Raw genomic sequence first — 144179 nt, 5'->3', positions numbered from 1 at the left:
TTGCCGTTTGCCTGAATATATAGTTGATGTTTTGTACTGCTAGATTGATGCCTTCTTTACTGTGAGTGAATGTGGTATCCAGAAAGTTATCTAAGAGTGTTTGGATATTTTGGTTCCAGGTTGCTTTCTGGTATTCTTCTGTGCTGTTTTGGGCCCATCTGTATGAATGTCTGATGTTGTACAGCTTACTGGGCTGTGAATGTGTGGTTGTTTCCATGTCTGTTCTTTTGAGGAACAATGTAATTTGGCTGTGATCAGACAGAGGTGTTAGTGGCTTGACAGTGAATGAGCTGAGAGAGAAGGGGTCAATGTCTGTGATCATATAGTCTACTGTACTGTGGCCAAGAGGTGAGCAGTAGGTGAATCTCCCCAAAGAGTCCCCCCGTAACCTACCATTGACAAAGTACAGACCCAAGCTTCTACAGAGCTGCAACAGATCCCTTCCGTTTTTGTTGACGGTGCTGTCACTGTTGTTTCTATTGGGGAGATTAAGACAGTTAGAAACATTATGGCCTGTAATAAAGCTGTCCCCTCGTGTGCTCGTTAGATCAGGTAGTGTTCCTGTGCGCGCATTTGTGTCCCCACAGATGAGCACATTTCCCTGGGCCTGGAAATGGCACGTCTCTTCCTCAAGGGTGGGGAAGATCTCCTCTGAGTAATATGGGGATTCTGAGGGGGGGATATAAATTGCGCAAAGGAACACATCTTTTTCTGTCAGTACAAGTTCTTTTTTCAGTTTTAACCAAATGTGATATTTGCCAATTTTGAGGGGATCAATTAGATGTTGTAGGTCGGATTTGTACCAAATGATCAGTCCTCCAGAGTCTCTGCCTCTATTGACAGAGCTGTGTTTTTGTGACGGCACAATTACCTCTCTGTAACCTGTGGGACAGTGAGTGACAATGTCAGCCTTACACCATGTCTCCTGCAGAATGATGACCTCTCTCTCTCTCTCTCTCTCCCGCACTCTCTTTCCTCCATCACCATCACCCTCGCTCTCTCTCTCTCCCTTTCTCTATTGCCACCCTCCTATAGACTGTGGACCACTCAATATCAGTGTTTCAGACAACGTTTCTGAAACCAGCCCTTTGAGAATCACTTCGGTATCCTCCATCTCCTCAGTCTCTTCAAGCACCACTCACCCAACCCCATGTCCATTTCCATGCATGCAGAAGGCATTTCCTCCTTTTCCTCTTTTCTCATTCCCCTATTTCTTTGGACCTGACGGAGGAGTGCAAATGATGATTATGCAAGCAACGGGCGGGGTGGCATGTTTTCTCTGGAAACAACCCAAGGCTATTTGTCTTTAGTTCGGCTCGCCGCCAACAGGTTATTACAGTTTACCTTTCCTCTCCTGTCTGTGCATCTGATGAAATGTGAGCGTTCATCACGGCAGGGTCTTAACTTCTTACGGCTGAAATCCCGTTAATGGGATCGATATGACAACAGCCAGTGAAAATGCAGGGCGCCAAATTCAAACAACAGAAATCTCATATTTAAAATTCCTCAAACATACAAGTATTATACACCATTTTAAAGATAAACTTGTTGTTAATACCACCACAGTGTCCGATTTCAAAAAGGCTTTACGACCTTACATAAAAACCTCGCATACCATGCGATTATGTTAGGTCAGCACCTAGTCACAGCCATTTTTCCAGCCAAAGAGAGGAGTCACAAAAAGCAGAAATAGAGATAAAATTAATCACTAACCTTTGATGATCTTCATCAGATGACACTCATAGGACTTCATGTTACACAATACATGTATGTTTTGTTCGATAAAGTTCATATTTATATAAAAAAAATCTCAGTTTACATTGGCGCGTTATGTTCAGTAATGTTTTGCTTCCAAAACATCCGGTGATTTTGCAGAGAGCCACATCAATTTACAGAAATACTCATAATAAACATTGATAAAGGATACAAGTGTTATGCATGGAATTATAGATAAACTTCTCCTTAATGCAACCACTGTGTCAGATTTCAGAAAAGCTTTACGGAAAAAGCACACCATGCAATAATCTGAGTACAGCGCTCAGAGACCAAAACAAGCCATACAGATACCCGCCATGTTGTGGAGTCAACAGAAGTCAGAAATAGCATTATAAATATTCACTTACCTTTGATGATCTTCATCAGAATGCACTCCCAGGAATCCCAGTTCCACAATAAATATTTGTTTTGTTCGATAAAGTCCATAATTTATGTCCAAATACCTCCTTTTTGTTCGCGCGTTTAGTTCACAAATCCAAATTCATGAGGCGTGAGCACTAGGTCCAGACGAAAAGTCAAACAGTTCCATTACAGTTCGTAGAAACATGTCAAACGATGTGTAGAATGAATCTTTAGGATGTTTTTAACATAAATCTTCAATAATGTTCCAACCGGACAATTCCTTTGTCTTTAGAAATGCAATGGAACGCAGCTAACTCTCACAGGCGAGACTGAGTTCATGGCATTCTGCCAGACCCCTTAGTCAATCAGCTCTTATTCTCTCCCCCTTCACAGTAGAAGCCTGAAACAAGGTTCTAAAGACTGTTGACATCTAGTGGAAGCCTAAGGAAGTGCAATTGGACCAAATTTTACACTGTATATTGGATAGGCAAAGACTCAGATTTCCCACTTCCTGGTTGGATTTCTTCTCAGGTTTTTGCCTGCCATATGAGTTCTGTTATACTCACATACATCATTCAAACAGTTTTAGAAACTTCAGAGTCTTTTCTATCCAAATCTACCAATAATATGCATATCTTAGCTTCTGGGCCTGAGTAGCAGGCAGTTTACTCTGGGCACCTTATTCATCCAAGCTACTCAATACTGCCCCCCAGCCATAAGAAGTTAAACGAGGAGGGCATCGACATCTGAGGACAGCGAGTGATGCTTTGTTAAAGCATGCTGAGAGGTATAGGCTACTTACTACCTGCACCCTCTTTGTTCACCTACTGAGAGGTTTGAGGAAGCAGTCATAGCCTTACCGCTACTATCCCTTGATACATGTTCAGGTTTTTTCAATGGTGTGAAGATATAGTGTCTATGTTAGCCTATCAGAATACGATGTGCAACAGTGGAGGCTGCAGAGGGGAGGACAGCTCATAATAATGGAAACCTTGTGTTTGATGTATTTGATACCATTCCACATACTGGGCTCCAACCATTACCATGAGCCCGTCCTCCCCAATTAAGGTGCCACCAACCTCCTGTGATGTGCAAGTGATGCATCAATTTTACTTCCGTATTCCTTGTTTTGTAGGCTAAGAATAAGGCTCAAATTTGCATCGTCAAAGACATGAAAACACGGTAATTTATATTAAATTGTATATGTGTTTTCGAGTGAATTAACTTACCAAATGCCGGTTTTCTACGCATTTGACAGCCAAGAGGAAGCCCGAGGACGAAAAGTTAAAGGAATGATCAACAACCAATTTGACTTGAGCTCGAAGAATTTTGAAAAGAATAATGGGCAAATTGTTGCACAATCCAGGTGTGGAAAGCTACTTAGAGACGTAGCCAAAGGTACTCAGGGGTGTGAATAGTTATGTTCAGTAAATTAGATATTTCTGCATTTCAATTTCAATACATCTAAAATCATGTTTTCACTTTGTCATTATGGGGTATTGTGTGTAGATGGGTGAGATTTATATCTTATTTCATCCATTTTGAATTCAGGCTGTAACACAACAAATGTGGAATAAGTCAAGGGGTGTGAATACTTTCTGGAGGGACTGTATGTATCATAAATGCCCTAGTTTTCACAGATTTGATGATATAGCCTAGGCCGAATTTTGAAGCCAATTCAAAAGACCAGGGACATGCAACCCCGAAAGTATGACGTAGGATGATGTCGCTTGCACATTGTATAGAGATTCATCAGATGACCAGTAATTGCAATGCTACAGTATTGTGCGTGTGGTAATCCTGATACAAGCTCAGTGATTTTCACCCCAAAGTACACCAGATCATCAGTGTGGTTGCTCCAGAACTCATATTGAAGTGAAAGAATGTAATTTATTTGCAATTAAAGGCCCTCTTTCATAATGAAATCTGAAAGGGCATTCTTCAGGCACTGTTCATTATTTTCTTTCAAATGTGAGCCTTTTGACAAAGGAAATTAAATTAATCGCACGCTGCGTATACTTAATTCGGAATCCTCTGAAAGGAGAAGAGCTTCGCCAAAGGCCCTTTCCTCACAGAGAAGCCTCAGCTGCTTTTCTAAAACAATTCAAAATGTTAACCGCTTTTCCTGCAGGTAATACACCCGAGTCACGTGAATGTTAGGATGTGCTGAAGTGTTGTACCACATTATAAAACATTCTGAAGATTGTGAATGCTTATTGTTAGTCATGCACACATTTGTCAGCAGACATTGACATGTTTGAGAGGATTCATGGGTTCTCAATGTGGAATCTAATGTAGGCCGTCACTCAACTGACTGAGACTGTATTATACTGTAACTTTGGAATTTGGACTCCCAAAAGATAGTTTTTGCTGATTAATTATCAAGTCACCCAATATCACCACACAGCTTCCATATTTGTTTCCTATTCATCACCATTCTTACGTAACCACCATCAACTTTTCCAGATCAAGAAGTTTGTTCCCACAAGCAGCAGCGGCTGCTATGCTAAAAGCCACCCAAGAACGTCCGGGAAACATTAGCCGGTCGTTCTGCTCCCCGCTAATGGATCGCACTCATTTCATCAGCAATCTGACATTTAATGAATATATATTTTATCTCCCTGTGCCAGTTATCGGAATGTCCGCCCTGTTCCGAGAAATGGTCACCCTGGGACTCTTTGGATGGACCTTTTCCCTCCAACTGGCACCTGAACGCCAATCTTCCCTCGTTCAGCCGGCCCACGATCCCATTCGCCCCTCTGCTTTCTTCGCCTTCAATATCGCATGTAGATTAATAATGCATGGGCAGTTATTAGGGCCGGTTCAATAGGAGATTTGCTGATGGAGGTCGGCGTGCAGCGAGTGAGTGTGCCTGAGGGAGCCTGTATGTTGTTGTGTCAGCCCCCATCTGCCAGAACGCAATAAGGGGAACAATGGAGGCCTTGATTTCCACCAGCAGGCCCATAATCTTTAAATGCCTATTAGCAGAAGAGTGCAACCAGTCAATAACTGACAAAGTCCTTTTAAAAGCTACTCTCTCTCCCTCTCCTTTCAATCTCTCTCTTTTTCATATATTGCCAACATCCTTCTCTCCCCTATCAACCTCTCCTTGCAGGTTGTTCCTAATACCACGAGAGTTACTTTGGTCATTTGTGACGCCATTGTCGTTACAGTATGTTCTGTAAAATCCCTGTACCGTACAATCCTCAGGTAAGAAGTACACAAGTGGATCTATCAGCAAACAAATGAAACATTTACAGCCTGATAACCTATCTAGCCTTTCAGTATAGCAGCAGTATGCCAAGTATACCATGCTATATGTCATATGTACCTGATTAGATTGTGAGTCAGGATTAAAGTGATTCCTTTCCTTGATTCCTTTACCACTATGAAATAAACTCTTCTTATATTATAGCAACAATAAACATATAATGCTTTATAATGGCAGGCGAGGAGTAACCACATTGGAGTGACTGCCTAGATTTGCTCTCACAATTTGAGTGAAGTCATGTCATTCATAGTCTCCAGACTGGTTGCCTCCCACAACGTGTCCAATGTTCCAGCATACACGTCTGCACGTAATGGAATGTCAGTGTGGCATAGAGGAGCTACGTCACTGCTCTATCTGCTTCTTGCCCACATCCCCTTGACACAAAATACAGTAGTAGCGAGCAAAAAAAAAGTTATACAGCTGCACCATCGAAAGCATCCTAACTGGTTGCATCACCGCCTGGTATGGCAAATGCTCGGCCTCCAACCTCGAGGCACTACAGAGGGTAATGTGTACGGCCCAGTACATCACTGGAGTCAAGCTTCCTGCCATCCAGGACCTCTATACCAGGCGGTGTCAGAGGAAGGGCCAAAGAAAATCCAAAGACTCCAGCCACACTAGTCATAGACTGTTCTCTCTGCTACCACACGGCAAGTGGTACCGGAGACAAATACAATTTGATTTGAACATCAAAGATCAACGAGGTTATTTTTAATGAGTGCATTTCAAACTTGCCTAGTTTGCATCAACTACCTTTACTAAAACCACTGCAAAGGTTCTGCCTCGGGATTTGTTGGGAGACTTGTCTGTCTGAAGAGGACCCACACGGATTTTACATTTTTTCTCATCAAAATGCCAAAAGAGTCCAACATATATACCATACTGTAGTCACTGCTGTTGCCTAGGGTAGGGTTCATGTCTCTCTGTCTGCCGTGGTCATTTACAGTCAAATCCAATCTCTCCAACTTCATTAACATCTGCCAAACCACTCTGAACAGATTTGAACTGTTGTACTCTTTAGGCATAATTTACCAAAGCGATTGATTATTGTGCAGATCTTGAACCACGAAAATGCAGCTTCTTAAACTGTACACACGCGATGATGGGCTGTGCTGAAAACAATTCTCAGATTGAATTTCAGTCAGCTGAGATTTACAGTGCATTCGGAAAGTATTCAGACCCCTTGAATATTTCCACATTTTGTTACGTTACAGCCTTATTTTAATATGGATTAAATTGTACTCCCCCCATCAATCTACACACAAAACCCCAAATTCTGGCAAATGTATTAAAAATTATAAACTGAAATATAACATTTACATAAGTATTCAGACTCTTTACTCAGTACTTTGTTGAAGCACCTTTGGCAGTGATTACAGCCTCAGGTCTTCTTGGGTATGACGCTACAAACATGGCACACCTGTATTTGGGGAGTTTCTCCCATTCTTCTCTGCAGATCCTCTCAAGCTCTGTCAGGTTGGATGGGGAGCGTCGCTGCAAAGCTATTTTCAGGTCCCTCCAGAGATATTAGATTGGGTTCAAGTTCGGGCTTTGGCTGGGCCACTCAAGGACATTGAGAGACTTGTCCCGAAGCCACTCATGTCATTTGCCTTTTACTGAGGAGTGGCTTCCGTCTGGCCACTCTACCATAAAGGCCTGATTGGTGGTGCTGCGGAGATGGTTGTCCTTCTGGAAGGTTTTCCCATCTCCATAGAGGAACTCTGGAGCTCAGTCACCTCCCTGACCAAGAACCTTCTCCCCATATTGCTCAGTTTGAAAGGGCAGCCAGCTCTCAGAACACTCTTGTTGGTTCCAATTTTCTTCCATTTAAGAATGATGGAGGCCACCATGTTCTTGGGGACCTTTAGTGCTGCAGAAATGTTTTGGTACCCTTCCCCAGATCTGTGCCTCAACACAATCCTGTATCGGAGCTCTACATACAATTCCTTCAACCTCATGGCTTGGTTTTTGCTCTGACATGCACTGTCAACTATGGGACCTTATATAGACAGGTGTGTGCCTTTCCAAGTCATGTCCAATCAATTGAATTTACCACAGATGGACTCCAATCAAGTTATAGAAACATCTCAATGATGATCACTGGAAACAAGATGCACCTGAGCTCAATTTTGAGTGTCATAGCAAAGGGTCTGAATATTTATGTATAAATGTGATATTTGCGTTTTTGAAAAAAGTTATACTTTTCTTTTCACTTTGTCATTATGGGTTATTGTGTGTGGATTGATGAGCATTTGCTTTTATTTAATCCATTTTAGCATAAGGCTGTAATGTAACATAATTTGGAAAAAGGGAAGGGGTCTGAATACTTTCCGAATGCACTATAAGTGTTTTAAATATGACATATAATGAAAGCAATAACATTTGCAATGACCACAATTATATCTAAATAAAACAGATATTTATTAACGTCACTAAATATTACCTGCAGCTCTGACATCTCATTGGATTAAGTTGCAGGATTCATTGAAGCTATCAGGTGTTCTATACAATGCTTTTGGGCTAATAGCTCTATATTTCGATGGAGCATTTAACAAGAAACTCTTCTGAATTTTTCATGATTTACAAACAACCTTTCCCCTTTTCCTATAGAAAGATGGGTTGATCAAGAGACAAGCAATCTGTGTTCCCAAAATGATAAGATATTTTAAACTAACATGGGCTTATCCCATTTTCACCCTTCAACACCTTTTGCTTGGCAGGGCTATTATGACCTCTATGTTCCACTATCACATGATCACAAGGGTTCAGGTCAAAGGTCATCACTAATGGATGGTGTTCCCGAGGAAAGAGAGCTTAAGTCAGGGCCATGCCTCTCACCCATAGCGGAGACGGAGTACATTTCTATTTTGGTGTTGGGCCTGTTATGACACTCTAGTCCAAGGTTAGCTAAGCATTGGATATACAGGTAACTGTCAAAATAATGGAAACACTTGAGTAAATGAAGGATACAAAGTATATTGAAAGCAGGTGCTTCCACACAGGTGTGGTTCCTAAATGTATTAATCAATTATATCCAATCATGCTTAGGGTCATGTATAAAAATCCTGAGCAGGACATTATTTGGGCTACTATTGCAATGCTCCGATAGGATGACAATGCCCCATCCACAGGGCACGAGTGGTCACTGAATGGTTTAATGAGCATGAAAGTGATGTAAACCATATGCCATGGCCGTCTCAGTCACCAGCTCTCAACCCAATTGTACACTTATGGGAGATTCTGGAGCGGGGCCTGAGATAGCATTTTCCACCACCGTCAACAAAACACCAAATTATGGAATTTCTCGTGAAAAAATGGTGTCGCGCCCCTAGAATTCCAGACAGTTGTAGAATCTATGCCAATGTGCACTGAAGCTGCTCTGGCTCGTGGTGGCCCAATGCCTTGTTAAGACACTAAATGTTGGTGTTACCTTTATTTTGTCAGTTACCAGTATGTTGTAAAAGCCCCTTACAGGAAAGATTGTGCACAGAGGAAACGCTTCCCTCAGTGTCTGCACACACAGCAGCAGCAACATAGTCATTCATCTTCATTCTATAGACATATACGCTGTTTTGACAGTTGAGGCTCTGAAAGACTAGAGGAAGGAAAACACTGAAGCTTAAAGAATAGACCGTATCAGTTAAAAACACATCCCACCATCAATTAGGTTACCAAAGCTCAACAAACCTCTTAATATGTTAGGTACGGGTATTAAAAGGAGAAAGAGTGCATTTTTGCTGCCATTAAACAATTCAATCAAACCTGGTTGCAGGGTTTCCGGGGTAAGTCACAGACAGCGTACTTCCCCTGCAGTGAAAAAGTACCTCTTATGCAGTTCAGTTTCCTTTTGTTGTGCACTACAAACGTTGTTTTGGTAGTTTGTGTGCGATGAATGTAGTGTTTGATTGTGTGTGATCAAACCACTGGCCTGACAGTTCACTTTCCCTAGCTCTCCATCTTGGAGTGTCACTGCCTAGCCAGTACAGACTGTGCCTTTCAGTGCAATCAAATCCCTCTTCACTCTGGGAAAGAGAAAGTGACGGGGATGTCCATGTAGGTAGCCTTGGTGGCATTAATGACTTATCTGTCGGTAACCCCGATTGCTTTTATTTATTTCAGTTTCATAAACAGTGTTAAAGGGAAACTCATTCACTGGAGTTTGGTCAAATTACACAGCTCTCCCTGTATATGGCCTCGCTTGTTATTGTACTGCTGCTGTTTAATTATTTGTTACTTTTATTTCCTATTTTCTACTGATCTATTTTTTACTTAACACTTATTTTTCTTATTTTCCTTAACTTCTTAAAGCATTGTTGGTTATTAAGGGCTTGTAACTAAGCATTTCACTGTAAGGTCTACACCTGTTGTATTCGGCGCATGTGACTAATAACATTTAATTTAATTTGATTTGAGTCCAGAACTAGTACTTGCATAGTGCTTGCATTGTAATGGACTTTGTTATCGAACAAGTGCGGTAAGGACTGCTCACTGGCTTATCCCACACATAGACACACTCATAGACACACATAGACACCCTCTGACACATAGACACCCTCTGACACATAGACACACTCTCACATAGACACACTCTCACATAGACACACTCTGACACATAGACACACTCTCACATAGACACACTCTGACACATAGACACACTCTGACACATAGACACACTCTCACATAGACACACTCTGACACATAGACACACTCTCACATAGACACACATAGGCACACTCCACCACATGCTGACTTCCTGTCCGGAGGCGCTCATCAACTGTGCCACTCGCTCAGCGCTTCCTCTTGACGACCCTCCGAGGTATATTTGCTGTCAGTGTGAACAGGTTTTTTCCCCTACTCCGCGATGCCCGTCTTATTCGGCTGAGGTTGTGCAGTCGCTGCTCAGTCAGGAGTGATGGGCGTCAGGGATCATGCCTGATGCCTGTGACTTGGCCAGGCAGGCCTGAGAAGAGGCGTGCTCCGCTGCGGAGAGAGCTTGCGTCTGGTTCCATTCGTCATCCCCTATCTCTAATCATCCAGTGGTGGAGGATGTACAGGGTACACTTGATGAGATATAGTTTGGGATGATTTTTTAAAAAAAGGGTGTTTTGCAAAGACAACAATTCACTTTCGAGACACTGTACGTAGAGAATGAAGTATAAGTCAGTCTTACATTCACATGTTAATACACTGACGGGTGAAAGTTATTTTGCCTTGTTTACTTTGATAAGCCAGCCAAGGTATCGATGTCACGGATGCTAGCTAACTATACTTTCCAACTAATGTTACCACAGTTGCTATATTGCAAACCAGCAACGTTTTAGTTTCTGGCAGAATTGTAGTTTTCTATCAATGTAGATGGCCCCTTCTTAACTACTGTTAATCTGATCCTAGATCTGTGGTCAGGGGCAACGGCTACCTCAAATGACACTATGGTACTACAGGACCACGTTCTGTAAAGATTAGCTAGCCTAGAAGGTCATTCTAGCCAGGATAAAATTGGATGCATTACAGCAAATAAATACCGCTGTGTCTCTGAGGCAAATGAAACCCCCCCCACTCTGACGGGATTTGAGGCCTACTCCAGCAACCCGGAATCATGGTTGGCTCTCCCTAGTGTCACCTCTAGCCTATTAGTCTCTATAAAGGATGATGAATTAGAGGTGGAGGCAGAGACCCGCCTCAGCACTGTTGTCAAAGACGGGGGTCATAAGAATGATAAAGTGTGTAGCGTGAGTGCTTTAATAGTCCATGGCAGTGGGGAAGGCGGAAGAGTCGAAACATGAAATCTTAGAAAGGGGATTTCTGTTTTGTACTTAGGCTGTCTGTCCACACCCCTCAAGACCACATTAGCCTACGGAGATAAAGCCGAGGCATTAACCCTGGGAGCTAACACTGTTCTTCAGGTCGCAGGCAAGGTTATTGCTCACATGAGCATTGGTCACTGAACCATCTCCTATTAGCTCATATTTACTCATTTGCAAAAAGTTATATTCAAAAATGAATTATAAAACAATGAAGTGAGTTATCAAAGGATATTGTCTCATGAAGATTAACGTAACGATTGTAACTAATGTTGATGTCCTTTCAACATCTACCTCCAGTTGTCGTGGCGACTTACGGCCTTGCCTCTAGAGCATCAATCAAATCCATGTCTCCACCACTACACGTCCAGCTTTTATTTTGTTATTTGTCACAGAAATGATTAATAGTCACATAACGTATTATTGCCCTGCAAGCTGCTGCAGCTCCTGTAATTACACAATATTTTCCTCCCCTGCTGGTGTGGGTTCATGCCTGGAGGTGGCTGGGCTCACGGAGCAACAAAAAAAAAGCAATAAACATAAATAAACATTCTACAACTCTCCCGTTTTCCGATAAAACATGGATGCCACTCACAAGGAAGGGTTATAATGGGCTTGAATAGGAAACTAAAAAGAAAACCGTTCTGTGAGCTCATTCTATCTATGTATCGAGCCATTTGCTTTAAAGTACTGTAATGCATTTGCTACTATCCTGGCACCAGGCCTCGTTTGTCAATGTCAGATGTAACGTTTTGTTGCCAAATCCCCAATAAGATCACAGATTATGTTTTTGAGATTTGTTGAACATTTGCTCTCATTGTCTGATCAAGCATGACAGTGAAACTTCTCAGTTAAAAGCTTGACACTGTTTATGCAGAGACAAATGAGTGTTTAGTGTTAGTCAACAAAGCCAGAGCTCAGGGTTTCAGTTAACATGCAACATTATAAATGGGATTTCTGTCTGTCTTTTGGCAGGTAGACCTGTAAATAAATTCCTCTCTCCTTTTATTTCACAGGTGAATGAGTTTGCCTCCAAGTCTAGGGAACAGTAATGGGGTCATAGGTCATAGCTTGTGGTTCACAACAAAGACACAGGTAGGCTACTCCTCTCTGGAACTGGAGAGGATATCTTGTTAGTATGAACTATTATGTCTAATTAATGAGGATATAATAACATAATTACAGACAATGTGGGAAGATAATTAAGGTAGCCTACTCAAAGCCAAACGTGTCTGCAAATAGTATTTCTAGTCACATCACTTCATATTTCCTTTGGGGACAATAGAGTCTGATCTATATTATGTTCAAATAATGTAACCTATTGTTCTTCTGAACTTTGATTATAGGATACATCTGTTCATATGTGAGAAAGGGTAAAGAAGAGACTCGTCTGGTTTGTCCATTTGAAGCAACAGGAAACCCTTTACTATACTTTGCATGTACATTTCATAAATGCATCAATGCACTGAACAGATATACCGCATTAACTGTATTTTGAAATTCCATGATGCCCAAATTGCCATTTGATGGAATGGGTTTGAATAATACATGTACAGTAATGTAGTATTATTAATAACTTATGTAACTGGATCTGGTGGTCACATCCATTACCAGGGAAACATTTTATTCTGCCACTGATATACTTTAATCTCACTCTCCCATAGATTCTAGGCATTGTTGCTATGTTACCAACATGTTAACTAAAGGGTGTTGTCTATAATCGTACCAATCAAGCTCAGTAAAAATGGTCACCGTCCCAGCCACCTTTGTGGGAACGTTCTGTGCCAGCAGCCTCCTACGTAATGTCAGCGCCATTTTCATTTCTAAATGCTAATGCAACTGGTCAATGTTACAGAAAGAGTATCTGGTGTGTCAAACCAAGAACCATCATAATAGACGATTGACTGGTAGAGACTTGACCATCTGCTACCTTATTTCTTTCAAATAACCCACCTCCTGTTTACCCCCATTGCCGTCCCATCAAACGGAAAACAACTATGCCCCACCGTTCCCTCCCCATCGTCAAAGTTCCAAGCATTGATTGGTAACTTTGACACCTGGACATTGGCTGGGAGTAAAAAAATGATAAGCGTTCATATGGGACGGTGGGGCTAAGTGGTAAATCAATGCAGCAGTGTCTCTGATGTGGATAGCGTTACGGAGAAGGCCAATAGCGGCGAGGTGGAGATGATGTTTCCCCAGAGTGGCCTTTGGGAGACGCACCCGATGCCCCATTATTCTGGTTTAGCCATTCACATGATCAATTACACCTTCTTAGCAAGGCAGTCGTTTAGATTCATATGTATCTATTATCTTCTCTTTACAACGGTTTGGTTTCACAGTCAGATCCACATTCGTCTTAATATTTGTCTTATTGATTTACAGTCGTGGCCAAAAATATTGGCACCCTTGCACTTTTTATCAAATAAGGCACCATTTCTTCGAGAAAACTGTTGAAATTAAAAAACATTTTGGTATGGTATGTCTTTGGTTTGCAGTTGAACAAAACAAAAAAATCTTTATAATTTACTAAATGTTAGCTTATTCCACAAAGAAATCCTAAAATGGCCCGAACACCTTAGTTAGAAATAATTAGACTTTAAGCAGGTTATTCTCCTTTACTTTGGAATTGAAATCACCTGTGGTGAGTTGCAGGTGCCTGCAATATAAAAATCACTCATTCAACCAGTTTGAATAGAGAAAAGGACTCTTTCTCCTGTTTGGTGTCACTGTGTGTACCGCAATGAGCATGGAGAAAAGAAAGAAAACCTGAGAATTATCTGAGGAGGTCGACACAAGATTGTAGCCAAGCACACACAGTCTCAAGGCTACAAGTCCATCGCCAGAAACCTTCTATGCTCGCTTCGAGGCAAGTTACACAAAAACATGCATGGTCCGGATGACTGTGTGATCACGCTCTCCGCAGCCAATGTAAGGCCTTTAAACAGGTCAACATTCACAAGGCCGCTGGGCCAGATGGATTGCCAGGACGTGTACTCCGAGCATGCGCTGACCAACTGACAAGTGCCTTCACTGACGTTTTCAACCTGTCCCTGTCTGAGTCTGTAATACCAACATGTTTCAAGCAGACCACCATAGTCCCAATGCCCAAGAACACTAAGGTAACCTGCCTAAATGACTACCGACCCGTAGCACTCACAACTGTTGCCATGAAATGCTTTGAAAGGCTGGTCTTGGCTCACATCAACACCATTATCCCAGAAACCCTAGACCCACACCAATTTGCATAACACACCAACAGATCCACAGATGATGGATCTGGATCAATCTCTATTGCACTCCACATTGTCCTTTCTCACCTGGACGAAAGGAAAACCTATGTGAGAATGCTATTCATTGACTACAGCTCAGCGTTCAACACCATTGTGCCCTCAAAGCTCATTACTAAGCTCAGGACCCTGGTACTTAAACACCTCCATCTGCAACTGGATCCTAGACTTCCTGACGGGCTGCCCCCAGGTGGTAAGGGTAGGTAACAACACATCTGCCACGCTGATCCTCAACACAAGGGCCCCCCAGGGATGTGTGCTCAGTCCCCTCCTGTTCTCCCTGCTCACTCAAGACTGCACGGCCAGGCACGACTCCAACACCATCATTAAGTTTGCTGATGACACAACATAGGTAAACCTGATCACCGACAACGATGAGACAGCCTATAGGGAGGAGATCAGAGACCTGGCCGTGTGGTGCCAGGACAACAACCTCTCCCTCAACGCGATCAAGACAAAGAAGATAATTGTGGACTACAGGAAAAGGAAGACCGAGTAAGCCATCATTCTCATCGACGGGGCTGTAGTGGAGGAGGTTGAGAGCTTCAAATTCCTTGACATCCACATCACCAACAAACTAACATGGTCCAAGCACACCAAGACATTCATGAAGAGGGCACGACAAAACCTATTCCCCCTCAGGAGACTGAAAAGATTTGGCATGGGTCCTCTGATCCTCAAAAGGTTTTACAGCTGTACCATCGAGAGCATAGTGATGGGTTGCATCACTGCCTGGTATGGCAACTGCTTGGCCTCCGACCGCAAGGCACTACAAAGGGTAGTGCGTACGGCCCAGCACATCACCGGGGCCAAGCTTCCTGCCATCCAGGACCTCTATAGCAGGCGGTGTCAGAGGAAGGCCCTAAATGCCAAAGACTCCAGCCACCCTAGTCATAGACTGTTCCTTCTGCTACCACACGGCAAGCGGTACTGGAGCGCCAAGTCTAGGTCCAAGAGGCTTCTAAACAGCTTCACCCCCAAGCCATAAGACTCCTGAACATCTGATGAAATGGTGTCCCAGACTATTTGCATCGCCCCCCTCCCCTCTTTTACACTGCTGCTACTCTCTGTTATTATCTATGCATAGCCACTTTATTAACCCTACCTGCATGTACATAATTACCTCAATTACCTCGACACCGGTGCCCCTGCACATTGAAGCATTGACACTGAACCGGTACCCCCTGTATATAGCCCCGCTACTGTTATTTACTGCTGCTCCTCATTTGTTTGTTTTCCTTATCGCAATTTATTTTTTGGTATTTTCTTAAAACTGAATTGTTGTTTAAGGGTATTGTAAGAAAGCATTTCACTGTAAGGTCTACACCTGTTGTATTCGGCGCATGTGACAAATAACATTTGATTTGATGTTCCTGTTTCCACCAAACGCAATGTTATCGAGAAGTTTAAGGCCCATGCCACTGAAGCCAACCTCCCTGGACATGGCCTCAAGTGTGACAATACAGAGGCGGATGCAAGATGCAAGCAACGATGGTTTAATGAATACAGTTTACAGCAGCAACAGGACAGACAGACTGTACTCAGATGGAATCCGACCCAGGGACTACGGCGCATATACCGAAGATAGCGTGCTGAGAAATCCAGGGGAATGTGTCCGGATGGGTAGGAAGGAGCACAGAAGATAATCCACACAAGGGCGGCGAGAGAAAGAGCCCAGACACACGACACAACCTCAGGGAAGTAACAATGATCTGACAACAAGAAACACTGGTTACAGAACATATAAAGGGAAGATAAGTGATTCCAGCTGGCGCAGACAATCAGGCCGAGATTGGGAACCACGCCCACACAAACACGGGAGAGAGAGAGAGAGAGAGAGAGAGAGAGAGAAAAAGAGAAAGAGAAAGAGAGAGAGGGAGGCAGTGGATTCATGAACCGTGACAATACCCCCCCCCCTAGGAACGCCTCTTGGCGTTCCCAGGCGAATCTACCTGTCGATTGAAATCATCGATAAGGGAGTGATCCAGAATGTCCCTAGCAGGTACCCAACTTCTCTCCTCCGGACCGTAACCCTCCCAGTCCACCAGGTACTGGATTCCGCGTCCCCTCCTTCTAGAGTCCAAAATACGATTGACAGAAAAGGTGGGTTCCCCATCAACAAGTCGTGGCGGCGGGGGAACCGGGACCGGCGGGTTAATGCGTGCCTGAAACACAGGTTTTATTTTAGACACATGAAAGGTAGGATGAATTCTCCTATACGCCGGAGGAAGCTTGAGCCGGACCGCCACCGGACTAATGATCCTGGTGACTTTGAACGGGCCGATAAATTTGGGGGCAAGCTTGTTCGAAACGGATCGGAGTGGAATGTTCTTAGTAGAAAGCCACACTCCTTGGCCAACGACGTATACCGGAGGCTTCGACCGGCGGCGATCGGCCTTAGCCTTGGTGCGCGCCCCCACCCGGAGAAGAGTCTCACGGGCTCTGCTCCATGCGTGACGGCACCTCTGGATGAAAGCGTGAGCGGAGGGAACAGTGACCTCGGACTCCGTACTGGGAAAGATAGGTGGCTGGTAACCTAAACTACACTCAAACGGAGAGAGACCCGTGGCTGCCACTGGCAACGAATTGTGAGCGTACTCAACCATAGAGAGTTGTTGACTCCAGGAAGAGGGATTCTTAGAAACCAAACATCGCAACACTCTCTCCAAATCTTGGTTGGCCCTCTCCGTTTGACCGTTGCTCTGGGGATGAAACCCTGAAGACAGACTGACACTCGCTCCCAGTAACCTACAAAACTCTTGCCAAAACTTGGACACAAATTGGGGCCCCCTGTCAGAAACTACGTCCATAGGCAGGCCATGTAAGCGAAAGACGTGATCCACGACAGTTACCGCTGTCTCCTTGGCAGATGGTAATTTAGGCAAGGGAATAAAATGAGCCGCCTTCGAGAACCGGTCCACCACGGTCAAAACAACCGTCTTGCCCTGGGAGGGCGGGAGGGCGGTAACAAAATCTAGCGCGATGTGGGACCAGGGTCTCGAAGGGACCGACAGCGGTTGGAGTAACCCATCTGGAGGTCGATTAGAAGTCTTCCCAGTGGCACAAACCGAGCAAGCCAAGACAAAACTGTGAATGTCACGAGCCATCAGTGGCCACCAAAAGCGTTGCTTAACCAAAAAGCTAGTGCGGCTGACTCCTGGATGACACGCTACGTTGGAGCAATGCCCCCACCGAATAACATCGGACCGACACCCCTCCGGCACAAACAACCGATTAGGCGGGCAACCGGGCGGAGGCTTTACCCCTTCTAAGGCCGTTTTGACCCTCGATTCAACCTCCCATGTGAGTGTGGAGACCACTAGGGTCCCGGGTAGGATGCACTCGGGAGTGGATGGGCGTTCGGAATGGTCAAAAATGCGAGAAAGGGAATCGGGTTTGACATTCTTGGAACCCGGGCGATACGAGAGAGAGAAGTCAAAACGTCCGAAAAAGAGTGCCCACCGCGCCTGCCTGGAGTTGAGTCGCTTGGCGGTTCTGATATATTCCAAATTTTTGTGATCGGTCCAAACTATAAAAGGTACCCCCGAACCCTCTAACCAATGGCGCCACTCCTCCAGTGCTAACTTCACTGCCAACAACTCTCTGTTGCCAATGTCGTAGTTGCGTTCCGCAGGTGATAACCGATGGGACAGGAACGCGCAAGGGTGCATCTTGTCGTCAGAAGAGGAACGTTGGGAAAGTACCGCACCTACCCCCACCTCTGAAGCGTCCACCTCCACCACGAACTGACGCGAGGGATCGGGAGCTATGAGGATGGGGGCCGAAACAAAGCGGCTCTTGAGTTTGGCGAATGCAGCCTCGGCTGTATCGGACCACCTGAACGTCACTCTGGGGGAGGTTAAGGCGGTAAGAGAAGCGACTATCTGGCTAAAGTTGCGAACGAAACGCCGGTAGAAATTGGCGAATCCCAGAAACCTCTGTAGGGCCTTACGGGAATCTGGGCTTGGCCAATCCACCACAGCCTTAACCTTGTCAGGATCCATGTGAATACCTTCAGTCGAGACGATGTAACCTAGGAATGGAACGGATTGTGCATGAAAAATGCATTTCTCCGCCTTGACAAAAAGTCCATTCTCCAACAACCTCTGAAGCACTCGTCTGACGTGCTGAACGTGTTCCTGGAGAGAAGAAGAAAAAATCAGTATGTCATCCAGGTAAACATATATGAACTGATCAATCATATCTCTCAGCACGTCATTGACGAGTGCCTGGAAAACCGCTGGGGAGTTGGATAGCCCAAAAGGCATGACCAAATATTCGAAGTGCCCTCTGGGGGTGTTAAACGCGGTCTTCCATTCATCCCCCCTCCTTATGCGAACCAAATGATATGCATTACGTAAATCCAACTTAGTGAACACGGATGCTCCCTGTAACCTTTCAAAGGCTGAGGACATCAACGGTAAGGGATAGGTATTCTTCACTGTGATGTTATTCAACCCACGGTAATCAATGCAAGGACGCAGAGATCCGTCCTTCTTCCCCACAAAGAAGAACCCCGCCCCCGCTGGAGAAGAGGAAGGACGAATGAATCCAGAGGCCAGAGAATCAGAGATGTCTCTCTCCATAGCCTTCCTCTCAGGAACAGAGAGTGAATATAACTTGCCTTTAGGCGGAGACTCACCTGGCAATAATTCTATTGCACAGTCATAGGGACGATGCGGAGGAAGAGAAGCAGCACGGGACTTGCTGAACACCTCCTTCAGGTCGAGGTATTCAACGGGCACGTTAGACAAATCCACTGCCTCCTCTAGAAACACAGAATCAGACACAGATGAACAAGCAGACACTAAACAGGACTCAAGACACTTGTTACTCCACATGGATATAGAGTTATGACCCCAGTCAACTCTGGGGTTGTGTTGGGTGAGCCAAGGGTGGCCGAGAACTAATGGTGCAAGGGGTGAGTTCATGAGTAGAAATGATAGTGTCTCAGTGTGATTGCCAGAAGTGATGAGTGTGATAGTTTCAGTGGTGTGAGAAATGTTGGGGAGTTCTTGACCATTGAGAGCGTTGACGGATATCTTGTGCGTGAGTGAGGTGATAGGAATCTGGAGTTTGTGAGCGAGCTTGAAGTCCATAAAATTACCCTCTGCTCCTGAGTCCAGTAAGGCTTGGGTGTCGTGCGTGTGGGTGGCCCATCTTAGTCTTACCGGGAGGAGAGTAGATGATGAGGTCTTCTCTGTGGTGACACCACCCGATAGTAGCCTCATACTTACTACCGGGCCTGATCTTTTACCGGGCAGGAGTGGATAAAGTGGCCCGCTCTACCACAGTAGAGACAGAGTCCTTGGGATCTCCGCCTCTCCCTCTCTTCCCGGGAGAGGCGAGCTCTCCCCAGCTGCATGGGTTCGTGAGCGGAGGCTGAACTGGCCGTGTTCCCGCCGCTGGCATGCCAGCCCTCCGTGTCGTTATACGGTCTGTTAGGGCATGCTCGGCGGCCAATACGACTCAGACGAGCGTCGACCCTCAAGGCTAGTTCCACTAGTCCATTTAAACTCCTGGGAAGGTCCAGAACATAAATCTCCTTCTGGATCCGGTCCTCCAGCCCATGCAGGAACATGTCCCACTGCGCCTCCTCGTTCCACTGACACTCTGCGGCCAGAGTGCGGAATTGGATGGAGTATTCCGATACTGAACGGTCTCCTTGGCGAAGGTCAGCGAGTAGTCTGGCCGCCTCCCTACCCGCCACGGCCCGATCGAAAACCCTTCTCATCTCCTCGGAGAGTGTCTGGAAAGAGGTGCAGCATGGGTCCTGGTTCGCCCACACCGCCGTTCCCCAAAGAGCCGCTTTGCCTGATAGCAGTGTGAGTACGAATGCTACCTTAGACTGTTCACGGTTGAAGGTCCGTGGCTGCAACGAGAAATGCATGGAACATCTCGTAAGAAAAGCTCTGCAATAGTCAGGATCACCTGAATAACCCTCTGGTGTCGGTAGCCGTGGCTCTAGCTGGGAATCCGGCTCTGGCGGGGCGGGTTGAACTGCCGGTGTAGGTGGCGCAGCGAGACCCCTCAGATGTTGTAATTGTTGGGTCAGCTGGGATACCTGCGTCGCAAGGGCTTGTACTGCCCGACCTGTGCTGGAGATGTTCTCCTCTTGTTGATCCATTCTCGTGATACTGCGGGAAATGAATTCGGTCAGACTCGTTGAACTCGCTGCATCCATGGTATGGTCAGATCATTCTGTGACAATACAGAGGCGGATGCAAGATGCAAGCAACGATGGTTTAATGAATACAGTTTACAGCAGCAACAGGACAGACAGACTGTACTCAGACGGAATCCGACCCAGGGACTACGGCGCATATACCGAAGATAGCGTGCTGAGAAATCCAGGGGAATGTGTCCGGATGGGTAGGAAGGAGCACAGAAGATAATCCACACAAGGGCGGCGAGAGAAAGAGCCCAGACACACGACACAACCTCAGGGAAGTAACAATGATCTGACAACAAGAAACACTGGTTACAGAACATATAAAGGGAAGATAAGTGATTCCAGCTGGCGCAGACAATCAGGCCGAGATTGGGAACCACGCCCACACAAACACGGGAGAGAGAGAGAGAGAGAGAGAGAGAGAAAAAGAGAAAGAGAAAGAGAGAGAGGGAGGCAGTGGATTCATGAACCGTGACATCAAGAGAAAACTTGATGGAAGTCTGCAGCAAAGGATTGATCGAATGTTGGAGAAAGCAACCTGATCAACTCCAACACAGATTCAAGCTGACCTTCAGACACAAGGTATGAAGGTTGGTGCGAGTTGAAACTGTCACCAACTCAATGAAGGGGGGTTGTATGGTATGAAATCCAGGAGGACCCCACTGCTGAGAGAAAGACATACAGTTGTATACAACTGAAGTAGTATACATACACCTTAGCCAAATACATTTAAACTCAGTTTTTCGCAATTCCTGACATTTAATCCTAGTAAAAATTCCCTGTCTTGGGTCAGTTTGGTTACTTTATTTTAAGAATGTGAAATGTCAGGATAATAGTAGAGAGAATGATTTATTTCAGCTTTTATTTCTTTCATCACATTCCCAGTGGGTCAGAAGTTTACATACACTCAATTAGTGTTTGGTAGCATTGCCTTTAAATTGTTTAACTTTGGTCAAACATTTTGGGTAGCCTCACAAGCTTCCCACAATAAGTTGGGTGAATTTTGGCCCATTTCTCCTGACAGAGCTGGTGTAACTGAGTCAGGTTGGTAGGCCTCCTTGCTTGCACACGCTTTTTCAGTTCTGCCCACAAATGTTCTATCGGATTGAGGTCAGGGATTTGTGATGGCCACTCCAATACCTTGACATCTGTACAAACAAATACCTATTGTTTGTACAGATGAACGTGGTACCTTCAGGTGTTTGGAAATTGCTCCCAAGGATGAACCAGACTTGTGGAGGTCTACAATTTATTTTCTGAGGTCTTGGCTGATTTCTTTTGATTTTCCCATGATGTCAAGCAAAGAGGCACTGAGTTTGAAGGTAGGCCTTGAAGTACATCCACAGGTACACCTCCAGTTGACTCAAATGGTGTCAATTAGCCTACCAGAAGCTTCTAAAGCCTCAACATCATTTTCTGGAATTTTCCATGCTGTTTAAAGCCACAGTCAACTTAGTGTATGTAAACTTTTGACCCACTGGAATTGTGATACAGTGAATTATAAGTGAAATAACCTGTCTGTAAACAATTGTTGAAAGAATTACTTGTGTCATGCACAAAGTAGATGTCCTAACTGACTTGCCAAAACTATAGTTGTTAACAAGAAATTTGTGGAGTGGTTGAAAAACAAGTTTTAATGACTCCAACCTAAGTGTGTGTAAACTTCCCACTTCAACTGTAAGAAAGCCCGACTGCAATTTGCAATCCTTAAGGGAGAATGTCCTGTAGACAGATGAGACCAAATTAGAGCTTTTTGGTAAAGCACATCTCTATGTTTACAGAAAACAAAATGAAGCCTTCAGAGAAAATAACACCTTCCCTACAGTCAAACATGGAGGAGGTTCAGTGATGTTTTGGGGGTTGCTTTGCTTTCTCTGGCACTTTGAACGTGTGCATGGCATCATGAAATTAAGAGAATACAAAGGCATTTTGGAGTGGAAAGTCAGACCCAGTGTAGGTCTCCGTCGGAGGTCATGGATCTTCAAAAGATCACTTCAAAAAGCACCCAGGAATGGTTCAAGACAAAACGCTGGACTGTTCTGAAGTGGCCAGCAATGAGTCCAGATCTAAATCCCATTGAAAACATGTGGAGAGATCTGAAAACAGCAGTTGAGAGAAGGCACCCTTCAAATCTGGGAGAACTGGAGCAGTTTGCGCAAGAGGACTAGGCCAAACTGCTAGTACAGAGATGCAGGAAGCTCATCAATGGCTATAGGATGCGCTTGATTACAGTTATTTTAACCAAAGGCTATGCTACCAAATATTAAGTCTAGGGTGTCAATAATTTTGTCAATTCCATCTGTTTATTTTCTGATTTAAATGGATATATTAAGTTCTGAATCAAAAACAAAAGTTCTGTAATATTAACAATGAAATAAAGAATTGTGGAGAGCATATACTTTGGTCAATTTCAACTTATTTTCATGGAAAATTGTGAGTTATTTTAAAATGTGCAAGGGTGACAACATTTTTGGCCACAACTGTAAGTAGCACATATCCATCACTAACATCACTATTGATTCAATAAGTTTGTTCCCAGTTCTGAGACACCCTTTGTGTTGTGTTTATGGCATTTTTTAACATAATAAAACAAAATATTGGTTTTAATAATCAACCGAATCGTCCTGGAAGGGAACGTTTATTTTACGCAAAATATACTGTCGTTTCACTGTAACTGGAGAACAGCCTTTCATGTAGGTCTACAGTATTTTTCCTATTTTTGTTGTCAATTAGAACTATGCGCTACTTTAGCTTCAGTGAGCCAAATGGACCCTAATCGGGCTGCTGGTCTGTTGTGAATGAGACCGTGATAGACAGTTTCTACTGTAGGAGGCCAAGTTGGTGGAGCTGTGTTGTGTGGTGCTGCTGTCCCCACAGCTGCAAGGTGTCTCATTAATGTCAGGACTCCTCACTATCCACATATTTCCTGACAGCCTGACGTGCCACAACAGGAAAGGTCATTTTTCAAACCTCAGCTTTGGTTTCAAATTAATCCAGCTCTCTCGTGCTGAAGTTGTGACTGGAGAGCGTTTGATTGTGATAGGGGGAGACTTTGATGGCTTAGTGATCATTATGGCTGAGAGGTATAGTGCTCGCTGCAGTAAATTAGCTGGCTGTCCCAAATGGACATAACACACCGCTGCAGCCATTGTCGGGGAGGAGGACTGGATAATGTTGCTGGCGCATTAAGCCATTTCCATCATTAGGCTAGTTGGTGCTTATTTCCCACGTGAGTCGTGTGTTTTTGTTGCCATTTGAGTGTTGGGGAATACTGTATGTCTATTACTGTTTGAAGGGTAGATATGGAGAGGGGTTGCTTGACCGCGTTAAATTATAACATGTTCAATTTCACCTCCATTGAATTTACTAATGCAGTTACATTTATTATTTTCAAATTTAAATAGGCTACATAAGATACATTGTTTTCAGTAGTGTGTGTGGCATAGTAAGCATTAGCGTAATTTTGACTTGCATTGTGGTCTTTATGTCCTACATTTTCCCCTTACTCTATATAAAGTGTGTTTCTATGAGTAAGTAAAATATGTTGTAAATGTGTTCCCTACTTTCCACTTCTGTCCGTTAGAGTCCTGGGTTAACCTATCCCCCATCCCCCCGCCTTTAGAGAACCATAATGTCAGAGAGGTTTCTAGGGATGGGGTAGGCAACAGACTGAGTAGTTGTGCATGGAAACTCGAGCACACTTCGGCAAACTTAAAATACCAGCTAAGATCAATAGCTGCAGCATGTATCAATTGACCAGACCAGTGAAGCGGAGCCCTAGTACCCAGTCAAACAGACACCCCACTCACATTCGTCACATCACCCGGTGGCAGACAGAAGCCAAGCAAACAAAGCCATCTTGTCCTTCTTTATTTGCCTCTTTGGCCTTGTGCTGGAGATGGCTAATCTGAGTTATGGTAATCAAGTTTTAAGATCTCCAGTTTTAATAATAAAACATGCACACATGCAATCACACGCACGCGCTTGTCGCCCGCACACAAACACGCAAACAAATCATTTTCTTCCTCACAGTGAAAAACATGCATTACATTTTAATCATACATAAATGACAAATCCATTGCCACTGGTGACAACTAGCACAATGTTATGGACCACGATATAATGAAATATCTATGCCACTTAAAGATTCACTACGCAGAAATCGCTCCGCCATTTCTTGGTTGCTAAAATTCAAATAGTTTGTTTAATTTAATTGTATGTGATATAACAAGCAAGTATATAGTAGGGAAGGATTGTACCATCTAAACCACTGTCAAATATATTTTCCATAACAAAAAATATTGTATTTTCAGCTGTTTGAAGCTGGTGTACAAAAACGAAAGAAAAAGAAGCAAAAACAAAACTTAAAGAACAGGAAGCATAGAAATAGCGCACATAGAACTTATCTAACATTTCTTAGACCTGCTTTCAATAAGAATGACAGATCTATAACCAACATTTCTATGTGAATTTGGTAAGGTTGCCCATGAAGTTACATATTGCAGCTTTACGTTCATGTGAGCTGTCATAACACATTCATTACCTTGTGTTAAAAGTGTCGCAACACGAGCATGACACAGTTAAATACCAGAAAAAGGTATTTGGACAGCATAACCAAATGTTGTTGTCACAGCAGTTCTCAAAACGCATGTGCCACATCCAAGTGAAGCCTTGATTATCTATCTATCTAATGCCGGTTTGGAATGTGATGGTGCAAGTCACAGGAGGTTGGTGGCACCGTAATTCTGGAAGAAGTGCTCATGGTAATGGCTAGAGTGGAATAGATGGAATGGTATCAAATTCATCAAACACATGTTTGATGCCATTCCATTTGCTCCGTTCCAGACATTATTATGAGCCGTCTTACCCTGAGCAGCCTTCACTGGTAAGAGTACATAATGCACACTACTTTTATGGATATTGATGTAGGCATTAGGGTAGTGAGGATTGTACCACCAGAGGTGAGCCAGGGTCAGGCCATGCACTAAACAGCTTGAAGCCAGGATGGTGGCTACAGATCCCAATACCACTGAGGTGCTGCCCTCTGGGGAGGGGAGTAAGAAGAGCCTGGCCTGTTGTAAGTGTTACACACTTGGAAGTGCATTGCTTCATGCTGATTGTGGTGGATCGTTCGCCTTTGTAGTTGGTGATAGGTGGTAATAACATATTAATGAGATTTGTTTTCGTTAATAACCTTTCTTGCAGGGTCTTCGACAGTCCTCATCGATAACCTTCATGCACAATCTCATGACCGTGTCAACACTTTTGTAGCAATCATTTACCCACGAAAAAGGCACTGTAAAGGGAAATATGTCTTAAGTCATATTAGAACCAAAAAAGTAATATTAAGTGTAATTTTGCATGAAAATGCTGCCCTAGGGTTTCCCAGAGGATTATGCAAATAATTTACGATTTAACGGTATTGTTTGCCTCTTCTTAAACAATATCAAAACGAGAAATTATTTTCATACAACAACAACAACAAAAATGTAATGCTAGTCTGCTGCCTCTGGGCGTCTCAGACACCATCTCAAACGGTGGAAAAGGATGAAAAACAGAGCCATGGAAAACGACAGCACTTTTCCCAAGCTGGTGAAAGTGCAGCTTACTCAGGCTGCTCTGGAATGCATCCTGGGTAAAGTGTTGTCTAATTGCCTAGTCTTCATGCCCATCATGTTAAATACTGCCAAAGACAGAAGACAAGCAGACCTTCTCTGGATTTACAGGCATGTAGACCTCTTTCCTGCAGTCAAATGATCAAATCGCCCTCTAGTGGCCTCATGGGTGGAATATTATTAAAATTAATAATATTTTCATAATTTCATAATCAATAAACATATTTTTTTTTTAACACAGAATATTTGGTGCTTCTATGTCAAACTGTTTTTGTTATATTTCACTCTTCTGTGATGTATGTAAAGTGTAATATTGGGACTCAAAATGTAATACATTTCACCTCTATATCTGACATGGTACAGGTGTTTAGTTTGTTTTAAGCCCATAACCATGTGTGTGAGGTGTATACTTTTGTTTCAAAGTAAATTTGTTTAAGACGACCAAGAAACACTCTGTGTGAGCCTGATTTAGCCCACTGCAGTAAAATGTTAATTATGTCTCCTTTCAGTCTGCTACTATTGGCTGTTGTAGTTGTTGTTTTGAAACGGTAATAGCAATAGGTCTCCAGACTCAAGATTAATCCCACAGATGTCGACGTGATTCATATTGAGGCCTTTACTCTTTTTAACGACTCCATGTTCCATAGGTCACGGCGCAATCCTAGAGGTCAAACCCCAGAGCGACAGGGTCAAGTTTAGGAAGACTTCGAACAGATGGTGTCACAGTCCGGTCTGTCATTCTAAACTCATGGAGAAGGAGCATGGAGAACACTTTTAGTTGGCCGGTGTGCTTTTTTATTAACCATCGGGCCCTCTCATATCACAATCCTCTTCAAAAATGAGACGCTAAGGTCAAAATGTCGGCAAAACGGTCTCCAAATATCACGTATTCACCACTCACTTGAATATAATCTAGGGATCCTTATGCTTCGGACCAATTCACTTTGTCACTTCCACCACCTTTATTATGAGGCTCCTTATTGCTCAATTAGTGCATGATTCATTCATTTATATCAACAAGTGCTATTAAACCTAACGATTTGAGTTATTTATTTTGTGTCACTTAAATAAAGCATGCTACATCAGGTTTTACAAGTTCACCATCCTACTCTCATAGCAGACTCAGCTTGTTTGTATTCTAATGACAGAGCTATTTTAATGTTGATTAAACCACTTGGGTAATTCGTTAGCCTACCATTTTATATTGTGACGGCAATGACTTGTGAAGTGAAGGAAAAACAAAAGATAAAGCTGCAATGAACTACAGCAACTATAATGAAGGTGGATGGATACGAGATCCAGAAGTTTGAGGCTGTATAATGGACAGTCTGTTGGTCCCTCGCGTATACAGCATATTGCACTTTCACTGTAAATGTGTAGCTATAGCACTTAGAAACTAGTGTTTTCATGTTTTATGTACCGTCTTTTTAAGTACCTGACCAAATGAATTTCCCCCTGGTGGGATAATAAAGTTATTCTGAATCTGATAGGATCAACTGGAGATGGATACGGTCAACTGATCCATGATTAGGAAATCCCTGATAATGTACTTGGCTGCTTTCTGAAAACATGCTAGTGTAAACAGTCAACAGTGAGCAGCAACGCATACCCACTTTACCCAGTGTTTACTCAAGTTACCCTGTATGGATATCCCACCACATGGTCCCTTGACCCGGGACGGCGACATCTCTTTGCCCTTGAGAGGGGGGACACCAGTCACCCTCCTCGGACATGAGTGAGGGATCGACACCCCAGACAACTGGATGCCATGCCAGCTTAAGTGCTGCACTCATGCTTAGCTAACTGAAACCCCAAGCCCCAACAACTGGAGCGCTGCATTATTGATGCTGGAGACATGCTTAGCACTCACAGGCAACAAAAACACAAGCACTCCGCCAATGGTGGTGATGTCACAGAGGAGAGGTGAGCAGGGGGCCGGCACCAGACAGTCGCCCTACCGTTCGGTTAGAGGGGGGAACTTTCAAGGGGCTGGGGCGGGGGTGGGGGGGTTATGATGAAGATGACAGGGGGACGATGAGCTGTAGTACTCATCCATCACAACCACTTATGCTCCAAAGGATCTGCTCTTTAGCTGGGGGGAAATTACTTTAGGCCCAGCTGCAGATACCTGCTGGCTCATTAAATAACTCCTCTTGCTTAGGCAGCACCACATAGTGGGGCCAGAGTTTATTTTGTATTTTTCTATTGGAGCTAATTTTAAACAGGCACCGACCGAGATGCTGCGAACAGCGTGATGCCGCCACACCCGCAGCGAATTAGGCTGATTGGTCGTGATTGGTTTTGACTGAAATGTTGCTTGCATCAGCAAAAAATGTAGTTCTTCATTTGTTGTTTGTTTGTTTTTAATGGAGGTTGGGGTGCTTGAGGAGCTTGGGGAAGGTTGTACATTTGTCTAAAATACCTTGTGGAATCAATATAATCATTTTTGAATCGTCGTATGATGTATCTAGATAATCAAAGAATACAAAATACAATTATTTCAATCATCTTATTCAGCTGTCATTTTTTATTTAATTTCTGATAATTGAATCAGAGTCACCATGGCTGGAAGTGTAGTGATGGTACCTAGTAAGGAACTTGTGACTACATTTCATTAACTGACATTATTTATGGTTTTCAAGCTGAGGTGATATAGTGAAAAGACAGGAAAACTTTCCAGCATGATAGTCATTGCTTTGAAAGGTAGTTTGAATAGCAATTTACAGTGTATATATCATTTTTTCCCCTACATTCACACTTTTACAATAGTCTTGCACTGTATGCATGATTTCTTAGCCTTTGTAGAAAGGATGTCAGGTGCCAAAGATAAATAGGATATACAAAGGTTCTCCTGTGTAATGAAAGATGAAATATTTCATCAAGAAAGCCCTTTTCACTGTTTTAGCCATTAACACGATCTCTGTAACATCACACAAGGTAATATAACTCAAGCAGAAGATGGCTGGGAGATACAGCCCGAAGGACTGGGGGCCAGTTTATTGAAATAGAGCCATGATGGTACTATTTCTGTTTCCCCAAACACCCTCAGCTTTGTCCCTGGATTATTATGGATTGACTTCAATGGCGCAGCCTCATATATCATCCAGCCCATCATGGTGGCTGAGGGCTTTCTCACATCCTGGGAGGAAGAAGTGGTGTCTTAATCTGCAGATCCATATCAAGCCCTTAGCTTGATATGTAACAAATGAGATAACTACATAGGGTTCATCGGTTATTAGAGCTTGTGTGAAATTATTGAAAAGTCTAGGTCGGAAATATTAAAGTTCTCAGTCTTAATTGTAAGAAAAATTAAGAATGTTGTCAGTTTTTTGCTTGTTAAAACTTCTTAAGGCTAGGGGGCGGTATTTTCACGTCCGGATGAAAAGCGTGCCCAAAGTAAACTACCTGCTACTCAGGCCCAGAAGCTAAGATATGCATATTATTAGTAGATGTGGATAGAAAACACTCTGAAGTTTCTAAAACTGTTTGAATGATGTCTGTGAGTATAACAGAACTTATTTGACAGGCGAAACCCCGAGGACAAACCATCCAGGATTTTTTTCTATGTGGATCTAGATTTCTAAGGCACTTGCTTGCAGTTCCTATCGCTTCCACTGGATGTCAACAGTCTTTAGAAAGTGGTTGATGTTCTTCCTTTGTGTAATGAAGAAGTAGGGCAGTTCAGAACGAGGGTCGATTGAAGTGTACTGTTTGTTAGAGGCGCATGACCTGAAAGCACGCTCCACTTTGTTTTCGTCCGGTATTGAACGCAGTTTATCCCGTCTTAAATTTGATCGATTATTAAATAATAAATAATAAAAAATACCTAAAGTTGTATTAGGAAAGTTGTTTGAAATGTTTGGACAAAGATTACAGGTAACTTATTAGATATTTTGTAGTCATGTTGCGCGAGTTGGAACCGGTGTTTTTCTGGATCAAACGCGCCAAATAAATGGACATTTTGGATATATAACGACGGAATTAATCAAACAAAAGGACCATTTGTGATGTTTATGGGACATATTGGAGTGCCAACAGAAGAAGCTCGTCAAAGGTAAGGCATGAATCATATCGTTATTTCTGAGTTTCGTGTCGCGCCTGGCGGGTTGAATTATGATTGTCTGTGTTTGTTTGATGGGGTGCTGTCCTCAGATAATAGCATGGTTTGCTTTCGCCGTAAAGCCTTTTTGACAACAAGTGTAGCTTTAATTTGGTGTATTGCATGTGTGATTTCATGAAAGTTTAATATTTATAGTAATTTAATTTGAATTTGGCGCTCTGACATTTCACCGGATGTTGTCAAATCGATCCCGCTAAAGGGATTTGATCCCTAAGAAGTTTTAAAACAAAAGGTACTTTGTTTCTCTATTCATTTTTTATAACTTCTGCAGAGAAGTAGCGTTCAAAAAATTCAGCGCTGAGATTGCCATTCATAAATTTGAAGTGGAAAACCGACAGTAAAATGCTAACACTATAGCATAGTTGCAAGCAGAAATACCGGGGTTAAAACTATGGACCCACTGTGCCACCACTATGACAAATTGGACACATTGACCTACAGTAGGATGAATAACTTCTGTACTCATTTCCATGCTTGCCAAATATCAGAACTCAAGACTCCAGTTCAAACAATAATAAGCCAATGAGCTGGCATTAATGTTTTTTCCTGTCCAACAGCGCCACCATGAGGCCAAACAGTTAAATACACTACAGGTTAGCTAGACTCACATCGCTGAGCATGTGTGCCAAATTCCATAACTGAATCAAACAGATTAAGAGGTATAAACATGTGCTCTTTATAGCACCACCGTGTAGTGGATCTGATTGTTCTTGCATATGTTGAGTCTTTACAGTGTTTGGAAGATGTGTACCAAATAACCGTGTCTGATTTATATGCATTTATGTGCCAGACCACACCCACGTGAATGTTTATTGGTCTGTAGCTGACATGTTGTTTGAGATGCTAGCTTGGAAAAACATTGTTTGTGAGAGCTTGGTCATTCGGTACCAGAGGAGTAGCATTTAAAGTGTAAGAAATAAAAAATGAAATGGCAGAAAATCCATCATTGCGGAACTTAAGGGTCCTTGAGACACATTTGTTCCTTGTGAGGAGAGGGACCGATGTACCAAATTTCAAGACACTAGGTCACACGGGGTGAGGGGCGTGCCCTTCAAATTTAGCATTTTTGGAATTGCATACATAATCGCATTGCCCTTTACCATCTTGCAAAGTAGCCCCCTCCTGGGACTTTTGTATTTTTTTCACCAAATCGCCGAAAGGAGAATGATATTGAACGCCAACATACAGTAACAATAGGGTGTCGCCCAGCTTCGCTGCTTGAACCCCTAAATAGTCATTGATCAGTAAACTTGTGACTAAAACACATCAAGGTAACTGATACACTTCCCCATGGCGGTTTATGAATCCCCTCACGTTCAGCAGCTGTCATCAGGTCACCCCGAAAGGGGCTTGTGAGATGGATGACAGGTGGGAGATAGGCCAGGAGGGATGTAATGAAAATGGCACAGCCCGGACTGCATGGCGACAAAATGTTTCAAGAGCCTTAATAGCTACGAGGGGCCAGACAAGCCTGAGAAAAGAGACGCTGTCCAGACTCTCTCCCTGTAAGTGTTCATTCCACGAGTCACTGGGTGGAAGAGTGTTGTAAGGAGCCGAGCACAAGTAGCTGTTCATCTGCTGTCTGTCCTGTCTATGATCTCGCTCTGCTTCGCCGAGTCAATGGCAGATGGGAATGCATCAATATTAGCGGGAAGCCTCAACCTGCACGGACACGTAGCGCAAAGTACAACAGTGCCAGGCTCCTCTTTGACTGTTGTCTTGCCGTTTTAAGGTAGCTTGCTTTAAAGAGAGTTTCAATGATGAGGATTCACCATGTCAACTTGCTGTGGTGGTTTAAATGTTTAGAAACCATGTTATTTCGGCCAAAGTAAACGCTGGACTCCTGATGCGACAGCAGAAACCGCTAAGGAACCAAAAGACCCCAGACACACAGAGAGGTCATTATAGGTCATTCAATATAGTCAGTTGTTAAAGGTGCCTGTAAAAAAGAGTTGTGAACCGTTTGACCTCCCAGCCAAGACCAGGACTTAACTCAAAGAACACCTGCGAGGCACACAAAGCTCTTATCAGTGACGGCATGAAACAAAAATAAGACGAGACTTAGCCAACCAACATGGCATAAATTGACTTATATCCTACTCAAGGAAGCATCATATCTGGTTTCCATGGGGTTCTTTTTTTACTCGTTGCCATTGGCTAATGCATTTTCCTCCTGGAAAAAGGCTAAGTTTGACCAACAGATGCATTTCACATGACATGTTGAAAAGGGTGTCCACCTTACTCACTCTTAATCCAGATATCTAAATCTTGACACTTTTATGGAAGGATAGGAAAAAGAGTGTGGAAGTTGCATTACAGTGGAACAAAACAATCTCTTGGCTACAGTAGCTAGGAATTTGTCCATGGTGGAAAGAAGCAGATATGAAAGATTAAGTTTCAGATGTGTGCTGACACACCAATAGCCAAGAAGCCTCTGCAACAGCTCGCTGAGGAGATATGCACTACACTTTCCGTAGGCCACGAAGCTAGTACGACATGACACGTTGGCGAATTTTGCTGTGATATACATATCACATTTACACATTTAAGATTCAGTAAATGTTTGGCCATTAAATAAAATGTACGTAACATGACAGCGGATCATGAAATAGCTGACAGGCATCTTTTGGCACTATGATCATGCACCTCCTAGTCACCGCAAGTGGATTGACCCCCTTTGAAATTTGAGACTTAGTTGTGCTGTGGAATTTACAAACTTTCATCTCTATAGTCAAAACCTTTCACCGAAAACAGCTTAAAGGGTAGATCTGCTGTCAGTTATCTCAAGTAAAAGTTAACACTCTGAAAAAGGCATACACTTTGGAGAAACAGAACACTTTTTAGGATTACGTGAACTATGAGATCAATTTCAATTGTGAGAAAAAAACACATGTGTATACTTTGTGTAAGTTAACTATAACAAGTGCTATGAAGCAGCCTTCACAAGGTCATGACAGTTTACCAGATAAATATCAAGTAGGCTATAGGTTACCCTCAATGTTTAATCTCTGTGCAGGCCAGTGGAGTTCTTCCAAACCGATCTCGACAAACCATTTCTGTATGGACCTCGCTTTGTGCACGGGGCCATAGTCATGCTGAAACAGGAAACAGCCAAACTGTTGCCACAAAGTTGGAAGCACAGAATTGTCTAGAATGTCATTGTACGCTGTAGCGTTAAGATTTTCCTTCAATGGAACTAAGGGGCCTAGCCCGAACCATGAAAAACAGCCCCAGCCCATTATTCCTCCTCCACCAAACTTTACAGTTGGCACTATGCATTTGGGCAGGTAGTGTTCTCCTGGCATCTGCCAAACCAAGATTTGTACGTTGGACTGCCAGATGTTGAAGCGTGAATCATCACTCCAGAAAACGAGCTTCCACTGCTCCAGAGTCCAATGGCGGCGACGCTTGGCATTGCACATGGTGATCTTAGGCTTGTGTGCAGCTGCTCGGCCATGGAAACCTATTTCATGAAGCTCCCGACGAACAGTTATAGTGTTGACGTTGCTTCCAGAGGCAGTTTGGAACTCGGTAGTGAGTGTTGCAACCGAGGACAGACGAGTTCTGAAGTTGCACGCTTCAGCACTCGGCGGTCCAGTTCTGGGAGCTTGTGTGGCCTACCACTTAGCAGCTGAGCCATTGTTGCTCCTAGACATTTCTACTTCACAATAACAACACTTACAGTTGACCGGGCAGCTCTAGCAGGGCATAAATGTGATGAACTGACTTGTTGGATAGGTGACATCCTATGACAGTGCCACGTTTAAAGTCACTGGGATATTCAGTAAGGCCATTCTACTGCCAATATTTGTCTATGGTGATTGCATGGCTGTGTACTCCATTTTATACATCTATCAGCAATGGGTGTGGCTGAAATAGCCAAATCCACTCATTTGAAGGGTGTCCACATACTTTTGTATTCGGACAGTGCAATCGGAAAGTATTCAGACCCCTTGACTTTTAAAATGTTTTGCTACGTTACAGCCTTATTCTCAACTGGAATAAATCGTTTTTTCACCCTCATCAACCCCATACTGACAAATTCTAAAATTGTTTTTTAGACAGTTTTTTGGCAAATGTATTAAAAATAAAAAAACTGTAATGGGTATGGCGTTACTAGCCTGGCACACCTGTATTTGGGGAGTGTCTCCCATTCTTCTCTGCAGATCCTATCAAGCTCTGTCAGGTTGGATGGGGAGCTTTGCTGCATAGCCATTTTCAGGTCTCTCCAGAGATGTTCGATCGTGTTCAAGTCCAGGCTCTGGCTGGGCCACTCAATGACATTCAATGACTTGTCCCGAAGCCACTCCCGCGTTGTCTTGGCTGTGCTTAAGGTCGTTGTCCTGTTGGAAGGTGAACCTTCGCCCCAGTCTGAGGTCCTGAGCGCTCTGGATCAGGTTTTCATGAAGGATCTCTCTGTACTTTGCTCTGTTAATCTTTGCCTCGATCCTGACTAGTCTCCCAGTCCCTGCCGCTGAAAAGCATCCCCACAGAATGATGCTGCAACCACCATGCTTCACCGTAGGGATGGTGCCAGGTTGCCTCCAGACGTGACGCTTGGCATTCAAGGCCAAAGAGTTCAATCTTGGTTTCATCAGGACAGAGAATCTTTAGGTGCCTTTAGGTGCCTTTTGGTAAACTTCAAGCGGGCTGTCATGTCCCTTTTACTGAGGAGTGGCTTCCGTCTGGCCACTCTAACATAAAGGCATGATTGGTGGAGTGCTGCAGAGATGGTTGTCCTTCTGGAAGGTTCTCCCATCTCCACAGAGGAACTCTGCAGCTCTGTCAGAGTGACCATCAGGTTCTTGGTCACCTCCCTGACCATTTCCCTTTTCCCCCCTACTGATCAGTTCTAGGAAGAGTCTTGGTGGTTCCAAAGTTCTTCCATTTAGGAATGATGGAGGCCACTGTGTTCTTGGGGACCTTAAATGCTGCGGAAATGTTTTTGTACCCTTCCCCAGATCTGTGCCCCGACACAATCCTGTCTCGGAGCTCTACCGACAAATCCTTCAACCTTAGGGCTTGGTTTTTGCTCTGACATGACCTGTCAACTGTGGGACCTTATATGGATAGGTGTGTGCCTTTCCAAATCATGTCCAATCAATTGAATTTACCACAGGTGGACTCCAGTCAAGTTGTAGAAACATCTCAAGGATAATCAATGGAAACTGGATGCACCTGAACTCAATTTCGAGTCTCACAGCAAATGGTCTGAATACTTATGTCAATAAGGTATTGATGGTTCAAAAAAAAGATTTAATCCATTTTAGAATAAGGCTGTAATGTAACAAAATTTGAAAACATGCATCACACGTTTGGCTCTAACTTTTGAACGGTTGGGGCTATCAACCCATGGAAAAGAGGTCATTCTCAGCAACATTTAGATAAGGAACGATGTACTTCATGTGTTTACTGTACTTTGTCAAATTGACCTGGAACATAACTTGTGTACAGCCGAATCGATTATAAGGGAAGGGTAAAGATTTCATCCTGTTATAACAGGAACAGTTGTTGATCTAAAATCTGCTGTAGATACTACCTTGTAGAATCAAATCAAATCCAATGTCAAATCAAATGTTATTGGTCGCATACACATATTTAGCAGATGTTATTGCGGGTGTAGCGAAATGCGTCTAACAGTGCAGTAATATATAACAATACACATAAATCTAAAAGTAAATGAATGGAATAGAGAACTAATGAGTGTAGCGTTCAGGTCAGGATGTATGCTTGCCACAAATTAGCTGTTGTGTCCTTCTTCAATCTGTTTTGTACAGGCAATTATTAAGTAATGAAAATGTATGTGTGTGGTTAAATACAGAGAAACAGGAAACTCAAACTCATCGGCTAGAAGGGGAATTTATTTGTGTTAAGATTACATTGTTAATCTTTGTTGTACCAACTTCCCACTGGGCAAAAAAAACCCTGCTTGAATCAACGTTGTTTCCACATCATTTCAACAACTAAAACTTCAATGGTGATGTGACATTTCTTGTTGAATTCACGTTAGTTGACGACCCAACCAAATGTAAATCAAAACTAGACGTTGAAATGACGTCTGTGCCCTAGTGGATTCATTAGATGTTTTTTTGTAATACAACCCCAGTTGCTTCAGTGGTGAAACTTAACATACTCAACAATGACATTCTGTGTGTGTTTTTTCAAGCTTCGTGAAGGGAAATACTTATGTTGAGATGTGTTAGTTGCCCACAGATGATTTGAATGAATGAGAAAAACAGTGGAGCTGTCCATAAGAGAGTTCCACTGTCTTAACATTCTTTTCTCTACTGAAAGTGCAATCATTTCTTCATTAGTCCTTTATTTGTTTCCAAGTGTTCGTCTTCAGGGCTAACATCTAGTTTATTTGGATACTCTTAATTACAAATGGGAGAATGGGTTCCCCCCTTCGAAAACAAATCTCTATTGCCAACTCCTAAAGGGCAAAAATAACTTAGGGGTGGACAGCGGGCAATTGTATTTCCAAGATTGATGAAGTTAGTAAAAGACTGACCAGATCAATTTGACCCAATTTCATAGTGTTGTGGTGAAGTTATTATATTGGATCTTTCTGTTGAACCACAGAAAAGGAAGATGATGAGTTAATGTTCTTCACCTGTTTGGTAGTTTTGGGATTTATTAAAGGAAGCCTGAGGTGGTAGACTGAACCACAATAAATTACATTTATGGCAGTGTCTCTCCGGATAACAACATTTGGTAGCACAGTTTCCTTAAGGATCTTTTCATTTTTCTCTGTGTTATTAAACCCAAAGATGAAACTCACAGAGGTCTACCAAGACATTCCTTCCAACCTCAGTTTATCTGTAAGTTGTCAATTAATTTTGTCTCTTGTCCGTCACTCAAGGTTCTATCAAGGGGTCAGACCTGACGACACAAGCTATAGTTATCCATCATCACCTCAAGACACAGCTTGCCTCAAGTCACAACATAGTCACAGCATTGGGTTAGCGTCAAATCACAGAGCATGGCCCTATACATCAACTCCTCCCCAATTAACTACAAACAAAGGTGACATCATGATTCATGCATTGTTTTATGTTAAGTCATCACCTCAGAGACACCTGCCAAAACATCTCCCTGAAAAAACAAAGGTGAATGATGCTAAAAGGGGCAACTCATCCACAATTGATTGTAGACATGCAACACGGAGCACAGAGCACATTCATTTGATGGAGCACAGAGCACATTCATTTGGTTTAAAAGCCATTATTAAAAGAAGGAAAAAATGATGCTGGAGCTTGCAAATAGCAAACTACGACTGTCAGAGGCATGATGCAGGACGGGTTATTACATTGCCTTCATTATGATTAATAACATCAGAAGGATCCTCCGCTCTTCTCGTCGAGATGGAAAACGTAATTAGCCCGACCGGTTGGCGCTAAGGCAGGGCCTCGTCTTGGCTGAGCTCTCACATTAAAACACCCAGGCAGCTATAGCAGAGAACATGGAGACAGCATCCACCGTATAAAGTGTACCGGTAATGCATTCTGTTTCCTGACAGAGAAATCCTATTTATTTCAGATTTCCTCTCCCGCCTGAGGTTTTATTAAAAGCTCTATTGAACAAATAAATATTGTTGTGCAACAGAGGTCCTTTCGCTTTTTATGAACGACGACGGCGGAAAAGGCCCTTTCCTGGTGACAGAGAGGACATTGAGGTTGGGAGGTAGAGAGAGACTGAGAGCAATGGAGGCAGAGTGCGTTCTCATCGGTCTGTTGGTGCACCTGCGTCAGGCACCTGTGAAATGGATATTACTAATGATACATGTCGTATAGGCAATATCCTCACAGCAGCAATGGTCACACTGACTAACTGGATCGTGCTACTTTTTGCCTTTCATTTTCCCCTTGTTTTTCCAGCCAAACATACTGTTATCATTGATCCAGCCTCACAGTTGAAGGTTCTTTATGAAAAATGACTGCTCGCTGTTGTAAGATCCAACTAAACTTAAAAAAAGCGAGGGAGGGTAGGCCAACAGTGTTTTGGGTACACCATGTTATGTCACAGACTCACTGTACATCAATGTTTTGACTTGATTTGGTCTACCTGGCATTCCACCTTTTAGTGACACATTTCAGGAAAAATGCTTCGTAGGCGACATGTTATTTTTGTATTTACCTTACAACACTGCTTGGTTAGTGCTTCCTTAGTTTTCCTCCTGGTTCTGTATAGTGAAAGTACAAGAATGAAGCTCGGGTATGGCACCTTCAATGTAGCTTATTTTACAAGCAGTAAACATTTCATTTTCAGAAAGCATTTAGGACTAATAAGTGTTTTAGATCACCATGCCAAATACAAAAACATTGCTCTCACCACATGAACAACATGCTTACTTATCATTAGAAGTACACAAATGACCTAAATCCAGCTATTAGCTGACGGGTAAGACTTTTACCACTCATCAATCACTCTCCGTGCTCATCATCCCGGACAGGCTAAGGACAACACAAACAAGCAATCAATTGTTTGACTCGGCTTGAGTCTGGTTACAGACCAAACACATACATCTGAACTCGATGGAGGTAGCTGAGGTAATTCTTACATTTGTGAGACATTGTGTTAAAATAATGCCTGCTACATGACTCATTCCCACAGTCTAAATTACATTCTCATCTTTCCATTCTGTTGTTTTGGCCTGGTTGCAATAAATACTTTTATTTTGAAGTAGGGACCTCTTTATATGGACCCATACAAAGTTTCCTTTGGTCCTCAATAGCCTCTTCCTTTGCACAGACAGTGCAGGATGAGAAAAGTGGTGGTGAGAGAGAGAGAGAGGGGGGGGGGGGGGGGCATGCAGGTTTTGTAATAATGATGTGCCCTCAGGCCTCTGTGGCTGTGCTGTCTATCACTCTGCTCCATCCCGCCCACTTCTCTCTCTCTCTCTCTCTCTCTCTCTCTCTCTCTCTCTCTCTCTCTCTCTCTCTCTCTCTCTCTCTCTCTCTCTCTCTCTCTCTCTCTCTCTCTCTCTCTCTCTCTCTCTCTCTCTCTCTCTCTCTCTCTCTCTCTCTCTCTCTCTCTCTCTCTCTCTCTCTCTCTCTCTCTCTCTCTCTTTGAAACAAGAAATGCACACAGACTGTAAATTGAGGAAATTTGACCAGATTTCTGAAGGTTTTAAGCAATTGTATTGCCCAAACCACTAGCTCACTACAATGCCACAAAGGTCATTGTTGCATTTCACCACCCCTCATCTTAAAGAGATATTCTACCTCTAACTTGGTTGAAATCCTATTACATCTTGCATGTTCATCCGATCTGTATATGCCTATGAACGTTGGTCCAGTATGTTCTCAAGACATGGATGAGTTCCCTCATTTAATGGGTTTTCATAGGGTTTGGGGTATTGGGTATCATTGCCAATAGTGGCTAACAGAAGGTCCCTCTCTACATCATGCCCCCAGGCCACACTACTGCGACAGAGCCCGGGGTGGCGAGCTGACAGCCGGCTGGTGGCTCCTCAATACGTCGGAGGAAATTAAATTACTGCTCGTGCTGCTCAGTTTGTAAACAACACAAAGACAATGATACGCCCAATTACACTTCAATGCAATGCATGTTAACAACCATGGAGTGTCCTGAACCCCAAAAGGCAGCCACAGCCCTACACACAGAAAAAGTTTGGGATAAAATGAATGAAAAAATGATATGTCAACGTGCTCTAACAACTTACTTGTTCTGACAAATGATGGGTACCGGTATTGTGGAACTATTTTCTGATATACAAAATGTTATGTTGTGTTTTTTTCTCTCACAAAACCAGGTTTAACAGCCCACTTGTTATTATATGTTATTGAGCCACAACATACATTTTCACCTCGTCCTTGTTGTAGAAGTGCTTGTTACAGAATGAAACCTAAAAACGACCTGCAATTCATTTATGATCTGTATTGCATCATTATTACAGGGCCTATTTGGTTACTGTGAAGCTGATTATTCATTTCTAATCCTTTTCTGTCTTCTTATTGGTTTATGTTTATATGAGCAGAAATGTATTGCGAACATCTTGTTCAGTAAGATTTTACATTGAAATCATGGAATTCTTCTTTGGGGTAATTTTATTTAAGTTGAAGTCATAACCTTAATAATTTGATCACGTCGAAATGAGTTGAATTTCTTACCACCAGTCAGACAGGAAGGATTTGGGGTGGAGAATATTTACCATGTATCTGCACACTTGTTTGTAAATTACCCAGCTCCGACTTCTTTGACAATAATATATTTGACGAACACCAGAGGAGAATGATTAAATCAAAAATGATTGATCATATCATGGGTCAATTACATTCCATCTAATTGTCATGAGAACTAGAAGTAGCCGATTCTCGAGAATTCACTTTGAAACGAAGAAGTTGGGGTTAGGAGTGAAACTGATATCTAATCCATATTGGAGGACAATATTTTAGACACAATGCTGAAATGCTGAAATTGGCCATTTCATGTATTTTGTCAATTGGATAATGGTTCCAGTTTTCAGAACAAAACACTTCCATTTCAATTTCAAGTTGTCAGCGAGAAAAAGTCCGCTATATAAACCGGTGTGATTGATTGAGCAGGCTACCAGCCTCTGCAATTACATTCATAAGACATTTATTTGATTTGACAAAGACGATCAACAACCCAACGTAAACACTTTTCAGAAACACAATCCATGGAAAAAGCAAACGTGGAACATTGTTTACTTTATAATGATTAAATGTTCTGATGAGGCAGAACAGTGCAAAACAGTATTGCTGTATAGCTGTATTAGAAAACATCAGTAGCAATAATGATGATATTAATAATATAATATTAATAATAGCTTATTAACACTAATAATAACACATCTAATAATAACAATAATAAATTGCCTCCATAATCATCTAATTATTTTTTAATTAAAGCAAGACATGCTAAAGCCAATATAATCACTATAGAGACCCTACAGCAGTCTTCATGCAATTTGATGAGTGAATATCATTTGCACAAAACAATCTTACATCCCAATATTGCTATGGCGACAATAACAGAAGGGCATAATATATCTTCTACAAATGAGTAAAGCAACAGTCACCTTTTCCAGTGCCTTGTCAATTTACGTTATTCAAGATGCTATTCTTGAGCGATGCTGCTTCTGTACGGTTCATCCTCCATACAAGATGACGTCTCTCAATACTCCCGAATAGCCTGCATCTCAGCGTTTTTCTTTTTTCCCCGGAGTGGTCCGTCGACTCAGTCCAGTTACAGTCGTCTGATCTGGGCAGGAGGCGCCAGGTTATCCCCGGGGAGCTGGAGAGTCAAGGACTGTAGCTCGAAATGCAGAATAATGTAATTCTATCTGGTCTGAATTCAACCTAATTACAGCAGAAAGCAAAACAGGCAGAGAGGCTAGCGACTGCAAATGGGTCGGGATGACAGGCCCATCAGCTTAATGCCCAACATCCTCGAGTGGAGAGCTTTGGAAAAGACTCACCAAAGAGCGCGAGCCTGCCTGAGTGACGGGAGTCAATGCATCGCAGAAAACATATTCTCTTTCTTGTGATTATCGAAAATAAAGGCTCCTTTAGGCCTATAAAAACACGAATAGACATAACAGCAAAATGATAATAACAATTAGCCTACCACAACGTCGTAATTATGATTACTGAGTGATAGGCTATTAGGCTGCATCATTATTATTATTATTATTGTTGTTATTAAGCAGTCTGTGCAGGCTGCTATTTACCTATTATTATTTTCACAGAACCTTGAGAGAAACCTTTGTACTAATTATGAATACAGTGCTGTCTGCCTTTTGATGATAGTCACGAATTCAATCAGTTAAGGTGGATAACCAATATCATAGAATATCAACTGCATATACGGCATCAGTAACTGCACAGCACAGAATTTAGGCCTATAGCTTAAAACGAGCCAACAGGTGCCTGTGCCCTACAATGATCACAAACAGTCTGTTTTTGTTCTAATTTGACGGTTTGTTTCACATGGCACAGCCTATCGCCGCTTAACTGCAGCATTGAATTGTTAATTTGACAAGTTCTTAGAGGACTGATTTTAAATGGCTCCTAACTATCGCAGTTGTTTGCAAATCTCTTGAAGCCTTCTGCAGAAACGTTGCACTCGGGGGTGGGGGGGGGGGGGGGGGGGGGGGGGGGGTCACTATAATATTTCGGGGATCCAACTGTGACAAATTCCTTTTGTCTGTGCTTTGCCGCTACTTTATTACCCAGACGCGCAACACTGCCTGGAGATAACGATTCATCACCGGCTGCATGGAAGTCACCATAGACATCGCCTCTGGGCAACCAGCTAAAGGCTTTCATATTCCATTTGAGAAGGGGAATGGGGGGGGGGGGTGTAGAGAGTTTGATTAAATTGGTTTAAATCTTAATATGGATGCAATCGTTGTCAAAGTTGGACAGAAAAAAATGTGATTTTCTGATGGCATATGTTTCATGTCAAATCCACTCCATAGTTTCACATGTATTAATGTGCCCTGTTCATAATTAACTTAGGGTTTAGGCCTATTGCTTAGGCCTATATATGTTGGCTTGGAGTTTTATTGGATTTGATGTTATTGATGGCTTATCATATTCAATTGTGTTAAAAAAAATATAGTGCATCGAAATAGTTTTTAACTGTTGTACCTGGCTGATTAATTTCATTTCAGTATGAGGCGTTAAAAACAGGTTGTGAAATGAAAGGTTCAAGTTGTCAGGTTACATAATGAGAGATTCTTACTGTTCAAAATAATCAGAAGGACATAAACGAATTAAAGCTACCATTTCGCCTCTTCTTCGAATTGGTTTTGAGTTTAGCATAAGTCTATATGTGTTGGTGAAAGTAACTCGCAAGCCTATAGGCAATGATGTATCCCATACCCATAAAATATGCCTATGTTTTGGTCAATTAAACTCGCTGCCAAGCTATAGGCCTATATGGTAGAGGCCTATACATTACTCTCATTCGGCTAATTCACAATGTGCTGCATGAGTATCTTAAATAACTCTCAACTGCGCCCACACTTTGCGTTTGACCTTAGGGCGCGCGCAGATACAGTGAGACATCCTCCTTTTGCTCTCGAGGCTTCACTGTGAAGAACCAAAGAGATAGCCTCTCCGATAACCATTATGTCACCAATTGGAGATGATGTGTGATACATCATGGTCGTTTACACATTCATTTTGCCATAATGACGCATTCGTCGTCCAAATGTCCAGTGGCATAGCCTGTCATCCCCAACGTGACATCAATAGGTAGGCTAGGCAGTTTAACAGCAATTGAGTTACATTTTACGCGCTTCCCAGGATGGCTCTCCCAACATATTCGTTCCCTCTTTATTTTATTCGATCATGTTTAAAAACAAACACATCTTAGGTTTACAGTACCCCCATTCTCGTCGCCTCACGTATCAACGTCCATTATTGATATAGCTTTAAATTCATACAATTGATTTTTATGCTTCCCTATAGCCAGTTTGAGCAGTTGAGAGATATCTTTATTCACACGGACGCTGAAATAAGCCTGGCCTGAATAAGTGCGTAATAAAACGAAGATATATTAAATCCGTTTTCCCCGTGTTGCAGTTTTATTATGAGTCATTTTTCATTTTGATTAAATTTAGACCGGGAAATCCGCACTCTTGCTTCAGGCAGAGAAAGGTTAAATAATTTGTGCCAATCAACACTGTGTTTTGCATTGTCAAGGGCAAGCCAGGGTTCTCTTATGGACTTTATTGGCATAGTCATAGGCTGGTCTAATAATCTGTACTAATCCAAAAATAATAGTTTTAAACATATGCTGAGGCTATATAGTGTTTGTTAACATTTGCTTTGTTTATAAAACAAGCTTATATTTTGGGTTTTGATGGGGTAGCACCCCTCGACAGTTGAACTAAGCTCATGAGGCAATTTAAGTGATATTTTTGAAGAACCAATGGGTGCATATCATTCATTTATAAGTCAAAAAATGGATGTAGCAACTGCAGATTGCCGCTTTAATTTATTTGATGAAACCTTATTTTGTGTAGTCCCATCGGAGAGTGTGTGTATGTCTCTCTGAGTTGTTAATGCACAAGTGCTGTTGGACAAGGGAAACGTTCACAGTTTGCTTTGCAACATATTTTTTGTCTTCTTGCGTGATGTTACTAATTGAAGACCATCTTGTCATAATCATGATTAGGCTATATAGCCTGTCCTATATTCCTACTCCTCGTTAACGGTTATCTTCTTGCATATCTAATGTTATTGGTGCGTAAAAAGAACCACACAGGCTTAATTGTAAATTAGTTGAAATTCTCGTGGCTCGATTGTCTAGTCAGGCTATTTGGCTGCTATCAGGCCTTACAATGAAAGGGCAATAAACAGGGATGCATAATATTTTACATTTACATTTAAGTCATTTAGCAGACGCTCTTATCCAGAGCGACTTACAAATTGGAAAGTTCATACATATTCATCCTGGTCCCCCGTGGGAAATGAACCCACAACCCTGGCGTTGCAAGCGCCATGCTCTACCAACTGAGCCACACGGGACCAATATCAAATAAAACCCATAGTTACATAGCAATTAAACATAGTTTCATGCATGATAGTCCATATCTATTAGCTAGTTGTTCATGTCATATCGTTTTATAGTGGGATTAAGGTTGGTGATAGCCTATGTGCTCAAACTCAGTTCTATTCTGATATACACCGCATGTCATATTATACAGCACAATAAAACTGGGGCTGCGGGTTCTTTAAGAGAAGGGAGCGGGCTGCAAAACATTGAAATGCGTGGGCCAATGGATGACCGAATGGCAAGAGTTAGGCAGGAGGGGTGTCTCGACAGCTGCTAAAATCACTTCAGATTCACTGGAACGGAGCTATCTTTCCCAATTAATATTCATGTTTAGCACAGTCAACACTTCATTTTGTTACATATTTTGATACGATGAGGGTGAGTCGGCAATGGCCTCTGCCTTTGTAGATGTTGCAACAACAATGCCAGAGAAGAGAGCCGGTATCCGCTTCACAGGAACTTGGGAACTCCTCAAATTGAAGATTTGGCTGTAAGTAGTCTGGCTAACTATTTTTACATTACCAATAGGCTACTCATCTCTATCGATTAATGTGCAAGTAAATGTGTTAAAGATCATGCTACAAGGTGATGGATATGCATTTTAAGACTCCCCCAGAATCTATCCCGATGGATTATTAACAGTGCATTTTAGTCTACTCCAGTTCTATGTCTTCTGGACAGATAATGGAAACGCTTCGGACGGTGTTGGTCGCGCACTGCTCAAGGAAGTATATTTAGACTAAATGATCTGAACACAGACGGGGGCATCATTTCTGCATCCGATACTGCGACAATAAGGAAAACAAATAGCATACTTTTCATCAACATATGAGACGTTCTGAGACGCTAATATGAATACAACAATGGAGCACACTGGAATTGAAGAGGTCAACCAGACACACCAGCAGCACGAGCCCATCAGCTTTGGAATAGACCAGATTCTGAACAGCACGGACCAGTCCAGCAGCTGCATGCTGCCCAACCGAACCAGCGACACGGATTACACGCTTGCCCCAAACGTTTACACCAATGGCTATAACAGCGTCTATAACCCGGCCTGCTCTATGGCGGCTGGACTCGCAGGTTCCTATAACGTGAATATGAACATGAATGTCAGCATGAACATGAACGTTAACGTTAATGGTGGGAACGCCGGTGGTGTTATCAGGGTGCCAGCTCACAGACCCATGCCACCGAATCCACATCAGCCCCCGCCTACCCATCCACCTGGCCTCGCGGGTGGCATCACCTCAGTGACTTCAATGCCAAGTATGGGAAATGCGGCAAACTTTACCTTCCCGTGGATGGAGAGCAGTCGAAGGTTCGCAAAGGACAGACTCACTGGTAAGATTCATCTAAACTTCTGAAAATGTATGTTTCTGTAGACAAAAAAACATGTCACTAAATGGGAACATTGCTTCGTGGATTTCCCCATAGGCCTATCACATCTGATATATCCTTTCCAGTTGAAAAGAGGTTCAAACTTCAATATAATTCGTTTAAAAGTTCACATTTATTTGTTGTTTTTCAGTTGAACCCACATCCTTGCAAGCAGGGCGTATGCCTAAGCAAAACATTTTAGCATCTTGACGCTGTCAATTAAGAAGCCATGGTAGGCAATTATGTGACAGACTCATTTATCAAATCATATGTGCGACTGGGCATATGGCATGATGTGCGACTGGGCATATGGCATGAGGAATTCGATTTAACATCAAGGCCTGTCTATATGTATCATATTAGTTCATTTAAAAGGCAAATAAATACTTGCAGGTATTGTTAAGAATATATGTTGTGTACATTTGTATAATTATATGGTATAATGTCAACCGTTAAGATTGGCTTTTCGTTTAATAGGAGGGAATAAATGTGATAAATCACTGGCACCCTAATCAAAATGATAGCTTTTGAAGAGATTTCTCCCTTTCAAAATGCAATAGAACAGATATATTTCTGAATATAAAATTCACCGCTCAACACCATCCGAAGAATTTTAATAATAACAACATCAATATCAATATACCTATAATACAATTAATAGGTTAACGCCAATAATTCTAACAATCATAATAATAATATCCTAATAATAATAGAATAGAGTATTGCTGTTATTAGGCTATTATTATTATTATTATTAGTAGTAGTAGTATTGCTTATTGTAGCAGCCTAATAACAATATGACAATTTGCTTATTCTAGCTTATTATTATCATTATCAGGCCTATGATACATTTACTTTTAGAGGCATATAGTAGCTAAGCTTTGCAGTTGTGGTATATAGGCCTACTCTAGCTCCTTTCAATACAAAATGGCCCCTAAACTAGCGAGTCAGTTTACGGCAAGGTAGGCATTGTGATGCACTCCTGCAGGTGTGTTACGTAAATAATTGTGAGTGGGCTCTACTGGCCCATTTAGGCCTATAGTTGTGTATACCGACGACGATTAGAGAAGATAGCAACACTGTCACTATCAAAGGACACACTTGTTAGGCGTTTTTGACATTTCCCTTTCCACGTTGAACGTCACGACAGTAAATACAAATAATCTATTCGTGTAGGTCTTGAATAAATGCTGTCTTATTTGAATAGAACCGTCTTCAACACACTGTTGAACAACTATCCAGTTACGTCCAACCTAATTGAACCATTGAAATAAAATAAAAAGGGAACATAATTGTGACAAATTCTATACAAACTTTGAAGCATGGCATTTAAACATGTAGCGTACGGCCCGACTTGTTTATTTAATCCATAAACCTTTGAATTTACGTTTATCTTCACCATTGGGGTGTCAAGGTAAATGAGATGACATTACGAACGCTTCAGGTTTCGCCAAATGTATTGGCCTATATATGTGACATTGGCAGGTGTAATGCATTATCTATCTACTATCATTCACAGAAACAAATTATTTTTGCTGTAGGCCTAAGCACAAATGTAATGGCATAATTTATCTCACTCATGTTCAGATTTCTCTTATCTTCACGCGCTTTTAGTTTAAGCTATCATAAGACCCTATTATTGCGTATAATAGGCTTGTACAATTCAGGCGTTTAATCTGTAGAAGAAGAATGAATACATTAAAGTATTGTGTCTGGGATTGTGAATATGACTTAGGCCGTACTGTATATCAATGCCTGCAGGTCCTGAATCATTTGACCAACGCTTTTCTCGTATTTTGGGAAATTGGAAAGTGGCATTGGTTCAAAATCATTTTTCACGTAGGCTCTAGGTGTCTGGTGTTTTCGATTAGCATAGAAAAAGGCACAACACGAAGGGTTGCATGGGCCATGATAGGCCTATAGGCCTCATGTTTAATATTTTCTAATTCGACGAACATTTATTTGAACGATTAAGGAAAGAGAAGAACGAGGTAAATTAAATCATAACTCGATGGCCAGCTTTTGGCCTGTACATTTTACAATGACCATAACCTCAGCTCCCACTCCGCCGAGATATGAGTTTTTCTGCCATGACGTCACCACAATGAAGACGAAAATTATGATCATCATGTATTAGCCCTCATTAAATATTAACAATGCTATAGCGCTGTGCTTTCCTCATTAATTATTTAAACCAGAACAGATATGTGAACTATAAAATATATTGTATAAATATGCGTACCTATTGTATTCATAGTCACAAAGGGCCTCTCGTTTAATTTGGTTTATCTTTGGTGTTGGTTATGTAGCCTCATTATTACCCACCAACAAAACTTTATTTTAAGTGAGCACTTTTTGTTATCATTTGTGATCAACCTTTGAGAAAAAGGCCTATCTTGAAAGTGCTTGAAGTATTTACGGTATAGCCATTTGTCAACATTGTTTGAGACATTTATTTTTTAAATCACACATCGTAGGCTAATATTCTGATGTTTTTGCCATCGATTTCATTTGAGTTTAGTATCATAGGGGCCAGATTGTATTTCCACCTTTAAAAATAATCCCAAATAAATTCATTTCGGGAACCCTGATAGGCCTACTAGGCTACAAAAGATAGGACATTAGTTTTAGTTGCTGGATGGACTTACTTCAGCATTCAGCGCCAGTCTTTTTGGTTGACCTATCTTAAATTAATATCTCAAATCGTAAAGCGTTTCTCTGGATACTTGAAATAGACCTCTCCTTTTTTAAATAAATGATCCCTTTCATATTGAATTGCAGCGCTGCACTTCACCGCAAGCGTCAAAGCAAGTGAAACAGCGAACAGGCCTAGAATTGGAGATGCGATATTCTCAACAGACCGGACAGATTGGGAGGTACTGAAAGGGAATAACACATGTTTTTATGTTAATTGACTTGGCAGTTTGCAAGTTTGAAAAAGCAGAGAGGTGCATAAACAGATGTGTCCCATCAAGTCAACAAACATAGTTGATCTTGTGGCTCTATAGGTTCTGGGGAAATTGTAGGCTCTTGGTCTGTTGTTAGTTTCATAGCAACATATGCTTACCACCAAAGCCATTTAAACTTTTACAATATCTGCATGTATTAGCACAAAATAATATATCCATACTGTAATACACTATAGTCTTGAAGTGAGGTAACAAATAATACCAATCTATACCTCTATAATCAATGTCTTTTGATGAGATTTCAGTATTGGGAGAGTTGATAAGTGGTTATCACTCTTTAGAGAACTATAAATACCTTAAAATAACTTGATGACATATAATTACACAAACCACGAACAGATTGTACAGTTGTAAATACTATGTAATGTGTACTGCGATTACATTCCACCTGCTTGTTGTACCTGTGCAATGTCCCATCATGGCCAGTGAAATTAGAGCATGCCTTATGTTAATGCATAGCGTAAATCCAATTGTATTCCTGTAGTAGTGTTCTATCTTAGTTAAAAATAATGACCTTCCTCACAAATATATAAATGTAATGATGGCTACAGTAATTGGATATTAATGGGGAAAGCCGTACTGTTTTCTCTGAAAGTTGCTTCTATTCTCAGCCAGTGTGGCAGGGGCAAGTGGCTCTGTTTTGCCTCACAGTGTAATAAATAGCGATATATGTTCATGTTATATTTCAATACCCCGGTAAGAATCCTTTACGCACATATTTATTAGATTGCTACGCATGTAATATCCGCAGTGGGGAAGAGAGGCGCTGTCACAGAAAGGTGTTATTAAGTATATCTGGCTTTATTATATCTCCACGGTAGCATTTTATTTTTTGATATCCTTATGCTAAATCATATTACCCAGGCATCAGATTTAGTATTTCCTTTGTCATCCGTTGGAAAAAAATAAATTCTCAAAAAACAATTCTTGCAATGTTTTCTTGAAAACAAGATACCCACCTTTCAAATAAAAATTAAATAAGATCATTGAATGAAATAAAAATGTATAACACTTAACACTTTTGACCACATTCAATTTTCTCTCCTTTATGAAATACATTGATCTTGGGAATTGAATGGGGATGTGGTAGTCAAGTGAAATGTCCTATAGCCTCTGTGGCCATACTTGGTCTTTCTCAGTTATGGGAAACAGTATTTACTTCAATGAATACAATTATTGTGGTAATTGTCTGTGTGTAAACACTCTGACAACTTCTTGCAATATGGGCTGTAATTGAAAGCAATCACATCAAATTATAAAGCATGTCACTGTAAAGAGGCTGAGGGCTAAGTTGAACTAACTGCCTCATTCCATGTCTGCAGGTTTTGATAACAGACAGGTGTGTTCTGGGCTCTTGGCACACTGCTGAATTTAGTGGACTACTACGACACACTTGGCTCTTTGTTTTGGAAGCTGGTCAAAACTAGCAACATCACAGACAAAGTACAATTAAAACCTATTTTACAACGGCTAGACCTTTTGTCTTTTGTTCTATTTCCACATGAATTAGTCAATCATCATCAATATGAATAGTGTTACGTTTCAACTGTTTATTTGGAATACCTTATGTCAGAATTAAAGTTAGGTTGAAGGGAACCTTTAGCACGTTCGACTGGATGGCAGTCTGTTTGCTTGTTACTCTTGGGTTGCATATGAACGTGCTTGTACTGTATGTGCCTGGTCCATTAGCTGGTCCACAGATGGCCTGAAATAGAAGTCTAATGTGGTGTTATCTGTACCCAGACCTGCATGTTGAGCCGGGAGCAGACATGCTTGCTCCAAATGTGTGACCTATTCATTTCTATCCTTAGGCAATGAAGGGTTGGACCCTCTCTAGATTAAAAATATGTTTTTAAACACTTTTTCAACACTCAACACTTTGAGTCACTGCAATTGTATTGCAAATGTACCTAATTACATTTTTTTAAGTATTTAAAAAAATCATGTGTATTTATTTATTTATTCTGCTATTTAGGTTTATAACCAATCTGAGAGGTTGGGAGTGATTCAAAATGATTGTTGAGTGCGTTATGTGGCTTGTGTTTCATTTGTGTTTTATCTCATCTCCAGAGTGCCTCTGTGGAAAATACATTTTGATTGCTGACACTGAATTCAGGTTACTAAATTCTCAACACAGTAACATTGGTCCCACAGGACACATATGGAGATGTTTTCATATGCATTTTGGCTCCTGGTGAGCTCTCTGACAGAACTAGGCACATAAACATACTGTAAGACAACAGCTTGTGAGGAACAGGGAAGCCTGCTTCCCGATCCCTTCGACAGAAACATCTGTTTTACAGGTTATGTATGTATGACAATAAGGCTTTAGAAGGGATTTATATCCAAACATATTATATTGCGTTTATGAATGTTCTGTTTACTCATGCCCGACACCAGGGGCGCAACTTTCACTGGGGACAGGGGGGACATGTCATCGTTGTCTTCAACCCCCCCCCCCCCCCCCCCACACACACACACACAGATTCTGAAATAGCATTTTTGTCCCAATGCCAGTTTTATCATTGAAATGTGATACAAAACTCCACTTCTAAAACCAAAGTTGCGCTGCTGCCTGACGAATAGACAACATGCACAAATAATTTACCTTGTCAAAGTGCTTGAGATTGGTACTTTTCCTTTGTATCATGTTTTAATTGGTCATTTCTTTTTACAAATGTAGCGTGTACATATCGCCTAAGTTACTATGTTTGGCTGGATAGCTTAAAAAGCTAACTGTAATGATTCGGCATCAAACCAAATGTGATACTTTTGGCCTAACCAATCAGTTTAATGGTCCTGAATGGTTCAGTTGGTAAAGCATGGGATTAGCAATGCCAGGGTTGTGGGTTCAATTCCCAGGGCCACCCAAATGTGAAATCTGTTCTCACATGACTGTAAGTTGCTTTGGATGAAAGCATCTGCTAAATGTCATATATTATATATAGTTATTGTGCTAAATGACAAAAAAAGACAAATGTAACAAATCCCCATCTTGACAAAATAGCGATAAGAGGTACTTCCAGAGTACCACCACCCGACCCCCACAGCTCCATGTGGGTCCCTGACTGTGTCTCCCTTTCTTTAGCGGAGCAGGCAGAGGACAGACAAGCAGGAGACCCCAGTGGGAGGCCAGGAGCCCCCCCGGCCCTGCCAGGCCTCTGCCCTCTCCCCAAGGGGGACATCGGCAGGGTCCCTACCTGGAGCTCTATGGAGACATTAGCCAAACACTATTACCCCGAACTCGCTCACCTGCGAGACACTGGCCCATTTGCAGACTATCCCTTTCGAAAGGGTACTTGTCCAGGTGAGTCACTTCCCTGCTCTTCTTTTACATGTGTCCTTTATCTTGCCCTGGTTTGTCTTCTCCTGGTTTCCATCAGGGGTGTTAAAATACCAAAATGCATAGCTAGGTCCATAGGACAACACTCTATGTACTGAAAAACTGTATGCATTTGTTATGAGAAAGGACTGTTTTCACCTTGTAATCATATTGCAAGGTTCAATAGCCAGTAATGAATCATTAAATGTTGGCTAACTCATGTTAAAATAAATAAAAACATAGATGATGAAATATTGAATTGCGTTAGGGATGGACAACATAATCACAATTATAAGATGAGTGATCGTGCTCTGAACTCGCTCTCTCTCAGCAGCCCTTTCTCCCTTCTCGGTGACCCGGCGCATCGGCCACCCCTATCAGAACCGGACGCCACCCAAAAGAAAAAAGCCCCGCACCTCATTCAGCCGTGTGCAGATCTGCGAACTTGAGAAACGCTTTCACCGACAGAAGTACCTGGCATCGGCGGAGCGCGCCACCCTGGCCAAGGCCCTGAAGATGACAGACGCACAGGTCAAAACCTGGTTCCAGAATAGGAGGACAAAATGGCGGTAGGGGCCCATTACAGCAACGCATTACAGCAACACACTTCTAGACATTCTTTAACACTGTCTGTATCAACACTCTCACTGTTAATGTTTTTTTTTATTGTCGCTTTTGGACATTTTTTATTTCAAGTTTTTTTCCCCAAAACTGCTTTCCATTGTTCATGTTGCCTTATGTTTTATGCATTTTGATACATCAGATTGATGCAGGAAGTGTCACAAAGTAACAACTAGGCAGCTGTTTAAATTAGAGTATGGTATAGTATGTGAATTGCTTTGCTTGAGGTGAGCAAGCTTTTGTGATGTTTTAAAGGACTATTCTATGCACCCAAGGCATTTTGTTGTGACAGGGAAACACCTTTTTTGCTTAGCTTAGCTCCTACTTGTTTTTTGGAGGCCAATTCCCTTGACCAAGCACAATTAGCCCTGTTCTTAAAATGTCCTCTGGAAAGATGCTGTCCAAAGCAATATTGACACACTAGTCTGAATAATTGAGTGCATTGTCCATGGCCGAAACTCTTCCCCCTAACTCACTCAAACGGTTGTTTATGGTCATTTGAAATGAATGAGTGGACATTCAAATTATAATGCCTTACTTAACCTTTGATGACAAACAAGGAACTAAAGGGAATGCATGTACTGTAGTAGTCATTCCTGTACATCTGAGTCATCTTGAATCATAGACTCTGTGATCAGATAGTGGTCATTCACTGAGATCCAACTGATCTGGCTGACCTTCACCTGATGTGGTCAAGGATGTATTGTTGTTATCCATATTGTGAACAGCACATGGGGTCGTAGGTCATTAAATGCCGTACGAAATCCAATAGCAATAATTGGATTTGTGATGTGACTCACCTTTGAAAAGCTGGCAAATGATTTATTTCAATACCAGGTGGAAAAGTAAAGCCTGGGATCCTATTTCAATAGGTATTTATGTGCCAGGTGTCAACACAGGGCCATGTTTTCTACAGAAACATGAAAAAAAGAATGGCTAAATGGCATATCATGAATAACCAGGGAATTGGCTAACTCACTTTCCTAATTTCCAAGCTAGTTTTGGTGTGATTTTTTATATTTCCCCATAGTGTGTTGATAGGATGTGCATGAAAGATGTATTTGTGTCACAGCTACGCTAGTAACAAGCAAATGATCAAATGAACAGCAGCGAAATCAGATTACGATAATGTAGTTAACAATAACGTGTGGCTAATGGAAGGAGGATGGTGTGTATAAAACAATATTTTAGAGGTGTTTTTCTGACTCTGCTGCACATGCAGACCTAACCATCACATGGAAATACACCATATACACAAAACTATGTGGACACTCCTTCAAGTGAATGGAATCGTATATTTCAGCCACACCTGTTGCTGACAGGTGTATAAAATCTAGCACACAGCCATGCAATCTCCATAGACAAACATTGGCAGTAGAATGGCCTTACTGAAGAGCTCAATGACTTTCAATGTGGCACCGTCATAGGATTCCACCTATCCAACAAGTCAGTTTGTCAAATTTCTGCTCTGCTAGTGCTGTCCCGGTCAATTGTAAGTGCTGTTATCATGAAGAGGAAAGGTCAGCGAAGTGGTAGGCCACACAAGCTCACAGAACAGGACCGAGGTGTATAAAAATGATCTTTCCTCGTTTGCAACACTCACTACCGAGTTCCAAACTGCCTTTGGAAGCAACGTCAGCACAATAACTGTTCGTCGGGAGCTTTATTAAATGGGTTTCCATGGCTGAGCAGCCTAAGATTACCATGTGCAATGCCAAGCTTTGACTGGAGTGGTGTAAAGCTCGCCGCCATTGGACTCTGGAGCAACTGTAAAGTATGGTGGAGGAGGAATAATGGTCTGGGGCTGTTTTTCATGGTTCGGGCTAGGCCCCTTAATTTCAGTGAAGTGAAATCTTAACAATACAGCATACAATGACATTCTAGATGATTCTGTGCTTCCAACTTTGTGGTAACACTTTGGGGAAGGCCCTTTCCTGTTTCAGCATGACAACACCCTCAAAGTGTGGTCCTAACAGAAATGGTTTGTCGAGATTGGTGTGGAAGAACTTGACTGGCCTGCACAGAGCCTGGACCTCAACCCCATCGAACACCTTTGGGATGAATTGGAACACCGACTGCGAGCCATGCCTAATCGCCCAACATCAGTGCCCGACCTCACTAATGCTCTTGTGGCTGAATGGAAGCAAGTCCCCGCAGCAATGTTCCAACATCTAGTGAAAAGCCTTTCCAAGAAGAGTGGAGGCCGTTATAGCAGCAAAGGGGAGACCAACTCCATATTAATGCCCATGATTTTGGAATGAGATGTTCGACGAGCAGGTGTCCATCCACATACTTTTGGTCATGTAGCATGTAGCATAATATCCATGTAAGAATGACATACATCCAGGGCCGTAACCAGGGTTTGAGTTTTAGTGAGGTCCTAAAATGATATTTAGAGAACAAGCAAAAATTACCCCAGCCATTATCACATTGGTTGCTGAAGCTTCGTTCACCTCAGTCGATCTACAAACATATAAGCTGTGTTCGAATACTCATACTAACCATACTATTTGTGATGTAAATTGAGAATGTAGTATGCTTATTGGTCATAGTATGGATAGAGTTAGTATGCCATAAGTTCCCGGATGGCGTACTACATTCGACAAAATATGAAGTATACAAGCAGTGGACACTATTTCCGTGATTTTAGGGCCCGTAATGCAATTTTTCAGAAAATGGGCTTGGCATCACATTGTTTTCAGATTTGAAGAAAATGGCGGAAAATATGCAGCCGAAGTCCGACGAGAGCGTATACAAATTCATTGCTTTAACTAATTATGACAAATCTTAAGGAAATGTTGAGCAATGTAATAAAGTAATGACTTTTCAAATAAGTTACGCTACACCTTATGTTGGCTGACAATTTGTTGGCTACGCTATCCTTATGAACTGCAGGTCATATCATTACAGCATTAGGTACCGGTATGTTAGCTAGCTACCTAACGTTAGTTGGCTACTAATACATTGAATTTGCCAGTATATTAACTAACTACCCAACGCTTATTGACTTGATTATTCACGTCATTCTTAGCTAAGTGGTATAGTCGTTGTGTGTTCTCAATGGACATGAGTTCACTCTGGCTATTTACGCCGATTTCAGAGCACTCTCTCAGAGTGCAGAATAACTGATGAATTTAAGAATGCTCAACATTTGTTGAATATGGCCGGTGTCAGTAACCAACTAGCAAGAGGGGGCATAGCAACAGCATCAACTTCCGATAGGCAGGCGTAGCGCTAGTATGCACAATCGAAAGGATACCGTTCATTTACAGTATACTAAAATTAACTAATAGTATATAGTATGTAGTATATACTCATTAAGTATGTAGTATACAGTAGGTTAGTATGGGTATTCAAACACAGCTATAGCCTATTAGCAATACAATTAGCCGCTACATATTAACTGACATAAATTCAGCACCGGGATTAAAAAGTATAATTTAATATGTACAGAGGGATCTGTTAACAGAACAAGTATTTTATTAACAAAACGTAAACAAATTAGATTTTTGTTGTTGTTGCAATTTTAAAGCTATTTTCCTGCAATTCTATACATTTTGCCATTCCTTCAGAAAGTATTCATACCCCTTGACTTGTTCCAAATTTTGTTGTGTTACAGCCTGAATTCAAAATGGATTAAAAAAATTATAATTCCACTTATCTACACACAATACCCCATAATGACAAAGTGAAAACATGTTTTGAGAAATCTCATTTACATAAGTATTTACTCCCCTGAGTCAATACTTTGTAGAAGCACCTTTGGCAGCAATTACAGCTGTGAGTCTTTCTGGGTAAGTTTCCAACATTTGTCCATTATTATTTTCAAAATTCTTCAAGCTCTGTCAAATTGTTTGTTGATCGTTGATAGACAACCATTTTCAGGTCTTGCCATAGATTTCCAAGTAAATTTAAGTCAAAACTGTAACTCAGCTACTCAGGAACATTCACTGTCTTCTTGGTAGGCAACTCCAATGTAGATTTGGTCTAGTGTTTTAGGTTATTGTCCTGCTGAAAGGTACATTAATCTCCCAGTGTGTAACGGGTCTCTAGTTCCTCCTCCTCCTCGGACGAGGAGAGGAGAGAAGGATCGGAGGACCAAAATGCAGCGGGTTGTGAATACATAATGATTTAATTACAGACGAAGACGAAACACGAAGAACACTTGAAATGATTACAAAATAACAAAACGAAAACGTAGACAGACCTGAACTATGAGAACTTACATGTAACACGAAGAACGCACGAACAGGTACAGACTACAACAAAACGAACGAACGAACAAACAAACCGAAACAGTCCCGTGTGGTGCATAGACACAGACACGGAAGACAATCACCCACAAACAAACAGTGTGAACAGCCAACCTATATATGGTTCTCAATCAGAGGAAAACGTCAAACACCTGTCTCTGATTGAGAACCATATAAGGCTAATTACAAGTGACCTAAACATAGAAACACAAAACATAGAATGCCCACCCCAACTCACGCCCTGACCAACTAAACACATACAAAAATAACATAAAACAGGTCAGGAACGTGACACAGTGTCTGGTGGAAAGCAGACTGAAACAGGTTTTCCTCTAAGATTTCTCCTTTGCTTAGCTCCATTCCATATTTTTTTTATCCTGAAAAACTTCCCAGTCCTTAACGATTACAAATATATCCATAACATGATGCAGCCATCTATATGCTTGAAAATATGGAGAGTGGTACTCAGTAATGTGTTGTATTGGATTTGCCCCAAACGTAACACTTTGTATTCACGACAAAACGTTAACTGCTTTGACACATTTACTATTTTAGTGCCTTGTTGCAAATAGGATGCATGTTTTGGAACATTTTTTATTTTGTACAGGCTTCCTTCTTTTCACACTATCAATTAGGTTAGTATTGTGGGGTAACCACAATGTTGTTGATCCATCCTCAGTTTTCTCCTATTACAGCTATTAATATCTGTAACTGTTTGAAAGTCACCATTGGCCTCATGGTGAAATCCCTGAGCGGTTACCTTCCTCTCCGACAACTGAGTTAGGAAGGACGCCTGCATCTTTGTAGTGACTGGGTGTATTGATGCACCATCCAAAGTGTAATTAATAGCTTCACCATGCTCAAAGGGATATTCAATGTCTGTTATTTTTTTTACCAGTAGGTGCAACCTGGTCTCAGAACATTTTGTATTATTCTGAACGTAAATCCGAGAAACTCCTTTAGTATTATATGTAACGTTTCGTATGGAATGTATTAATTTACCCCATAATGAAAAAGCAAAAACAGGTTTTAGAGATTTTTTCAAATTATCAAAGTATTCAGACCCTTTACTCAGTACCTTGTTGAACAACATTTGGCAGTGATTACAGAATTGAGTACACCTGCATTTGGGGAGTTTATCCCATTCTTCTCTGCACATCCTCTCAAATTCTGTCAGGTTGGATGGGGAGCGTTGCTGCACAGCTATTTTCAGGTCTCTCCAGAGATGTTCAATAGGGTTCAAATCCAGGCTCTGGCTAGGCCACTCCAGGACATTGAGAGACTTGTCCCGAAGCCACTCCTGCGGTGTCTTGGTTGTGTGCGTAGTGTCGTTGTCCTGTTGGAAGGTGAACCTTTTCCCCAGTCTGAGGTTCTGAACGCTCTGGAGCAGATTTTTATCAAGGACCTCTCTGTAATTTGCTCCGTTCATCCTTCCCTCGATTCTAACTAGTCTCCCAGTCCTTGCCGCTGAAAAACATCCCCACAGCATGATGCTGCCACCTCCCTTCACTGTAGGGATGGTGCCAGGTTTCCTCCAGACATGAAGCTTGGCATTCAGACCAAAAAGTTCAATCTTGGTTTCATCAGACTCAAGAATCTTGTTTCTCATGGTCTGAAAGTCTTTAGGTGCCTTTTGGCCAACTCCAAGCGGGCTGTCACGTGCCTTTTACTGAGGAGTGGCTTCCGTCTGGCCACTTCACCATAAAGGCCTGATTGGTGGAATTCGGCAGAGATGGTTGTCCTTCTGGAAGTTTCTCCCATCTCCACAGAGGAACTCTGGAGCTCTGTCAGTGACCATTGGGTTCTTGGTCACCTCCCTGACCAAGGCCCTTCTCCCCCGATTTTGCTCAATTTGGCCTGGCAGCCAGCTCTAGGAAGAATTTTGGTAGTTCCAAACTTCTTCCACTTAGGAATAATGGAGACCACTGTATTTTTGGGGACCTTCAATGCTGCAGACATTTTTGGTATCTTCCACAGATCTGTTGCCTCAACATATTCCTGTCTCGGAGCTCTACGGACAATTCTTTAAACCTCATGGCTTGGTTTTTGCTCTGACATGCACTGTCAACTGTGGGACATTAGATAGACAGGTGTGTGCCTTTGCAAATCATATCCAATCAATTGAATTTACCACAGGTGGACTCCAATCAAGTTGTAGAAACATGTCGAGGATGACATATGGAAACAGGATGCACATGAGCTCAATTTTGAGTCTCATAGCAAAAGGTCTGAATACTTATGTAAATAAGGTATTTATGTTTTTTATGTTTAATACATTTGCTAAAATTTCAAAAAAACTGTTTTCATTTTTGTCATCATAGGGTATTGTGTGTAGACATTTTAGAATAAGGCTGTAATGTAACAAAATGTGGAAAAAGAGTACTGATTACTTTCCGAATGCACTGTATGTTACAAATTCTAGCTAGGTGGCTAACGTTAGCTAGGCTAGGTGTTAGCGGTTAGGGTTAAGTTTAGGAGTTATGTTAAAGGGTTAAGGTTAGGGTTAGGGTTAGGGGAGGAGTTAGCTAGACGCATCAAGGTTAGGGCTTGGGGAAGGGTTACCTGAAAGGGTTAAGGTTAGTTTTAGGATTAGGATTAGGGGAAGGGTTAAGAAGTTGCAAAGTAGCTAAAAAGTAGTACATAGTTGTATAGTTGCTGTAACGGCAGCCTTCCTCCTCTTCAAGAGAAGAGAAGGTGTAGCAGGGATCGGACCAACACGCAGCGTAGCCAGTGCTCAACATGTTTAATTAAACGATAAACAGAGAACACTTACAAATACAAAATAACAAAAAGTGGCAAACCGATACAGTCCTAGCTGGTGCAGAGAAAACACAGAGACAGGAAACAACCACCCACAAACCCCAACACAAAACAAGCCACCTATATATGATTCCCAATCAGAGACAACACAAAACACCTGCCTCTGATTGGGAACCATATTAGGCCAAACACAGAAACAGACAAACTAGACACACAACATAGAATGCCCACCCAGCTCACGTCCTGACCAACACTAAAACAAGCAAAACACACAAGAACTATGGTCAGAACGTGACAGTTGCTAATTAGTTAAAATGCTAAAGTTGTCCGTGATGAGATGCGAACTCGCAACCTTTAGGTTGCTAGACGTTCACATTTCAGCTTTAATTTTTAAAGAATTTAGAAAAATCCATCGGGGCCCCCTGGAGGTCAGGGCCCCTGGGCATGTGCCCTGCGTGCCCGGTTGGTAATTCTGCCATGATTATTAGCTTAGATCGCTTAGCTTAGACTAACTAGACAAATTCACCAATCACATTTTTTTTTATTGACATGGGCTAATTCAGTGACTGTCAGTGAGTGACATTTAACAAGAGGAACACTGCTGATGCACAACAACATTTTGAAATAGCACCTTGTGTATTATCACTTTTAACAGTAAGTTGAGACCACAACTGAGTCCCCTTGATGTCCTCATATGTAGTTACGACATACATGATTGTAAAAAAAAAATGTTTCTTCTCCATCATAATGAAATAATGGTAATCTAAAATAACTAAGGGTGAAAATGAAATAATTAAGTAAAATAATCATGTTTATATATACAGTGGGGCAAAAAAGTATTTAGTCAGCCACCAATTGTGCAAGTTCTCCCACTTAAAAAGATGAGAGAGGCCTGTAATTTTCATCATAGGTACACTTCAACTATGACAGACAAAATGAGAGAAAAAAATCCAGAAAATCACATTGTAGGATTTTTAATGAATTTATTAGCAAATTATGGTGGAAAATTAGTATTTGGTCACCTACAAACAAGCAAGATTTCTGGCTCTCACAGACCTGTAACTTCTTCTTTAAGAGGCTCCTCTGTCCTCCACTCGTTACCTGTATTAATGGCACCTGTTTGAACTTGTTATCAGTATAAAAGACACCTGTCCACAACCTCAAACAGTCACACTCCAAACTCCACTATGGCCAAGACCAAAGAGCTGTCAAAGGACACCAGAAACAAAATTGTAGACCTGCACCAGGCTGGGAAGACTGAATCTGCAATAGGTAAGCAGCTTGGTTTGAAGAAATCATCTGTGGGAGCAATTATTAGGAAATGGAAGACATACAAGACCACTGATAATCTCCCTCGATCTGGGGCTCCACGCAAGATCTCACCCCGTGGGGTCAAAATGATCACAAGAACGGTGAGCAAAAATCCCAGAACCACACGGGGGGACCTAGTGAATGACCTGCAGAGAGCTGGGACCAAAGTAACAAAGCCTACCATCAGTAACACACTACGCCGCCAGGGACTCAAATCCTGCAGTGCCAGACGTGTCCCCCTGCTTAAGCCAGTACATGTCCAGGCCCGTCTCAAGTTTGCTAGAGAGCATTTGGATGATCCAGAAGAAGATTGGGAGAATGTCATACGGTCAGATGAAACCAAAATAGAACTTTTTGGTAAAAACTCAACTCGTCGTGTTTGGAGGACAAAGAATGCTGAGTTGCATCCAAAGAACACCATACCTACTGTGAAGCATGGGGGTGGAAACATCATGCTTTGGGGCTGTTTTTCTGCAAAGGGACCAGGACGACTGATCCGTGTAAAGGAAAGAATGAATGGGGCCATGTATCGTGAGATTTTGAGTGAAAACCTCCTTCCATCAGCAAGGGCATTGAAGATGAAACGTGGCTGGATCTTTCAGCATGACAATGATCCCAAACACACCGCCCAGGCAACGAAGGAGTGGCTTCGTTAGAAACATTTCAAGGTCCTGGAGTGGCCTAGCCAGTCTCCAGATCTCAACCCCATAGAACATCTTTGGAGGGAGTTGAAAGTCCGTGTTACCCAGCAACAACCCCAAAACATCACTGCTCTAGAGGAGATCTGCATGGAGGAATGGGCCAAAATACCAGCAACAGTGTGTGAAAACCTTGTGAAGACTTACAGAAAACGTTTGACCTCTGTCATTGCCAACAAAGGGTATATAACAAAGTATTGAGATAAACTTTTGTTATTGACCAAATACTTATTTTCCACCATAATTTGCAAATAAATTCATTAAAAATCCTACAATGTGATTTTCTGGATTTTTTTTCTCATTTTGTCTGTCATAGTTGAAGTGTACCTATGATGAAAATTACAGGCCTCTCTCATCTTTTAAAGTGAGAGAACTTGCACAATTGGTGGCTGACTAAATACTTTTTTGCCCCACTGTAGTAGTTATTATAAAGTAGTTATTTTGATCAATATCACTTCTTGAGGGCATTTAACACATTTCAGGAAGTATCTGGCTTTTTGCTTTTGAAAGTAGGATTTATGATGACATGAATATGAATATTTAGGCACTGTTTTGACAACAACAAAAAAACATCTTCTTCCCACTGTGGAACCAGGAGACAGACAGCCGAGGAGCGCGAGGCAGAGAGACAGCAGGCCAACCGTCTGATGCTGCAGCTCCAACAGGAGGCATTTCAGAAGACCCTGAGCCAGCCCCTGCAGCAGGACCCCTTGTGCCTGCACAACTCCTCCTTGTACGCCCTACAGAACCTACAGCCCTGGGCAGAGGACAACAAGGTGACCTCCGTCACCTCCCTGGCATCTGTGGTCTGACTGACAGTGTGTGTGCGTGCGTGTGTGTCGGGGGGAATGGTGTGTGTGCATCTGTGTAATTCATAATAAGAATATAATAGTAATGTTGAGGATTTTTCTAAATGTGGGTGGGCCATTTGTTGGGGAGGGACCACATATCTACAGTAGACGGATGCACATTAAAATGCATTTTATGCAGACTGTTGCATTGTGGAATTGTACAGTAATATGTTTTGTTATTTAGCGTGCATAACAACCGACAATAAGGACAAGGAGGAAACCTATAGTATATGACGTTTTCTCTATGTATTTCTTTATAAACCACGTATTCTCTTTTATAGATCATATGTGGACTTCTTGGCGTGGACAGACATACATTTAGTTCCACTGAAATGGACAATGATCAATGAGTCTACTAAGTTTTTTCAGACCTGATTCTGTCAAGTAATTTTCCTACCTTACACTAGATTTTCACTCTCCCTTCAGCTGTCGGTCTAAACAGAGGACGGAGCTAAATCCTACCTGAAATCTAAAGGACACATCAGTAGATGCCTACCATCAAGACTGTCCTGTTGCCAACAGGGAAGCACTGACTCTCAGCCATATGGCAACAAAACTGGATCTGATTCCTTTAACTGGATCGGATTCCTCTAACTGGATCTGATTCCTTTGCGTTTGGCTTTGTACAATGTAGTAATGCATGTTTCCGATATTTCTGTGTGCACTTGGAATTGCCGTTGAAGTCACCAGCTTTCCAGGTGGATCCCTTCCCTGACTGCAGTTTGCAAGTGGTATTGTGGAATATCTCTTCGAGGATTCCTCATAACTTACTACATTTAAAGGTGTTTTATATTAAATGATATTGTGACTTTTTGAAAAGATTATCAAAATTGAAAGCCTGTTTTGTTGTTGTGTCTTGTGGTTCTTTCACCAGAAAGGATAACTGCATAATTTCACAAAATCACACCTCCTAAACTAAGAGTGTCCTTTACTCTAACAACCTAATGTTATTGATTATTACACACTTATTTGCATCTTTCAGTGTTACTCTTTCATTTCAATATTCCATCCTTTATGACAACTTCCTCTCCATAGCCAAACCAGCAGGGCATGTTTCATATAACACCAGAAAAGGCTGTATAAAGTTTTACACAGCATGCTTTTATCAGTAAAGTGAGAGTTACTACAGTATATACAATTTAGTGCAACAATGGTTTTTGTGAGACTGCTTGGATGCTATCGATGTAATGATTAGCCTAACTCAACACATTTTCTGGGAAACGAGGCCCAGGTGGGAGGTTTTCTGAACAGTTTGTTCTAAAACGATAGATACCTTGTGGGGAGAACAGTGTCGGGGATGTCTGTGAACCATGTCCACCCATAAACTGGACAGTCGTCAACATCCAATATCATCCATGTCAAGTCAAAACAAAAAGGTCCTATCTGAAGGCACAAAACACTGCTAATCTAGATAGATCTCTAGGTTGGGGCATATATAACTGCATTTCTCTTGTATGTAAAGGAGCTTCACTCTCTCTACTTCACATAGATCACAGATGGTTGCCCAAACCAGGAAGTAGTACTTTTCCATTGTTCAGTGTTCCCATGTTGTACTGTTTACAAAAAGGCCATACAACGCATCAGTCATTGATATCAAGAGAATCTGGAGAACCTACCTAGTTCAAAACAATTGTCAGCCACCCTTACTGCGCAGAGATGGCATGTTTTGAGGGCGTCTCACCTGGTTGAGATCCTGTCAACTGCAGGCAGTTGTCCAGGTGACGCCTACTCAACCCCCATTTCCTCTGCCCAGACCTTGGGCCTCTTTCATCCTGCTGTCTCCAATGCCATGAAGACGTGACTTGGCCCATTTTGCAAAAATTCCTCAGCCTTACTGTTTTCAAAACCATGCACTGTGTTTTGCTACAGGTGCTTAAAGAGGCTGAGTGTGTTTGTTTTTTTACCTCTCCGCCAAAAATAGCCTTATCCGTTTCCAATAAAATGTCTCCACACAAAAACAAGTTTTGGTACAGGGCACCAAAATATTACTATACATCACATGTTATAAGTTTCACTCTACCATTTTCTATTCATTAATTTTCCAGTTTTGTAAAGTGTATTGAAAGCAAAAAACTACATGGTCAGTTGTGATTTTGGATCCATTTACAGAATAAAAGGCCTATATAAAATACTTGTTTTGGATACCATACCAGCATTCACCCAACCTCTTTAGCTGCCTTTGTGTAAATGAAACCTGTTAATAGATAAACACATAAACAAGTGGTTCACACTGAGAGAAGTATCGAAGACCTCGTTTAATTTTCGAATTTGTTCTAACACTCAATCTGTTGAGCGTGTGAGGAAACCTAAAACCTTATGTTACGGTTTAGTTTCTTTGTCCTCTGCCTCAACCCTCAATGGGATCCGGCGTCTTAAGTAGCATGTACGAATTCAAAATACTTATGAATGACGCACAAATGTTTTGCACTGAAGATTCGCTTCGGTGGGAAGAAGTCAACACACATCGAAGATAAACCAATCCATAGGTCTCACAGGAGATTGGGATCTTCATTGTTTTCTTTTCAACAGATATAATCTGTGAAAAATGTTTTAGGCTTTTACCTTGTCCTGAACTAAAGTATTAAGAAAAGGATCACAATAAAATTAAATCCAAATGTATTTATGTTTATCAAACTAAATGGATTTATTGAAGTATTACAAGTTGGGGCTCTCCTGAAGGTATATGTAGCTATCTACTAAGGGCATGTGTACAGTGAACATGTTGTCACCAACCCAGAGAAATAAGTAGCATTGGCTTTCAGTGTTTTTTTTTAAACACACAAAGACAAGCTAGCCTACTGTATCATATGATATTTGACGTAAAATGGAATCTGACATGTGGGATGGAGGAGTCACCTTGCGGTAGTGACAGTAGTTTTTGTGGCATCAGTCCAGAGTTACCTGATCGTGCTGACACAAGTACTCTTATGATTCAGAGGGCGCCTGGAAGAAAAACTGTTGATTGAGTGCAGGGGCCATGTATCACCTGTTTAAATGGCTCTTGAGACAAGCCAGAGCAGACTTTGCTGCACAAACAAGACTTCAAACCACCTGCATGAAAAGCCGCCATTCCTTGATATGGGTCAGTCACCTTAATGACTGCTCTGTTCGTATCTTAGCAAAATACTTGAACCAGCATAAGGTTGCAACACTAATTATCACCATCACCATCACTTTTCAAAGAAAAGGACAGCTGACAAACCAACAATAACATTTCATTGATGTAGAAGAAACAAAAATGTCAAATCCTTAATAGGAATGAAGAATACATTAATGTGAACCCTTAAAAGTGGTCCTGTTCTTTTGACCCACAGCAACACATTACATTAAGTTGGTCTTGTACCTAGTAGTGACATTGTTATTTTTACACAACAACACTGAATCAACATGTTGTAGATAGTATTTTTGTTTTGCATAGCAATGGCGTTGAGTGATTTCTGTAATTAGAGAAATATGCACAGTTCCTTATTGCAAACACTACTTCATTACGGTGCAATAACAAAAGTAGTGATGCTATTGTAGTAGATAGTGTTACAACACAAGTATAAACGCAATTGTATGTCATGTAAAGTGTTACACACCATTACAAAACAGCAGTATCATACTACAGTAGATGTTCCAATCTCTGCAAGTATCACACACACACAGACTTATTTTTAGGTTATTTGCAATGACTCCATCTAGCGGACGTAAACCAAAGTGTATGTTCCCCCCTTTTGTCCCACCCAAGCCTTTGATTCGATTGGACGTATGATTTCCACAACTTCCTTTTCAGCTATCCCATTGGCTTACTGAATGTCACTTGCTTTTACGGAACAGAACAATAACATTCAGGGGAAAATGGCTGATGATAGCGTTCCAGATATAACCAGATTTCAAATGTATTTATTTGGTGAGCACGTCTGCACTGCCAAGTTTAATTTTAGTGAACTGTTAGTAATAACAGACGTGTGTCTTTCGTTATGTAGCTAGCTAGCTATAGCTGTCCCAAACACACCATATGTATCTAGCTAGTTAACTTTAAGATAGGTAATGCGCTTCTCGCGCCAATTCAACAAACCGCTCTTTGTTTGCGTTCTATCAAGCTAACAGGCTAACTAGATGAATTTGTTATCAATGATAATGTTATATTTCCGTTTTCAATTGTAGTACGCCAACAGCTATTTGCTTAGAGTTTGCTAACCTATGTGATGTCAATTTAAGGTTGTACACTCAAATCGGACAAAAAGGAGTTCAAAGTTGAGGAGGACGATGATGCGGATCATCAGCTGTCACTCAAAGCAGTAAGATCATCACTATGCCAATTCTGAGCCCGAGCTTGTGTTAGACGAGAGCAGCATTTTCCAAACTCGGTGCACGTTTTTGCCCTAACACTACACAGCTGATTCAAATGATCAAAGCTTAATGGTTAGTTGATTATTTGAATCAGCTGTGTAGTCCTAGGACAAAAAAACAAAAAGACCGAGTTTGAGAAACCCTGGACTAGAGAATATCATAACATTGTACTTGGCCAAAGGTTCATTATTTATTTTTTAAAACAATAAAAAATGTCCTGACAAACGATGCATGCATTAAAAAGGTCCATCAGAATTAGGTCTTGACAATTGACACATTTCAATTAAACTACACTGAGAAAGTTTCTGTAATTGGAATGTTTTTATAATATTCTTCATCGAGTCCTTTTATTGGTACACTTTCTGCAGTATATTTATCTTTGCACCTGTTAGAGAAAAATGTAAGACATACAGTGACAACTTTTATTTTATGTCATTGCATATCCAGTCTATATTTCACCTGTTTCCTATTTTGTGTACCGCCACGCCACAATACCAAGTTCACCACTGTCAATATTATAAATGTCAGAAAACGTGAATAATAATACAATGAATACAATATCTAGTCATAGTTCTTTGATGTGTATTTAAAGGAATAACATTTTAATCAACAATGTGTTTTCTTATACTTAGCTAACCTTTTCCTACCATTGAAAATGACTCAGTCCCTGTCCTCTAAATGGATATCATCATCGTAATGTGCTTTCAGTCACTCTCCCTTTTTGCCACCAAGCAGAGATGATGGTTGACAGAGAAATGTGGGAGACTGTATGTTGTTGGCGTGTTCCAAAGTGGCGAAACATACAGTATCATATCTGTGAAACAGCTGTGTGTGTGTTGGTGTTGCAGGTGTGCCTGGGTGCTGAGGCAGAGGATAAGTTTCACACGGTGGAGATCGAGGGCATCACATACGACGGAAAGACCACCAAAATTCCACTGGCTGTGCTGAGGCCGTCTGTGCTGCCCTCTGTGAGTGTTTTAGAATGATGAATCGCCATAGTTCTGTGCTGTTACTTACCTGAAGCTTCTTTTAACCCTGTCTGTTATTCCACTTTTATAATAGTGAAAAGCACTCAACTCCATTACCATGCAATTACTAAAATAACGTGTTGTTACTGTAGTAATTACAGTGTTACTACGACAGAGGTCTACAAAGATGCTACAGGTATGTTTGGCCATGATCCAAGCCACAACACTGGGCTGGATGCAATGAACCACACAACCCATTTCCAGTGTATTGCACATGATTTTGCACACGCTACATTGGTGGCTCTAGAGACAGCAACTTACGCTTGTGAATGACTCTGAAGCAGACCATGATGAATGACTCTGAAGCAGGCTATGTCTCCATGATGTCAGGCTTGTTGCTCCTAAAGTAATCCAGTTTCCACCTATTAAATGGAAAATATGACTGCCGCCCTGATCCAGAGAACACTGTCACCATTGCGTGATCTTTGGGGATTTAGGCTGGTTATCAGTATAATCAATTTTGTGACAACTGCTGATGTAAAAAGGGCTTTATAAAATACATTTGATTGATTGTCTCTGTTTATGACCTCCATTGTTTAAACATGCTTGGCTTGTCGCCTTCTGCAAAGCTCGGGCCAATGTTACAAGCTAGTGTGTATTTTGGTTTTGGTTCAGGGCTTGAAAACACTAGCTGTGAGTGGATAATTGTGTTATTTATGGAAGTTATCACTACCTGAACATTTTTACAGTAGTTATTCTAACACATACATCTGTGTTTTGTTTGGTTGCTATCGCAACCAGAACAATGGCCTGGCAGTTTGGAATTCACATTCACAACTGTCTGGCAGCACCCACTTCTTTAATGTTTAGCAAGCAGATACATCTGAATAGATGTTTTGATTTTGATAAGATAATGTAGTAATAGATCATTTGATAAGACACCTTTGCTTGCAGGTGTGTGGGATCCTCCCTCCCTTCCGCAATTTGAATGTACATTCTGTAAAAAAGAAACATTTGTGACGTTGAACATTTTTTGTTGATTTTTTGTTGATTCGACTTGCTTATTTTATTCCTAATTTTGGCAGATGAATTTAGGAGGGTTTGGGATCACCCCTCCAGTAACCTTCCGCCTCCAGTCTGGCTGTGGACCAGTGTACATCAGTGGACAGCATTTTATCAGTGAGTGACTTCATTTGCAGTCTGCTGATTTAGTTGTTTGTATACTCTCTTTGGGCTAGATATAAGGTGACATTTTGACAGTACAAGACAGCAGCAGCAGCATTGAGATTAGGTGTAACCTAATCTCAATTTGTAGATGTGAAGGACTCTGATGACGAAGAAGAGGAAAACAGCTCGTCACCTGTGACGAGGCCGTCAAGTTTGACCTCAGGGAAGCGTCCAGCTCCGGTATGTTCCTCCTGCTGTTTACTTAGCTCATTATTGGATTGGATTCAACTGCATGCATTTAGGTCCAAAATGATTGGCACCCTTGATAAACCCAAAACAGACTCAAAAATAAAGAATACAAATACTGAGCTATACAAATACTGTATTCTTAAAAATAACTATTGGAAATTATGTTATTTTATTCTAATTCTCTGAGAAAGACAACAACTAATAATAAATAAATAAATTATAGGGGTCAAAATTATTGGCACCCTTGTTTTCAATACCTTTCAATACTTCACATTGCGAGGATAATGTCACTGAGCCTTTTTGTCAAATGTTTTATGAGATTGGAGAACATATTGGGAAAAACCGTAGAGCATTCCTCCACACAATATTTCCAGATCCTTGATCAAGTTCATGATGCCGTTGACCTTAACAAGGGCCCCAGGACCATTGGAAGCAAAATAGCCCCATAACATCAAAGATCCACCACCATATTTTACAGTAGGTATGGGGTTCTGTTCTGCATATGCATCGTTCTTTCAATGCCAAATCCACCGATGATGTGCGTGGCCAAAGACACCGGTTCCAATCCAAGTGTCAATACCATTTAGCAAACTCCAGACATTTACGTCAAATCAATAAACTTTTTCGCATACACATGTTTAGCAGATAATATTGTGGGTGTAGCAAAATGCTTGTGTTCCTAGCTCCAACAGTGCAGTAATATCTAACAATACACACAAATCTAAAAGTAAAACAATGGAATTAAGACATTTAAAAATATTAGGACGAGCAATGTCTGAGTCCGGAGTATAAATATATACAGTATATATGTGATGGGATGTATAGACATTATGGACAGTGTGGATAGGATATATAGTATATCTGTAGAATACGTGGATATAATAGTATACAGCAATAGTTGAATAGGATGGACTTGACTAGAATACAGTATATAAATATGAAATGGGTAAAACAGTATGTAAACATTATTAAAGTGACCAGTGTTCCATGATTAAAGTGACCAGTGTTCCATGCCTGTGTACGTTGGGCAGCAGCCTCTATTGTGCAGAGATGAGTAACCGGGTGGTAGCCGGCTAGTGACAGTGACTAAGTTCAGGGCAGGGTACTGGGTGGAGGCTGGCTATTGATCCAATATGTTCTCCAATCTCAAAAAACATGTTAGAAAAAGGCTCAGTGCCGTTATCCTCGCAAGGTGAGGTATTGAAAGGTATAGAAAACAGGGGTGCCGATAATTTTGAATACTATCTTTTTGAGAAAAAAATATTACTTTTTGAACCAAATCTCTTTAACTGAGCAATTGTATAAAAAAATATAATTTCCCAATTTTTTGGAGCTTACAATAATAGCTCAGTATTTGTATTCTTTATTTTGTGGTCTTTTTTTGCTAATCTTTATCAAGGGTGCCAATAATTTTTGTCCTGACGGTACATACCATATTCCTCAGCAGGTCTTATTTATTACCAAAAGTTAGAAAATATTGTATCCCTTTGCAGAAGAAACTGAAAATGGAGTCAAATGATGATGATGATAGCGATGAAGATGACGACGATGATGAGTATGAATCTTCTTTTTTGTATTTTAGGTTTGTTGGTGTGTGTCTTGCGTCATGTGTCTTTGTTGGACTACCATTCGATGACGTGACGTACATTTTCGTGTTCTATTCTTTTGTAGTGATGATGACGACGACGACGATAGTGATGAAGATGAGAGTGATGTGAAAGTACAGAAGGTCCCAGTCAAACCAACCATAAAGAAAGTAAGCCCTTTTATTCTCTGTTCAACTAAAAACATGACACTGGGCATAGATGATGTATCATATATGTCCACTAGGTGTCATGCTAGACAAGGACTTGTCCATGTAGCAGAGCATGCCAATAGACCACGTTCACATAGGCAGCCCATTTCTGATATTTTTCCCACTAATTGGTCTTTAACCAATCACATCAGGTCTTTTCATATCAGATCTTTTTCAGGGCTGATCTGATTGGTCAAAAGACAAATTGGGCTGCCTGTCTAAACGCAGCCTTAGATCCAAAAAGTCCTATTATATTGATATTTTGCAGACGAGAGCAACTTACAGTAGTGAGGGCATACATTTTTTTGCCGGTCCCCCATGGGAATCGAACCCACAACCCTGGTGTTGTAAGCACCATGTTCTACCAACTGAGCCACACGGGACCATCTTAGAAAGTTAGGATTGTGACATATTGTAGGCATATTATATTTTATATATATTTTATTGTCTAACATCAGGTCTTATTTGTGTTGTGCATATCAGTGTCAAAGACAATTTTGTAAATGTTTCATAGTTATTGCATGTTCTGTAAACTAGACATGTTTTTAGCTCTTTCATTTCTGCACCCGTTGACCTGCGGCCATTTTGCTCGAGACGGAGCGGAGGAAACTTTTTCATCTTGTTCCCTCTTGTACCCATCTGTTTTTTCGAGACTAAAGCACAGGGTCTGCCGGGTTTAATGATGGGATTTCTCCTCTGTAATCTACCTGAGCACTCTGTGTTTCACCAGCACTGTGCAGAGCGAGACACATACTATCGCAGTAAAGACAACTCGACAAACACAGCCTACAAGTCTAGGCATTGGGAATTCCTATTTCCTCCACCCCCCCACCCCCTCTCCTCGATAAGGCACCTAGGCCTACATGTCCTGTCCCTCAGTCCTCCCACCTTTCTCTTTCGTTGCTCTGTTTATCCTCTCTTTCTGTCTGATACCCCCTTCTCTTGTTCAACAGTCCGTCATTGCACCTGGCCTTTGTCTTTGAACAGTGTGCGTGTTCGCGTGTGCCTGTGTGTGTGTGTATCATTGTGTGCGTGTGTCTGTTTGTGATTTTAAAGGCAGCGTCCAAGTCTTAACTGTGCCAGACCGCGAGAGATCAAAGCGGGGCAGATGCACATACCTGCGACATGAGCACTGATTCTAGCCCCAGAGCCAGACGACAGCTGAGCATTTCGGTCACCTGTTGATTTATTCTGCTACACACACAGCTCCTCTCCTTCATTAATTATTTATTTGTCTTTTCTTCTACTTCCTCTTATTTTCTTTGCTCTCTGTCTCTTTGTCATGCTCATACTGTATTATAGTGATGAGCAGTGGCAGCATGGATATTAATATGCTTCCTGGGTTGAAACACAGAGGACAGAGAGCATACTAATTGCCCTCCTTTACTCCCCAACGACCTCCTTTACTGATCTGACTAAAGTAGTGTACAGACAGACGGACAGTGAGATAAATGCTGTTCAAACTGAAAAGTATTAAAAGTGCTATGGTCTATTTTAACAAAAGCAACACTTTTCTGCAGTGTCAACACGTCCTTCCAAATGAAACGATTACTGTAATTGGATTTTCGATTGTGTATAGTGCTTCCTGCATCTCTCCCAACTAATGCTGTTGTCTCTCAGAGCCCGGAGCCTTTGGGGCAGAAGCCTAAAAGTGTGACATTGGTGCAGAATGGCTCACCAGGGAATCAAGGGGGACCATTGGCTAAACCTCAAACCAAGGTAGGTAAACTTTTACACCTGTTTAGGCCTCTTTAGGCCAACATGAAGCCAGAGTAATTACGCACATCAAAATGAACCACTGTTGACTGCTCCCAAAAGTGGTATTTTCATTTGCCAGATAAATCGTAGAGTTTTCAATCTATGTGAAAAGGTAAGGTGATTCCAAAATAGGCCTAGAGCTGAGGAGGCAATGAGAGTTTCCAAGGAGTTGTTTGTGGTTAGGCAATCCCAAAGCAGACAGTTTAAGGGGGCATTTGTGGTCTGGGCTTCAAAACAAACTCCTGGAAAACACATGTTCTCTGCCAGCCAGTTTAGAAAGAAGATTCTTAAGGTCGGCGTTATGCTGCTGAACATGAAAAATTGCAGACATCTTTCGCCATATAGGAGTAATGTGATGTGATGTGTAGCGAACAGACGCATCAGCTGTTTCCTTCCATGAAATTGTTCATGCGGGACAATGTAGAAAACCCTGCGTGCACTAGAGACATTTCTGTTGCCAGTCTTGTTACAAGAGACTTGAATACATTTTAAAATGTAAATTAAGCTTATTAAAACCTGTACATTTTCATAGTAGTTACATTTGAATGTTCATGTCAAGACAAATATTTATAAGACTTGTCTGCTTATAAGACCACTGTCCCAGAGGTACTTGCCAGACTCTCAGCAAGCTGCATGGAATCAAAGCACAGCAAAGAATGTGATGAATCCAAGTAGCAATTAGCTCTAGACCGGTACTTCATTTCTCAGGTGGAATGTCTTGGACGACAGCCTTACAAACCCAAGGATTGAACTCTCTCTGTGTTAAACAAACACATCTGACCCCTGAACACGTTTCCCAGGACGGGGTTTAAGACCACGACCCCTCGGCCTGACCTACCGTTTTGGGTTGAAGACCACTTTGATGCTAAAATGTCCCTCCCCCCACCTCCCACCTTTGCAACCTTCTCATTTTCCACCCGTCCTTAAGAATGCCCTAATCAGCCCCCACCCCCGTAGCCCCCCAAATGACTCTAGCTTGATTTGAAACATTACCAGTGACCTGTCATTTCTCTCTTGTATTGACATAACATATGCTAGCCTTTGATGAGCATTAATCAAGAAAGAAGTTAACCATGTGAGAACCTCTTATTTCATTTTTTCAGAACTTCATAGCAGTGTCTCAAAAAGTCAAAATCTCCTTTTCTCTCAAACAATATGTAAGGTAAAACGCCTAAAACACTTCCTGTCATGACAAGAAATGATCAAAATCCTCCTAGAACATTGTTTCGGACTGAAAACTGTACCCTTTGTGTGTGATGTCAGACGCTAATGCATAATGAGGTGAGACCTGCTATGCTAATCACCCGAGGCATTGCGTAGCCCTCAGGGAAGCGTGCGGTGTGTGGTAGAGCACGCTGGCTAATCTATTTAATTCTGTAATGGCTGCTGTTCAGCACGTTACGACAGCCGTTGTTTAAGTGCTAGCGGGGATTAACCAGCAGGCTAACCACTGAAACCTGCCAGTTTAACTCCCCAGTCCCACCCTACCTAATCCTAACCCCGACCCCCCATCCCTCAGCCACCCCTCCCTCCCTCCCCCCCTCTCAAACAGCCTCCTCACACCCCTCGCTTCCTGTACACACCTTCTCCCAATTGCTCTCATTACGTGTGTTTGATGTCTGGGGCAGCAGGCAGGTTGCTCCCAGATGCCCCTGAGGTTGGAGGAAGCAGGCGTTTTCTTAGTGCAGGTGACTGGTCATTAGGGTGGCTCGTCAGATCCTTTGCCAGTGCCTCTCTCACCATATTTCTAAACTCTTTGCCCCGTCATCTACGGTTTTTGGTGGAGCGAAATGGGTCGATATGACTGGCGTTCAAGTTTGTCGGTCTGAATTCTATAGTCAGTAGTGTGTTAGTACTTTTTGATTGATGGAAGTGGAAGCAGGCTGCCTGTTCTGTGATGATGCCTCCGAGCCTGCGCCACGGTTGTAAAGCTGTAAGATGCTCTGCCTGGGATCCTCCTTGGAAGACGTAAATCTTCACTATTTGCAAAAGACGGACACTCAGTACAATGTGTACTAGTGGTGTTAACCTTAACATTAAGAAAAATCCCTAACCAAATGTTTTATTTTATGTTTTCACAAAAACAATTATCACAGTGCAGTTAACACAAAACCTATAATATTCTGTGTTATAGCCTAACTGGACAATAGGCTATAAAGGCCTGGGGAAAGTTGTGTGAAGTTAGCCGTCTAGTGAGGCTGAACAACTCCGCTGTTTTGGTGCCCTGGCTACCACGCTGTGAACAGCATGAAGCGAACCCATGCACGTGCACCGATCCTGTGTGTGACCCTCACACAGTGTTGCATCTCGCTTATCTCATCAATATCCTATCCTATCCATTAATAGTAGGCCCTGCTTTACTGACCTTGCGAGACATTGAAAGCCAAGAAATTGCGAGATATACAGTTGAAGTCGGAAGTTTACATACACTTATGTTGGAGTCATTAAAACTTGTTTTTCAACCACTCCACAAATTTCTTGTTAACAAACTATAGTTTTGGCAAGTCGGTTAGGACTTCTACTTTGTGCATGACAAGTAATTTTTCCAACAATTGTTTACAGACAGATTATTTCACTTATAATTCACTGTATCACAATTCCAGTGGGTCAGAAGTTTACATACACTAAGTTGACTGTGCCTTTAAACAGCTTGGAAAATTCCAGAAAATGATGTCAAGGCTTTAGAAGCTTCTGATAGGCTAATTGACATCATTTGAGTCAATTGGAGGTGTACCTGTGGATGTATTTCAAGGCCTACCTTCAAACTCAGTGCATCTTTGCTTGACATCATGGGAAAATCAAAAGGAATCAGCCAAGACCTCAGAAAAAAATATTGTAGACCTCCACAAGTCTGGTTCATCCTTGGGAGCAATTTCCAAATGCCTGAAGGTACCATGTTCATCTGTACAAACAATAGTACGCAAGTATAAACACCATGGGACCATGCAGCTGTCATGTCGCTCAGGAAGGAGACGCGTTCTGTCTCCTAGAGATGAACGTACTTTCATGCGAAAAGTGCAAATCAATCCCAGAACAACAGCAAAGGATCTTGTGAAGATGCTGGAGGTAATGGGCGCAAAAGTATCTATATCCACAGTAAAACGAGTCCTATATCGACATAACCTGAAAGGCCGCTCAGCAAGGAAGAAGCCACTGCTCCAAAACCAGCATAAAATAGTAAGACTACGGTTTGCAACTGCACATGGGGACAAAGATCATACTTTTTGGAGAAATGTCCTCTGGTCTGATGAAACAAAAATAGAACTGTTTGGCCATAATGACCATCGTTATGTTTGGAGGAAAAAGGGGGAGGCTTGCAAGCCGAAGAACACCATCCCAACCGTGCAGCACGGGGGTGGCAGCATCATGTTGTGGGGGGTGCTTTGCTGCAGGAGGGACTGGTGCACTTCACAAAATCAGTCAGGAAGCTGAAGCTTGGTCGCAAATGGGTCTTCCAAATGGACAATGACCCCAAGCGTACTTCCAAAGTTGTGGCAAAATGGCTTAAGGACAACAAAGTCAAGGTATTGGAGTGGCCATCACAAAACCCTGACCTCAATTCCATAGAAAATGTGTGGGCAGAACTAAAAAAGCGTGTGCAAGCAAGGAAGCCTACAAACCTGACTCAGTTACACCAGCTCTGTCAGAAGGAATGGGCCAAAATTCACCCAACTTATTGTGGGAAGCTTGTGGAAGGCTACCCGAAATGTTTGACCCAAGTTAAACAATTTAACGGCAATGCTAACAAATACTAATTGAGTGTATGTAAACTTCTGACCCACTGGGAATGTGATGAAAGAAATAAAAGCTGAAATGAATCATTCTCTCTACTATTATTCTGACATTTCACATTCTTAAAATAAAGTGGTGATCCTAACTGACCTAAGGCAGGGAATTTTTTACTAGGATTAAATATCAGGAATTGTGAAAAACTGAGTTTATATGTGTTTGGCTAAGGTGTATGTAAATTCTGATTTCAAATGTAGCATTCCATTGCGAGATACACTTTTTGGTTGCCGATAAACTGTTACAGACCTATATCCATCCTGCCCTGCCTTTCTAAAATCTTCGAAAGCCAAGTTAACAAATAGATCACCGAACATTTAGAATCCCACCATACCTTCTTGCTATGCAATCTGGTTTCCGAGCTGGTCATGGGTGCACCTCAGCCACTCTCAAGGTCCTAAACGATATCATAACCTCCATCGATAAAAGACAGTACTGTGCAGCCGTCTTCATCGACCTGGCCATGGCTTTTGACTCTGTCAATCACTGCATTCTTATCGGCAGACTCAACAGCCTTGGTTTCTCAATTGACTGCCTCGCCTGGTTCACTAACTACTTCTCAGATAGAGTTGACTGTGTCAAATCGGAGGGCCAGTTGTCCGGACCTCTGGCAGTCTCTATGGGGATGCCACAGGGTTCAATTCTCGGGCTGACTCTTTTCTCTGTATACATCAATGATGTTGCTCTTGCTGCTGGTGATTCTCTGATCCACCTCTACTCAGACGACACCATTCTGTATACATCTGGTCCTTCTTTTTACACTGTGTTAACAAACCTCCAAACGAGCTTCAATGCCATACAACACTCCTTCTGTGGCCTCCAACTGCTTTTAAATGCTAGTAAAACTAAATGCATGCTCTTAAACCTATTGTTGCCCGCACCCGCCCGTCCGACTAGCATCACTACTCTGGACGGTTCTGACTTAGAATATGTGGACAACTACAAATACCTAGGTGTCTGGTTAGACTGTAAACTCTCATTCCAGACTCACATTAAGCATCTCCAATCCAAAATTAAATCTAGAATTGGCTTCCTATTTCGCCACAAAACCTCCTTCACTCATGCTGCCAAACATATCCTCCTAAAACTGACTATCCTACCGATCCTTGACTTCGGCGATGTCATTTACAAAATAGCCTCCAACACTCTACTCAGCAAACTAGATGTAGTCTATCACAGTGCCATCCGTTTTGTCACCAAAGCTCCATATACTACCCACCACTGCGACCTGTACGCTCTCGTTGACTGGCCCTCACTACATATTCGTCGCCAAACTCACTGGCTCCAGGTCATCTATAAGTCTTTGCTAGGTAAAGCCCCACTTTATCTCATCTCCCTGGTCACCATAGCAACACCCACCCGTAGCACGCGCTCCAGCAGGTATATTTCACTGGACTTCCTTTGGCTGCCTTTCCTTCCAGTTCTCTGCTGCCAATGACTGGAACGAATTGCAAACATCACTGAAGCTGGAGTCTTATATCTCCCTCTCTAACTTTAAGCATCAGCTGTCAGAGCAGCTTACCGGTGACTGTACTTGTACACAGCCAGTCTGGAAATAGCACACGCAACTACTTCATCCCCATATTGTTATTTATCCTCTATCGCTTTTGCACCCCAGTATCTCTACTTGCACATCATCATCTGCACATATATCACTTCAGTGTTAATTGCTCAATTGTAATTATTTTGCCTCTATGGCCTATTTATTGCCTTTACGTCCCTACTCTTCTACATTTGTACAGAGAGTTTTGTACAGAGATTTTTTTTTTTGATTTTTCTATTGTGTTATTGACTGTACGTTTGTTTATGTGTAACTCTGTGTTGTTGTTTTTGTCGCACTGCTTTGCTTTATCTTGGCCAGGTTGCAGTTGTAAATGAGAACTTGTTCTCAACTGGCCTACCGGGTTAAATAAAGGTGAAATAAAAATAAAATAAAACAAAATAAAAAAGATAGGCCTAGTGCACGGTTCTGACTCGTACGTTTCTGCCTTTCCTCCAAATGTTGCAATTGCGATTTAGAGCAACACACTTTGGTGTTGTAGTCATGAAAATATAATGATTATTCTAATTCTATAGTTATAATATAATAGTGGGCACTTTGAGTACAGTGTTGTTTGATATGACAACGACTGAAAATGCCAGGGAGGAGTTATTGTGACAGAACAAAAAGTGTTGTGAAGTGTTTCCTAGGGGACCCTATAATCTTTGGCTACCTTTAATGTTTTCTCTTAGCTGTTTCATGTAGCTAACATATTCATGAATCGCGTATTCCTATTTGATTTGGAAGATACAACATGCTGATTTAGGTCTACACCATCACTGGTATTATCAGGCTGTATAGCTAATTACATTTGCTGTGACAAATAACATTTGATTTGAGAACATTTATTAGCCAGCTAACTAGCGATTAGCATTATCAGCTAACAAGATTTAGTCTGAACTTGCTAAGAAAATACGAGCTAGCTGTTTGCAGATGTAAGAAGCACAAACTAATAGTGTAACTATAGAACACTAGTGGATTTATATTAAGTAGCAAAGTGAAAACAGCATCGTTGTCATCAACATTGTTGCATGTGCTTCATTGACCATGCAGACTGAACTGCAAGTGTCTAGTGGTCGAGGAACAACAAATGCGCTCTAAGTCTGTGTGGGAAGCAGTATGGAGCGAGAGAGAGAGCGGAGAGAGATTACTCAAGTAGCGAAGTAAACGGTAACACTTTACTTGACACTCAGTGTGGTCATAACCATGGTCATAACCATGTCATAATGTTATAACAGCTGACATAACTTGTCATAACATGTCTTAATACGGTCATAACACTGTCATGACCCATATATTTACACCTGTTGTGACATATATTGCATTATTTTATGGCTGGTTATGACACCTATATAACAGTGTCAAAACCACATTTATTAAAATTCAGGGTTTTTTCCCTACCAAGAAGTTTCCTTTCATTTGAAGGCTTGTTTCTTAAATCCTTTTTTTTTTTTTTTCATCATATTTTAAATAACTTGTAGAAAATACACTTTATGACACTGTCAAGAAGCATTATGACCATAATCATATAAGCCAGATAACCTATCACATACATGCCCATATACCATATATTGTGGTCCCGTGTGGCTCAGTTGGTAGAGCATGGCGCTTGCAACGCCAGGGTTGTGGGTTCATTCCCCACGGGGGGGACCAGGATGAATATGTATGAACTTTCCAATTTGTAAGTCGCTCTGGATAAGAGCGTTTGCTAAATGACTTAAATGTAAATGTAATATCAGTCAAGAGTCAAAAAGAGGGTGTCTTGTCCTGTTTCTGAAATCTCCTGCTTTCATCCCAGTCATCAGCAGCAGAGCATTTGCGTTGGTGCATGTCTGACATCAATGTGTGCGCAATTACAATGATAATTTAATGTGTAATGGTGTAATGGAATGTTTTGCCTTGTGGTAGGTTTTGTGGGTTTTGACACTCTTATGTAGGTGTCATAACCAGCCATAAAAGAACTACCATGGTAGGTTTTGTGGTTTTTACACTCCTATGGAGGTATCATAACCAGCTATAAAATAATGTCACAACAGGTCTAAATATATGTGTCATGACAGTGTTATGACCATATTATAACAGGTTATGACAAGGTATGTCTGCTGTTATGACATATAATGACATGATTATGATTGTGTCATAGCGTGTTATGACGCTGGGTGTCAAGAAAAGTGTTACCAAGTAAACAATAAAAATGGACGTTACACACGGCATATCACATTTAACAAAATAAACATTGAAATACAGTCGAGGAATCAATTATTTTTGAGTCGACTCTCAATCACTACTTCATCGTCGTTAACAGTTGGGAAAATGGCAGGGAAAGGCAAGCAACCGCAGTGAAGTCCTGTATGACAATACTTTGAGAAGTTAAATGAGAAGGAAATGCTAACTTTGTGAGGGGGAATTGAGGTACAGTAATGGTAGTACAGGTGCAATGTTTAACAATCTGAAAGGGACGCGCCATGAGACCCAAACCGTTGCTGGCAGCAGCATTGTGAATTCACATGGAATTTTATGATAAAAATAAAATAAAATGTTTTTACTGAAAACCGGAGAAAATGTGTTGTTTGAACATTGTCCATTTCACACATCCCTACCCCTGTTCACGATTGTTTTAATCCCATCGCAAATTTGCCCGATTTTTCAATGGTTCTGCAATGTTCTATTTTAATTAAGTTGAGCTCTATTGTTTTATCAATAAAAACAGGTATTTTTTTTGTCCTGGTCTTGAGAGTGGAAGTTTCTCAGCGAAACGTCTTTTGTCTCCTTACCTGGCCCCAAAGCCCTCCTACAAGACACCAAAGGAACAATTACTACCTCAGACATTCAGACTTAGCCGGCAGAAGTATCATCATGACCATGTATTTGGAGCGAAGACGAGCGAATCGGAGACGAGCGATTACATCAAATGATAGTGTGCAAGTGATTAAGTCACATGTCCCGTGGCATCTGTAATCAGTGTCTGGCGCAGATTAAACAGCTTGCTCTGCTCTGTCTGTTTATCAGCTGTTTCAGTTCCACAGCTGTCCTTTGGAAGTAGAGAGCCGCCCCCCAAATAATAAATACGCCGGCCATTTCTTGGCCAGGAGCCAGTGGCATGTGGGTTTTTTCAAGTCGAAGGTGTGAGGGTGTGTGTGCATATGTGTGTTTGTGTGTGTACCCGTGTGCGTGTTTGCCCTCTTATTTGATACCTTTAATCTGTACGATGGGGGAAAAAAAGAGGTTCCTTTGTCCATCCGACAATCAAGATATCTGGTCTGTTATTATTTTGGGTAATGATCAGTTTACACAACTTTGAATATGTTCCAAATACAATGGAACGCATCTACTTTCAATATGTTTCAAATGCAATGGTTTGAATTAGCGACAAGCCTATTCTATTCTCACTGTCCGGGTCCACACGCTTGTTGTGGACGCACACAGCCTGATGTTTCCGTGGTGATTCTGAGTGACATGCCATTTGAATGTGCCAACTTTGAATATACTATCCTCATTTGCTTCCATCACCTCTTTAGCGTAGATGCTGCTATCTTTACATCCGTTATTGTATGTTGATATTTAACATTCAAAATGGCAAAGATTGTCTAAAAACCTTTTGACGTCACACACCATCATTAACACTGTAACGTCAAAACACTAATACACACAATCGGAGATTTAATATGATACTTTTCACAAATGTTGCACAGAAGTATTTTTGACATGCGGCTTTGGATTGCGTGCAGGTCATTATTTTCACTGTACTATGGTGCTGGTACGGGTAAAAGTTTTTAAGGCAAGTGTCAAGTGTTCGCTAGGAGCAAAAATATCACTCCTTGGTCATAAAAAACAGAATGCTTTCTTATTGTTAGTTCCTCAGTCGCATGACAGAAAGTCTCTCCAAGAAGGTCCTTCTCCCCTAGTTTTTTAACACAGCTCCGTCCATCAATCAAACCCTGCAATCACAGTGGATTCCAGCCGGGCCTGCATGTAGCAACAGGCTCCCTGCTTGTATAACGCGCAGCCACGGCGTATGGCGTGTCAAATTGTATCACACTCACACACTCCTAATTGATGACTTCTGGGGCCTTGTCCGCCCAGCTCTGGACACACCTGTAGCCCTGTTAACACCATGTTCGCAGAGGGCTCTCTGAGGCTCACACACACTGTATGCATGCCTACATACACACACAGACAAACAAACAAAGGGCCTCTTTGTGTTGTAAAGGAAAACAATGACGATGGAACTCAAACGTTGTCAGTTTACATAACTGCTATGAGGGGGAAAAGTCTCTCACCACTATATAGAGCCTCTGGATTCGTAATATTACTCAATATTACTTCTCGGAGTGTTCGTTGGTAGCTTTACACTCTTAGCCGTAGCGCAAAATGTAGCAAGCGGCCGCTGCATTTCCCATTGTAGAATGATCCCTTTCACAGTGTCAGTCTAGGGGAGTTAACCCGCCACTGAAAAACACATTTTTTTGTTTTTCTCTGTTGCTCAACGCTAAAGTCTGGGTTTGCCCTCTTCTGCTTGGAAGCAATAAAAGGATAATTTTTTCCCACCATATTTGTCAAAAGGTGCTGTAATTAGGGTAGAATTTGGTGTCCGTTTGCTTTAATCCCCTTCCAGCTGGTTGCTCAAGCTGTCCCTAATAGAGGAACCTCTCTCAGTCACACTGTAACGCTCGTCTGAAGAAGTGGACCAAAGCGCAGCGTGGTACGTGTTCATGATAATTTATTCACCAAAAACACTCACGCAAAATAACAAAGATAGAAACGAAACAATTCTGTAAGGTGCAGACACTAAAACAGAAAATACCTACCCACAAAACACAGGTGGGAAAAAGGCTGCCTAAGTATGATTCCCAATCAGAGACAACGGTAGACAGCTGCCTCTGATTGGGAACCACACTCGGCCAAAAACAAAGAAATATAACATATAGAATGCCCACCCTAATCACAGGGCGTGACACACTAAATAGGTCAGGATAGGGGCTGTAGCCAGCATACTAAGCACAGGCTGGTCTTGGGCTCACAAGGCCAATTCACTAGCTACCACCAATCGCATGGTTATGGGACAGTTGAAAATGGGCGAATGGCATAGATGCTCCTCACAGATACATTGATTGGATGTACATGAATTGTTTTGGCCAGTAGACAATGATTTTCTTATGTTGTCATGGTGGGAAGAGGAACACACTAAAGACCTACTGTACCAGTCAAAAGTTTGGACACACCTACTCATTCAAGGAATTTTCTTTATTTTTAATATTTTCTACATTGTAGAATAATGAAAGACATCAAAATTATTAAATAACACATATGGAATCATGACATGATTATGAAACAAATCAAAATATATTTTAGATTTTAGATTCTTCAAATAGCCACCCTTTGCCTTGATGACAGCTTTGCACACTGTTGGCATTCTCTCAACCATCTTCACCTGTAATGCTTTTCCAACAGTCTTGAACGAGTTCCCCACTGCACATGTTGGCTGCTTTTCCTTCACTCTGCGGTCCAACTCATCCCAAACCATCTCAATTGGGTTGAGGTCAAGTGATTGTTGATGCCAGGTAATCTGATGCAACACTCCATCACTCTCCTTCTTGGTCAAATAGCCCTTTCACATCCTGGTGGTGTGTTGGGTCATTGTCCTGTTGAAAAACAAATGATAGTCCCACTAAGCAAAAACCAGATGGGATGGCATATCGCTGCAAAATGCTGTGGTAGCCATGCTGGTTAAGTGTGCCTTGAATTCTAAATAAATCACTGACAGTGTCACCAGCAAAGCACCCACACACCATCACACCTCCTCCGCCATGCTTTACGGTGTGAACTACACATGCGGAGATCATCCGTTCACCTACTCTGCGTCTCACAAAGACACGGCGGTTGGAACCAAAAATCTCAAATTTGGACTCATCAGACCAAACGACAGATTTCCACCGGTCTAATGTCCATTGCTCGTGTTTCTTGGCCCAAGCAAGTCTCTTCTTATTATTGGTGTCCTGTAGTCGTGGTTTATTTGAAGCAATTCGACCATGAAGGCCTGATTCATGTAGGCCTGATTCATCCATGAAGGCCTGTCTCCTCTGAACAGTTGATGTTGAGATGTGTCTATTACTTGAACTCTGTGAAGCATTTATTTGGGCTGCAATTTCTGAGGCTAATAACTAATGAACTTATCCTCTGCAGCAGATGTAACTCTGGGTCTTCCTTTCCTGTGGCGGTCCTCATGATAGCCAGTTTCATCATAGTGCTTGATGGTTTTTGCGACTGCACTTGAAGAAACTTTCAAAGTTCTTGAGATTTTCCAGATTGACTGACCTTGTCTTAAAGTAATGATGGACTGTCATTTCTCTGCTTATTTGAGCTGTTCTTGCCATAATATGGACTTGGTATTTTACCAAATAGGGCTATCTTCTGTATACCACCCCTACCTTTTCACAACACAACTGATTGGCTCAAACTGTCACGGTTCATGTATCCACTGTCTCTCTCTCTCTCTCTTTCTCTCTCTCTCTCTCTCTCTCTCCCGTGTTGGTGTGGGCGTGGTTCCCAATCTCGGCCTGATTGTCTGCGCCAGCTGGAATCACTTATCTTCCCTTTATATGTTCTGTAACCAGTGTTTCTTGTTGTCAGATCATTGTTACTTCCCTGAGGTTGTGTCGTGTGTCTGGGCTCTTTCTCTCGCCGCCCTTGTGTGGATTATCTTCTGTGCTTCTTCCTACCCATCCGGGCACATTCCCCTGGATTTCTCAGCACGCTATCTGCGGTATATGCGCCGTAGTCCCTGGGTCGGATTCCGTCTGAGTACAGTCTGTCTGTCCTGTTGCTGCTGTAAACTGTATTCATTAAACCATCGTTGCTTGCATCTTGCATCCGCCTCTGTATTGTTACAGAATGATCTGATCCTCACCATGGATGCAGCGAGTTCAACGAGTCTGACCGAATTCATTTCCCGCAGTATCACGAGAATGGATCAACAAGAGGAGAACATCTCCAGCACAGGTCGGGCAGTACAAGCCATTGTGACGCAGGTATCCCAGCTGACCCAACAATTACAACATCTGAGGGGTCTCGCTGCGCCACCTACACCGGCAGTTCAACCCGCCCCGCCAGAGCCGGATTCCCAGCTAGAGCCACGGCTACCGACACCAGAGGGTTATTCAGGTGATCCTGACTATTGCAGAGCTTTTCTTACGAGATGTTCCATGCATTTCTCGTTGCAGCCACGGACCTTCAACCGTGAACAGTCTAAGGTAGCATTCGTACTCACACTGCTATCAGGCAAAGCGGCTCTTTGGGGAACGGCGGTGTGGGCGAACCAGGACCCATGCTGCACCTCTTTCCAGACACTCTCCGAGGAGATGAGAAGGGTTTTCGATCGGGCCGTGGCGGGTAGGGAGGCGGCCAGACTACTCGCTGACCTTCGCCAAGGAGACCGTTCAGTATCGGAATACTCCATCCAATTCCGCACTCTGGCCGCAGAGTGTCAGTGGAACGAGGAGGCGCAGTGGGACATGTTCCTGCATGGGCTGGAGGACCGGATCCAGAAGGAGATTTATGTTCTGGACCTTCCCAGGAGTTTAAATGGACTAGTGGAACTAGCCTTGAGGGTCGACGCTCGTCTGAGTCGTATTGGCCGCCGAGCATGCCCTAACAGACCGTATAACGACACGGAGGGCTGGCATGCCAGCGGCGGGAACACGGCCAGTTCAGCCTCCGCTCACGAACCCATGCAGCTGGGGAGAGCTCGCCTCTCCCGGGAAGAGAGGGAGAGGCGGAGATCCCAAGGACTCTGTCTCTACTGTGGTAGAGCGGGCCACTTTATCCACTCCTGCCCGGTAAAAGATCAGGCCCGGTAGTAAGTATGAGGCTACTATCGGGTGGTGTCATCACAGAGAAGACCTCATCATCTACTCTCCTCCCGGTAAGACTAAGATGGGCCAACCACACGCACGACACCCAAGCCTTACTGGACTCAGGAGCAGAGGGTAATTTTATGGACTTCAAGCTCGCTCACAAACTCCAGATTCCTATCACCTCACTCACGCACAAGATATCCGTCAACGCTCTCAATGGTCAAGAACTCCCCAACATTTCTCACACCACTGAAACTATCACACTCATCACTTCTGGCAATCACACTGAGACACTATCATTTCTACTCATGAACTCACCCCTTGCACCATTAGTTCTCGGCCACCCTTGGCTCACCCAACACAACCCCAGAGTTGACTGGGGTCATAACTCTATATCCATGTGGAGTAACAAGTGTCTTGAGTCCTGTTTAGTGTCTGCTTGTTCATCTGTGTCTGATTCTGTGTTTCTAGAGGAGGCAGTGGATTTGTCTAACGTGCCCGTTGAATACCTCGACCTGAAGGAGGTGTTCAGCAAGTCCCGTGCTGCTTCTCTTCCTCCGCATCGTCCCTATGACTGTGCAATAGAATTATTGCCAGGTGAGTCTCCGCCTAAAGGCAAGTTATATTCACTCTCTGTTCCTGAGAGGGAGGCTATGGAGAGATACATCTCTGATTCTCTGGCCTCTGGATTCATTCGTCCTTCCTCTTCTCCAGCGGGGGCGGGGTTCTTCTTTGTGGGGAAGAAGGACGGATCTCTGCGTCCTTGCATTGATTACCGTGGGTTGAATAACATCACAGTGAAGAATACCTATCCCTTACCGTTGATGTCCTCAGCCTTTGAAAGGTTACAGGGAGCATCCGTGTTCACTAAGTTGGATTTACGTAATGCATATCATTTGGTTCGCATAAGGAGGGGGGATGAATGGAAGACCGCGTTTAACACCCCCAGAGGGCACTTCGAATATTTGGTCATGCCTTTTGGGCTATCCAACTCCCCAGCGGTTTTCCAGGCACTCGTCAATGACGTGCTGAGAGATATGATTGATCAGTTCATATATGTTTACCTGGATGACATACTGATTTTTTCTTCTTCTCTCCAGGAACACGTTCAGCACGTCAGACGAGTGCTTCAGAGGTTGTTGGAGAATGGACTTTTTGTCAAGGCGGAGAAATGCATTTTTCATGCACAATCCGTTCCATTCCTAGGTTACATCGTCTCGACTGAAGGTATTCACATGGATCCTGACAAGGTTAAGGCTGTGGTGGATTGGCCAAGCCCAGATTCCCGTAAGGCCCTACAGAGGTTTCTGGGATTCGCCAATTTCTACCGGCGTTTCGTTCGCAACTTTAGCCAGATAGTTGCTTCTCTTACCGCCTTAACCTCCCCCAGAGTGACGTTTAGGTGGTCCGATACAGCCGAGGCTGCATTCGCCAAACTCAAGAGCCGCTTTGTTTCGGCCCCCATCCTCATAGCTCCCGATCCCTCGCGTCAGTTCGTGGTGGAGGTGGACGCTTCAGAGGTGGGGGTAGGTGCGGTACTTTCCCAACGTTCCTCTTCTGACGACAAGATGCACCCTTGCGCGTTCCTGTCCCATCGGTTATCACCTGCGGAACGCAACTACGACATTGGCAACAGAGAGTTGTTGGCAGTGAAGTTAGCACTGGAGGAGTGGCGCCATTGGTTAGAGGGTTCGGGGGTACCTTTTATAGTTTGGACCGATCACAAGAATTTGGAATATATCAGAACCGCCAAGCGACTCAACTCCAGGCAGGCGCGGTGGGCACTCTTTTTCGGACGTTTTGACTTCTCTCTCTCGTATCGCCCGGGTTCCAAGAATGTCAAACCCGATTCCCTTTCTCGCATTTTTGACCATTCCGAACGCCCATCCACTCCCGAGTGCATCCTACCCGGGACCCTAGTGGTCTCCACACTCACATGGGAGGTTGAATCGAGGGTCAAAACGGCCTTAGAAGGGGTAAAGCCTCCGCCCGGTTGCCCGCCTAATCGGTTGTTTGTGCCGGAGGGGTGTCGGTCCGATGTTATTCGGTGGGGGCATTGCTCCAACGTAGCGTGTCATCCAGGAGTCAGCCGCACTAGCTTTTTGGTTAAGCAACGCTTTTGGTGGCCACTGATGGCTCGTGACATTCACAGTTTTGTCTTGGCTTGCTCGGTTTGTGCCACTGGGAAGACTTCTAATCGACCTCCAGATGGGTTACTCCAACCGCTGTCGGTCCCTTCGAGACCCTGGTCCCACATCGCGCTAGATTTTGTTACCGCCCTCCCGCCCTCCCAGGGCAAGACGGTTGTTTTGACCGTGGTGGACCGGTTCTCGAAGGCGGCTCATTTTATTCCCTTGCCTAAATTACCATCTGCCAAGGAGACAGCGGTAACTGTCGTGGATCACGTCTTTCGCTTACATGGCCTGCCTATGGACGTAGTTTCTGACAGGGGGCCCCAATTTGTGTCCAAGTTTTGGCAAGAGTTTTGTAGGTTACTGGGAGCGAGTGTCAGTCTGTCTTCAGGGTTTCATCCCCAGAGCAACGGTCAAGCGGAGAGGGCCAACCAAGATTTGGAGAGAGTGTTGCGATGTTTGGTTTCTAAGAATCCCTCTTCCTGGAGTCAACAACTCTCTATGGTTGAGTACGCTCACAATTCGTTGCCAGTGGCAGCCACGGGTCTCTCTCCGTTTGAGTGTAGTTTAGGTTACCAGCCACCTATCTTTCCCAGTACGGAGTCCGAGGTCACTGTTCCCTCCGCTCACGCTTTCATCCAGAGGTGCCGTCACGCATGGAGCAGAGCCCGTGAGACTCTTCTCCGGGTGGGGGCGCGCACCAAGGCTAAGGCCGATCGCCGCCGGTCGAAGCCTCCGGTATACGTCGTTGGCCAAGAAGTGTGGCTTTCTACTAAGAACATTCCACTCCGATCCGTTTCGAACAAGCTTGCCCACAAATTTATCGGCCCGTTCAAAGTCACCAGGATCATTAGTCCGGTGGCGGTCCGGCTCAAGCTTCCTCCGGCGTATAGGAGAATTCATCCTACCTTTCATGTGTCTAAAATAAAACCTGTGTTTCAGGCACGCATTAACCCGCCGGTCCCGGTTCCCCCGCCGCCACGACTTGTTGATGGGGAACCCACCTTTTCGGTCAATCGTATTTTGGACTCTAGAAGGAGGGGACGCGGCATCCAGTACCTGGTGGACTGGGAGGGTTACGGTCCGGAGGAGAGAAGTTGGGTACCTGCTAGGGACATTCTGGATCACTCCCTTATCGATGATTTCAATCGACAGGTAGATTCGCCTGGGAACGCCAAGAGGCGTTCCTAGGGGGGGGGGGTATTGTCACGGTTCATGTATCCACTGTCTCTCTCTCTCTCTCTTTCTCTCTCTCTCTCTCTCTCTCTCCCGTGTTGGTGTGGGCGTGGTTCCCAATCTCGGCCTGATTGTCTGCGCCAGCTGGAATCACTTATCTTCCCTTTATATGTTCTGTAACCAGTGTTTCTTGTTGTCAGATCATTGTTACTTCCCTGAGGTTGTGTCGTGTGTCTGGGCTCTTTCTCTCGCCGCCCTTGTGTGGATTATCTTCTGTGCTTCTTCCTACCCATCCGGACACATTCCCCTGGATTTCTCAGCACGCTATCTGCGGTATATGCGCCGTAGTCCCTGGGTCGGATTCCGTCTGAGTACAGTCTGTCTGTCCTGTTGCTGCTGTAAACTGTATTCATTAAACCATCGTTGCTTGCATCTTGCATCCGCCTCTGTATTGTTACACAAACGCATTAAGGAAAGAAATTCCACAAATTAACAAGCCACACCTGTTAATTGAAATGCATTCCAGGTGATTACCTCATGAAGCTGGTTGAGAGAATGCCAAGAATGTGCAACACTGTCATCAAGGGAAAAGGTGGCTACTTTGAAGAATTTAAAATATATTTTGATTTGTTTAAAACTTTTTGGGTTACTACATGATTCCATGTGTTATTTCATAGTTTTGATGTCTTCACCATTATACAACCATTATACAATCCATACAATGGAGAAAATAGTAAACAAAGAAAAACCCTTTAATGAGTAGGTGTGTCCAAACTTTTGACTGGTACTGTATGTAGCCTACATAGAAACTAGTGAATATTGACACCAATCTAAGCCTAAGTTTCAACTTTTCAGTTAGGCTAGTTAGTTACTGGAACAAGCACACCACTGAATCATACTTTGAATGATGTTGATCTTGTTTGACTTGCAGACACCAGTGGGAGGAAAAGACAAGAGTCAGAAGGAAAAGTCTGGAGCTGGCCCATCCAATGTTCTCACCGTGCCTGAAATCAAGAGCAAGCTAGCATCGTTAGCCAAAGAGGTAACACGTTCATTTTAGGGTTGGGCGGTATAATGTATTTTACTTTAGACCGGTATTGATGCATGGACTGGTTTAGTTTTTTTTTAACCTTACCTTCTATAAGTGTATTTCAATGTTTGTTTTGTTAAATGTAATACATCACTCTGTATAGTTTATTCCTCTACTTGAATTGTATTTCTCTCTCTCTCAACAACCCCCCCCCCCCCCCTTGACCACAAGGTCACTTGGCGACCGTTCACTCTTCAGTGTTCATGGTCAATGCAACAATATGTTGATGACAACAATGCTGCTTTCTACTATGCTTCTTAACCCTATCAGTCCCGAGACCCCAGGAAACATCTGCTTTTCATTTATCTGACTTTCATTTATCTGCATGTCCAGCCCTTATATTTAGCCTCACAATGAAGTGTTTTACCATTTTCATTTCAGGACAACCAGGGCTACAGGTAGAACACCAAACAATTTGACATAAACAGTCAATAAATGTCAATAAAAAAATAAGGTCAGCCAAAGCAAAAACCTGATAAATGAAATGCATTCATATGAATGCTGTAAGTACAGAATAGTATTTATTTTTTATAACTTTTTTTGCTCACTGGAAAATTAATATCCAACGAGTCAGTGACAACTGTGTGGAGTTTGTAAAAGCAACTATGTGAGTTTATTACAGTATTATAGACCCTAGCCTTCTAATGACTCTTGTGTGTCTTGTGATCGAAGCAGAGCAAAACATTGGCGGGTTCGTGACAGTCTCAGCTTTTCATAAATAGTTTTTAATAGTTTGTAGCTCAAACCATTCGGACTCTACAGACGTTTTTGTACAAAAGACCCAGCCCCAGGCCCCTTCGGAATCCGCCCTTGTCTCACAAACACCGCTCTAGCTCAGCCCCCGTTAATCACACAGACGAATTGTTGGTATCTATGGATGTAAAAGAAATCGACGAATACATTGGTACAACTCGGAAGTCTTTAGCTCAAACACACTATGTTTAAAAGGGGTTAGAAGTCCAAAACGTGCCAGCCATACGGTGGGCCTCATTGAGTTAATATAAATCTGTTTTATATAAAGAGTTTTATATATTTACACTATTAGTTTGTGTCTTTTCTTAGCAGGTTGTGGCTAAAATAAATTGTCAGCCGCTAATGCTAATCGCTAGTAGCTAATAAATGTACTCAGTCAGAGCAAACGTAGCTCGCTAATACAGCCTAATACCAGTGCTGGAGTGGACTTTATTTAACTAATTATGAGACTTCTGAAGGTAATAGGTTGCAACAGATCTTATTTAAGGGCTTCATAGCAAAGGGGGTGAGTACACACCACTTTTCCGTTTTTTTATTTTTTGAAACAAGTAATTTTTTTCATTTCACTTCACCAATTTGGACTATTTTGTGTATTTCCATTACATGAAATCCAAATAATAATCTATTTAAATTACAGGTTGTAATGCAACAAAATAGGAAAAACGCCAAGGGGGATGAATACTTTTGCAAGGCACTGTATTGTGATATCATATTTTGGTCATATCGACCAGCCATAAGTCATTTTCATGCTTCACAGTTAAAGCTTAGAACACCAAGTCGTTAGCAAAAGTTCACAGGTTATCTTGTGGTGATCTCTCCCTCTGCATGCTTCCATACATAACATGCCATAAACGCCAAAGTCTGCTTGGCATCAAAGGTGTTCTCTGAAGATAATTCACATTGATGTCTTGTTTTTCCCACTGATTCCATTCAAAAAGGGCTGCAGCAAAGCCTCAGTGGAACACATGAAACACATCCTCCATAGTTGTGTGGGAATAACCTCTGACCTCGCCAATTCCCACCAGGCCTGAGGTGGGGGGTGACTGACCACTGGCGCACACGCAGCCATGACATCATAGAGAGGGATTAGCTTCTCTCTTCCTCTTCCTCTCTTACAGAAACCTCTTCCAACTGTATTGGCAGAATCAGCTGTACAAGGCCCACTTCATATTTGCCTCGTGAATAATACAGAATTGTAGGTTATACATGTTATTACACTGCAATAATGTTGTTTTCCCCTCTAGTGTGATTAAACATTAGTTTGATTAAATGTCTCACCCAGATTAAAAACATATTTACTGGCTCTTTTCCAATCAGGGAAAACCTCTTCCGAAGACCGAGGCGAAGTTTGAAAATTTTGCCAAAAGTTCTTTCAGGATGTCAGATAAAAAAGTAAGTATTCTTGTTGTCTTGATAGTGAAAGTATTTGCTGTAGCATCAGCATTGTAGTATGTATGTAGTTATTATAGACTATTGACATGAATTGCTGAATTAAAAAACCTGAAACATTGAAATGTATAACACACAACTTAGAAACAAAAAATTTCCCAGTTATTTCAGATAGTTTTTTTGCAAAGTGTGTGCAGTGAAATATGTTCATCTTGGGTCTGCGCTCTCTTTTGGGATGGAATGGGAGTAGACCTGCCAAGGCAAAGTCTTCCCCATTGATTTAATGTCGTAGTTCTCTCACAAGTGTGTCTTTTGTAGCCCTAATTAAGGGACTTGAGGTTTGTGAATGGTACCAGACTCTGTCATGTTCAAGGTCTTTGACCAACTGAAGGAATATTCCTCTAGATGAATCTTGGGCTACTGTACGTAATGCAGAAATGCAGGGACTTTATGTACATTGAAGATTGTTTTTACTCATGTCGATGCAGCACCCAAGCAGTATTTTACTTTGAGTATTTAAGTAAAGAGTCCTTTAATCTTGACCACATGGGGCCAAGATGGTGATGACACTGCATTCACTAATCACCATTTTATTCCAGTTTAGTTTCTGGGAAACTATTACAACTGGAATTGGAATGTTTGTGTCAAACAAGAAAAAGCCCTCTTAAATGGTTGGGTGTGTGCTTGAGAGTGTGTGTGCGTGCATGCGTGCGTTTGCGGGTGTATTTGCAAATGTAAGCATTCAAACGTGTGTGTGTGTGTGTGTGCGTGCGTGCGTGCGTGCGTGCGTGCGTGCGTGCGTGCGTGCGTGCGTGCGTGCGTGCGTGCGTGCGTGCGTGCAAGAGTGTGTGTGCACTAGGATGGGTCAAGTCACAGACCAGGCTGTCTTTTTATTGATGTGGAGTCCTTTGAGATGAATCCAACCGCCTGACATATTAAGGCCTCCATTAAGAACATGCTGTCATCATCGGCAGTTGTTGTGCAGGTGAAAAGTCTTTAGACTGCAAGGTGCGGTCAGGGGAGGCTTGATCCCAATGTGTAGAAAACATCTGTGGAAGTGATTTGGTTCCGAAGCCAAAGACTCTGGGATGTGTCAGACTCGAGCACCTAGTCATTCTTTCTGGTATGTACTATTGCCCCCCACCCAACCCCTTGTACCCCTACATGCTGTCTCAATTCATTGTTCCCCAGGCATGGTAAGGCAAGGCAAGGCGCACAAAATACATTCTTTAGTAAAAAATCATAGCTCTCTGGTATGCAGCATGTCATTTGCATGCATTATAATTAGTTTCTCTCTATCTCTCTCTGTCTCATACAGGTGGTTAAAGACCTCTGGAACTTTGTACAAACATTGAAAACAGAGAAGAAATAAGTCATTGCATTTCTTACAGTTTTGTTGGATTTTTTTGTTTTCTCTGCTTTCCCCAAGAACATTGTAGCTCTAATGTTTTAACCCATTACTAAGAGCATCAGTGAATACGTGTGTAACAATGTCCCCCCTGCTAAAGAAATGGTGTTAGCCTACTGTTGGTGTCCATCGGGGAGCCATAGGCCTTTGCACTATGGTGATGTTTTGCAAACTGTTTCATATGTTCAATCAAGTCCCTGCTTATTAAAGGAATAGTTCATACATGATTTTCTAATTACGTAGGTTGTTGTCGATCGACCCAGTTTTAGGCGCGTATGTGGGTTATTTAGTCATTTTCACCAGCATCTGGTTAGCTCAGAATGTTAGTATTCTTAGCATGTCCATTGGCATCAATTGTGGCAATGCTAGAATAAACATTCCAAAATTACCATATCACTCCAGAGATGATCATTAGTAATTAAGGGAATGATTTCATGACCGTCGCTTTGTAAAAAAGAACTGGGTTGCTAGACGAAAGCCTAGGTAAGTGGGAAATTATCCCTGTTTTTATCCTGTACTTTGTTAACTGTACCTTTAATGATGACATTGTTATTTGTAAAAAGTCCGTACAATTTAATGCGCTGTTATGGTAGCTTCAAAATACTGTAGATCGGTTATCGAAACAAACTCCTCTGGTTCTGGCTTGTGTATTTTTGTTTTTAATGTTCGTTTTAACGCTGCTCTCTAATTTTGCGTTGAGTTTTGTTTTCTTTACACTTTTGTATACTGTAACACATTATGGAGGAGAATGGCAAATGTTTATTGAAGAGATTGCATCACTCATTGAGCTAAACTATCAATGAACCACACTGGATTTAGGGTCTTAGCCAATTGAAGCTTACATTACAGTTAAAGAAGGATTTTAAAGCTTTGAGACAATTGAGACATGGATTGTGTATGTGTGCCATTCAGAGCATGAATGTAGTAGGTGACAAGAGCTCCAATTGGCTAAGATATACAGTTGAAGTCGGAAGTTTACATACACCTTAGCCAAATACATTTAAACTCAGTTTTTTCACAATTCCTGACATTTAATCCTAGTAGAAATTCCCTGTCTTAGGTCAGTTAGGATCACCACTTTATTTTAAGAATGTGAAATGTCAGAATAATAGTAGAGAGAATGATTCATTTCAGCTTTTATTTATTTCATCACATTCCCAGTGGGGCAGAAGTTTACATACACTCAATTAGTATTTGGTAGCATTGCCTTTAAATTGTTTAACTTGCGTCAAACGTTTCAGGTAGCCTCACAAGCTTCCCACAATAAGTTGGGTGAATTTTGGCCCATTCCTCCTGACAGAGCTGGTGTAACTGAGTCAGGTTTGTAGGCCTCCTTGCTCGCACACGCTTTTTCAGTTCTGCCCACAAATTTTCTGTAGTATTGAGGTCAGGGCTTTGTGATGGCCACTCCAGTACCTTGACTTTGTTGTCCTTAAGCCATTTTGCCACAACTTTGGAAGTATGCTTGGGGTCATTGTCCATTTGGGAGACCCATTTGCGACCAAGCTTTAACTTCCTGACTGATGTCTTGAGATGTTGCTTCAATATATCCACATAACTTTCCATCCTCATGTTGCCATCTATTTTATGAAGTGCACCAGTCCCTCCTGCAGCAAAGCACCCCCACAACATGATGCTGCCACCCCCGTGCTTCATGGTTGGAATGGTGTTCTTCGGCTTGCAAGCCTCCCCCTTTTTCCTCCAAACATAACGATGGTCATTATGGCCAAACAGTTCTATTTTTCTTTCATCAGACCAGAGGACATTTCTTCAAAAAGTATGATCTTTGTCCCCATGTGCAGTTGCAAACCGTAGTCTGGCTTTTTTTATGGCAGTTTTTGAGCAGTGTCTTCTTCCTTGCTGAGCTGCCTTTCAGGTTATGTCAGTATAGGACTCGTTTTACTGTGGATATTGATACTTTTGTGCCTGTTTCACAGATCTTCGCAAGGTACTTTGCTGTTGTTCTGGGATTGATTTGTACTTTTCGCACCAAAGTACGTTCATCTCTAGGAGACAGAACGCGTCTCCTTTCTGAGCGGTATGACGGCTGCGTGGTCCCATGGTGTTTATACTTGTGTACTATTGTTTGTACAGATGATTGTGGTACCTTCAGGCGTTTGGAAATTGCTCCCAAGAATGAACCAGACTTGTGGAGGTCTACAATTTCTTTTCTTAGGTCTTGGCTGATTTCTTTTGATTTTCCCATGATGTCAACCAAAGAGGCACTGAGTTTGAAGGTAGGCCTTGAAATACATCCACAGGTACACCTCCAATTGACTCAAATGATGTCAATTAGCCTGTCAGAAGCTTCTAAAGCCATGACATCATTTTCTGGAATTTTCCAAGCTGTTTAAAGGCACAGCCAACTTAGTGTATGTAAACTTCTGACCCACTGGAATTGTGAATTATAAGTGAAATAATCTGTCTGTAAACAATTGTTGGAAAAATTACTTGTGTCATGCACAAAGTAGATGACCTAACCGACTTGCAAAAACTATAGTTTGTTTACAAGAAATTTGTGTAGTGGTTGAAAAACGAGTTTTAATGACTCCAACCTAAGTGTATGTAAACTTCCCAACTTCAACTGTATATTTATTTATATATATATATATATATATATATATATATATATATATATATATATACAATGAGGGAAAAAAGTATTTGATCCCCTGCTGATTTTGTACGTTTGCCCACTGACAAAGAAATGATCAGTCTATAATTTTAATGGTAGGTTTATTTGAACAGTGAGAGACAGAATAACAACAAAAAAATCCAGAAAACGCATGTCAAAAATGTTATACATTTATTTGCATTTTAATGAGGGAAATAAGTATTTGACGCCCTCTCAATCAGAAAGATTTCTGGCTCCCAGGTGTCTTTTATACAGGTAACGAGCTGAGATTAGGAGCACACTCTTAAAGGGAGTGCTCCTAATCTCAGTTTGTTACCTGTATAAAAGACACCTGTCCACAGAAGCAATCAATCAATCAGATTCCAAACTCTCCACCATGGCCAAGACCAAAGAGCTCTCCAAGGATGTCAGGGACCAGATTGTAGACCTACACAAGGCTGGAATGGGCTACAAGACCATCGCCAAGCAGCTTGGTGAGAAGGTGACAACAGTTGGTGTGATTATTCGCAAATGGAAGAAACACAAAAGAACTGTCAATCTCCCTCGGCCTGGGCCTCCATGCAAGATCTCACCTCGTGCAGTTGCAATGATCATGAGAACAGTGAGGAATCAGCCCAGAACTACACGGGAGGATCTTGTCAATGATCTCAAGGCAGCTGGGACCATAGTCACCAAGAAAACAATTTGTAACACACTACGCCGTGAAGGACTGAAATCCTGCAGCGCCCGCAAGGTCCCCCTGCTCAAGAAAGCACATATACATGCCCGTCTGAAGTTTGCCAATGAACATCTGAATGATTCAGAGGACAACTGGGTGAAAGTGTTGTGGTCAGATGAGACCAAAATGGAGCTCTTTGGCATCAACTCAACTCGCCGAGAACACCATCCCCACCGTCAAACATGGAGGTGGAAACATTATGCTTTGGGGGTGTTTTTCTGCTAAGGGGACAGTACAACTTCACCTCATCAAAGGGACGATGGACGGGGCCATGTACCATCAAATCTTGGGTGAGAACCTCCTTCCCTCAGCCAGGGCATTGAAAATGGGTCGTGGATGGGTATTCCAGCATGACAATGACCCAAAACACTCGGCCAAGGCAACAAAGGAGTGGCTCAAGAAGAAGCACATTAAGGTCCTGGAGTGGCCTAGCCAGTCTCCAGACCTTAGTCCCATAGAAATCTGTGGAGAAATCTGTGGAGGGAGCTGAAGGTTCGAGTTGCCAAACGTCAGCCTCGAAACCTTAATGACTTGGAGAAGTTCTGCAAAGAGGAGTGGGACAAAATCCCTCTTGAGATGTGTGCAAACCTGGTGGCCAACTACAAGAAACGTCTGATCTCTGTGATTGCCAACAAGGGTTTTGCCACCAAGTACTAAGTCATGTTTTGCAGAGGGGTCAAATACTTATTTCCCTCATTAAAATGCAAATCAATTTATAACATTTTTGACATGCGTTTTTCTGGATTTTTTTGTTGTTATTCTGTCTCTCACTGTTCAAATAAACCTACCATTAAAATTATAGACTGATCATTTCTTTGTCAGTGGGCAAATGTACAAAATCAGCAGGGGATCAAATACTTTTCCCCCTCACTGTATATACATATACAGTGAACGATAGTGTGTATATATATATATACACACTACCGTTCACTTAGGGGTTCACTTGGGATCACTTAGAAATGTCCTTGTTTTTGAAAGATTTTTTTTTTTTTTTGTCCATTAAAATAACATCAAATTGATCAGAAATACAGTGTAGACATTGTTAATGTTGTAAATGACTATTGTAGCTGGAAACGGCAGATTTTGTATGAAATATCTACATAGGCGTACAGAGGCCCATTATCAGAAACCATCACTCCTGTGTTCTAATGGCACGTTGTGTTAGCAAGAGGACCAGTACATTAGAGTGTCTAGTTTGAGAAACGGACGCCTCACAAGTCCTCAACTGGCAGCTTCATTAAATAGTACCCGCAAAACACCAGTCTCAACGTCAACAGTGAAGAGGCGACTCCGGGATGCTGGCCTTCTATGCAGAGTTGCAAAGAAAAAGCCATATCTCAGACTGGCCAATAAAAGGAAAATATTAAGATTGGCAAAAGAACATAGACACTGGACAGAGGAACTCTGCCTAGAAGGCCAGCATCCCGGAGTCGCCTCTTCACTGTTGACGTTGAGACTGGTGTTTTGCGGATACTTTTTAATGAAGCTGCCAGTTGAGGACTTGTGAGGTGCCTGTTTCTCAAACTAGACACTCTAATGTACTTGTCCTCTTGCTCAGTTGTGCACCGGGGCCTCCCACTCCTCTTTCTATTCTGGTTAGGGCCAGTTTGCGCTGTTCTGTGAAGGGAGTAGTACACAGCGTTGTATGAGATCTTCAGTTTCTTGGCAATTCTCGCATGGAATAGCCTTCATTTCTCAGAACAAGAATAGACTGATGAGTTTCGGAAGAAAGTTATTTTTTTCTGGCCATTTTGAGCCTGTAATCGAACCCACAAATGCTGATGCTCCAGATACTCAACTAATCTAAAGAAGGCCAGTTCTTTAATCAGCACAACAGTTTTCAGATGTGCTAACATAATTGCAAAAGGGTTTTCTAATGATCAATTATCCTTTTAAAATGATAAACTTGGATTAGCTAACACAAGTACCATTGGTTGCTGATAATGGGCCTCTGTACGCCTGTGTAGATATTCCATAAAAAATCAGCCGTTTCCAGCTACAATAGTCATTTACAACATTAACAATGTCTACACTATATTTCTGATCAATTTTATGTTATTGTACAAATGTTATGTTATTGTACAAAACATTAAGAACACCTTCCTAATAGAACAGCCTCAATTTGTCGGGGCATGGTCTCTACAAGGTGCCGAGAGTGTTCCACTGGGATGCTGGCCCATGTTGACTCCAATGCTTCCCACATTTGTGTGAAGTTGGCTGGATGTCCTTTGGCTGTGGGACAATTTTTGATACACACGGGAAACTATTGAGTGTGAAAAACCCAGCAGCGTTGCAGTTCTTGGCACATGGTCAGTCTCTGTCATGGAAAGAGCAGGTGTTCTTAATGTTTTGTACACCCGTTTTACAGTTGCATGGCAGGAAAGTTGACTGGAGGAAGGAAGGCAGGCATTGGGCAAGTTCAAAAGACTACTTGTAATTTCATCTGATATTTCAAATATTCTTGATACGTATGACGCATGACGGTTCATAGTGAGTGGTTGTTTATTTATGGCTTGTTGAGATCAACATATCCGTCCATTTTTTTGTCTGTTCTTTCTCCCTTTTTATCAGAATAAACAAAACCTAGCCCTGAGGCATTTGTAAAACAGCTTCACTTTTGGTAGTGTAATCAGATAGCCGTCAACACCTGGCTCTCACACTGGTTCCTTTCACTAAATAAATGCTGTAGTCTAGTAGTTGAATGACTTATTTTAGGTAACATTATGATGGATCCTAATTGAAGGGTGGATTGCTTTCTAATTGCTGTAAGTTGCATAACTGAATGCACACTACATTGCATCATTCAAGTAAAGCTAATACATCATGCTTCATGTTTGACTACTTCACATTACATAGAATATATTACCCTTTTAGCCATGGTTAATGTATAATGCTGGGATCACACCAACTCTGGCAACAGCGGGAAGCCCAGTCCTTTCAAAAGGAGAAGTCTGGCTCTGCAGGGACGAGGTTACATTGCCACTGCCTCATCAGAAGCTGATTTAAAAATGCCATTGTTTACACAAAAATATGACATTTATGGACCACTTATCTAGATTAGAGAACAAACTCAAAAAGTGAGCTCACCTGACCTGAGACATGATCTTACCCGTTCTTACCATCCATAAATATGACGCACATTAATTATGATTCCAATTAATCACTTAGGACCAGTCACCACTTGGTGGCAGTAATGTCCATGGCTTACTTCAAAGCATGCTTCACCTAAGTATGAATTGATTGTCCCCCAACTGTAATATAGCTCAGATCTTCCATCCGTGAGCTATGAGAATCGTTCCCCCAAGTCAGTGAGTTTGCCCTGTAGCTCGTAGGAAGTGAGACCCGCTAGAGGATGTAAGCAGCACGATGACACATCACTTTATGGTCCTTGGAGATGACTGGCAGGCACGTGGAAAGCCCCTGCTGTGCTTGACTTGAATTCCAGGCCAGGGTTTGACTTAAATGCAGCCTGGAGGTACGGGAGATAGACGATGGGAGGAAAAGATTGAGCGGAAGGCTAGGAGACATGTGTCAGGTCCGAGGTTTATTGGCCCATGCCAGTGAGACTTGACAACGCATAGGGAAATGTCGCCCTTTACGCTCACTCTCTCCCTGCACGTTGTGGAGCGTGACATTACTGGCCACATTCGTGACAACCTATGAAGGGTTATCATGGGCATCTGAACAGCACTGAACATCACTGTTCACATCTGAGATATGTTCTTTGTGCTGTTGGTCAGTGTGTTCTCCGACACTACTGGATGGACTGGTTGTGGTAGAGTATGGATGCAGAGGATGTGTAGATTCTGCAAAATTGTACAGTCCTTAGTGGACCTCAGCCCCCTGACCTTAGACTGATCTCAGATCTCATTGTTTTACCAATGTTTTTACATCTTGATCCTTTGGACCTACAACCCAGTTCCAGCCTTGTACTAATGCTCCTTCAGTCAGTCAAGGGCTTTTTTGATGATTAGATTAGTTTAATTGTTTGTTAGTACAAATGCTTACACCTAGTTAAACTGTAATAGAAATGGAATCAAATTGACCTCCCCTCTGGCAAACTACAGAGACGCGTACTGCAGCCACCTCTGGCTGACTACAGAGACGTACGACAGCCGAGGGCCCTATGAATAGCTGAGGTCGACTGGTGTCTTGACCGTGTCAAATCCCCCCGAGATCTCTTTTAGAAGTATTGTTATTTCCGTACTTAGCAGACAACTGTACCCGGACCGACCGACATAGCTTACATTTCAGCCCTTACCAATTCGTAATGGCTGCATATTCTACTCAGGCTGACTCGCTCTCAGAGACATTCTAGCAGTAACCTTCTCCTCTCACAGCTGATATCGAATTGGACATAACTATAATCACAACGCTCTGACAACATCACTTCAAACATGTCCAGTGCTGCAACAAGATTAGTGTAGCGTTAGGGGTGCATAGAGTCTTATAGCTCTGGCGTCAGGCATACAGCCAAGGTGTAGATGTTTTTGACCATAGATCTTTCCTCATGTTAGGGGCATATCAATGGGCTGAGTGTGGGGTCTACCTCCCTCCCACCCCCTTTCAAATGTTGTGACCTTTCTTTTGAGGAAACACTGATCCATATGCCAGTAAGTGACAGGCTGACACCACCTAGATACAGCCAATTAAATGAACAAGAAGAAGAAAAAAAAGGGAACATTTTAAGCATTCATGGAGAGCTTTCAAAATGGAACTGGAACAATGAGTTGGCCTCGGGGGGGAAAAGTGATCATGCTGGTATGTTTATATTAGACAGAAAGGAAGCCGTCATTGTAAGGGATTTATTTTCACAGGAACCACTTTGACAGTCTACTGTCTCTTGACAACAATTCCTTGGATATACTTCTTACTTCCACACATATGTACATCTTTATAGGCAGAAAGCAGGCAACATTTATTTTCACTTCTTCTTTTAGACGGTTACTTCTAGGCCAATTACATTGCAAGGAGAATTTTGGGGAGTAGGGGTTATCCAAGGATGGGGGACTTTGCTAGAACAACTTCCCAAAACAGACGTTAGGAAGAGATTGTCTGGAGGAGGAGGGTGGGATAGAGGACGTGAGGGAGTTCATCATCTATTCCCATAAGCGTCCCGGACCAGTAAAATACAGTGTTGGGTACAGCAATAGGCCGCGGTTATTAATAAGAGGGGAGGTGTGCTTTGCTCGACAAGCGCCAACACGCGAGAGCATTACCTCCACGGCTGGCTATGGCAAAGATGTGAGCTGCATTCCTCTGCCCACAAACCCAGGCTTTTTTTCTAACCAACAGAGCAGAGGCAGTAACAGTAGTTGGGAGATGTCTCACTTTAGCAAGATAGTGAGTTCATGTGGATTTGTTGTGGACTTGTTCAGTAGTGTCTGTGTTGCAAGTTTGTGTTTCACCTCTTTGGAGCTTGGATAGAAGTGCATTTGTGTGATGGACACGTTAACCTTTAGCATGCACCCTCTGTCTTTCATCAGCTTTTGCTCCAGCCCTGCTGCTCTAACACACCTTATTCTGCTCATAAAGGTCCTGAATCAGGTGTGTTAGAGTAGGGCTGGAACAAAAGCCTACACACCCAGCAGGGTTATAGGAGGAGACTTGGCCACCCCTGTATTAAAGGCCCAGAGCAGTCAATATTCTGTTTTTCCTGTGTTTTATATATTGTACAATCGCTGATGAAATGTAAACTGTAAAAGTGTGAAAAACATTAGATCAGTGTTATTTCCTAATAATTGCTGGTTGAAAATACAAGATACACAGGACCTTTTAATCAGCAGGTTTGCATGGGCGGGAGTTTCAGCTTTCCATGGTGACATCACAATGTGGTAAATTGGTTAAAGTATCAGGAATCAAAGTAAGACCCAGATGCAGACTGTCGAAGTAACAATATTTAATGTTCCAACAGGGACAAGCAGAAGACAGGTCAAGGCAGGCAGAGGTCGGTAATCCAGAGGAAGGCAGACGTACAGGTCAGCGGGCAGGCAGAGTGATCAGGCAGGCGGGCACAGAGTCCAGAAAACAGGCAAGGGTCAAAACCGGGAGGACTAGCAAAGAGAAATAGACAACAGGAGCAAGGGGAAAAAAACACACTGGTAGACTTGAAAACATACAGGACAAACTGGCACAGAGAGACAGGAAACACAAGGATAAATACACTGGCCAGAGAGACAGGAAACACAGGGATAAATACACTGGGGAAAACAAGTGACACCTGGAGGGGTTGGAGACAATAACGAGACAGGTGAAACCGATCAGGGCGTGACATAAAGCTACAATGCAGCCATTTTCATCTCAATATCAAATAATTTTCTGGGTAAAAATTAGTACTTTACTGTGATTGTTTTCAATTATAATGGCTTCTTAGCAAAGATAAATTTCTCAAGCAAGGAATTTGAAATAGTTTTTGGCTAAAAATCTATTTTTTGCCAATTTTTATTTACAGTAAGGTACATAATTGTTACATAGAAATGCTTTGATATTGATATAAAAACAGATGCATTGGGCTTTTAAACAATCAATTAGTGTCGCGATTCACCATAAGTAGTGACACATAACCCTCACACCATAACCCTCACTACAGTCTGCCTCTGTAGACTTTGGCCCTTGAATGAGTGACCCTTCGATTGGTCATTTTGTGCATGTGAATTCATGCAAATTGTTTGAGTTGGACAACAAAAGCTATTATTGAACCCATAATAAGTAATATCATGTTGTGAGGGTTCAGAAGTACCCTACAACAGCCCATTTGAGGACATTTTATTGTAACCGCACTCGTCATGTGGTTATTTAGAGTGTCACTGCAAAGGTGAGATATGCTACCTCGAAAATACTTCCAATTGAGAGCCCTCATTTTCCTCATAAAGGTCCCCTGTTGCTTCCCTCCATTTGAGTCCAACCCCAGCACAAGCCTTGGGCTGTAGGTTATTTAAGCAGACATTTGGCTAACATGTCTCACTCACAACAGTGGAGTTGAATAAAGCAATTTGTCAGTCCCCAAACACTTCCAAAAATATGATTGTATCTGTGATGAGTGTAGCCCCCGAGGTGTGAGGGTATTTAGTACTCTCACTTAACCGTAATGGGGGAACCTTCAGTATTCAAAGAATGATGGTAGCTTTCAGCTAAAGCGTATCTGCTCTGGAAGCTCTTATCAAGATGAGTTGAACCCATTTACAGCTAAATGGTGTGTGACAAGCGCTATGATTTGCTGCCTCACTCTGTGCCAATGTGATTGGTTCTGCATATGTTGTCTAACGTACATCTGTCTGTCAACGCACAACCTATGTAGTTTACAGTGGTGGGAAAAGTACCCAATTGTCATACTTGAGTAAAAGTAAAGATACCTTAATAGGAAATGACTCAAGTAAAAGTGAAATTCAACCAGGAAAATACTACTTGAATTAAAGTCTAAATATACTAGAAATCCTTTAAAATTTGTTATATTAAGCAAATCAGACGGCACAATTTCTATTTTATTTTATGGCTAGCCATGGGCACACGCCAACATAATTTACACACAAAGCATTAGTGTTTGGTGCCTTTGCCAGATCAGAGGCAGTAAAGATTACCAGGGATGTTCTCTTGATACAGTAAGTACGTGAATTGGACCGTTTTCCTGTCCTGCTAAGCATTCAAAATGTAAAAAGTACTTTTGTGAGTCAGGGAAAATATGTAGGATTAAAAAGTACATATTTTCTTTAGAAATGTAGAGGAATAAAAGTAAAAGTTGTCAAATATAAATAGTATTTTTACTACCCCCACAAAAAATACTTAAGTAGTACTTCAAAGTATTTTTACTTAGTTACTTTACACCATATCATATTTCAAGTTAGCAGAATCACATGAACGTGTTAGGCTGATCATTTATGTATAATATAGTGCTTTTAAAAGTATTCTTCTGATATCTATTTTGGGAAAAACGTTTTATCTAAATTGCTACATATTCATAGTATTATGTATTGTTTTGCATGTTAAACAACATATTGTATATTGTTGTAGACACACAGTTTACACTCATCCATAAGCTTAATCGTCAACATGCACTTCATTAGAACTGATTTAATATCTATTTCTTTTGCACGGAAGACACACACCTGGCTTCAAATGCGATTTTTGGACAGAACATGAATAAATTGTAGCGCACGTGTAGCATTGAACACTGAACACTCATAAAACAATGTTCCCAGACAACTCATCTAGTGGAAGGATCAGTTGCTGTTTGGCCCCACTTAACGTCCGCCCCTGCACATTCTGCTAAGGTTGGAGAATATACAGGTCTTCTTGCAAAGAAAATGTACCATTTTACTCAAGTGGTGGTGGATTGATTTATAACTGACAATACAAAACACCCAGGTGTTATTCCTATTTGAGCAAAGAGAATTAGTAATTTTTTGCAACACCGTTGCGCATGAATCTAGACACTCCTCGCAGTTAATATCATGATGTTAATAACTAGTGTTTAGTGAGTTATCATAAAGGAAATCCGTTGATGCAGATTTCACAGCAAAAATGTAGTCTATAACATAGTGTTTCCCCTCCTCAAAAATGAAGACACTCAAGCAACAACAACAGAAACTCCAAGGGTGTCGGCTAATTCAGTGTTTTACAGTGGGTGGAGGTATCAGTCTGCTCGCCTTTTTAATCTTCAAATCTACATCTGGAAAAGCTAATTTTTTCCTTCTGCAAATAACATCTGCAGCTAAAAGCCCAGACAGGTAGTTAGAGCTGATTGGTCATGGATGGATTCCCCCCCCCCCCTCTCTCTCCTTCTAGTTCTCTCTCTTCTTCTCTCTTTTTTCTTCTCTACAAAGCCCAGAGGCTAGTATTTCACTGATTACAGAGTCCCCCCATTTGAATGGCCGTTTGTGTATTGTCAGAACAAAGGGGTGAGGAGGCTCTAAAGAGGTGCGAGACAGGCGAATGGATTGGGCTCAACCATTAGGCTGAGTGGAGTTGCAGGTTGAGGCTAGCTGAAGGGGCACCCTCCTGCGCTGAGGGGACTCCTACCTAATGCGGTTGCTGCTATCGCTAAGAAGCTACATGGCTTACTGGTGGTCCATCAGAAGGGGCATTGTATCAAATAAAATGTCATTGTATTAGTCACATGTGCCGAATACAACAGGTGTAGGTGTAGACCTTCCTCCTCAAACAACAACATTGACGAATATGCTGATTCGGTGAGCGAGTTTATTAGCAAGTGCATCGGCGATGTCGTACCCACAGCAGCTATTAAAACATTCCCAAACCAGAAACCGTGGATTGATGGCAGCATTCGCGCGACACTGAAAGCACAAACCACTGCTTTTAATCAGGGCAAGGTGACCGGAAACATGACCGAATACAAACAGTGTAGCTATTCCCTCCGCAAGGCAATCAAACAAGCTAAGTGTCAGTATAGAGACAAAGTAGAGTCGCAATTCAACGGCTCAGTCACAAGAGGTATGTGGCAGAGTCTACAGTCAATCACGGGTTACAAAAAGAAAACCAGCCCCGTCGCGGACCAGGATGTCTTGCTCCCAGACAGAATAAACAACTTCTTTGCCCGCTTTGAGGACAATACAGTGCCACTGACACGGCCCGCTACCAAAACCTGCGGACTCTCCTTCACTGCAGCCGACGTGAGTAAAACATTTAAACGTGTTAACCCTCGCAAGGCTGCAGGCCCAGACGGCATCCCCAGCCGCGTCCTCAGAGCATGCGCAGACCAGCTGGATGGTGTGTTTACGGACATATTCAATCAATCCTTATCCCAGTCTGCTGTCCCCACATGCTTCAAGAGGGCCACCATTGTTCCTGTTCCCAAGAAAGCTAAGGTAACTGAGCTAAACGACTACCGCCCCGTAGCACTCACTTCCGTCATCATGAAGTGCTTTGAGAGACTAGTCAAGGACCATATCACCTCCACCCTACCTGACACCCTAGACCCACTCCAATTTGCTTACCGCCCCAATAGGTCCACAGACGACGCAATCGCAACCACACTACACACTGCCATAACCCATCTGGACAAGAAGAATACCTATGTGAGAATGCTGTTCATCGACTACAGCTCAGTATTTAACACCATAGTACCCTCCAAACTCGTCATCAAGCTCGAGACCCTGGGTCTCGACCCCGCCCTGTGCAACTGGGTACTGGACTTCCTGACGGGCCGCCCCCAGGTGGTGAGGGTAGGTAACAACATCTCCACTCCGCTGATTCTCAACACTGGGGCCCCACAAGGGTGCGTTCTCAGCCCTCTCCTGTACTCCCTGTTCACCCACGACTGCGTGGCCATGCACGCCTCCAACTCAATCATCAAGTTTGCAGACGACACTACAGTTGTAGGCTTGATTACCAACAACGACGAGACGGCCTACAGGGAGGAGGTGAGGGCCCTCGGAGTGTGGTGTCAGGAAAAGAACCTCACACTCACAACCTCACAACGTCAGCAAAACAAAGGAGATGATCGTGGACTTCAGGAAACAGCAGAGGGAGCACCCCCCTATCCACATCGATGGGACAGTAGTGGAGAGGGTAGTAAGTTTTAAGTTCCTCGGCATACACATCACAGACAAACTGAATTGGTCCACCCACACAGACAGCGTGGTGAAGAAGGCGCAGCAGCGCCTCTTCAACCTCAGGAGGCTGAAGAAATTTGGCTTGTCACCAAAAGCACTCACAATCTTTTACAGATGCACAATCGAGAGCATCCTGTCGGGCTGTATCACCGCCTGGTACGGCAACTGCTCCACCCACAACTGTAAGGCTCTCCAGAGGGTAGTGAGGTCTGCACAACGCATCACCGGGGGTAAACTACCTGCCCTCCAGGACACCTACACCACCCGATGTCACAGGAAGGCCATAAAGATCATCAAGGACAACAACCACCCGAGCCACTGCCTGTTCACCCCGCTATCATCCAGAAGGCGAGGTCAGTACAGGTGCATCAAAGCAGGGACCGAGAGACTGAAAAACAGCTTCTATCTCAAGGCCATCAGACTGTTAAACAGCTACCACTAACATTGAGTGCCTGCTGCCAACATACTGACTCAACTCCAGCCACTTTAACAATGTAAAAATTGATTACATTTTTTTATCACTAGCCACTTTTAACAATGCCACTTCATATAATGTTTACATACCCTACATTACTCATCTCATATGTATATACTGTACTCTATACCATCTACTGCATCTTGCCATCTTGATATAATACATGTATAACTAACCACTTTAAACAAGGCCACTTTTATATGTTTACATACCCTACATTACTCATCTCATATGTATATACTGTACTAGATACCATCTACTGCATCTTGCCTATGTCGTTCTGTACCATCACTCATTCATATATTTTTATTTACATATTCTTCATTCCTTTACACTTGTGTGTATTAGGTAGTTGTTGTGAAATTGTTTGGTTAGATTACACGTTGGTTATTACTGCATTGTCGGAACTAGAAGCACAAGCATTTCGCTACACTCACATTAACATCTGCTAACCATGTGTATGTGACAAATACAATTTGATTTGATTTGATTTGTACAGTGAAATGCTTACTTACGAGCCCCTAACCAACAATGCAGTTAAAGAAAATATATGAATAAGAAGTAAAAGTAACAAGTAATTAAAGAGCAGCAGTAAAATAACGAGACTATATTCAGGGGGATACCGGTACAGAGTCAATGTGCGGGGGCACAGGTTAGTTGAGGTAATATGTACATGTAGGTAGAGTTATTAAAGTGACTATGCAGAAATGATAACAACAGAGAGTAGCAGTGGCGTAAAAGGGGGGTCAATGCAAATATTCTGGGTGGCCATTTGATTAGATGTTCAGGAGTCTTATGGGTTGGGGGTAGAAGCTGTTAAGAAGCCTCTTGGACCTAGACTTGGTGCTCCAGTACCGCTTGCCATGCGGTAGCAGAGAGAACAGTCTATGACTAAGGTGGCTGGAGTCTTTGACCATTTTTAGGGCCTTCCTCTGACACCGCCTGGTATAGAGGTCCTGGATGGCAGGAAGCTTGGTCCCAGTGATGTACTGGGCCGTACGCACTACCCTCTATAGTGCCTTGCGGTCAGAGGCCGAGCAGTTGCCATACCAGGCAGTGATGCAACCAGTTAGGATGCTCTCGATGGTGCAGCTATAAAACCTTTTGAGGATCTGAGGACCCATGCCAAATCTTTTCAGTCTCCTGAGAGGGAATAGGTTTTGTCGTGCCCTCTTCACGACTGTCTTGGTGTGCTTGGACCATGTTAGTTTGTTGGTGATGTGAACACCCAGGACACTTGAAGCTCTCAACCTGCTCCACTACAGCCCTGTCGATGAGAATGGGGGCCTGTTCGGTCCTCTTTTTCCTGTAGTCCACAATCATCTACTTTGTCTTGATCACGTTGAGGGAGAGGTTGTTGTCCTGGCACCACACGGCCAGGTCTCTGATCACGGCCAGTCCAGGATCCAGTTGCAGAGGGAGGTGTTTAGTCCCAGGGTCCTTAGCTTATTGATGAGCTTTGAAGGCTCTATGGTGTTGAACGCTGAGCTGTAGTCAATGAATAACATTCTCACATAGGTGTTCATTTTGTCCAGGTGGGAAAGGGCAGTGTGGACTGCAATAGAAATTGCATTATTTGTGATCTGTTATGGCGGTATGCAAATTGGAGTGGGTCTAGGGTTTCTGGAATAATGGTGTTGATGTGAGCCATGACCAGCCTTTCAAAGCACTTTGAGTGCTACGGGTCGGTAGTAATTTAGGCAAGTTACATTAGTGTTCTTGGGCACAGGGACTATGGTGGTCTGCTTAAAACATGTTGGTATTACAGACTCAGACAGGGAAAATGTTGAAAATGTCAATGAAGACACTTGCCAGTTGGTCAGCGCATGCTTACAGTACACGTCCTGGTAATCCGTCTGGCCCTGCGGCCTTGTAAATGTTGACCTGTTTAAAGGTCTTATTTACATCGGCTGTGGAGTGTGGGATCACAAAGTCTTCCAGGACAGCTGGTGCTCTCATGCATGTCTCAGTGTTATTTGCCACGAAGCGAGCATAGAAGTTGTTTAGCTCGTCTGGTAGGCTCGTGTCACTGGGCAGCTCTCGGCTGTGCTTCCCTTTTTAGTCTGTAATGGCTTGCAAGCCCTGCCACATCCGATGAGCGTCAGAGCCGGTGTAGTATGATTCGATCTTAGTCCTGTATTGACACTTTGCCTGTTTGATGGTTCGTTTGAGGGCATAGCGGGATTTCTTATAAGCTTCCAGGTTAATGCAGCAGCTCCAACATTTAGCTCAGTGCGGATGTTGCCTGTAATCCATGGCTTCTGGTTGGGGTATGTCATAAGGTGAATGCACCAATTTGTAAGTCGCTCTGGATAAGAGCGTCTGCTAAATGACTTAAATGTAAATGTAAATGTATGTACATACGGTCACTGTGGGGACGACGTCATCGATGCACTTATTGATGAAGCCAATAACTGATGTGGTGTACTCCTCAATGCCATCGGAGGAATCCCGGAACATTTTCCAGTCTGTGCTTAGCATCTGCTTCATCTGACCACTTTTTTATTGATCGATTCACTGGTGCTTCCTGCTTAATTTTCGTTTGTAAGCAGGAATCAGGAGGATAGAATTGTGGTCAGATTTGCCAAATGGAGGGCGAGAGAGAGCTTTGTATGCGTCTCTGTGTGTGGAGTAAAGGTGGCCAGAGTTTTTTCCCTCCGGTTGCACATTTAACATGCTGATAGAAATTTGGCAAGACGGATTTAAGTTTCCCTGCATTAAAGTCCCTGGCTACTAGCAGTGCCACCTCTGGGTGAGCGTTTTCCTGTTTGCTTATGGCGGAATACAGCTCATTCAGTGCAGTCTTAGTGCCAGCATCAGTCTGTGGGGGTATGTAGACAGCTACGAAAAATACAGATGAAAACACTCTAGGTAGATAGTGTGTCTACAGCTTCTCATGACATACTCTACCTCAGGCGAGCAAAACCTCGAGACTTCCTTAGATATCGTGCACCAGCTGTTATTTACAAAAATACATAGTCCGCCGCCCCTTCTCTTACCAGACACCGCTGTTCTATCCTGCCGATACAGCGTATAACCAGCCAGCTGTATGTTGATAATGTCGTCGTTCAGCCACGACTCCGTGAAGCATAAGATGTTACAGTTTTGAATGTCCCGTTGGTAGTTTAAACTTCCGCGTAGGTCATCAATTTAATTTTCCAGAGATTGCACGTTTGCTGGCAGAATGGAAGGAAGTGGGGGTTTATTAGATCGCCTACAAATTCTCAGAAGGCAGCCCACCCTCTTGCCCCTTTTTCTCTGCCTTCTCTTCACGCAAATGACGGGAAAGCAGTATATCATTCTGTCAGACACGTTAAGGAAAAAAAGGATTCTGACAGTCCGTGGTGAGTAATCGCAGTTCTGATGTCCAGAAGTTATTTTCGGTCATAAGAGACAGTAGCAGCAACATTATGTACAAAATAAGTTAAAAAAACAAGTTACGCAAAGAAACAAACAAAAAAACACAATTGGTTAGGAATACGTAAAATGTCAGCCTTGTTCTCCAGCGCCATGTTAATCCAATCCTAACCATACAGCTGACCTCTAGGAGTGAAATGGGACTACATTCTCAAAGCCCACCTCTACCTGAAACAGTATACTCGCCCACTCCACAGTTTAACAGCAATTAGATGGGTTGATCTATTCTGTTAACAGGTTTTAACCTTTAAACACTCACTAAATACTTCTCGCCCATTGACTTGATGGTAATGACTTCAAATCAAAGTGTTTACTGCCTTAGGTGGGTTGACTAGGTCATGAGGTTGGAGGGCTGTGGCATGGTGTCGACACGGGTATAATCTCATGGAAGCCTCTTTTTGGAGGTGTTTTTAATTTGTTGTCGAAGTTACAAAATGGTTACGCATTTAGACACTTCTTTCAAATATATGGTTGTGTATGTACAGCTGTATAACTTTTTTTGACACTTTCCAGTCTTCAAAACTGAAAGCTGACAGTATGGATTGAGTCAACCATTCTGACCAGGTTCTCCAAATCTTGCAGCAATTTTGTGCCACATTACCAACAACCAGCACCTTAAATTGGTAATTACAGCAATCCAACAAACAATTAGGGGGTCATTTCGATGCAGAAAAACTTCAAGAGCTGACAACAAATTACTTCATTTTGCTCCCTGAAACTTCTTTCACAGGTCCACCCAATTCTTAGCAGTTATTATGTCGTTAGCGCATAACTCATAGAATTCAGCATTGGTTTGACAGGTTAAATGAGCCCCCAACATTAGCCTCTGCTATCCAAGTGAATCTTCATATTATGCCAAAGATACAAAATGGACCAGAAAAGTAGAGGTATGTGGCTCATTGATCAGTGTTATGAAACAATTGTTTTTACTACATCATGACAGTTTTTGGCAGTTGCCTTTTTCACCATCCATTAACCTGGAGCCTGAGAGTAATTGTAAGAGGAGTTTAGTGAGGCGTGCAAATACATCATGAAAATGATATCATATGTTAGCAACTAGTGGCGAGGGATCCATACTGTGTGTTTGTTTTTTATGTGTGTACGTAAGACCTCTGTTGAACTGAGAGGGGGAAATACCATCATTAGTGTCATGCTGGGTACTGAAGCTAATGGATTTGTCAATAGGTTCTGCATGTATCGCGGTACTCTGAGATTTCTTGTCGAGGAGCAATAGTTTAATTTTGACCCCACACTCACATGGTCTCTTTCTCTCTCACAAACACATACTGTGGCCCCCAACTTCAAGGCACACACACCCACACACACACTGTGGCCCCAAACTTCAAGGCAAAGATGCCCTAAATGACTCCAAGCAAATGTGATGGGGGACAAATTACAAAATACAAAATGCTTCCCAGCTTTTCTTCAAGGCTCGCCCTCTCTCTCAGCGACACTCTTCTGGGCACTCTCTCCGTCACCCTATCGCACACCGAGGTGTCGCGACCCCGCGGTGACCTGCTCCTGACTAGCCCACCTTACGCCACGGGACTCCGGGGGCCCAGGGCCAAAGAGCTAAGCCAACAGTGTGAAAGGGGCCGCCAATATACTAATGGGGTTGGGTTGATTCCTGGGAGATGAGAGGAAGAGGCTATCCCCGCCTCCTCACACGCTCGTTGGGCTGTGACTTGGAGTGAAAAGGGTCTGGACGGCTTATACGAGCCACTAGGTCCTTCTCGGCCGTCCCCTCACCTTGAGAATTCAATAGGATGTAGATGCCCCCCCAAAAAAACACCCGACCCCCCCAGTCGATATGTTCGTGTCGGAGATGAAAGTGGGAAGTGAGGGGAGGAAAGGGGGTGGCAGGGGGGTCCTGACACTAATATAGTACATTGGAATTCACTTACAGAACTTCCAAGTTCTTTTGTCAAGCTTAAAGGCCTGCTAGGCCCTTTGAACCCCTGGCTGACCGCCCTCGTATAGCTTTTTTCACCCCGCCTTTTTTTTCTAGCGTCAATGAGATATTCTCCACATTCCTGATGACCGTCACGACACAGTCTCAGACATCTACCGGTAGCGATGATGGTGCAAAGCCACGGTGCATTTTGTAACAAACTCTCTTTTGCGGCTGTGGGGTTTATCCCAAGACCATTAGCTTACTTGCTTGTTCTTTTCTTCACTCAGTCAGTCGCTGTGGGTAAGCTTTGTGGGTAACCTAATCCTAACTCTTGAGTTGCTGGCTTGCCTGCCCACCTCCCCCTCCTCTCCTCAGAAGGACTGAGACAGCTCCCCATTCATAAACCTCAACTCTAGTCATTGTCAACCAGTAGGCTCAACTTTCCACCCAAGAAAAAATTCTCAATTGTTGATCACAATTCTGACCCACCTTCATAGCCACTTAGTCTAAATTCTAAATGTAAATGTTTCTAAGAACAAATCTGACACGCCGTAGTTCGTGTCGCTTAATGTGACTGATTAGAGTCCACGGTCAATGCAATGTATCCTCCATCCTAGAATAAACTATTGAATGGAAAAGTTTCTCCATGTGTCATACCTGCTGTAACGTGGTTCTACCAGAGGGGTAGATACCATAGAAGTGCCACAAAACAGTGAACAAGGACTTTTTATTTTCACGAGTCTCCATCATTTATTTTAAGATTGCCACCAAGCTTTTTCAACATCTGGCCGAGGCAGTAGAAAAAAAGTGAAAATGTGCAGGTAAGCAGAATGCAGGAGCTTCTTCTTTTGAAGCTTGCTACAAGTGTCACACAGTTGAGCAGCACATCAAAGACACAGCTCTGTTCACTCTGTGCCACAGCTCCTGGTTTATGAGTATCTACTCAATGCTGGCTCCTTTTGTGCAGTATCATAATTATAGTTTATCATGCCTGTGGTTTTAATCACTTTTCAAAAAGCTTCATTTTGGACTGCAAGCCAATGCTTCAAACATATTGTCTTTTGTTGATTGTAAGTATTTTGGATGTACACCAAATGGAAGCCCCAGGTCAATCTAATCATCAGACATTCACACCTTGTGTTAATTCAACTGTTCCTATCATAAATTATAATGTTTTGTGCAATTAGGATTTTTGGAATTTTGTCAATGGAGGACCTAGGAGCTTTGAATTCTGGTAGTACATATGTATTTTACATAGGTACAGAATTTCACAATTCTGGGGATAATATTTTGGCATTATATTGATTCACACAGCCACCCTCATTCTTGCCGGCTATTCAAAGTGCAATCAACTATAGTTTAAATAGGTACCTCTAACCATATGGGAAAATTATGAATTTTTATTTGAAATGCAATGAGGATGGAATGCTGTAATTCCCGTTCTAATAGGACAATAAAGGGGAATCACACAATGGTCCTAAGTGGCGGGAGGGATGATCGATCATTCCACTGCGAGTTCAGAGGGCCTCGTAAACACATTCACACCTCTCTTTCATTTAAATGCGGGATAAGTTATAGCACATTATTGAAAAATCGAGTTCCACAACAACCTGCATTTCAATGCTGTCTGGGAGAGTAAAGCCCAATCCACAAACGAAGTGACCTCCAACATAACCTGAAAACAAGAGAAGCCGAGAAAGAGTAGTCTTGACTGTTGCCTTACCAACTCGGCACACAATTTTGTAATATTGTGTTCTGAAAATACATTACACATTGTTTATCATTACAAAGGTAATACAACAAAAACTGCTGCAATAATAAACTAATATTAATTCGATATTAATAGTACTAACACTGAATAACAAATATATATTAAAAAAACAGATAGGCATTTATGAAAAATACAAAATATGATTTAAGCTTCAAATGAGAATCCACTATTCGCCCAAGTAAACTATTTGGAACTTGAAATAGGCTTACACCTGCTTTTAAGGTAATATCGAATTGTTCCAAATAAAATGTAGCCTATATACAAAAGTCTCTAAAAAAGGTCAAAACAAGTCCATCAATTCGTGTGTTCCTCCTTGTACCAACTCCCTCCCAATCACTATCATTTCTGACTAGAGGAAAACATTCTCCAAACTGATGGCCTCTCAAAGATTACCCTATCAGGTGCAAACCGCTGACAGTTTCCACCCACCACCAACAGAAAAACCTCACTGTGCCCAAATCCTTAGCCGCAGATACTCCACTGACAGGCATTACACCATCGCCCCTGCTACGAAGATCTGCCGTTACGTTAGATTCAGGTTTCATATTTATAGCTACCCTCTGGATAACACTAACTTTTTTATCAGAACGCGAGGTATTCCACATAAAAAAATATTTATTTTCATATTCGATTTTACGCACTTGTCCCCTTTTGCCATTTTTCCACTGTGGAGTCGGAAGATTTAAAATGATCCTTGCAATGTGTAGATATCCCCCGCAGGTACGGACGGAACTGAAGTACCTCTGATCTTTGGAGGAGCACCTTTTGGGAGGAAAGAGGGTGCGCGCAATGGATTTTTAAACAAGGGGAAATCTACTAAGCAATGGTTGTAAGTTGAATATTTCCGCGCCTGGCAAGATACCGCTGTCTAAACGGACCGTGAGAGCGGAGCTAGGAGATTTGGAGGCGGACAAGAAACAATACGCTACCTTTTCCCTCTGGATCATTTTCTTACAACAAGGAAGCACCTAATGTTGCATGCAGTGACATTTTTGCACTCCAGTTATTTATCATTACACTGGGTTTCATAGACACCTCCGGGATTGTGTGCGTAAGGACGCTGGCGGGTCTATCCTCAACTTCTCTCGGGGCTTTAAAACTGTGGAAACAGGTGTATTTCAGCAAGTCAAGATGTCTGTTGTGCCTTCGAGGTTCATATACCTGTAAGGATTCCATCTTTCTATTACTTTCGTTTCTCAAAACACGTACATTCTTACCAATAGAAGTCGCTAAAAGCTTCATAGTTGCTACCGTTGACATTCAGGTATGGATATAGCCGTTTATATTTTATGTAATTGCTTATGATTAACCCCCTCCTCCCTTTTCTCTCTCCAGGTGTTTACATGTTCTGGTCCTCTATTTCCACCTCCAGGTAGGTTGATTTGATTGTTCTGGTTTTGAACACTGTGTGTGTGTGTGTGTGTGTGTGTGTGTGTGTGTGTGTGTGTGTGTGTGTGTGTGTGTGTGTGTGTGTGTGTGATTTTGCTGGACCCATTCTGGATTTTTTATGAACAAATACTCATACAATTGGAGAGAGTAACTATACACTATTTTAGCTTGTGGACACTTGGCAACCTTGAACATACCTTGGTTAGACGCGCTGGTTCTTTTTCTCAGATTTCAGTTACTTTTTAATGTTACTTTAATTAGATAAGATGAACACAATTCCCAAATTAAAGATCGATGTTTGTTGTTCGTCAAACAAAAATACAAGCAAAGTAACTCTACCCTTGTTAAAATATAGTACATTTTATTGTAAGGAAATAGGTTTGGAATGTAGAGGAAACTATCCTTTTGCATCTCGCTAATGAACGAGGCATCCTCGAGTGCACCAGATAAACCCACCGCGCACAATTGAGCCAGGCAACCAGCATTGAGACAGAGAAAAAACTGAGATGAAAATACATTTCAAGGACATTTAGATAAGGATAATTAGCTATTTTGATCAATTTCAGCCTCGTGGATCTATTTTGTAATAATAGTATAAACCGCACTAACCCCGCATCTTTTACGCATGCGATTTATTTGTTAATAACTTGGTTGTCTATAGCAAACGTCAGTAAAAATCCACATTCACTATTATGGAGTGTAACATGCTGCATGGAGTTAGATTTAACTGTTGCCTAATATAAAAAATGAATGCGTTTGGGCATGAATGTGTTGGTTATTTTGAGTTCAGTTTATTTGTCATGATGTATTTGGTGTAAATGAATAGCAGATACAAAGGGTAGTTTGGAAACCAGCATGTTATATTGTTGGATACAGTGAGAGGCAGCGGTTAGCCCACATCCTGAAATGCTTCCATGCCTCTGTTGTTGAGGTTAGTTTTGTAGTCTAGTCAGTATCATATACCAGGGTTGATGCCAATCAAATCTCTCAGGGATTACAGAGAATTACTTGATTCTTTTCCCTGTCTCCAATTTAATGCTTATTAAAAGTCAGAAAGATTGCTGGCTATTTATACAGGGATAAGTAATTACATACAATGTGCCCAATCCCTTCCCCTTGATTGAGGTGATAAGATATCACCTAGTTTAAAAATCTTAACATTTCCAGAGTTGGTTCAACAAGTAATCCTTTGCATTGAAGATGAGGATTAAGATTGTCAACAAACCACTCATGCCAAACAAATTATTAATGGAGAAGCCCAATCCATCCAATGATGCTGCAATAGATGAAGACATAGAGTACAATCCCTCATTCTACCTCTTGGACATCACATCTCTGTCGGAGATGTTCTAAACAAATGGGTCAAGGGATCATGATTATAAAACCTGGCATTACCATTTCATAATAAAGGGGACATCTTACAAAGACACCCCTCGGCGAGGAAAAAAGCTGGTGGTTTAAAAAAATAGGAGACAACTGGGTTATGTAAGGGTATGTGCTCTTGTTCCAAAGGAATTGGCAAAAACAACACTAGTGTCAACTGTCTGATATCTCCCCCAACCGAGACAGCAATCGCAATAATATAGTTTTAATTGCTTCCCATATCTGCGGTGATATATATCAATATGCTTCATGCTTTGCATGGCTAATTGCTTCTGCAAAGAAGAGGTAGGTCAGAAGGAAGTCTCGTAGAGGCTTTCTTGCAGGAAATACACTTTAGATAGACCAATACAATTGCGTAGCACAACCTTGATGGCATGTCGAGTGTTTTGTAGACCTATGTGTGGGTTACGCAGATGGTAAGGTGTATCTGAGATGCAAGGGGGCTAAGCTTCCCAGCATAGATGGTGCCAGACTTTTAAAGTTTCAACCATACCCATTTTCGTCCCGTCTTTGAAGAGGGAGACGGACCGATATTTTTTGGGGTCGATTGCGTTTACCTTCGGCTCTCTGCAGCGGCTTGCCTTTATTTCCTCCATGTAAAATGCAACTGTCTACAAAACACACCTTTATGTTTGTTTGGAGATGGAGAGATTTGATACAAATCCCAAAGCAGTAGTTATCCTAAAAGTATTTTTAGTGAATGCTGGCTTGGTGGTGAACTTTGTGGGGTAGTATAATAGAAAGACAATTTCATTCTAGGGTCGTGGTGAGTTTTGGAAGCTCTATTAAGATGCTGTATTGGATTTGGAGGCTCTATGATAGTTTTGAATGCTCTTTCAGAGTAGTGGAAGCTTTAATGGAGATGTTGATGCTCTATTGGATTTGGTTGCTCTATGATAGTTTTGAATGCTCTTTTAGAGTTGTGGAAGCTTTAATGGAGATGTTGATGCTCTATTGGATTTGGTTGCTCTATGATAGTTTTGAATGCTCTTTTAGAGTTGTGGAAGCTTTAATGGAGATGTTGATGCTCTATTGGATTTGGTTGCTCTATGATAGTTTTGAATGCTCTTTTAGAGTTGTGGAAGCTTTAATGGAGATGTTGATGCTCTATTGGATTTGGTTGCTCTATGATAGTTTTGAATGCTCTTTTAGAGTTGTGGAAGCTTTAATGGAGATGTTGATGCTCTATTGGATTTGGATGCTCTATGATAGTTTTGAATGCTCTTTTAGAGTTGTGGAAGCTTTAATGGAGATGTTGATGCTCTATTGGATTTGGTTGCTCTATGATAGTTTTGAATGCTCTTTTAGAGTTGTGGAAGCTTTAATGGGGTTCTGGATTCTCTATTGGATGCACTGTTTCTTAGGTACGGAAGTATGAGGTGTGTCATAATAACCTTCTTAATGTTCCTCCGCCTAAGCATTGACTAAATTCAAAGGAAGTTTGATATAGAGATTTCAATAAGATTTGCTTATTGATTAAGATGCATCTTTGTTTTAGGCAAACAATTTAATTTTAGTGTTGTACCATGGCATTGTTGAATACATGTTTCTGATTGGCTTGAAGGGGATTATAGAGCGTGTATTATTTCCCCGTAACGCACAGTATATTTGCACGGTAGAATTCAATGGCTATAGTTCATTGTTGCATGTTCTATGTTTGAGCTGCTTTTGAAAGCAAAAGTCGAATTGAAAACATCATTGGCATTGTTGAATTTTAATTTCATAGTAGCAAGCTACGACTGATGGTTTGGTTAGCTCAACCAGCAAGTCTGTTTGTTTGGTTACCACGTCAACTACTGTTGCTATCTAGTGAACTTGCTAGATACTTCAGTGGATGTTGAGCACATTTCTACCGGCAAATGAACACATTTTTAGCAGCAAATGTGTTAAATTAGAGCCATGGTATAAAGGGATAGTCAGCTTGGGGCTCGATGTGTTCTCTGGAAAGCAGTGTAACTCAGTGGAAGGTCAGTTCCACTCCGCTAGCGTGTCGTGGAACACAACTACCACGTCATTCGTTAATTATCATAGAAAGCATAGCCCCTTGTTGATTATCCCTTACATTAAACACGATGTACAATTGTTTCATATTTTCAATTCATGTATTTGCCGTTGTTTCTAGACCATCCAAAAGTGACTCTGCTTCTTAGTTGCTTTCATTTTTGCTGACACCTTGCTGACACTACTGGGATTTGTGTTCAGATCAGTGGTTTGTTTTCCCCCCTGTGTTAAAGATTTGTTCTGCCATGAGCATATTTCCCCTCTCATTCACTAAATGTCATTAAGTTTCTGAGGTTAAAACAACAAGGAGTTGGAGTATGTAATGTGTATATAATTAGCCACCTGAGAGAAGCCACATAAAAAGGCAGTTACTATGTAATTACCACATGATACAGCTGGGGAATGGGATCTTGGCGCAAATCGAGATTCCAGGGGTTTCGAAAGTATACGTTACCCTTCCCATTCACATATGGGTTTGGGTGACAGGGCACACAGGCTGCGTTCATTTTGACGTGTTGTCGAAGTCAGCGATTTCTTCCGGGTTTTTTTGGGCCCTGACTTGTAAGTGCGGAACAGACCTTTGCATTCAGGCTAACAGTGTGAAATATTTGAATGGCGAATTTATGTTACAAGAGGCTCCCTCCGAGTGTGTTTTTGTGGTACAAGCTGCCTCTCGCCATCACATCCACATCTCCACTGTGATTTATGGGCCTTACTGGGCCCTCAGGCAGATATTTGTTTGATGATAGTGTAACAGGGCTGGATGCTTCAGGTGTATAATTGCTAGTGGCTTGCTTGCTTGTGGAAATGGAATACTGTTTTCAAGATATCCCTGGGCGCATAGACAGCTGCCTCAATACAAAGACATGCAATAATAATGAAGCATGTACCATGTTGTGCTTTTGTTCTCGGTGAACTTCTACAGTGTGTGCCCTTTGAATTTGTACAATGCCGCACAGTTTCATTACCTTGTAAACATGTCGTGTGGAAGAAACCTGTCAGTTTTAATGTGCAAACGGAACTTAAAATGTCAGCTTACAACTTCCTAGGTGTTACCTCAGTTTCTGGCCTTTAAGCAGAGCTTCACGACAGAGGCCCTGGTAAAAGCTGGTCTATGACCACCTGTGTCATGTCTTTCTCCTCCAGGAATCTCAACAGAGCTCAGCCGATTTCAGGATCTATATTGAGAACCACACGCGGAACCCGGATGACCTGAGCCGGAAGCAGATCCGTATCTACCAGCTGTACAGCCACACCACGGGCAAGCACGTCCAGATCCTGGGCAAGAAGGTCAACGCCAACGGAGACGATGGGGGCAAGTACGGTACGGGAGAATTCCTGTGCACTTCACTTACAGACGCTTCAAGCTAGTTCCCCTCATCAATGGTCTTTTATTGTGGGATTTATCCCATGTGAAACAGGATTCATTCAACCTATTTTGGACCGCTACTGGTCAGAGTTGGGTTTACATTTTTAATGAGTGAACTTTGACCCTAACTCAGCTCCTTACTGATTGCTTGGTTAAGCCATTAAGATTATGAATAGTGTGGGAATGTGAGGCTATGAGCGTGTCCGGCCACAGAGAAAGCACATCTAGAGATACTGTATATATTGTCTTTATTCATTGTGTCTCAGCTGTGTTCCTTCCACTGTTCTGGTCAGTGATCATATTGAGGTGGAAATACATCTGATTGTTGTCATGGAAAGTAATTCTGCGTGATGCCTGGCATAGTTCTTTTCAACTCTGTGGAGGGTTTATCAGTTGCTATATTCACTACTTGTCACTGTGGACATGGCCCATTTTCTATTAAAAGTTGGGCTTCGGTCTAGACGCGTTTGTATGGGAGTGCTTGCCTGTTTGCACTCACATGTATGAGTCGCCAACAAGCACCGCCGGTCGACTGTGTTCAGTCACAGATGCACTGAGGCGAGGTTTCCTCTCGTTGCTTGTTAGAGCTTGAGTGGAAGCAGATTCAATGTTCCCCATGAGGAATTGCCAACCCTGCCCCCTCCACTCAGCCCCAGTACCTGGCACCTGTGAACTCCCTGACACTGATTTAACAGGACGCTCGGGAAGACACTCTTCTCTCCTCTCTGCACTAATCCTCACTCAGTCATAACAGCAACCTCACAATGGAGGGTCAGAAAGCACGGGTGAGAAATGGAGCCTCAGCTACTACAAGGTCAGCTACCCCACATATACACGCGGATAAGACAGAGTTCTAATTCTCCCCAGGCAGTAGAGCTGGGCTAGAGAATGTGTCACATGCAATCCCACATAATTGATGTCACCATTTGTCCGATAGCATCTTATGTATCTAAATGCATAGTCACATTTGTAAAAAAAACAATCCACGTGAAACAGGCAGAAGTATTTTTTTTTTACGGCAGTTGTTGCACCTGTAGTTTCAGGTTGCAATTGGAGTCTCCAGTGGTACATGCATAAGTCCCAGGCACAGTCGTTTGCGATTCAGCGCTGAGAATGCTGTGGGGTTTCTTATTAAGCTTGGCCACAGTGAGCGACACTACACTAAAACCCTCCTCAACCCGGGATATCACGGTACAGCTCGCTTTATTCCATTGTAGTATGAAAGGGATGGAAGAGGGGCAGCTAAGTGGGGACTTGTGGCTGTCTCTGTCTCAGCTCCTCCAACTCCTCTCAGGAGCTCCAATGTGTTTCTCAAACCTGTGCATTCAGAGAAGTCTCACCGCAGTCATTTTATCCTCTTTGCTCCCTGGTTGAAAGAGCGGCATGTCTTCTTCCCTCTCTCGCTCAACGTCAGTTCTGAGATGAGTTTCCCACTCACCTACAAGATTGTTTTACAGGACTATTTTTGAGGACCCGCCCGCCCGCCTCCGTTCCCTTGAGTGCCACTGAATAGGCCAGTGTGTTAAACAAATGGATCATCTTTAACTTTTTGATTGAGTGAGCACAGACTAAAGAGAACCTGAAACCTAATCCCGAGGGAGCGTAACCGCTCCAAAATGTTTGGCAGATCTCTTGCCCGCGAGGAGCGAACAGAAACAAAGATGAACCCACAGGGGTTAAGGTTGTGCCAGAGCAAAAGAAGCCGCCGGCGTGGTTGTTTAGAATGGGTCGTTTCAAATGTTTATGAGGCTAAAGTTGTATATTTGTTATTCTGTGGAGATGGCGAAGTCAATTATAGAGTATTTTTCATGAACCAATAGTTATTATCTGTTTCAAATGGTCTGTATCAACTTAATGAAGTGGTTGAAAGTATTCATTAAGTATTCATTAAGTAAATGTGTTTCTCCTTCCCCTTTAGCTCTTCTTGTTGTCGAGACGGAAACCTTTGGGAGCCATATTCGAATAAAAGGGAAGGAGAGTGAGTATTACATCTGTATGAACAAGAATGGCAAAATCATTGGGAAGGTAAGCATATCCTTGGTTGTTACTCTCTTGCTAGAGAATGTGGCAAATCTTACTCAAGGAAACAAATGTTTTGCCTAGTGCCAATAACAGATTCTTTGAGTGATTCCAGTGGATGAAGACATTACTATAACTAACATTAGAAAAAATACTTTTACACAATAAGTTTTTTTGGATTATTATGTGTGCTAAAGTTCCTCTTTAAAGGGGAAATCTACAGTTGCTACATCCACTGTTGGACTTCTAAAATAATTATATGTACACATTGATTCTTGAAGAATATAGCTTATAAGTGCTTCATGAGCTTAGTTCAACTTGACACTGTATAGTCTCAAGACATGGTGACAAGTATACTGTTGATATCATGGATGGTCAGTCCTTGCATCCATAGCTCTGTCTATGCATTTAAGAGTGGTTACATTTCTCCATTCCCATTCCTTAGCTTTTTACCGAAGCCCTGGCGGTTATTTTTTCAGCTGTGGATTTACACTTTACGGATATTTTAGCAAGACTAAGACATACATAAGACATAAATAGATGAAAAATATTTATTTTCAAAACGCCATATCCACAAATGTTTTGCATTTGTGTTTTTTCATCAGAAACGATTGCTTATGAGTTCCTTCATATGTGTGTAAAATATTACTCTTATCAGATTTTTTATTAATAGACTTTCGTTCTTTTTTTTTTTTTTTTTGCAAAACCCCTATATATCCATTGTTTAGCTGGAACGGAATGTTTGTGTCCTATATATTTGACTGTGATATGTGGTCGTCTCAGCTAGCTATCTTAAAAGTAATGCACTTACTATAAGTTGCTCTGGAAAAGAGCATCTGGTAAATGACTAAAATGTCAAATGTAAATGTTTTACATACCGACCTCATATTACTGTATTTATTTATTTTTATATTTCAATATTGATGTCACAAATGTATAATTTGTACAGTTCTATATTTTTTTTAAATGTAGTTATTCGTTACATTTAACTGTGTAAAACCAAACAGCACTACTTATTTCTCAGAGCCTGGTGGATGTAGGCCGTCATTGAAAATAAGAATTTGTTCTTAATAACTGACTTGCCTAGTTAAATCAAGGTAAATAAAAAATATATAGCGTTTTGGAATAAAATCTTCATATGTTCACTTGCCGAACATACAAGCCAGGATGGAGAGTGCTATACTCAGTGTACCCCTGACAGAAATCTTTTGATAACTCACTGGCATCCTGCTACGTAACCTGTGCTTTCCTTTTGATCCTCCACCAGTCAATTATAGACTGCAATCATCACAATGCTTTGACAGGCTAATGGCCTTATAGCAGCATTGCCATTGCAATTATACCTCTTGTTCACCAGGTGGCGCAATGTAAAATAGCAGCGAAGGAAAAAGTACCCAATTGTCATACTTGAGTAAAAGTAAAAATACCTGAATAGAAAATGACTCAAGTAAATTTGAAAGTCACCCAGTAAAATTTTACTTGAGTAAAAGTCTAAAAGTATTTGGTTTTAAATATACTTACGTATCAAAAGTAAATGTAATTGCTAAAATATACTTAAGTATCAAAAGCAAAAGTACAAGTATAAATAATTTAAAATTCCTTATATTAATGAAACCTGACCACATCATTTTCTTGTTCTTTTAATTTATGGATAGCCAAGGGCATGCTCCAACACTCAGACATCATTTACAAACGAAGCATGTGTTTAGTAAGCCTGTCAGATCAGAGGCAGTATGGATGACCAGGGATGTTCTCTTGATAAGAGTGTGAATTGAAGACCATTTTCCTGTCCTGCTAAGCTTTCAAAATGTAACGAGTACTTTTGGGTGTCAGGGAAAATGTATGGAGTAAAAAGTACATCATTTTCTTTAGGAATGTAGTGAAGTAAACATTTAAAAAAAATATATATATATATATAAATAGTAAAGTACAGATACCGAAAATACCGTAGATACCGTATTTTCACTAAAGTACGTTACACCACTGGACAGCAGCATATACACTCCCCTCCGTATTTATTTGGACAGTGAAGCTAACATTTAAAAATTTGGCTCTTTACTTCAGCATTTTGGATTTGAGATCAAATGTTTCATTTAAGACGACAGTACAGAATGTCACCTTTTATTTGAGGGTGTTTTTATACATGTCTAGTTAAAAGTTTAGTATTTGGTCCCCTATTTCTAGCACGCAATGACTACATCAAGCTTGTGACTCTACAAACTTGTTGGATACATTTGCAGTTTTTGGTTGTGTTTTGGAAAAATTTCCCCAGGAGGAACTGAATAGTGAATAATGTATTGTGTAATTTTGGAGTCACTTTTATTGTAAATAAGAATAGAAGATGTTTCTGAACACTTCCACGTTCATGTGGATGCTACCATGTTTATGGATAATCGTGAATTAATCCTGAATAATGATGTGTGAGAAAGTTAGAAAAACAAAGATCATACCTTCCAAAAATGCTAACCTCTCACCATTTCCAATAACAGGGGAGGTTAGCATTTTTTGTGAGGTGTGATGTTTGTTCCTTCACCGTCCAAATGCAGCTTAACTGTCCAAATACATAAGTATGGAAGTGTATATCACAAAAATGTATAATTATTTTTTAAATACAAACATAGTTTAAAACTGAGAAAAGCAAAGTTTGAAATGTCTCGTAAAGTTTGTGTCCTTACAAGAGCCATACCAGAAACACAATTTAAAACCGAATGAATAACAACTTTATGCAACTGTAATAGTTCCATCTCTTCCTGGCCTATATGACGTACAGAAATGTTTCTTTGGCAGTAGGTAAAATAGGTTTCCTTGATGGTTTGCCGTTGTGGAAGGCGGAAGTGATTTTTTCACAGTGTTGGAAACCAGGTGCTAAGTGTCTAAAACCATGTTGTTTTCCTTGCAGCTCAATGGAAGGAATCAGGAGTGCGTCTTTGTGGAAGAATTCTTGGAGAACAATTACACAGCTCTCGTGTCGGCCAAGTACAAAGGGTGGTACCTAGGCTTCAACAGGAAGGGGAGGCCCAAAAAAGGATCGCGGACCACACAAACACAACAGGAAGTGCATTTCATGAAACGCCACCCAAAGGGCAAGGTGGACCCACTGGAAGAGTTCCGTTTCACTACAGTAACTAAGCGGACACGAAGGGCGCGTCGCTTAAAACAGAACCCCGAAACTAACTGATGGTCCGATGGACATCAGACACACTGTTTTCCAAGGAAATCACAAGATTCTTCTGTAAAAAGAACGACGACAAAAAAAGAACAAACATTCAAAGATGTTTTATTTTTATATTTCAGGAACATTGAACATCTCCCAAATGTTGGATGTTTCTGAGTTGTTATAATTATTATAATGTGTCTTATTTTATTTATATCGGATAAACTAAGAATGACAAAGGACCCTTATTGCTTATCTTCTGCTCCTTTGAATTACAAACTGAAGGCATATTTCTGACAATGAGGGTGGAAGCATGAGTTTATAAATGTTATAAAAAGAAAGCGCTAGATTTTATTGGAATACCTGTCAGTTTTGTTTGTGTCACCCCCCCGACAACATGGATCCCGTATTTCTACTGGAATCAGACGCCAAGGAGACGAAACGGAAAGAGGTGACAGTGGCAGGTGACACAGTCTACCTAGATAACTGTGTAGCTTTGAGTGCAATATTTGACAGTGCCCACTCTCTCTCCCCCAACTCTCCCTCTGTGTTGATACCTTCTGCCTGAATCGTTGGCTACTCTGGCTGGAATGCGCTGAACACGATGTGTACAGTGTGATTTCCTTGACATTTTTGTACAACTGATGATTCAACATGCTTTGACTAGCCAGGTATCAGACAGACGGGGTTGTAGTTTTGTTGAACCTCAGTTGATGTGGCTCAGAAGTTAACTGACTATTACAATGGAAACATAATATCACACCTTTAGCCTTTCTTGTCTTACTGTGGTAGAAAGTTGAAACAAGCCTAATGAATACTGGACAGCTTTTCAAACACTGCCTTATATGATGTTATCTGATATACTTCAGAATCATTTTTGACACAGAGCAAGCTTTCTGTTATTATTAACATCTGCATCCACCAATTTTGCCCTGCTTTTCATAGGCCTACAACCAAAAGGTGGATTGTATTTCTGGTTGTTCATGGTGCACCCAAGCACCCATGTTCAAAGAGACATCCCAAAAACTGTTAATCTTTAACAATGTGTTCAATCAAGCCAGTTATAATGTCGAGAGCACTGAATTGTTCAAATGTGTACTAAGACAGGTATAGATTCATCCTATCCACCCACTATCTCTGTGTTGTAAGACCTAACTCTCAAACCCTGAAAACCGTACAACCAGAAATATGCTTATCTTGGATTCGGGAAACAGACTGCAGCCAATAATAGACCAGACAACCAGAGGAGTTGTGATCCCTACAGAACATGGTAGATCATTACCATTGATGACAAAGTTCAGCCTCTATTCCTGGGTAGAGCTGTAGTAGCCTATATATTTGTCTACCACCTGACAGGTTTTGTATGAGATGCTACTAACAACATGACACGTTTATGAATTTGTTTTTTTAAATGTATGCAAAAACAATTTTATGACTATTATAAGATATTTATTGCCTTTCTTTGTAAATACAATGTGATGAATTTATTTGGCCTCTGTTAATAAAATGAGGACTATATTTAAAACAATTTTTCTATGCGTTTACTTGTCCTGGTATTATAGTTGAGGGGCAAATGCATGCCTTTTCTCTCCTACACACTGGGGTTATATAAATTCACAAAATGCATTTTCATATACTATACAAACCTAAATGTGTGAAGGCTGCTTTTAACAGCAGTAGGTTTCTAGGTTGACAAATGTTGCATTGCGGAATCATTGCAAACCATGAACTTTGATAGTACATTAGCTGTGTCTGTGCCAAGACGACGTCCAACGGAACTTCGATATTTGTAGTTACTCACTGGGCAGTGGTACAGATGTCAGTTCAATGTATAGTTTTGATTTACATTTGGTTGAGTTGTCAAGTAACGTGACTTCAATGTGAAGTCAACCACACATTTCACCATGTCATTTGATTTAGGTTAAAAGTTGGTTGGGGGGAAAAAATACGAAATTCCCTTACGTTGATGACTTTTTGCAAATCCACCTTTATTCAACGTCAACACATTTACATTTTGAGGTGAAATGACGTGGAAACAACATTGAGTCAACCAGCTTTTGCCCAGTGGGTACCTCTCATCACCTCTTTAATATTTTGATCGAGTTTATGTTTTAGGAACAGTGCTTGTATGTGCATGGTGTACAACTGCTAAATCCTATTGGGACTGTAAGGCAATTTTGTGTACAAGGAACAAAAGTCATTTGAATTTGGTCCACTTGATACGAATATCATTTTTGATTCATCTAACATCTGGGTTTAGATGTGGGCTTGTACAACCTTTCCCATTACGCAAATTGCGATCATAACTGGGATGTCCTCAACTTCCATGGGATGTTATGCAGACATCAAAATCAAGGCCGGAAACCAGCCTGAAAGGAGTTCGTTTTACATCTCCTAAGAAGTTTGTCATAATTCAAAATGTGGAAATATGAAGAGATATTTTCTGTAGCGAGTGTTCCAATTGGCACCTTACTGGCACAACAACTGTATATCAAGAAAGAGGATATTTTGCCATGAGGTTGAAAGACAAGGAGTGTTGAGAGAATAGCAGAGAGTCCTCTGCTGTGAACTTTCTGCTATTCTGTAGTTTCACACAAGTATTTTATTATAAATGCTATAACTGAACCTTGTGTTACTCTGCTACAAAGGATGCCACTTTTATATAATGTTGTGAGCTTTCTCTTGGCAAAAGCGTTTGAGACATTTCTCCTACTAAAAAACAGGGTGAAGGAATGTGCAATAGTATGTCTTATAATGTTGTGCGCTGGAATGGTGTTTACAGTAACCGTCAGACTGAAAGATGGCAGTTTTGAAGAAAAAACGTATTTTGTTTAACTTCCTACTGATGTTATCAGACACACGGCAGTCTGCCTAGCCACCTAGCTATACCAGATGAAGACACTATTCCGTCATTGGATTTAGAGGTCTCATGCATGTCTCATGCTCTGTCTGCTTTTAAAAATACTATTTTACATGACGTTTTTTCATGTGCGATACTCTTGCAATACTCGTTCAATTTAATTATGGAATCCCCTAATAGGTTCATACAGACCAGGGTGAGAAATGTGACAATTTAATATATCTGAATACAGATATTCTGCCTGTGCAAATTACTTACAGAATAGTAATGATGAAAGAATGATATGCGTATTAATAATGTCCCTCAACAACTTGTTATGATAGAGAAAGAAGAGAGATGTAATCTTAAGAAATAGAGGTTGAGGGTTGTCTAAACGAGCACCAATGGTAACAAATGGATTGAACCTTTCGGAATGATCTGAAGACATTTTGTATAAACCTCCTGCCAAGCCTTTATTTGAGTTAACCATTGATCACTGTAGGATAGACTTGGAGCTGAATCGATAACTTTCAAATGAAACATGAAATCCTCGTTCCAAATGTCTTCTGCAGGGAACTGAATCTCTAAATGCAGTAGCGGCAAAAGAGTTTATTCTATTATCAGATATTTTCTTTTCATCGTGCAAAAAATGTATAAATGATTCTTTATTAACTCAACGCAGCTCCTAACATCATCCATCAACATATAACAACATATTAAGAATGGCATTACAACGGCCTCTGTCACTGTCTTGAGGAAATTTGTTCTATTTGTGGTGGCACATAAGTCAAATAAAATGTCAGTGGAACAACCAAAGTGTTCCTCAGAATTCAAGCATCAGCAACCACAAACTTAATAAGAAGCCCTGTCAACAGAAATTTGGTGGCACACTATTTGAGACATAGAACCACCTTTGTCTCTCGAAGACTACTTAACTTGCCCTCAGGTTAGAGAAAAACAAAGACAAAACCAAAATGGTACCCAAGCCCTAATACAGTCATTTTACATATGCCATTTACTGTAGATTTATGTCACGTCATTTACCATCAAGACACCGCAGTCTTTCTTATTCTAGCTAAACGTTAAACCGCACTTGACTGGTCTTCTTTTATGACTGAAAAATCCACTGGGGAAACATTTTGTGATTCTCAATGTTTTGAATGTTTGTCTTTGAATATACAGCTGAGCAGTGTTTTTACAGGATTATAAATCTGCTTATATACTATTTTTTGTTGAAAACCGTCTGTTTTCTTTGAATAATAGATTTTCATGTAGTCTTTTGCGCCTAGGCAGCAGGTAGCCTAGTAGTTAAGAGCATTGGGCCAGTAACCGAAATGTCTCTGGTTCGAATCCCAAGCAGAGTAGGTGAAGAATCTGTCCATGTGCCCTTGAGCAAGGCACTTATCCCTAGTTGCTCTGGATAAGAGCATCTGCTAAAATGGAAAATAATGGAAAAATGAGCAAGTTACACACTGATGGTCTTCTTGATGGGTAGTTGCTTTAGCCGTTGACCCCTACTAAGTGGTTCATTTGAGAAATATTATTCTATTGATAGATTTTTTTATGATAGATGATATAGAGTACATGTAAAAGTGTTAATTTGATGTATTACATAATCTTTATAAATACCTACATATACAGTGCCTTCAGAAAGAAATCACCCCATTAACTTTTTCCACATTTTGTTGTATTACAGCCTGAATTTTAAATGTATTAAATTGAGATTTGTTGTCACTGATCTACACACAATACTCCATCATGTCGATGTGGAATTTTAGTTGTAGAACATTTTCAAAATGTATAAAAAATGAAAAGCTGAAATGTCTTGAGTCAATAAGTATTCAACCCCTTTGTAATGGCAAGCCGAAATAAGTTCAGGAGTAAAAATGTGCTTAACAAATCACATAAGTTGCTTGAACTCATTCTTTGTTCAATAATAGTGGTTAACATCATTTTGAATGAGTACCTCAGCTCTGTACCCCACACATACAATTGTCTGTAAGGTCCCTCAATCGAGAAGTGAATTTCAAGCCCAGATTCAACCACAAAGACCAGGGACATTTTTCAATGCCTCGCAAAGAACGGCACTGATTGGTAGATGTGTTAAAATAAAGAAAGCTGAATTTCCCTTTGACCATGGTGATTAGGCATTGGATGGTGCATCAATACACCCAGTCACTATAAAGATAAAGACTTCCTAACTTTCTGTAGAGGAAAGAAACTGCTCAGGGATTTCACCATGAGGCCAATGGGGATTTAAAACAGTTACAGAGTTTAATGGTTGTGATATGAGAAAACCTTGGATGGATCAACAACATTGTAGTAACTCCACAATACTAACCTAAAATGACAGAGTAAAAAGAAGGAAGCCTGTACAGAATAAAACTATTCCAAAACATGCATCCTGTTTGCAACAAGGCACTAAAGTAATACTACAAAAAATATGTCAAAGAAATTAACTTTACGTCCTGAATACAAAGTGTTGTTTGGGGGAAATCCAATACAACACATTACTGAGTACCACTCTCCATCTTTTCAAGCATTGCGGTGGCTGCATCATGTTATGGGTATGCTTGTCATCGGCAAGGACAATGGAATTTTTTAGGACAAAAATAAATGGAATTGAGCTAAGCACAGGCAAAATCCTAAAAGAAAACCTGGTTCAGTCTGTTTTCCAACAGATACTGGGAGACAAATTCACCTTTCGGCAGGACAATAAACTAAAACACAAGGCCAAATCTACACTGGAGTTGCTAACCAAGACAACATTGAATGTTCCTGAGTGGCCTAGTTAGAGTTTTGACTTACATCGGTTTGAAAATCTATGGCAAGACTTGAAAATAGCTTTCTAGCAATGATCAACAACCAACATGACAGAGCTTTAAGAATTTTTTAAAGAATAATGGGGCAAATATTGTACAATTTAGGTTGCAAAGCTCTTAAAGACGTAGTCAAAAATACTCACAGCTGTAATCACTGCCAAAGGGGTTTCTAACATCTATAATCTCAGTGGGGTGAAAACTTATCTCATCAAGATATATTTGTATTTTATTTTTCATACATTTTTCATAAATGTTAGAATTATTCTTCCACTTTGACGTTAGAGTATTTTGTGTAGATCATTGACCAAAAACGATAAATAAATAAATTTGAACCCCACTTTTTAACATAACAAAATGTGAAAAAAGTAAAGGGGTGTGAATACTTTCTGAAGGTAACTGATCCTAGTTCTGTTGTTGTTATATACCGGGATTTTATTTGAAAACTGGGATTTTTTATTTCCGCAATGATCTCTTTTAGGCACTCTCCAGGCTTTGGCCCTTCATGCGTATCTCTTCACATCCTTGGCAGACACAACCTGCTGGGTACCCCCCCTGAGGAAAAAAGGGACCTCCAGAAGGACTTCCATAGTCCATAGTCCTGAATACCCCTTGTCGCCCCAATACTCCCCCCTCCTCCCCTCCCACTATCAGCAGCTGCCAGGTGACACACCTCATTAACTTCCCCTTTCTCCTATTCTCTTCGGCCTTCATTGTCTTGAGATATGAGATGAGCCTTTGTTGGGAGTTTTTGCCCTTTTTCCTCGGGCAGTGGAGGGCCCATAATTAGTGCTTTGCGCTGGGCGTACTTTCTCACAGGGCTACGACACAATTAATCAGCATTTTCCCACCAATGGGTAAAAGCCCCTTGACTCTTTCAAGGCCAAATCTAAGCCTCTTCAAAGGAGCGATGCTTTTTGGCCATCAGATCATCTAAACACCACTAGAGCAAGTGAACCGAGATTTTGAGCTAGGGTCACACGAGTAAGTCTAACTGGATATATTTACGACTTGAAACAAAATGTCCGATCATGTACCGCTACTGGTGCTCTTATTTGTCACATTTCTTTCTTCTTTTTTTTGATAGCTAATTTTATCTCACTAAGTATTTTGATCTCAAAGTGTTTTGTTTTAGTGCTAAAAATAAAGATATTATTCATTAGGATGCAGGCATAACTCCAAACATGGCCAGAGAAACAAACTAACAAACATACAGTACACAAACAACAAATACAAAAATATGATTAAAAAATATATAGATATATATTACAAGCAGCTCGTCATTAGAACATTATTACCTGTGTGGTAACTGAGTAAACAACCTAAAAATGTAATTAATTTGTCGTGCTGAGGGATTAGTTATTTTTGAGGTTGGTTCGTTATGAAAAAATAATGATGCATTAATGATGCACTATGCATTATGTGTGTTGAATGCTGTAACAATACAAAATTAAAACAATTAATAAAAGTCACATGATGGTATTGATCGCCCAGTACTGATGACCACTTATTAACTATCATTAATTCACATTACTTTAGTTTCATAAAATATTTCAGTTGTTGTGAATATTACATTTGTTTTATATGATGACTTTATTATTTAATTTCCATCATCGTATCTCTATAGAGCTGATGCCTATGCTGTCTGACAAAATCCGTATTTTAGTAGTTCATCAAAGTAAATAAGGCATACTTCTGTGACTGCTGAATACCAACTATCAATCACTTAGATGTATTTTCAGGTAGAGATACCTTGCGAGGGAACTGCTCTCTATCTCTCTTGTTCGCACATTCTTGTCTCTTTTACATAGCAGGCTTCAAATAAACAGACCGGACAAGTAGGCGCGCAATGGATTATGGTCATTGTAGTTAATTGCCACGTTTTCTGCGCAAAATTATGTAGAATATTGACCTGTTGGAAACTGCAACACTACTACATCTCACAGTTTGGGCTTGATGTGATTTATCGCTAGAAAAACTGTGCAATGTGTGAATTGAGCTCACAGGGAAAAAAAGAACAAAATGGAATTCAAATAATTGAACCGATGTCAGTAAATTTGTTGTTTAAAAACCGAAAACGTGGTTAATTACTCAGCACTACTAATGTGAGGTTACTTACAGTATATTTGTCGTCCCTCAAATGTTGTGGGTGAATGAGAGGAGGCCACATGGTTGTTTGTTAATCTACTTAGCGACAACCTTGTCCTGTTAGCCTGATCTACATAATGTTATACAGCATATCAGATAAACAACTCTTTATTGAGCAGTTATAGCAAGATCATTTCAATTTTACACATCCTAGAAAATATGTGCTGTTTTTTTACGAGTTATAGAACATTTACATTTGATACTCATAAACATCTGACAGAGTATAGGCTTTGTCTTTCTAAAGACAATGATAGTGGCAAGTGCGGTATTTCTTTTTTAAATGTAACAAAGTAGGGTCCATCCCTGCCTTCCCAACATACGTGGACGTGGACCTAGGACCCTCTACATTGTGAGTTCCAGTACCCATCTGGCTCACTCGCATTATCACACTGATAAAGCGTGTGAAGCAGATGAGATCAAGTCAATATCCTCTTGCTAATTTCCGCACTGTCACCTGGCATAAAAGCCCATCATCGGTCATTGAACTTCACACTCTGCACTTCAGGCCCCGTGGGACAACACTGGCCTATTGTGACTGGTCAGTCCCTGTAATAATGAATCATGGGACTGGGTTCTGCCTGGAGAAGATGGACTCCTCCCAAACCAAGACAGAGGAAAGGCCCAGAGATATAGGGACCAGAAGGAACAGAAGCAACTGGCAAGAAACAAATATTCCCAGACCTTTCACCTGAGGTCGGAACTCTGGTCTTCGACTGCTGATCTGACATATGTTTTCGTAATACAAGACAAGCACACTGTCATTGTGGCCGCTCTCCAAAACTAATGATGTCAAGTGATTCCCTAACAAAATCCCCTTTTTAAATGGAATGAAAGACACAAGAGGGGGAGGCCGGGTAGGGTAGTGGGGTGATCAGGGAGGGGGCCAGTTTTGGGGGGGGCAAAAAAGAGGCACAAACATTGAGACAAAAAACCAAACACAAACCAACTTGATGATTTTGTCTGCCAAGCCTCTCGCCACTATCATATCATTGTACAGAGAGAAAAGGGCTCACTTTTTATTTACTCTGGTGGTTATTGCCAGAATATTGCTTTTAATTGCTGTCCTGAATTTCCCGCTACCGTAAAGGGGAGTCAGAGACGATTAATCAAAGTAACGGAGCATAATGATGCCTGGGAATGGCCCCGAAGCCCAGGTCAGGGGTTGGACAATGTGAACATTCAGCTACTTAGCTTCCTTTGCTACTTTGTGACAAAATCTGTTTACCCAACACCAATTAAGATGCCTCTCCGTGCGCTGTGGTCAATGGGTTTGACGAAGGGGGTCGTCCAACGACTTGACATGTCCCTGAGCACGAACAAGCTGGCCTGTGTCTTCGCCCTGATAATTGGTATCCCTTGCAACGTGCCGCTTCCCAGGGTTGTCCTTTGTGTCCCCGTGGAAGTCCTAAATGAGGGGAATCAGGGATTTAATGGGACTCCTGTGAGTTTTAAACAAACAGAGAGCGACCCCCTACTGTTCAGCATGTTGCTTAGAACAGCAGGGAGCCCACAGGCTTTTGCTCGGAGCAAGCGGCCATGGGGCCCGGGGCCTCTTGTCTAGTCTCATTGTGCATGGGATAGCCTTTCAAGTTCTATAGGCCAACAGTTGTTGTAGGGAGCACTGAGGTTTGTTATCCTGTTGTGTCAATCTATACAGGGAGTGTTTGTTTAGAGATGGTATTGTGTTTCAAATGAAATCGTATAGACCGTATTGCCTCTAGAACAAACACAAACACACATGATAAACAATTTAAGAGTTTATTTCCGAAACATTTTTATCTTCCCATTTGTTTTTTTTTGTTTTTTTATCAGAAATTATTGCTTATGGGTACCTTCATGTGTATGTAAAATAGATGTTTATGAAACTTTTTTTTTGTTTTGTTGCAAAACTCTATATATCCATTGGAATGGAATGTTTGTATCCTCTATATTTGACTGTGATCGGTGGTTGTCTCACCAAGCTATCTTAAGATGAACGCACTTACTGTAAATCACTCTGGATACGAGCATCTGCTAAATTACTTAAATGTCAAATATAAATGTTTTACATACATATCTCATATTACTGTTTGGAATTATTTCAATGTTTTAAATATTGATGTCACAAATGTATCATTTGTACAGTTCTTTATAAAACATGTAGTTATTTGTTACATTTGACTGTAAATCCCACCAGTACTACCTCATTGAGAGGGGGGTGGATATGTAGAATTTTGCAAAAAAAACATGATTATTTGTCTCTCTGAAATTAAACCATCAAGTGATAGTTTTTAAACAAATACATTTCTGGAATTGAACAACCCCATTCCATGACTTTTTCATCATTTCTTTAAACAACAAAAGCTAATTTACCAACATTTCAGAAAATGAACACACAGCAGTTTGAAATGAAACTCTTTCATTGTGCCTGCTTTCTATGTATAGTTTACTTTTGTTATTCAGGTGATATACTTATGTCGTGAAAATGAGCCAATGACAGAAAAAAAAGGGAAGTGTCAAGGGAAGAAGAGAATGGTTTACGTCCTATCATTGACCTGTATCCATGATGTCATCAACATCGTTTAGTGCTTGATTCATCAGAGTAGTGTGTCGTTTCCTAAGCATGATCACTTAGGGACCCAAACCACTCTAACAACAAAAGACAAGAATACAATTTATCTTTAAAAAAAAACGCGTGACCATTTATTTAGAACGCAACGAGGATCCTCTATCAAATAGATTTTCCAACCTGTTTAAGGCATAACACTGGCTTATCCTACTGGGTCCATTGTGAAAGACTGAAGGATTTGTCAATGGGGCTCTTCGCCTGGGTGTTGATGTTGTGTGCCTAATGTGTTTGCCTTGGCTGTGAACGGGATTAGTGGCTGTGTGGTGGTCTCCGTGGATCACAGACTACTGGACTTTGAAAGCATATTTGCTTACTTACTCATGTGCAAACCAAAGCACTCACACACATAGGAACCCTTCTCTCAACACATAGTTGACCCCACGCAAACACACACACGTGCACTCATGCGCACCCGCACACACACACACACACACACACACACACACACACACACACACACACACACACACACACACACACACACACACACACACACACACACACACACACACACACACACACACACACACACACACACACACGCACGTCACTGCAAGTGTTTGGACAGTGTCCGGGGTCAAGGTGAGAAACGACACACCAAATCAATCTTTTCTCAGGTGAACGCCGACTCATGACCCATGGACGGCTGCACAGGCTACCTTAAAGATTTCTTGAAGTGTCATGCTGAAACAACCTTTGGTAGACGAGTTACTTGTTTGAATAGTTCATGGAATTGCCACTACAAATACTATGCTATATTAGCTGATGTCTGTTTTTCCATAAGATAAACGTTTTAGCAAAGAAGAAACAGTCAAGATTTTTTCCATGTGAGTTTGTTCTCTCAATCAATGTGGAACCTGTGTTTATTGTACTCTATGAGATAGAAAGACCGAGAAATACAGGTCAGTAAAAACATGAGAACTATATGTTGGCTGTTGAACATGGCTGAGATGTTCCATTGTGAAGAACAATCTCTTTTAACCCAAAATGTCCTGTAGGAAACATAAGAAAGGCCCACACATGCATGTGACCTCCTCAGTACCCCTGCCTGTCTGTGTTTACAGTAAACTGAACCAGCCTTCTCTTTTCAACCCCACTCCTGAGGTGTACCCCATGTAGGACCCTGCTGGCTTTGTTTGCTCACCCAGGGGACTCCCTCAAGACGGTGAAACTGAGATACGAGGTCTTGGGTTACCTCTTAATGAAACGGATCAGCATAGCCCAATCACAACAAAACAGCCGACTGTGGGCACGCAGCCATGACCGAGGGACGTCACCTGAGAACCTGACAGATTATGCAACTGCCTTTTGTCGACGCTGTGGCACCTTCGGAAAAGAAAGACAGTAAATTGGTCACTCTCATAGACCTCCATGTCTCTTCAAACCATGATCATGCAAGTTGACAAAATGTTTTGAGAAATGTTGATGGCTGATCACTTGCAAACAAATTAGGAAATGAACGTCATCCAATGTTGTTCATCTGACTTTTATGCCTATTGTATTGTTGTGACCACAGTTCGGCATCAGTAAATGTTCTCCCCTCACTCACTTAATAACCATTTACTGCAGTGGGCTAAATCAGGATCACCTAAGTATACACCTCAAACACATGGTTACAGGCTTAAACATAGTTTTGTTAAAATGTATTCAATTTTGAGTTTGCATTCCAAAATGACACTTTAAATGCATCACAGAAGACTGAACTATAACAAAACTGTTTCACACAGAAACACCGGATTTTCATTGTAAAAGAATGTACCTTAATATTAATATATTATATTATATTATAAATATTAATAACATTCCACCCATGAGGCCAAAGAGGGCACTTTCTGTCATTGATTGCAGGAAAGGGCTACGGCAAGATTTACTAAAGCCTTCTGATTTATCTTTAAGACAATGATACCTTACATACAGTAGTGTATAACACATTGGCAATAATTCTTGTTGGCATCAGTCTCAACTATCAGAGTCAGGGGGAATTCCCTCTATTTAATGAATGACTAAAGCATATTGAATGTGGAGCCCGCTGCTGCATCTACACTGCTCCATCATGTACAGCTCTGGCAGATGTCTTCTGGATGATGTGTGTTGGAAACAGAGCTCGACTGCCTTCAAGTCTCGATTTGAATGGTATTTTTATCAAGTGGCTTTCTTTTTATTTTCAATATAGTGGAGTACTGAGTCCCCCAGCTAGAGAACCCACACATGTTAAAGTCATTTTTTCTTTTACCTCACCGGTTACTTGATTCACCACTAACTGCCTACCTGAGACATGCATTCCCGAAGATGAGTAGCAATACAGACGTATAAGGATGAAATGAAAGGATTGTCACATCTATTGTGTTTTAAGAATACATGTTTTGATTTATTTACTCAATAAAGTGGTGAGTCACGCTAACATTACGTAGGCCGTATACTACAGCAAGTACAAGCAGAACAATCTACGTAATTACCATAGTAGCGGACTAGTAAATACATGCAGCTATGGGTACTTTCACACTCGCTTGTGATCTTCTTGGAAAACAGAATGAACAATGGTAAGTGCTGTGTAACTGCCTGTACTAACATTCCTGCTGCAATGTAATTACATAGGCCATTTCCCTATACTTACCCTTATAGCTTCCTTATAGGCCCATTTACATTTTTATGTTTACGTTTTAGTAATTTAGCAGGCGCTTTTATCCAGAGCGACTTACAGTTTGTGCATACATCTTAGATAGCTAGGTGAGACAACCACAAACAGTACATGTAACCTCCAAAATAATGGAAACACTTGAGTAAATGAGGGATACAAAGTATATTGAAAGCAGGTGCTTCCACACAGGTGTGGTTACTGAGTTAATTAAGCAATTAACATCCCATCATGCTTAGGGTCATGTATGAAAATGCTTGGGTACTATGGTTATGCCCGCATAGGATGACAATGTCCCCATCCACAGGGCACGAGTGGTCACTGAATGTTTTGATGAGCATGAAAACTATGTAAATCTTATGCCATGGCCATCTCAGTTACCAGATCTCAACCCAAATGAACACTTATGGGAGATTCTAGAGCGGCGCCTGAGACAGCGTTTTCCATCACCATCAACAAAACACAAAATTATGGAATTTCTCGTGGAAAAATGGAGTCGCATCCCTCTAATAGAGTTCCAGACAGTTGCAGAATCTATCAATCAAATTCAATCAAATGTATTTATAAAGCCCTTTTTACATCAGCCGATGTCCAAAAATGCTATTCAGAAACCCAGCTTAAAACCCCAAACAGCAAGCAATGCAGATGTAGAAGCACGGTGGCTAGGAAAAACTCGCTAGAATGGCAGGAACCTAGGAAGAAACCTAGAGGGGAACCAGGCTCTTAGGGGTGGCCAATCCTCTTCTGGCTGTGCCGGGTGGAGATCATAACAGAACATGGCCAAGATGTTCAAACGTTCATAGATGACAAGCAGGGTCAAATAATAATAATCACAATGGTTGTAGAGGGTGCAACAGGTCAGCACATCAGGAGTAAATGTCAGTTGGCTTTTCATAGCCGATCATTCAGAGTTAGAGACAACAGGTCCGGTAGAGAGAGAGAGTCGAAAACAGCAGGTCCGGGACAAGGTAGCTCATCCGGTGAACAGGTCAGGGTTCCATAGCCGCAGGCAGACCAGTTGAAACTGGAGCAGCAGCACGACCAGGTGGACTGGGGACAGCAAGGAGTCATCAAGCTAGGTATTCCTGAGGCATGTTCCTAGGGCTCAGGTCCTCCGAGAGAAGAGAAAGAGAGAAAGAGAGAATTAGACGGAGCATACTTAAATTCACACAAGACACTGGAGAAGACAGGAGAAATACTCCAGATATAACAGACTGACCCTAGCCCCCCGACACATAAACTATTGCTGCATAATTACTGGAGGCTGAGACAGGAGGGTTCAGGAGACACTGTGGCCCTGTCCGACTATATCCCTGGACAGGGCCAACCAGGCATTATATAACCCCACCCACTTTGCCAAAGCACAGTCCCCACACCACTAGAGGGATATCTTCAACCACCAACCCAATTGGGGGGGGGGGGGGGCTCAATGGGCTCAATGCCCTAATAAGACACTATGTTGGTGTTGACTTTATTTTGGCAGTTACCTGTATCTTAGCCAAGCCCTAGCAAAGTCAGTGCTAGTAAGTATTAGTTCACGAAAGGGTGCTCGTTTATTTTACATTTTTATGTGGGGGGGGGGGGGGGGGGGGGGGGTGTCACTGTGGGATTAGTCAAGTTACTACATGAAGAGGTAGGGTTTCAGACATTTTTCGGAAGATGGGCAGAGGGGAGCTCATTCCACCATTGTGGTGCCAGGACAGAGAAGAGCTTTAACTGGGATGATCGGGAGGGCCATGATACCATATGTGGCAGAACAATTAGTTGCCAAACAAGGATTACGGAGTGGATCAACAAGAAATTCACAAGCTTTCTCACAGTACAGGAACAATGTTGTCTTACAAGACTTCTATCATAATACCTGATGGGTGGTCAACAGGGAGCTTTACAGCACAAAATGGCCACCATGGCGTCACCCCGGTGGGTGCTACACATTAGTAAGTGCTGTGAGTTGGCCCTATGTAGGATCTCACACATGGATCTGTGTGTTGAGAATAGGAGGTTTGTTTACCTCTTTGACCATTAGAACAGAGAATGGTATCCTGTTTCAGAAGTGTACAGGAAGGCAGTAAGGCATCATTTGGATGAGCTCAGTCTTTATCCATCTCCAGACTTCCCACGCACCCCACCAGGGTGTCCTCTGTGATCCAGCCACCAAATTAGAAGCTTCGGTTGGAGCTGGGCAGAGCCACACTTATCTTTTTCCTGTGTAGACAGAGATCTGTATAGGTACTTAGGCACAGCTAAGGGTTTTATCTTACCCATCAGGTCAATTTCGATAACAATACCAGGCATGATGAGACCCATCTTTTAATCTTACCAGCCAGTGAAGGTGGAGTATAGGATCAGTCACAGCTCAAACATTTTTTTATTTTACCTTTATTTAACTAGGTAAGTCAGTTAAGAGCAAATTCTTATTTTCAATGGAACAGTGGGTTAACTGCCTTGTTCAGGGGCAGAACGTCAGAATTTTACCTTGTCAGCTCGGGGATTTGATCTTGCAACCTTTCAGTTACTAGTCCAACGCTCTAACCACTAGGGTACCTGCCACCACAGCAGGTATCCTTTCTAGACTTCCGCTTTAAAGATCTAAGGGGAAATTTTACTTCATGCATTGTTCACTGTGTTGATTATACAGTAGATGAACTCTGCATCAGCAATCATTAGTAAGCAATAAAACAAGCCTCTTCAGATCTCTGGGTTGGGGGCCAAGTTTGGTAGTTGGGTTGTTCCAAGAAATGAGTGCCTTTGATGTTCCCTTTGATATTTTAAGTAGAAATTGTCTCACCAATATCGAATTTAAATATAAAATATTTGTAATTAAAAGGCTGATATTTTCAATGAAGGTTCGTTTAATATAGAACACACGGAGAATTAAATTCCTCTGTGCACCCTCTGTGACTTCTAGGAAGATTGTATCCCACTTAACCCAAACATTTCTCCAAGTTTTCACCATCATTGTAAAGCCCTAGTTATGTTGTTGCTTTGACAAAGTAATTCCCGAAGATTATTTTATATTTCATGTGATTAGTGATTCATTTACATCTGCCACTCATTTTAAGGTCAACTTTGATACGTAAATTTAACTGCCATTTTAATATGGTGAAACTATTCATTTTTTAATATTTTTTTGTTCAAACATTGAATTTCTAGTCAAAACAGTGTAAAAGCAGCTGAGCTGCATCTAACTCTTTTTTGTCATTTTCTGTTTTTTTGTGGTGGAAAACTGAGTGGGTTGAGCATAACTCTTACCCATAGATAGACAGGCTAGAATGTTTTAACAATTTACATTTTTGTAAAGCTTGCATTCAATTGACCGTTTGCTAAGCCATGCTCTCTTGGACAACATTTTCCTGGGAAGCCCAATTCCTCATTCAGAACATTGGAGAAAACCCCATCCCAATGATCTCAAACTGTGTTTTTACTACACAATGAAATTTAACAGGAGACTCTCGTGTTTGTTGTGTTGGGCTGTCATTAAATTTGCTTCACAGGAACCTGGTAAGATCAAGTTTGAAATGTTGCTAGCATGGATGGCTCTAGCCCCATAAATGGACTAAAGGAGCCTAACATTACTCCTTATGGTCCAAGGACCTTAAATGTTGTTAAAAAGTAAATTGACTCTGACACCCAAAACAGCCAAATACTCCATCTAAACGTAAATCGATTCTCAATTGCGGTACGGTCCTAGAAACATGAAGACCTCTACTTTCATATCACATCAAAATAATTTCACAAATGCAAAACACACACTTACTGTACACCAGGGATCATGTACTAGATGGATGGTCAGGGGGACAGAAGATAATTACTAATAATTTGTAGAACGCAAA

General features: G+C 41.8%; 3 protein-coding genes across 3 annotated transcripts; all 3 read left to right on the top strand.

Moving 5' to 3' along the window:
• The first annotated feature begins 45803 nt into the window (after positions 1–45803).
• Positions 45804–63066, top strand: LOC120061994 (T-cell leukemia homeobox protein 3-like). Its single transcript, XM_039011783.1, has 3 exons — positions 45804–46284; positions 52943–53180; positions 62850–63066. Exons 1-3 carry the CDS (start codon positions 45804–45806, stop codon positions 63064–63066), a joined length of 936 nt encoding a protein of 311 aa, XP_038867711.1.
• A 3856-nt stretch (positions 63067–66922) lies between these two features.
• LOC120062263 (nucleophosmin-like) lies at positions 66923–95525 on the top strand. The gene is made up of 11 exons (XM_039012094.1): positions 66923–66997; positions 67309–67388; positions 68289–68408; positions 69494–69587; positions 69724–69815; positions 71318–71379; positions 71496–71580; positions 73240–73338; positions 90796–90906; positions 93025–93099; positions 94415–95525. The coding sequence occupies exons 1-11, from the start codon at positions 66946–66948 to the stop codon at positions 94466–94468; spliced, it is 924 nt and encodes a 307-aa protein (XP_038868022.1). The 5' UTR covers positions 66923–66945; the 3' UTR covers positions 94469–95525.
• An 18199-nt stretch (positions 95526–113724) lies between these two features.
• Positions 113725–128805, top strand: LOC120061885 (fibroblast growth factor 18-like). Its single transcript, XM_039011662.1, has 5 exons — positions 113725–113900; positions 117318–117354; positions 121902–122079; positions 124043–124149; positions 127043–128805. Exons 1-5 carry the CDS (start codon positions 113725–113727, stop codon positions 127319–127321), a joined length of 777 nt encoding a protein of 258 aa, XP_038867590.1. The 3' UTR covers positions 127322–128805.
• The last annotated feature ends 15374 nt before the right edge of the window (positions 128806–144179 follow it).

This window comes from Salvelinus namaycush, chromosome 17 (genome assembly GCF_016432855.1).
Source record: "Salvelinus namaycush isolate Seneca chromosome 17, SaNama_1.0, whole genome shotgun sequence".
Lineage (NCBI taxonomy): Eukaryota > Metazoa > Chordata > Actinopteri > Salmoniformes > Salmonidae > Salvelinus > Salvelinus namaycush.
The sequence above is the reverse complement of the archived record's forward strand: the minus strand, read 5'-3'. Positions and strand labels throughout refer to the sequence as shown.

Bases quoted from the DNA above. Each gene is read 5' to 3' on its own strand.
- LOC120061994 (XM_039011783.1), top strand. From the start codon at position 45,804: ATGGAGCACACTGGAATTGAAGAGGTCAACCAGACACACCAGCAGCAC. The intron at 46,285-52,942 runs GTAAGATTCATC...GCTCTCTCTCAG, and splicing joins CGCAAAGGACAGACTCACTG to CAGCCCTTTCTCCCTTCTCG. The intron at 53,181-62,849 runs GTAGGGGCCCAT...CTGTGGAACCAG, and splicing joins AATAGGAGGACAAAATGGCG to GAGACAGACAGCCGAGGAGC.
- LOC120062263 (XM_039012094.1), top strand. From the start codon at position 66,946: ATGGCTGATGATAGCGTTCCAGATATAACCAGATTTCAAATGTATTTA. The intron at 71,581-73,239 runs GTAAGCCCTTTT...GTTGTCTCTCAG, and splicing joins TCAAACCAACCATAAAGAAA to AGCCCGGAGCCTTTGGGGCA. The intron at 73,339-90,795 runs GTAGGTAAACTT...TTTGACTTGCAG, and splicing joins TGGCTAAACCTCAAACCAAG to ACACCAGTGGGAGGAAAAGA.
- LOC120061885 (XM_039011662.1), top strand. From the start codon at position 113,725: ATGCTTCCCAGCTTTTCTTCAAGGCTCGCCCTCTCTCTCAGCGACACT. The intron at 117,355-121,901 runs GTAGGTTGATTT...TTTCTCCTCCAG, and splicing joins TCCTCTATTTCCACCTCCAG to GAATCTCAACAGAGCTCAGC. The intron at 122,080-124,042 runs GTACGGGAGAAT...CTTCCCCTTTAG, and splicing joins AGACGATGGGGGCAAGTACG to CTCTTCTTGTTGTCGAGACG.